Below are 144,179 nucleotides of genomic sequence, written 5' to 3' on the forward strand. Positions count from 1 at the left end.
CCAGGACTCCGAGACCATGCCTTGAACCAAAAGCCAATGCTCAACGACTGAGCCACTCATGCGTTCCTGTTGGAAGAGTTTTTGATAGCAATTTTTAAAACTCCCTGTTATGTACAAGGGACAAATTCTGTTTCTAATTGTTAAAAGAAGAATTGGATGAAGATTTCAATCCCAGGAGACCTAAAAATCAAAGAAATAAAACAATAAAGAAATAGAGTCACTTCTGTTCTCCCCCCAGAGAGTAAATTTAAATAGAAATTAATGATTATTATGGCAGTTATAAAGTCTTAATGTGACTGGTGCATAGACATGCTCCAAAACGCTTTTTTTCCCTATTATGTAGAAATAAGTATAAGATCGTTGAAAAGAACTGTCCTGGGGAGAGAGGACCCCCCAAGGGCCTGAGGAGCCAACCGCACCTCCAAGTGGTTTGAACTTCGAGCTTCTTATAGTCCTGATGAACAATTTCACTTTCCTCAGGTTTATGACACTTGGAACTTCAACAGTTGGAGGTTTATGCACTTTGGGACTAGTCAACACTGTGCAGAGTTCAAAGTACTAAGAGACATGGGATCAAAATGGCTTCCAGGAAAAAGACAGAGACAAGCAAATTAAAGCGTAATTTAGAGGAATTGTTGGATAGACTAATGTAGCAATTACGAGATTTGAAGGAACACGTAGAGGACCTTGATACAGATGAAGAAACCAAAAGGAAAGCTCTGGAACAACTAAGTGAATTTAATGATTTGCTGAAGAAAATCCTGCCTGGAAATGACTTTGGTAGATGAGTTAGGTTGAATGCAACTGGATATCCAGGCAACTATCAGCCAGGTCTTTCAAACCCCAGAGGTCATCAGATGCTTTGCAAGGAAACAACCAGGTCAGCTTCAGATAAGTTTAGCAGAGATGGACAGAGATCTCACAGTGGGAAACCTGGAAAGGCCTCTACATTCAACAGAAAAGGGAGATGCTAACAGTTCTCAGGACACCTGGAGAGAAGCTGACTGCAGATGAGGAGGGCTTCTTGTCAGCAAATGCAGGTGCTCTACTCAGCCAGTTTGAGAAAGTCTCTACAGACCTTGGCTCTGGAAACAAGGTTCTTGCATTGGTAAGCTCTGAGGCTGAAAAAAAAGTGACATAGTGTGGAAACTTGGCATGTGGAGCATATTCTTCCTGCAAATGGCCGTTTGTCTCCTAGAGATTTTTGAATCATTGCAAAGAAATCAAGAAATTCTTGAAATGCATCGATAACCTAAGAAAATGTGAGAGCAAAATGTACTTGTGGTTTCTGGTTATACCCTTCATCATTATGCTTTGTGTAGGGCTACCTGCTTGAGTGATCCTAGATTGTTGGGATGAGGGATACATTTGGACCTTATTTGTTATGTTTTGTGTGTTTCAGAGAAAACAGAAGGAGCACAATTTCTCCACCTATTTTTATTAAGCCTCCTTGTTTTTTGTTTTAAGCCTCCTTGTTTTTAAGGGCTGACAGTAAATGAAAAGATGTAAACTAAAACATAATAAATTAAATTAAAAAATAAAGGACCTGTCCTGGTAATGAGATGATAATACTACTTCTGTGATTATTTGCCAGGTACTATTCTTCTTTTTTAAAAATAGTTTTTTAAAGTAATCTTCTCACCCAAAGTGGGGTTTTGAACTCACAACCCCAAGATCAAGAGTCACATACTTTACCAACTAAGCCAGCCAGGCACCCCTGCAAGGTTCTATTCTAAATATTGTTCATATATATATATATATATATATATATATATATATATATTAGAGATTTTTATTTATTCATGAAAGACACACACACACACACACACACAGAGAGAGAGAGAGAGAGAGAGAGAGAGAGAGAGGCAGAGACATAGGCAGAGGGAGAAGCAGGCTCCATGCAGGGAGCCTGATGCGGGACTTGATCCCGAGTCTCCAGGATCAGCCCTGAGCCGAAGGCAGTGCTAAACCGCTGGGCCACCCTGGCTGCCCTTGTTCATATATTAATCCATTTAATCTCACTGCAACACTGAGTACTAAACACTATTTGACTCAGTTTACAATTGAGAAAACCAAGGTTCTCAAATTTTCTTGATTAACTGTCTCAGTAAGTTTTTTCATGGAAATTCACACCAAAAGAAATACCTAATAAATCCATTCATTAGGTTGGTAAATCCAACTATCTTTTTGGTGTGTGTGTGTGTGTGTGTGTGTGTGTGTGTGTGTATGTGTGTGTTTTAGAGAGAGAGCACGCATGCATGTGAGTAGGGAGAGGGGCAGAGGGCGAGAGAGAATCTTAAGAGGTTCCACACTTGGCATGGAGACTCAGTCTCAGGACCCTGAGATCATGACCTGAGCCAAAATCAAGAGTTGGATACTCAGCCAACTGAGCCACCCAGGTGCCCTGCCCTGTTATATCCAAATAACATATATTTATGATTTCACAATTTAGTAGCCATTAAAATTACAAAGAACTAAAAGAGCAAATAGTATTCTTACTTCATTTTTAGTCAACTTACTTGCTAATGGTTTATGTGATCTTGTTGGGTGTTGTACAACTTCAGAGCTTCGATTAAACACTGACACACTCATTTATGCTCCACACTGATATTCATGCAGTACTTGCTTTTCATCAGAGCAACCACATAAAACCCAGCTTTGCAAAGATATGACATCCTCAAAACTATGATCTACCTCATACTGGAAGTCACATAATTTCTTTTTTTTCTTAAGGATTTTATTTTATTTTTAAGATTTTATTTTATTTTATTTTAAGGCCCAACATGGGGCTTCAACTTACAACCCTGAGATCAACAGATGCATGTTCTACTGACTGAGCCAGCTGGGGGCTACTTTTTTTTTTTTTTTAAAGAAGTTCACATAATTTCTTTCTTTCTTTTTTTTTTTTTGGAAAAAGATTATTTATTTTAGAGAGAATGAGTGGGTGGGGGCAGGGTGGTGCAGAGGAAGAGGGATAGAGAGTATTAAGCAGACTCTGAGCTGAGCGTGGAGTCTGACATGGGGCTCAATCTCACAACCAATGGATCATGACCTGAGCTGAAACCAAGAATTAGACATCCAATCAAGTGTGCCACCCAAGTGCCCCAGAAGTTCACATAATTTCTAACAAATGTTGAGTATCACTGTATTGCCCTTAAAATGGTTAAATATTCTACATCTCTAATAAAGGCCATGTGTGAAAAACCCACAGTAAATATCACACTCAATGGGGAAAAACCGAGACCTTTCCCTCTAAGATCAGGAACAAGACAAGGATGTCCACTCTCACCACTATTATTCAACAGTGTACTAGAAGTCCTACCCACAGCAGTCACGTAATAAATATAAATAAAAGGCATTGATACTGGTAAGAAAGAAGTAAAATTTTCATTATTTGTAGATGACATGATACTATACATAGAAAACCTGAAAGACTCCACCAAAAAGATACCAGAACTAATAAATGAATTCAGTAAAGTCACAGAATATAAAGTAAATGTATAGAAATCTGTTGCATTACTATAGACTAATAATGAAGCAGCAGAAAGAGAAATTAAGAAAACAATCCTATTTACATTTGCACCCAAAATAATAAGATACCTAGGAATAAACTTAACCAAAAGGTAAAAGACTTCCACTCTGAAAACTATAAAACATTGGTGAAAAAAACTGGAGATGACACAGAGAAATGGAAAGATATTCCATGCTTACTGGATGAGCTCATTGGATTGGATTGGAAGAATAAATATTGTTCAAATGTCTATACTACCCAAAGCAATCTATTGATTTAATGTAATCCCTATCAAAATATTAACAGAATTCTTCACAGAACTAGAACAAACAATCCTAAAATTTGTATGGAACCACAAAAGACCCTAAATAAGCCAAAGAAATTTTGAAAAAGCAAAGCTGGAGGTATTACAATTCCAGATCATATTACAATTATGATATGTCCAATTCAAAACATATTACAAAGCTGTAGTAATCAGGGCAGCCCGGGTGGGACTCGATCCTCTCCAGGATCACACCCCAGGCTGCAGGCGGTGCCAAACTGCTGCACCACCGGGGCAGCCCTCTTTTAAGAAAATTTATTATTGAAAATTTGAATATTCTAAACCAGTATACAAGGGGCTTGTTTGTTTTACAAAAAATATTATTTGAGACTCCCTAGTGCATTTTTTTTAAGGGAGGGAGAGGAAGAAGGGCAAAGAGGGAGGGAGAGAGAATCTTAAGCCAACAAGTGGCTTGATCTCAAGACCCTGAGATCATGACCTAAGCCAAAACAAAGACTCCGACACTTAACCAACCAACTCAACCACCCAGGAATCTTGAGATTCCCTGATGCATGTAAAGTATGATGTGGTTCCCTAAACTTAAGACTATTCCTAACTTTTGTGAACGCATTATGATAGAAAATACCTTTTTTACATCTCATTTTGCATTTTGTCTTTAGGAAGATAGGAAGCAAAACATTCATCTTCTGTGTACAAAGGGAAAATGAGGCACAGAGTGAAGTGAGTTGAGTATCACATAGTAAGAAATTAGAAGGCATCATCTAATCACCTGGGTTATAAAAAATCATGCAAGGGATGCCTGGGTAGCTCAGGGGTTAAGCGTCTGCCTTTGGCTCGGGTTGTGATCCCGGGGTCCTGGGATCATGTCCCTTGTCTTATGTCTCTGCTTCTCTTTGCTTACGTCTCTGCTTCTCCCTGTGTGTCTCTCATGAATAAATAAATAAAATCTTTTTAAAAATCATGTAAAAAAATCATACGTGGCATGTTAGGTTCTAACCATGATAGTTCTTTTCACAATAAGGCAATGATATACAACAATCAATAAAATTAAAAACGTCCATTTTCCCAATGATTTTGTATTAAACCTAATGTATATGGTTTTTGCTCAAGAATTTAGCTCTTGATTCTACTGACTGTGCTGACGTAGTCAAAATAATGCCAGAATATGGTATCCTGTGAGTGATGTGACTGACATAATCTTAATGACAGCCGGAGGAGATGCTCACTGCTAGTTTACTCCTATGGCCCTGATAAAGGATTCACTTTGATTAGTGTGACGTCAGTATGTATCAATAGCATGAAGAACCGGGCAGCCCCGGTGGCCCAGCGGTTTAGTACCACCTTCAGCCCGGGGTGTGATCCTGGAGACCAGGGATGGAGTCCCATATCGGGCTCCCTGCATGGAGCCTGCTTCTACCTCTGCCTCTCTCTCTCTCTCTCTCTCTGTCATGAATAAATAAATAAAATCTTAAAAAAAAAAAAAAAGCATGAAGAACCAAGAAAGTTTCACTTCACTTTGCCATCATCATTTTGATGGCAGATTGACCCAACAAACCCGGGGTTCCCAGAGCATTGAGTAGAACAACTCTGAAGCATCTTTGCAAAGTTGTTCTGCAGTCCAGCCGGAAATCTTCGTTGGGGCCTCTGTTGTTTGAATTCTGGGGAAATTACAGAGCATTGCCTTCCATAGCCAGTTAGCTGTATGTTGCCCTTTTCTTTTCACTGTTCAGGCTGAATACCTGAGATTCTTTAAGATAGAAATGAAGGCATTTCCCTGGGTCCTTGGGAAAAGCAGGGAAATCTAAGATAATCCCGATGGAGAAGTGATCTTTTATAGATTCAAATGCTAGATCTATTATTGTTTAGGTGTCCTGAACAATTGTCTTCAGGACTGTGAGCCAGAGTTCCCTATCCAAATTTTCATTTAAATGTCATGATGAATTGGTTGCAAAAAGAGGATGGGGAGGAATGTGAAAGAGTTTGTATAACAAAGAACCATAAATCATCTCTGGTGCAGTGGGCCCCCTACCATTCAGCCTGTGGGCTTCTTGTCAGAGGAGCTGCAGGGAGAAAGAGGAGAGGGTTAGGGTCTTCCAGCTGCAGGGCTGCAGCATCCCCCAAACCAGGAAAGCCACTTACCCCTGCCCAAATCCTCCTTGAGGTTATTCATTTATTCATTTAGGAACTGAATGACAGGAACAGGGAAATCTCTATCAAGTGAGTGTGGACTATAGTGCAAAGCAGCATGCAAGATGCTACTGGGATGGGAGGTGGAAGGAAGGGGAGAAGAACAGTGATGAATAAACTACGGTCCCTGTCATAGTATTTATTAGATGTGTTTATGGCAAGGACTCTATTCACCCCATCAGCATAAACATTGGTACATAATTAGGGTGTGCCTTGCATTGTGAAACAGGTGGATTTTTTTAAAGATTTTATTTATTTTTTTTCATGAGAGACAGAGAGAGAGAGAGAGAGAGAGAGAGAGAGAGATGCAGAGACACAGGCAGAGGGAGAAGCAGGCTCCACACAGGGAGCCCTGCTTAATCCCGAGTCTCCAGGATCACACCCAGGCCGAAGGTGGCACTAAACTGCTAGGCCACTGGGGCTGCCCAACAGGTGGATTTCTGAGCCTTACTGGCATTAAAGTGAATTTCCATCCAGCAATTCTCCTCTATGTTCTCCATAAAGCTGTACATGTTGCTCTTGGTTGGAATTAGTTTCCTCCTTCCTTACATTCCTGTTGTCCTCTCTTTGTGTACATACCATATCTTCGTCATCAGGCCTTTTTGAGACAACCATCCTAGAGCAGAAAGTAGAAAGAGCCTGGGCCTGGAGCCAAACAGGCCCAAAATAGAATCCCAGCGTGGCTACTCATTAGCCATGTGCAATCTGGATTAGTTTCTCAATCTCTCTAAGCCTCAATTTCTTCCTCTGTAAAATGGGAATAAAAATAGTTCCTATGTTTAGATCTTTGTGACGAAATGAGATGCGGTATGTCAGTATTTTAAAAAGTGCCTAGAAAATAATAAGAAGCATTCAGCAGTAATTAGTCATTACCATTAGGTGCTTACTATTACTATTAGGTCATTATTATTTGGTGAGGAAACCAAAGCTCATAAAGCTTAAATAACTTAGGTATGTTACAACTGGGAGGAAGTATGGCACTGTATTTAAGGACTCTGGGGTCACATTCCTTTCCTGCCATTTACAATTTATACAACCTTGAACAAAAAAGTTTCATTTCTCTTAGGCTTCATTTCTTTCTTCTTCTTTGTACAATGAAGATAGTGGCTTATAACACCTGCCTCACTGCTTATATTAATGAGGATTGAAGGAGATGATAGATGTGAAGTGATTGGCATACAAGGTGCACTCAGAAAATTGGAAGCCACTATTTTTACCAAAAGTCACTCAGTAGATAAATGGCAGGACCTGGATTTAAATGCAATGGGTCTGACTCCCCAAAACTTAGCCTTTTGTAATAAAGTCACTACCAGCTCCTTTGCTCTCTGAGCTAGAATTCTAAAAAATTAGCAGATGCAACTAACATTTAGAAGACTTTTCTCAAGTGCAATAAAATTCATTCATTTTCCTCTTTTGATGACTGCTTTACCTTGTTTCACAAATAGGTATTCACACACCCATAATCTTGAACTAGCCTTTCCATTCTCTCTCTCTCTCTTTAAAGATTATTTATTTATTTATTCATGAGACACAGAGAGAGAAAGACAGGCAAAGACATAGGTAGAGGGAGAAGCAGGCTCCATGCAGGGAGCCCGATGTGGGACTCGATCCTGGGTCTCCAGGATCACGCCCTCGGTTGAAAGTGGCACTAAATTGCTGAGCCACCCGGGCTACCCTCTCTCTCTCTCTCTCTCTCTCTCTCTAAACATTTTTATTTTATTTATTCATGAGAGACACGGGGAGTAAGAGTCAGAAACATAGACAGAGGGAGAAGCAGGCTCCTTGCAGGGAGCCCGATGTGGGACTCGATCGGAAGACCTGAGATCACCTCCTGAGCTGAAGGCAGATGCTCAATCACTGAGTCACCCAGGCCATCCCTAGCCTTTTCTCTCTTAATCAACTATATATATGTATGTGTGTGTGTGTATATATATATATATATACACACACACACACACAGAAATTATATACATATAAATATATAGTTTCCCTCCCAACATCACAGAGGCATAGCCAACATCTCAAAGAAATGTACTGCTGACTTCCCAACACAGAAATCTTCAAAACACTTGCCTTTTAAAGAAATCATCATCCCAGGGAAAGCATTACAGGGACTCTTTTGCAGTAAGGAATAGGATTAAAACTCGAGTTTGTGGAATGAAATCCAAGTGAAAAGGAAAAGCAAGAGCTTGCCTTCTTCCTCCCAGCAAGCTCTGCCTTGGAATACTGCCCCTCTCCACTCCCAGGAGGGGCGAGAGCCCAGCCTAGGGTCAAGGAGTGGTGACCAGGTTAGCAACAAGGGCAACAGAGGGAGGAGACAAAAGAACAGCAAGTGGAAGCGGCTGGCTGAATGCCTGAGCATGTTTCTTTGCTGAAAGAGAATGGCCCGACACTAGCTCAAACTGAGAGAGAGGAGGGTGGAGGGGAAGAGGACAGCTAATGGATGGGGTGGCCCAGCAGGGGTCAGAGGTCATGAGGGCAGTCAGTGAACTAATTGGCCACTCTGTGTGCATATTCACTTTCTGCTTCTAGCCTTACAGCTGGGCCTTGAGAGAAAGCCCTGGGGTTGATGCTGGCTTTATTTTTGCTCAAAGATTTGAAGCTAACCGGGGAAAAGAAACTAAAACTGAAAAGTGAGACCAGGACTCTATTTTCTTCAGGATCAGTTGACTAGGAATAGCCTTCTGCAAAGGAAAATGCTAGATTTCACTTCATTTGATCACTCCTTCATTCATTCATGTATCCCTCTCCATATGTTAACTAGATACCCTAGGACACATTTCAGATGGGAAAGGATTATAGACACCTATAGCTTAGAACACAGATTATCAGAGGGAGGCCCAGGCTTTAGGCATCATCTGATACAGCTCTCTTGCTTTACAGTTAAGGAAATGGGGAGAGCAGTTTGCTCAAACTCAGAGAGGTAGCAGAAGGAGGAGCAGAGCCCCAGCCTTTTCACTCTGTTCAACGATTTTTCTATTACACTCTTCTCAGAAACACATTAATTTTGAAAACTTGTACAGACTGGTATGGTTAACAGCTCAGCCTCTGGCCAGACAGCCTGGGCTGGAATGCTGGCAACCAGCTCTGGAGCTTTAAGATAGTTACCTCACCTTACAAAACGTCAATCTGCTCATCTGTAGAAAAATAGGGTTGTTATGTGAATTAAATGAGGCAAATGCATGTAAAGTGAGCATGTGCTTCAATAAATGTTAACTTTTACTTATTACTACTGCTATGACTTTGGAGCCTGGGATAGACTGGACTTGCAATGACAATCATGTAGCACAATGCACACTATTTTGTCCCACGTGAAAATCCTCATTTCCCCTCCATTAAGAGACCTCAAGAGGATCAGAGGGAAAATGGGGAGTCCTGTCTGAACTTTCTGCAGACAGAGCTGTCCCAATTTAAAACAAGCTGACTTGCGGTGAGTCAATACATGCAAAAGGCTGAGAACAGTGCCAGGCACATGGATAGCACTCACTTAAGTTTGCTAGTTGTTGTTACTAGCATTGTTACCTGGAAGGAGGGAGCTCTTTGTCATCCAAGAGGTTCAAGCCTAAGACTGGCTTTACTTTGGTCAGGAACATTGTCAGGAAGGGAAAGGAGGGTTGGCCAAGATGAGGTCTGAGCTTTGTGAGGTTTTTCTTTTTGGAGCTTTTTTGCCTACCTCTTCCCAGAGTTCTGAAGCAGACCATCACTCTGGCACCATTACACAGTTACAGGTGGATTCTGGAACAGGTAAAAAGATGAAAATACAAAAGAGACATAGACCATCTCTAAACATGGGCTCTCCAGCCCCACCTGGGACTTTACATTAGAGTCATAGAGTGGAGACCATGAGCTTCAACCCAAAATATAATTTTGAAGATCCCTTTTGTCACTTGTTTTTCCCATTTCATTCATTCATTCATTCATTCATTCATCATTGGAGTATAATTTACAGATAATAAAATGACAGATCTTAAGTGGTTCAGTTCAGTGAGTTTTGATAATTACATACACTCATATAATTTCCACCCAAAGCAAAGTATAGAACAGTTCTATCTTCCTAGAAAGTTCCCTTTGTCCTTTCCAGTCTAACCCTTAATCCTTCTCTTCTCTCAAGGCATTTCTGAACCCTAGATTCGTTTTGCCTATTATTGGATTCCACACATTTTTTGTATCTGGCTCCTTTTTTTTCATTCTTTTTTTAAAAGATTTTATTTATTTATTCATGAGAGACACAGAGACACACACACAGAGGGAGACAGAGGCAGAGACATAGGCAGAGGGAGAAGCAGGCTCCTTCTGGGGAGCCTGATGTGGGACTTAATCCCAGGACCCCCAGATCATGACCTGAGCTGAAGGCAGATGCTCAACCACTGAGCCACCTAGGTGCCCCTCTGGCTCCTTTTCTTAAGCCTATTTTTGATATTCATTCACATTGTTCATGTATTAGTTGTTCGTTCCTTTTTATTGAATAATACTCCATTATATGAGTATACCACAACTTATCTATTTTCCTGGGATGGACATTAATTTATTTCCAGTTTTTGGCTGCTATGATTATTCTTACATATTTTCCTGAGCCTCTTGCATTTATATTTTAATTATGAAATATATACAGAACAGTTCAGAGGATATTCTAGATACTCATGTTTACTGCTTGTATTTAATAAAAGTTAACATTTTGCTATATCAGTTCTTTTTTGAAGAAAGTTTATAGATTTAGTTGAAACTCCTTTTGTATCCCTCCCCACTCCTATTGTCTTCTCATGCTTCAGCAGAGTCTACTTTTCTGAAGTTGGTTTGAACTTATTCTGTGGTTTTATGTATTTAAGAATATGTATGTATGGAGCAGCCCCGATGGTGCAGTGGTTTAGCGCTGCCTGCAGCCCGGAGTGTGATCCTGGAGACGTGGGATCGAGTCCCATGTCGGGGGGCCTGCTTCTCCCTCTGCCTCTTGTCTCTCTGTGTCTCTATGAATAAATAAATTAAAAAAAAAAAAAAGAATATGTATGGATGGATCTGTTTTCATCTAATATGGTGGACACTTGGTGGGCCTTTTCCATCCAGAAGGCCATATCTTCTGGGACATTTTTCTTGGATTATTTATCTGAGAATTTCTTCTCTTCTGTTTTCTCTGCTCTCTCTGGAACTCCTGTAATTCAGGTGTTGGATCTCCTCCATTGGTCTTACTTTATTTTTTCTCCTATTTTTCTCCTCCTTGTCTTTTATTAAAATTTCTGGGAATTTTCTCAACTTTTTTTTTCCAGTCTATTTATTAAGTTTTCCATTGATGTTATCATATATATTTTAAATTTCTTTTTAAAATTTGAATTCCTAACTTTTTTTATTTCTTGAATGTTCCTTTAAAATTTTTTAAAAATATATTTTATTTATTTATTTGACAGAGAGAGAGAGAGAGAGAGCTAGCATGAGCAGGGGGAGGGGCAGAGGGAGAGGAAGAAGCAGGCTCCCTGCTGAGCAGGGAGCCCTACTCCAGGCTCCATCTGGGGACTCCAGGCTTTATCTGGAGGATCTTGGCTCCATCCCAGGACTACTAAATCATGACTTTTGCTGAAGGCAGCTGCTTAACCGACTGAGCCACCCAGGACACCTCCCCGCCCCCATTAGCTTTCTAAAGATTTCCATCCAATCTTGATTATTTTTCACTCCATCTTCATCTTCATTGCCTCAGGTATTTGGTAGACCAACTTCCCAGCTTTCTCCACTTATCTAGATTGAGATTCAGCTTTCTTCAGTTTTTCGAATCAGTTATCTCTCAATTGTTTGCTTTCTAGCTTCCAAACTTTTATTGCCATAGTCTCCTCTCCCATTCTCTTTATCCTTGTGAGTTTACACCTTTTATAAAAAGAATCTGCTGTTATCTTAGTGAGGTTTTGGGGGAAAATGACAGTATGCTCAATCTGCCATCTTTACCTGGAAGTCACTCTTTTTTCTTTTTTTAAGATTTTATTTATTTATTCATGAGAAACACAGAGAGAGAGACAGCGACACAGGCAGAGGGAGAAGCAGGCTCCATGCAAGGAGCCCAATGTGGGACTCGATCCCAGGTCTCCAGGCTTCGCCCTGGGCTCAAGGCAGCGCTAAACCACTGAGCCACCTGGGCTGCCCTGGAAGTCATTCTTATTGGGATTTTAAGTTGCATTTCTCAAAATACTGATGAGGTCAAGTACCTTTGCTTTTTGCAAGTACCTTTGTTTTTTTGTCCATTGTGTTTCCTTTTCTGTAACTTGCTTATTCAAATTCTTTGCATATTTTTCTCTTAGGTCCTTATTAAAAATTGTATATAATATATAGTATATAATTTATAAAAATTGTATGTATAATTAAAAAGTATATAAAAATTAATTTGTCAGACTTTCTTATATAATCTGGAAATTTACCCTTTGTTAGTAGCATTCATTGTAAGCATTTTCTCCCCCTTTGGAGCTTGACTTTTCAATTTGTAATATTTTTTTCTCTTTTAATATAATTAATATAGGGTGCCTGGGTGGCTCACTTGGTAAAGTGTCTGCCTTTGGTTCAGGCCATGATCTCAGGGCCCTGGGATCAAGCCCCAAGTCAGGCTCCCTGCTCAGTGGGGAATCTGTTTCCTTGTCTCCCTTTGCTTCTCCCCTCAGCTTGTACAGGCTCATGCTCTCTTTCTCTCTCTCAAATAAATAAATAAAAACTCTAAAAATATATGTATAATTAATATATTAAGCACATTTAATATATTAAATCTCCATTTAAAAAATCTCCATTTTAACATAGTCAAATTTATTCTTTACAGTATTGTGCTGTAAAATTCTAAGAATTTAAAAATTTTGCTTTTTCACATCAAAGCCTTTAAGTTACTCTTTATACACAGTGTGAGATAGGAAGATAATTTTACTTTTATTTTTCCATATTGATAATCATTTTTTCTAGCACCATTTATTGGTTGTCCATCATTTTCCCAGTGATCTGTGATACCATTCCTGTAATATATCAAACTCTTACAAGCGTGGGTCTATTTCTGAGCTATTTCATTTCATTGGATTTAGTTTTTTCTCTATGTGTCAGGATCACACTATTTTAATTACAATAGCCTTATTAAATTTTTTCACTTGTGGTAAAGTAAATGCCTTCTTTTCCTTCTTCTTCAAAATTGTCTTTACTATTTTTGGCTCTTTTCTATCATATTTTATGATTAGCTTGGAATTTTCCTATATACAGATATGGCCAAGTTGAAATTTTTATTGGAACTATATTGAATTTGTGGAGTAATTTGGGATTTAAAAAATAATATATTCCATCCATGAACATGGCCTATTTATTTAGATCTTCTGTCAATAAAGTTTATAGTTTTTCCACTTGAATTAACACTTCTTTTATTAGATCGATTGCTAATACCTACATGCCTTTTAGTTTTTTTGGATATGATGACAGAAACTCTTAAAGATTACACTTCCTACTTAGTTTTTGCAGGTATGTAAGAATGCTTTTGATTTTTTGATAAGCTGCATCTGAATTCAGCAACTTTGTACAATTCTTATAATAGTTACAATAATTGGTCTCTAAATTTTCTTGGATTCTCTACAAAGACAATCACATTGTAAACAAATAGCAGTAATTTTATTTTTTCCTCTCCAATCATTGTACCTTTTATTTCTTTCCTTGCCTTTTGGCATTGCCTGGATAGCCACTAAAATATGAGTGAAAGTGGTAAAAGTTGATAACTGTTCGTTAAAGGAGCATGTCACCTTAATTATGATACATTATCAGAACTATTGGCTCTGGAGCTATGCTGTGCCTGATAGGTCTGTACCAGCAAAATGTATATGCCTTTGGTATTTGAGAATAGGCATTTTTATTCTCATTTAATAGATGAAGAAACAGAAACTCAAAAAGGTAAATAAGATCACATAGATAATAAGTGGAAGATTCAAACCAGAATCTTCTAATTCATAGTCGAAAGCTATTTCCATGATTCCAAACTTCCCCCTAGCTAGCTATCTGTGCTAATGTGTCACATTTCTCAGCTAACACATTGCATTTTAAAAGAAATAATTCAGAACAAACAATGGTTTTTGCCCAGCTAGGTGACTCTAATAGTGGGAGTGTTAGGCAGATATTGTTTTGCCTAACAGAAGATTTGGCCCATTTATAATTTTTTAAAAATAAACTCAGACTTTCAGAGTTGAATGGTTTCTTTTCTTTTCCAACCTCCTATTTAATATAGTTATCCCTATCCTACATCTCTGAAAGATGATCCTCCAGCCTTTACCTACTGCTAGGGTGGATTCACTTCATTGACAAACAGTTGAATAATTCTCCTATAGTCTATGATCTGCCCTGTGGTTCAGAGAGCAATGTGTTTTCTCATCTACATCACACCTCTTCAACTATTTGTTCTCCTTAGATCTTCCCTGTGAGACTACGCATCTCCCGGATGTTTGCTATTGTCTGGATGAGATAATTTCCAGATTTTTCATTCTTCTGATTATTCTCTTCTCAGTGGTTTCCAGTTGGTCAATGTCCCTCTTGAAAAGTGATGCCCAGACTTTAAGGTGGAGTCTGATTGCAAACAAGTGGGGCTCTTATGTCACATGATCTGGACACAGTGACTTCTATTGATGCACTCTTGATTTTGTCTTCAGTACTATGGTACATTGCTGACTTAAGTTTAGGGTTAACTAAACCCATATATTTTTCATTTGAACTACATCACTGAAAATCTGTTATTTGTTCAAAAGAGAAGAAAAAGCTCCCAAAGCAGGAATACAGGAAAAAATATATATATACATATATAATTTATATTTTAATATAAATTTACATTTATATATAATATTAAATTTATATTATATAAATCCCATTAAATTTGGTCATTTGTATTCCTACTTCATAACCAGCCATCTATAAATGTGATAAAGCATGCCTTCTGTGTATTAGTGAGATCTGGACTTGGGAATGCAAGGAGAGGTTGTTCTGCATTGCCTAATAATTCAGGCTAGGAGCTATGGTGGCTTATTTGGCTTTTCCCCCATTCTATTCCCTCTCCCCTTTCTGCAGCACTTCGGAGCTCTTTAGGTCAGGGTGAGGTCTGTGGGGAGGCAACTAGGACAGAAATCTACTCTGTTATAGGGACAAAAGGGGAAGTATCTGCAGCTTGGAGGCTGCCAACAGGTTACCAGGAAACACCTGATTAGCCAGGGAGGGGCATTTGGGGCTGCTGTCCTGAGACAGGATAAAACTCAAATTTCAGAGCATTGAAATTTCTATAGAGTTTAAATTACTTACGTGAGGGAACCTAGGTGGTTCAGGTGGTTCAGTCAGTTAAGCATCTGCCTTTGGTTCAGGTCATGATTCCAGGGTCCTGGGATGGAGTCCTGCATCAGGCTCCCTGCTCAGTGGGAAGTCTGCTTCTCCCTCTTCCTCCTCCCTGCTTATACTCTCTCTCACTCACTTTCTCTCTCACACACATACTCTCTCAAATAAATAAAAAAATATTTAAGAAAAATAAAGTTCTTACAGGAAACCAGAAATCTCATGATTTTTAAAACTTTCTTAAGAGATGATAGAAGAACCCCAGGAAGGGAAGGGACAGCAAGAGTCAGAGTTCTTTGCTCAGCTTTGTACCATCTGGTTTAGCGACGTTATCATTCTTCTATCTGACTAACACAAATGAATTTCAGGGTATGCCTTTGAGATCAAAATCCTAGCTGCCTTGCTCCTCTCCTGCTGGCCAATCCATACTTACAAATCAATAAACCTTCCCCTACTCCTACACCAACACATGTTCCTCATTTCCACCAAATATTTGTAATTTTGCCTGGACAGTATTTACAAGAACAGTGTTGCGTGACTCCAGTGTTGACAATACAATAATAAAAATTGCAAGCATGATATGGCACTTACGTTGTGCCACCCATTTACCAAGTACTTTGTATGCATTAACTCATTTTGTTTTGGAAATCATCCTTTGTGGTAGAGACTACTATTATCATTGCTTTACAGGGAAGGAAAGTGAGGCACAGAGATTAAGTGCATGCTTAAGTGGTGGCTACTGAAAGTGGTGTGTAGGATTGGACCATGGCAGCCCTGATGTGGTGTCTGGGCTCTAAACCACCACGGGCGCTGCATCTCTAAACTGTGAAGGAAGCTGCCATGGATACTTCACGTGTTGGACCTGCAGCCCCAGACCTGGGTTCCTGCTGCAAAGCAGTTTTTCACCAAATAATTTCCTCTTGTTATAATCATCAGCAACATTCCTTTCTTGAGTGTAGAATCTTCCAGGAGGCTTCAGATGAAGAAATGTAAGATCAGAGTGTTAAATAATGTCCTTGGGGTCATGCAGGGAATAAGTGACAGAATTAGGATGTGAACCCAGCTCTGGGTGACGTTAGGGTCCACACACCTTCCCCTACAGTAGAGTACATCTACTCTGGGGCCATCTCTTCAGAAAGCCTAGACGCTCTTACTATCCTCTTCTATGTGGGATGGCAAATGGGGAGGGGGGATTCTTCAGGAAAAAGTCATCATCATCATCATTATTACCAAAAAATCTTGTTAAAGATGCTACTGTCTGGGATGCTACAATCTGGGAAGATTTTTCATGCCTTTTTGAGGATCCCTGAAAATATGAGTGTTTCATCATTGACCGGGCAGAAAAGTAAGTTGAAAGGTAGGTAAGGCCTTCAGTAAGTCCTAAGATAGGTTTCTCCATTCCTTGAACTGATTGGCTGGATTAATTTACTGCTTCTCATATACTATTCTCTGCTCTTACATTCAGATCAAGCATAAAAGTTTGTTTTCAGAACGTGAGTTGTGAGCAGAGTTCTTAGAGAACCATATCCATATGCTGGTGTCTGGGATCACTGGGCTATGCCCACTCCTGTGCACACATGTGTGTATGGACACATATATACCTGGCACAGACCAGCACACGTGCTACACCACCATGTTCATGGTGAGCAGTTCCTGGAACCAAGGGTAGCCTTCAGGGGAGCAGTGCATGGGCTTGTGGTCTCCACTCCCGGTACATTGGTATGCCCAGTCACACCATCCTGTGGTGGGGTGGAGCCTGCCCTCTCTGAACTGAGTCCTGGCTGGGGCAGTCTTTCCAGAGGTGTATCCAGCAGCCTGGGGACACAGTTCCCATCGGGCCTTCTCAATGCATCCCCTGGTCTGGGACTGGCAGGGCAGGCTGGCAGGCATGCCCACTTCACAGCCCCCTACAGGTAGTGTTCTGTGCTCTCAGCTGCCCCCCTTTTCTTAGGTCAAAAGGGAAAGCATTGTTGCTGCTCCGTGGCCAGGCAAACAAGCAGCTGGCTTTGAAGTCCCAGGGAATTTGCTCAGGCTGGAGTGGGGAGGGTGAAGGAGAGGCCCACAAGCCTCCCCCAAACTGTGTTTGTGAACTCCACCCTCCCAGCTAGGTCTGACGCATTTGATGTCTTGGAGGAAGCGGGAGGAGAGAGGCATGCTCTGGGGGTCCTCAGAAGGATATTTTTACATCCTTTAAGTCCTCCTGGGTCCCACCTACGAGCAGAATGCAGACTGGGGCCTGAGTCCAGAGGAGGCCTGCCATGGAAGGAAACACCTAGTCTTCTCCCTCCGGGGTGCCCTACTGGAGTGTGGTTCAGGGCAAATTGCAGAGGGTGCTGCTTCCCTTGGGTGATGTTTTTATTCAGGTGGCATCAGGTGAAAGTGGATGGCAGGGGAAGATGGAAAAGCACTGCTGCCTTTAGCAGCCATGGGGCCAGCCATTCATCATAGAGTCTTCTCCCCTTCTCCCCTCTATCACCAAAGCAGCACAGGTGGGCAGTTTACCTTGTCCCCAGGGACAAGCTCTGCCTCAGGAGCTATAGGTATGACCAGAGACACTGGCCACCTGCTCCCTCCCCCAAGCATAACCAGTTCAATACCCTGTACAATGTCAGCCATGAACAGCTTACCCCATCCCTCACCTCTCTCCTGTCTCCTGCTCTCTGTCCCTCCTGAACTCCTCTATCTGGCACAACCAGATGCACACACTTCTAGATTCCCCTCTCCCCATGCTGCCCTGACCTGTCCCCTGTCCCTACCTACCTCCCCCCTGCCCTCCCTTCAATGTCACGATTGAGAAAGAGCTTCTTTGCGATAAGACCTGGAAATCTGGAGTTGTAAATCCTTCTAGGACGGCCGCCCTATCTCCGTGCCATGCTTGTGGTGCCACAGAAAGGAGGCTCACCTGGTTGTGACCCATCCCCTTCCTTCCCGGAGTTCTCTGCTCCTCCTCTGCAAACATGGGACAATGGGCAAATGGGAGTGACCTGTCTTAACAGGTGTTAGCCCAGCCTTACTTTCCTACAGGGTGATGGGGAGGTCACCCTCCGGCCCACCCACTCTGGGCATTCCTGATTGTGGAAGGACCCCTTTGATGCCACCCTCCCTTTGGTTCCCCCATGATTTCAGCTGGGGGAGGCCAAGCCCCCACTTGTGGCTTAGCAGGAAAAGTCACCACAATAGCCTCTGGGTCTGCAGGCTAGAGAGCATGCAGCACTTGTACTGTCTGGGAGGGTGACTTTCCCTTGCTAAGCCACAAGCCCCTTGAGGGAAGAGAGGGTTTCTTATTAGTCATTTAATCCCATGCCCAGCAGACTGCACAGAATACAACTCTTCCGTAAACAACTCCTATTTGGTAAATTGCTGTCATAGTCATCACCAGGAAATATTTACCGAGGCGTTTTATGTGCAAAGACCCAACTAAGCGGTAGGGGGCACGAAGATTAGTTAGACATCATTCCCAATTTCAGGGGCTTATGCTGGAGTCAGAGAGACCCAGAGGAGCTTCACTTGCCAGGCGGTCACAGGAGGGAGCTGGAGCTGGAGGCCCCAGGGAGTCTGCTTTGGCAACCAAATTTGACAAAGAGTAAACTTACAGCAGATAACCTCGGACCCAGATCCCGTTCACTGTGGATCTCTGCATATTCAGAGTAGAGCTGTTAACTCACTGGCTATCTCCCTGTCCCGCTTTTCCCTGTGTCACCTTAAAAAATGTGAATAAAACAGCACCTGGGTGGCTCAGTGGTTGAGTGTCTGCCTTGGGCTCAGGTTATGATCCCGGAGTCCTGGGACCGAGTCCTGCCTCGGGCTCTCTGCAGGAAGCCTACTTCTCCCTCTGCCTATGTCTCTGCCTATCTCTCTGTGTCTCTCACGAATAAATAAAATCTTTTTAAAGATGTGAATAGAAGTAAAAATGTTGTGTCTCTATTTGGAATGAGTTTCTTAAGCCGTTAGCCTGGGAACAGAGGAAGTAAAACTTGCCTTGGCCTCATGGTGACTGGAGCTGCACTTGTCAGCCATGGCCTTGCTGTTTGGTTTGGGCGCCCAGGGGATCTGAGGCCAGAGCTGCCACCGCCCCCAGGGGGAAGGAGGGAGGAGGTGCAGGTGTCTGTCTGGAGTTCAGTTTTTAACCGAGTGGCTCATCTGTGCTGAGCGCTATGCAGGCCACCAGAAAAACAGCAAATGATAATAGGAGTGTAACACCTCTTCTCAGGGGATTTATGTCTCCAGGAACCTGGGAGAAGGACAGCAGGCTGATCTCTTGAATCCGACGGTCAGCCCAGATGATGTGAGGCCGTTGTTGTACCAATGCCATTGTCTCATCAAGGGCACCTTCTCTGCATGGAGTGGGGGTCTGGCATCACGCACAGACGGTAAGAGTATTGTCACGGTGGTGTTTTCTGCACGGCTCTTTCAGGCCAGTGCCTCGGGAACTAAAGTATCATTAATGGCAGGGAAGAGTGAATTCGTGCTTCTCAAGGGACCGGGGGTTTTAGGTCACTGCAAACAGGAGACTTCTTTGGGATACCTGGGTGGCTCAGTGGTTGAGCATCTGCCTTTGGCTCAGGTTGTGATCCCAGGGTCCTGAGATCAAGTCCCACATCAGACTCCCCGCAGGGACCCTGCTTCTCCCTCTGGCTGTGTCTCTGCCTCTCTCTGTGTGTCTCTCATGAATAAATTAAAAAAAAAAAACCCAGGAGATTTATTTGAAGCCTCATATTTTATCTTTTTAAAAAAGATTTTATTTATTTATTCATTTATTATTCAAATTTGGCAACCAAATTTGACAAAGAGTAAACTTACAGCAGATAACCTCGGACCCAGATCCCGTTCACTGAGGGGCTTGAAGACAACTACTAAAGTGGATACTTCAGGAACTAATCACCTAAAGGGGTAGGAGTTGTCCTTGTGGCTGCCCTAGTGGGCTTTACCACTATACCCCACCTTTCTTTCCCTGACACAGCTGTTCCATATGTACAAGGAAACTGGGAATCAGGGTTGCTGCTTATCTGTTGAGGTAGAAGCTGGGTAATCCACTGTGGGTTTGTTATGGTTTCAGTATATCAATGGTTTTCAGATTTTATTTTGTTTATTTTTAAATATTTTATTTATTTATTCATGAGAGACACACAGAGAGAGAGGCAGAGACATAGGCAGAGGGAGAAGCAGGCTCCATGCAGGGAGCCCAGGACTCTGGGATCACAACCTGAACCAAAGGCAGACGCTTAACCGTGAGCCACTCGGGTGCCCCTGGTTTTCAGATTTTAGAAAATGCAACCCATTTATTTATTCATTCATGCATTCACACATGTGTTTACTCATTCATATGAGATACTGAAACTAGAATGATGACCAAGAGGGACATGGCCTGGGCCCCTTTAGAACTTGCAAATGGAAAGCCCTTACATGCCACCTTCTGTTCTCTTCCTCAGCACTGCCTGCGGAGGTGACAGTCATCCGCTACTTGGCATCATGGCTGCCCTCAGGCCTCTGGAGAAGCCCAAGATTGTTAAAAAGAGGACTAAGAAGTTCATCTGGCGCCAGTCAGACTGATAAGTTAAAAGTAAGCCCAACTTACTGGGAAACCAGAGGCACTGACAGTAGGGTGCACAGAAGACTCAAGGGCCAGATCTTGATGCCCAGCCATGCTTTCAGAAGCGACAAGAAAACAAGGCACATGCTGCCCAGTGGCTTCTGAAGTTCCCAGTCCACAGTGTCAAAGAGCTTGAAGTGTTGCTGATGTACAACAAATCTTACTGTGCAGAGATTGCTTACAAAGTTTCCTCCAAGAACCGCAAGGCCACTGTGGAAAGAGCAGCCGAGCTGGCCATCAGTCACCAATCCCAATGCCAGGCTGCACAGTGAAGAAAATGAAGAGACAGCTTATGTGCATGTCGTATTTGTGTTGGTAAAACAATGAAACTACAAAAAAAGAACTTACCAATGGCAGACAGAATTAAACAAATATTCTCCAGGGAAGTGAAAGAAACTCAGGCAGAGCAGGCCCAGGGCCTTCTGCTGCCGGCTGCTCCTGCCCTGGAATGTTCTGTCCAGAAGCATAAATACACAAACAACAGGTTCTGTACTAAGTCAGAGGTAACGGTGGATTCACCTCACCATGTGCAACTTCTCTTATGAAGGTAAAAAACATAAAACAAAATTCCTCTCCAAGTTCGCCCACTTGCCAAACTGCCCCAGGACGGTACACTAAACCCTAGGTGTGCGAACACGTTTGTGACAAAATTCAGAGTCTCACTGGATCCTCACTTTAGAGCTGTGAATCTAAGTGGCATGTTAAGTTCCCCATTTCACAGAGACAGAACCTGAGGCCTCAGAGAAGCGAAGCAGCCCCTTGAAGCTCACCTGGCCAGCACGAGACCGAGATGTGGCTACCAATGGGGCAGGAAGGAGTAGGGCCAAGGGTGTGACTCTTTTTTTTTTTAATATATATATATATATATATATTTTTTTTTTTTTTTAGATTTTTTTTTAAGAATTTTTTTTAAATTTTTATTTATTTACGATAGGCACACAATGAGAGAGAGAGAGGCAGAGACACAGGCAGAGGGAGAAGCAGGCTCCATGCACCGGGAGCCCGACGTGGGATTCGATCCCGGGTCTCCAGGATCGCGCCCTGGGCCAAAGGCAGGTGATAAACCACTGCGCCACCCAGGGATCCCAAGGGTGTGACTCTTAATTCTAATGAGCAGTGCTGGGTTGGAGGCCTCCAGGACTTGCCAGACAGACCCCCATGGTTCTGGAGACACTGGCCACTGCCCCTTATCTTTCCTCCCCATGACATGTGTGGATCTGATGTCTCTAGTGCAGAACAGCTCTGGACTCCGAGACTCAGCTCCGAGCTGGTGGGACAATGGAAACATAGGCTTTGGAATGTGTCCAAACAACACATAGTTCCATCTCCTCCTCCCCCAAAGACTGACCAATGACCCCTACACCAGTGACTGGATTGTTCCTGAGAAACCCAGAGTGACTTTGGCAACTGCCTGACAAAAGACTGTCACATTTTTCTACCCTTCACCTTTGGGGTATCTTCATCTGAACCTGCACTGCCATTTATAGGGGAATTCAACCAAATTTGGGCTAAGTTTGTTTAGAGTCACCTTCCTATGACATTAAGGCCTCCAGGAGAGTCCCTGAAAAGTCTGTGAGGTCTGCTAATTCCATTGCAAGTGAGGAATGTGTTTATTCTTTCATGGGGCAAAGATCCCCCACTCAAAGTGACGCTGCCACATTGTGTAACCAGGAACATGGGCTGTTGCTGATGTAAACAAATGGCCATGGGCAGACCTGCCAAGAGCCTAGTCTTCTTTTCCCAGAGGTGTTTCTTATGAATGGTTGTGCTCAGTGAAGCAATTTCCTGCCTTGTAAACTTCTGCCCAGCAAACCACATCTCCTATCTATCGCTGCCTGGCTCTGGGTCATAAAGCAATTCCCCAGAGACCATTCTGAGCCCGATCAAGAGTCCTTGAGTAACAAGAAAATTACCCTCCACCTGCAGACGTAATGACACTTTGCAAGCTAGTGGCTTTGCAGTTTCTGAATGTAAACATCACATGCCTTACCCCATGTCTTCCCTCCACTCATCTGAGATGTGGGGCCCACATACTTGATTCTCAGACTCTGATCCACTCCTTGGAGGCACCAGCTGACTAGTGACCCATTACCTTGACCCGAGGACCCTGCAGCCTGGAGAACATATTTCACTGTGTCTGATCATGATTTATAGAAGCAGGGCAAGAGAAGTTCAGGCAGGGGTCCCCGGCATGCAGAACACAGAAGAAGGTTTGGGCTGAAACAACAATGGGAGCTCATTGATTTGTACATTCATTTGGCTTGTTGTGGTCCCTCAACGTGGAAAGTCTTCCCCACTACCCCTCTGCCTGGTGAACTGTCACTCATTCTTTATGACGTAGTTCAAGTGTCTTTCAAAGAACCTTCTTTGATTTCTATCTAAACAGAATTGCTTCCATTGTCCTACCACTCTAACACCTACACACTGCATTGCAATCACCTGCTAATTTGTCTGTCTCCCCAGCCAAGCTGGGAACTCCCTCAGGGCATCTTGGAACCCCTAATACCCACCACACTAAACCGGCCCCAAGTCAATGTGCAAAAGAGGTTTGTTGAATGAATGAGTGAATGGGAATCTATTACATGCCTCTCTACCATACTTAGATGTTTTTCATAATGAAAACACAGAGAACACATTTAAGGGAATGAAGACCTGGGTTGGGCTGGTGAAGATAGGTATAGCCTAGGGGTTCTCTCCTTGAGAAGATTGCAATCTGGTCATCTTCCTGTGGATGATAGGAATATTTGCAGATGGGGTATAGAGATTGAGTCCATGGGTAGTTAGAAGTGATCTGTTGTTGGTTTTCCTTCTTGAGGCTAGCTCAGGAGGCAGAATGGGTTCCAAGCTGGTCTAATTAGCCCTAGAACTATACTAGCCATAAGACATTACCTAGGACCTCCACTTTTATCTATTTCTTCTCTTCATATCCCTATTTATATAAGTAATAACAATGAGGGGGCACCTGGGTGGCTTAGTCGGTTGGGCATCTGACTTTTGGTTTCAGCTCAGGTCATGATCTCAGGATCATGGGATTGAGCCCTGCATCAGGCTCCACATTCAGCAAGGAGTCTGCTGGAGATTCTCTCTTTCCCTCTCCCTCTGCCCCTCCCCACCATGCATGTGCTCTCTCTTAAATAAATAAAATCCTAGAAAAAAAATAGTAATAACAATGACTTGCTCCTTCCTTTGAAGTCTGAGGAGTTTGAGATAGTGGTGGTGGTAGGTATTCAGTGGGTCATTTTCCAGACATTTGACTAGTAAACTCCATGACATACGTACACACACTCATTCATTCAAAAAATATTTACTGAGTACCTCATATATGCCAGGTACCAAATGATGGGGCCCAAATACTGAACAAAAACCAAGTCCCTGTTCTCCTAGAACAGGGAGAAGACAGTCAGTGACAGTGGAGTTGGGGCCCATCATGTTTTCTCAAGTGGTAGTCCCAGAAGGACTGGATGCCAATAATTAACAGTAATCGGGTCATAATATACCAGGCAAAGGGCTTCATGTACCTTGCATCTTCTTTCATCATTATGACAACATTATTTTCAGATATAGAGACAGAGAGGCTAAGTAGACTTCCCAAAATCACACATCTAGTAAATGGGAAAGCCAGGATTTGAACTTAGATTTGTATTGCTCTCCAGCCTGAGCTCTTAACCACAACTTTATACAGTAGCAGCAAATATTTACTAGATGAACAAAGAAGTGGATGAATGGTTAACCCTAACTACAGTGGTAGCCTGTTGTTCTGCTTCCATAATACAAACGTGAGCAACACGTTTAAGTTTTTCATTTACTTATTAATTCAAACTTCTGCAAAGTATGGCTCCTATTGAAAGTAGATGTCCTAAAGATTAAGAAACTATCACCTTTCTCCTTACCATTCATGTTTCCTGGGCAAGGCAATCTCTTTTACAAATATAATGATTTTTTCCCTGCCAGTTTTGTCAATAAATAATTGGCATAAAAAGGTGTGTAAGCATGTAATTTGATTTATATATATTGTGAAATAATAATGAATTTTAAAAAAATTTTGTTTATTTGAGAGATAGAGAGCAAGGGTAGGTGGGAAGGGCAGAGGGAGGGGAGAAGCAGAACCCCCGCTGACAGGGAGCCCAATGTGGGGCTTGATCTCACAACCCTGAGATCATGACCTGAGCCAAAATTAAGAGTTGAACACCCAATTGAATGAGCCACCCAGGTGTCCCCAAAGTGGCCTTTTGAAATGGCTTTTCTCCCTATGCCTAGAAGACTATGTAGTACATAATAAGTACTCAATAAACATGCTGTTGGCTGAATGATTGGATGTCATGGTATTGTCCCCCTCCCTCAGAGAGCTCCGACATCACATCAGGGCTACGCTAATAGCAGGATGATGGCACGAGCTCCTACTAAGTTGCTTCTTAAAGTGCCACTTTAAAGAATATCTGACATAGAGTCCGTGCTCTAGCAACTCTGTTTTTCACTTTCTACAACATCAATTTCTATTTCCTACTTTGTTCAGGCCCCCAAACTTGCAACGCCTTTCTTTTTCACTTTCTGCATGAAAACCACTGGGAAATTAGGTGCCTCCAAATCCTCTCTCTTTAGAGAACACCCGCAATCAGACTGCCTCTCTTCACCTCCACCGCCGCCCATGGTCTCAGGCCGATGACAGCCACGTCTTCTGATGGTTTTCTGCTGTCACTCTTGGTCCCTCCCCACAACTCAGCTGCCAGAGGAACCCCCCCGAAAACATAAGTTAGATCTTGTCCCTGCTCTGTACATAACTCTCTGCAGGCTCCCAGCTCCCTTGGAGTAAAAACCAGGTCCTCACGGCAGCTCGGCAGTCCCTTCAGATGGTGACAAGTCCCTTGGTCCTTCTGTCATTTTCCGTCTTGTCCCACAGCCTGCTCTCCTCCTGACCCACTGTTCTCCGTGTCTCTCAGCTCCAGCAACTCTAGCCTCCCTGTTGGATGTTTCATAGATAGTTTTGTCATCACACATACATTCACAGTTAGTGCTTGTCTCCCCTGTTTGTCTTTTTTTGGGGAGGGGACATGCCTTTTATTGGTCTAAGGAGCATAACTAGTTAATAGGCTTGGGCAGAGCTCCCCTATCTGTATGGCTCCCATCTCCTTCTCCTGGGAGTTTGTGACTCACCCCCAGGAGAGAAGAGTGTTCTGGACAGGGGTAGCAGACAGAGCCAGGATAAAAAATACAGAACTGGGGTCTGAAAGGGTATCATGGTGAAGTAGAAAACACAGGGTTATGAGATCATCCAAATAAAAAGTCCACCAGGGCAGAAGAGAAGTTTCTCCACATGGGCCCCCCACCTGCCCTTGCCAGGAATGGGAGGGGGCTGGAAGCTTCGGCTGGAGATTTCCTACTGTGCCCTTCCTGCCATCAGCATCTCCCGGATGTTGCCCTCAGCTTCCTTCACACTCCGCTCCAGGTAGGATTTTTTTCTGTTCTAGTTCTTTAATTTTTCCTTCTGCTATTTTCTGTTTCTCTAACAGTTGATTGTGAATTACCTCCTTGGACTGAAGAATAAACATGCTTCCTACACCTTCATACATGTTAGTCTCATCTACCAAAGTCATAATCTCTGTATCTGTAAGATGTGTGTGCTTTTTCGTTCTGTTTAGCTGTTCAATCTGTATGTCTGCAAGCTTCACCTTCTGTTGAGTGTCAATAACTTTGGCTTGAAGTTCTGTGAAGGCCTTCTTCAACTCCAGATCCATGGGAGCTCCCATCTTGGCTCACTCTGTGCGCCTGCCTCTTTTTTTTTTTTTAATTAATCTCTACACCCAAAGTGGGGCTCAAACTCACGATGCTGAGATCAAGTCATGTGCTCCACCAACTGAGCCAGCCAGATGCCCCAAGAAGGGGAAGAATTTTTATTTATTTGGTTCACTGATGTACCTTCAGCGTCTAGAGCAATGGTGCCTGGCACATTACAGGTGTCAGTAAATATTTCTTGAATAAATAAATGTGAAGCATTATTTTGGACTAGATGGTGTTTCCAAAAGCAAAGGGGATACGCAGAAGTTCTTACAATCGCTCAAGAAATCAGGCACACTTTCCTTATACGGGGATTTTTTTTTTTTTTTTGTCTTAAAAAAAAATTAGCCCTCTCTCTTTATCCCTTTCCTAATTGAGAATAATTTAATATAATTGGCTTATTAAGGTTGCCTGGACAATAGGACATAGAAAAGGAACCTGCCTTTTGGGAATGTAACAGTAGGTAAGAAAATTAAATATGTGGAGACTGCAAAGAAATATCATGTGTTTGTGTCGTGTGACCTGTTGGCATAAACATACATATACGGACTGTGTGAAACCACTTTGATGATTCCTGCTTTTGATGCTACCTCCCCCCCCCACTTGTTTGCTTTGCTCTGCTCTCCCTCAGAACGTGTTTCCTCTCTATACATGTGCACAGCACTGTACATACATCCAGGAAAATATGGTCATTCAAGCGTGTGTGAAGTCCTGCATACCCCAAAGATTCATTTAAAAAGTAGGATCATGTTATAAATCTTGGCTGACAATCTAGTATTTGCCTAGCCAGGATGACCTCTGTACCAGAATTGGGGGCAGAGAGAGGGGGGAAGAGAGGGAGGGGAGAGGAGGGGGAGGCAATGGGGAGGGGAGGAAGGGTTGGAGAGGGAGGGGTAGGCTTTATAGGCATTTGGGTTGAGTGGATTGCAGCTTCTCATGAATATTTAGCCTGTTTGTCGCTATTGGGGTGTGTCTGAAGTATTAAAATGTGGATATGTCATATGTCACCGCATTGGCAATCATAACCCGGCTCAGATTTTGATGGTGTTTGAATTAATTCCTGATTCAAAGGGGACACACCAGTCCTGATTTTCCTTGGGAAGAAGTTTACTCCTGCTTCCTCCAGATCCACCCCATTCCTTGCTCTGGGCACTCGTCCTCCATGGCTCCCACCCACCTGCAGGGGCACTTCCGGCTCTGGTCTGGGTCTCCTGGCTCTCACACTTCCTACAAGGTCACTGCATTTTACCTTCTTCTTTCCCCTGGGAGACAAAGACTCACCTCAGCCAAGATTCTCACCTCTCCTCATACCTCCCTCCCTGACTCATCCTTGGTGCCCTGCTGGATTTGCCATATATCATAGATATGAACACCAGTTTACCAGTAGTTTGGCCGTTTTCTTTACCAAGCATCATATTTGTTATGAGGTTATCCAGAAATCGCAACAAAGCCCAGACGACTGCGTGAGAAGTCACTGTGGGTTGATAGAATTCTCGCAATGCAGCAGGTTCACTTCTATTAGTAGGTTCACACCTATTAAATCATTTACTCCTCAAACAACCTTATACAGCAGGTACTGTTATCATCACTCAATTTTAGGTAGGAGGACAATGAAGATGGGGTTAAGTGCTGGAGTTGGAGATTCTATTCAAGGTATTGTGGCTTCAAAAGGAATATCAAAGACTTGCCACCCAGCTGTGGGCCAAGAGCTCAGATTCCCTGGGTGTCTGCATTGTGTGCTTATCCGCTGGAATCTAGCAGCTAACACTCCAGTTATCTCTGCCTCTGCTGGGGAATCTTCCACCATGTGGCATGGAAAAGGTTAATAGGCTGTAAGGCAGGTCTTCGTGATTTCATTCCTTATCCATGGGTGTTACAATGCAATCTGCTTCCCCAGAGCTTGCCCTGGAAAATGACAGCAGGTCATGGGAAAAACAGGTCCATCTGTGTGTTGTTAGTCTGGGCTCCCGGTGAAAAGAGAGACCCTGGAAATGTCAATCCATAGGGTTCTGGAGAAGAATGGGGGTTTTTAGTTGCAAGTGAATCTGCAGAGTGGGTAATTCCAAATGACCCCTACATGGGGACCCCCTTCCCCTAGTAGAGCCAGTCTAGGACGTCCCTGCTTGATTCAGAGCAGAAGTGCTAACCTTGCCAGGGTTGTCTCCTAAGTGTCTTGGTTTATATAGGGTTTGGTTAGGAAAAGTCCCTGAAGACTTCCCCAACCCATCCATCCTTGGTCCCTTTAGCCTCCAGCTCTGCCTCTTGGATGAATAAGACCTTCTGGGTTCTCAGGGTTATTGCAACTATGCAAAACTAAAATCTATCAAAGGCAGATACTTGCTGGCCCAGCAACAGCGTGAGTCCAGATAGAGGGTTCCAATGAAAGCTGGGGCTTGAGGCCTATATTCCCTTCTCTTCCTAGAGCTCACAGAAATCAATCCAATAGGACATCTCAGCTAGAGACAGGGGAACTTGGCCTCTCCCGACATGCGGTGCTTGGTCTTGGCCTCCACTCCTCTCAACCCAATCATGAATTTTCTTTTGACCACTTCAGCTCCACTTACATTATCCAGGGGAGCCAGGAACCAAAGGAAGTCAGCATTTCCTATCTAGCCACCCCTGTCCTGGGCACATAGTAGAGTCAGTACTCCATAAGTCTGCACAGCTCACTGTGAGGTACATCTTCTACTACATTAGGATTTTGAAAAACCTGTTTCTTGGGGTCTGCTCAGCATAATTCCCTTGCTCATACCTTGCCTGGGAAATGCTCAGACTAAAAGCAAGAAACCACATGCTGCTGATAGGTCTATGCTGTTCAAGAGGAGACGGCAAAGCTGACAGGTACATCCTCCTTCTCAAAGTCCACACTGGATTATTTGTGGCAAAGCCCCTGCTGGTGGAGAGTCCAGGCCTTTGGCCTTTCACCTTTTGGACTCTTTGTGTTCATTAGCACCCTTGCTGAGGGGGAGACCCTGGCAGGAGGCAACACTCATAGGAGCCCATTCTCCTAGTGACTAACAGCTCTGTAGAAGGAAGGAAAGGTTGAGGTTAACACTTCAAATGAGGCCAATAAAGTTACACACCCACAGGGTTTCTATTTTTCCTGCTTTTTACCTATTACCAAGAGCTGGTTTTATTCCTCCATTCCTGTGAGTGATGGGGAAGACAAAGGTGTTGCCTCCTGCTCTGGTCAGAGCTCCTCGGAGGGCCTTGTGGAGTCTGGCTGGGGGAAGCAACTCTCCTTACCTTAGCAGTATAGCTGGCACCAAGGCACTGAGACAGCCACGAGCCCAGTGGAAGAAATGGAAAAGTCCATGGGGAAACAGGGCCAGGGTTTCTTGGAGGAATCGTGGAAGAGGAAACATCAGAGACAGAAATAGGAGACTCTGGGCAGTGATAAAATAAACTGTTTTAATGGAGGGCGCTCTGAAAGGGTCCTCTTTCCTTGCGCTATCCAGCAGCCGGTTTTCCTGCCTTGCGGCTGAACCCCAAGCCCCCACCGGAAGCTAGGATATTACTCTGGCCCTAGGTTCAGCCCCTCCTGGATCCAGAGGTGTGTCTGAATGACAGGAGATTGGAGTGAGCTGGCAGTCAGCCCCAGACCGTCCTGTGTGTGACCAGGCCCTAGGGAAAGGGACAGGAGGCTTCACTTCCAACCCGGGGTATTTCTCCATGGGGGAAAAAGGGTGAGGGGGGACAATCACTTTGAAAATCCAACTCTGGTCTTTACAAAGAGAACTAATAGACACTTTAGTGGTATATACAGGGTAGGGGGAAAGGGGAATGGAGAGGCAATTGCACTTAATTACATACGGTAGGTTATAGTTTACACCCATTGGAGAAATTTTACTTCTTCAAAAGAAATCTCACAATCAGCTGGGGGGGCGGGGGAGGACAGGAGGCTGCTGATATTTACAGAATGTGTGGCTCAGTTCAATAGCATGTGTCCTCCTCATTTCAGTAACAGATTCAAGTTTTTCGCATCAGTTTGTTCGATGAAGGAGTACAGTGTAGACACGACAGCTTTCTCTCTTCCGCCTCCGTGGCTTCTTGTCTGCTACCCGGAGGCCGAGTGGCAGTACTTGACATCTCGGAGAGGTGTGGCGACAATACTGCATAGAAGGGAAGGGAAGCTGCCCTCTGGGCTGTGCCTCCGAGCGCATTGTCCTTGTCTGAGGCGCCAGCGGGATGTCAGGTAGGCAGGGACCTCTCAGAGGTGCCTGTCAGGCGTCAGCGCTTTTCTGTGACAGCGGCCCGGAGGGTGACGGCGCGGAAAATGGGGTCCTTGTTGCCGTGCACAAAGTGAGCAGTGAGTGGGCATCACCAGGCTTGGAGGGGGCACTGTAGAGAGAGGAGAGAGAGCTCAGCTGTGTGCAGAGAGCAGGGATGATGCCACTTGTTTGGCTTCTCTGGGGGAGCTGAGGCCCCACTCGGCCAGCCAAGGGCCCGCCGGTGCCCCATGGTGGTCCTGAAGCATGCTCCCCGTAGGAGAACTCACGAGCCAGGTTTCCCGGCCACTTCAGGACACAGAGGTGAACTGCTGCGGACCTTGAAAGAGTCACAGCTCACTGAGCTTTATCCTCAAGTCAAGCTCCTCTTTCTGCGATCGTGGGGCTTACCGTGTGCTCCATGGGGTTGCAACTTGTAAGGGAGGGAGCTCTTGCCTCTCGTGGAAGTAAGCATCCTTTTCTTAACACCTCTAAGGACAGGGGTCCCCCCGGGCCACCGATCCCCAGACTTTAATGGATCTATGGGTCCCCAACAGCCTGTGAAAAATGTGGATTCCGACCAAGTGGGCTTGAGGTGGGCCTTGGCACCTGTGTTTCTAATCAGCTCCCAGATTGTACCAGTGCTACTGAACTATCCTGAGCAACAGGCTATGAAGCACCTGAGAAAATCATCGCTTGCTCACACAACATATTGGGGAAGAAGTGTGGGAAGTTGCAAAATGCTTTCTATAGGCTTGCTCCAAGTAAGGCAAAAAATCTAGCCTGAAGGCCTCTGATGCCAGGCTTCCCCGGGGAGCTGGGGGTGGGGGTCAGGAGTCTCCAGGATGGATGGAGAAACCCTCCCAGAGGAGCCACACCCTCCGTCCTGGGGCAGCCTCTCCTGCCAGAGCCCTGGGCCTCATTCATTTCAGCTGTCATGGAACATTATTCCTAGCCTTTTCCCTCCAGAGAGGCCCTTTCTGCTTTCCTAGTTTCTTCCTTCCCTTTCACCTGTTTTGGCATTTAAGGAGAAAGTTCTGCTTTTTGGCTTTAATGGCTCTCTCTCCGAAGACTCTTCCTTAAACACTCAGAAGCCAACATGCATGGTCATGTGTGTGGTGCGCGTGTGCACATTTGCACACACACACGCCTGTCATTACTACTAAAGGCCTATTATCCCATGCTTATCTCATGAATCAGTGCTCCCACCCATAATCCTGTATGAGGTTGCCATCATGCCCATTTTACAGATTAGGAAGACAAGCTCAAAGAGAGTGAATTGTCCAAGGTTTGCAGAACTCAGGCAGCATAGAGACAGATTCAAACTGGTTCTGGGTGCCCTCTAGCACGTGTTCTTTCTAACATGTTCTGAGGTTAACAGTCTTCCCTTAGCTTTGTGTTCTTAGTCAAGGCACCCTCTCTGTGCCTCAGTGTTCTCACCCATAAAATGGAGGTTGTTGAGGGGTCAGGTGAGCCGACACACGAGAAGTGCTCAGAATTAGCACCGGGCTATACAGGGTCTGGTCTATGAACCTTCTTCAGAGCATGATTGAGCTGCACATTCATTAGAGGGGACAGGCTCTGACCCTTTGAAATTCTTGAGGCCCCGGTCAGGGTCCTCTGATACCCTTTGCCTCCTCTTCCTCCCGCCACCCACCCCCACTTTTGAGTCTCTTGACTTCCCACTATCAGCCTTTTTCCAATTTTCAGATTTCAGGTGAGGAGAGAGAAATGGCTTGTGACCTTGCAGGTTTCAATAGAAGCGCAAACAAGAAGGGCAGATAAGGAGACGCCAGCGAGATTCTATGACCTGTCATTAGGGATGGGCTTCCCAGCTATCAAATGTTTGCTCACATAATAAAATGGTGGCAGAGCTCTAAATGTTGTCAAAGGAACTCAGAATTATTTGTCCCCTTCAGAGTCTAAACACAAACAGTTGATAAGGGTTGCGCTGTGGTCCCTCGGAACCAAGGCCCAGCATACCCAGCCCCACGGGAGTCCTGCCCACCTTCCCTCTGAAAGGGGTGGTAGTAAGGATGTCCTTGGTTCAAGAGGGCTTATTACATATGGTAAGGGCCAACATTCATGGAGGTCCTACGGTGTGCCAGGCACCATGCCAAGAAAGGGCTTTACACACATCCTTGTATAGGATTCACACACCAACCCTTTGAAGCAGGTAATGATCATTCCTTTATTGAACACATTTTTGAATGTTTTCTATACGCTTAGCACTGTTTCAGGCACTGAAGTTGCAGCCATGACTAAGACCCTGTCCCTATCCTCACAGAGTTTTTGAACAGTATGTAAATGAATATATGTGTGTATACACGTGTGAGCATATATATGTATATATATATATATGTACATGTGTCTACAAAATAAAATTTCAGATGGAGATGAATAATCTGTAGAAAAATAAGCATGATAACAGGTTAGGCTGATTTGAAGGAAAAGGGAATGATTTACAGAGGGCAATCAGGAGGGGCTTCCTTGAGGTGGTAACATTTGAGCTAGATGAGATGTGGGAGCAACCAGGCAAAGATATGCATTACGGGGTGTTCCGGGCTAAAAAAGACCACAAATGCAGTTCCACTGAAGCGGACTGGAAGAGGCAGAAGAGGAGGGAGGTGAGAAGCGCAGGGTTGGCAGGAGGCTGATCACACTGGGCCTTGGAAGCCGCTGTTTTGGCTTTGTTGGAATGGTTAGCTACTGGAGAGTTTTGATGCAGGGTGTGTGTGTGATATTTTTGGTTTCCTCTTTTAAGAGATAATTCTGGCTACTGTGTAGCAAGCAGACCATAACCACCATCATGGGGCTGGAGTGAGAGTGAGAGTGGGAAGTTGTGACCACTGTAGGGAGTGAGGGAAGGGGCTAGACTGATGGGGTGGTGAAAAGTGCTCAGATATGGGATGCATTTTGCAGGATCCCTAGCGGAATTTATCCACAGACTGGTTGTGGGGTGTGCAGAGAAAAATCAAGGAGACTCTAAGGTATCTCCTCTGAACAACTAGTATCATTTTTGGAAATAGAGAAGCAGTTTGAGTAGGGAGAAATAGGGGCAAAATGAAGAGTTCCTATTTTAGCGGAGCTTGTCGAATATATTAGGCATGTACATGTCCGTGCCAAAGATGCACTGGATTTGTGAATGGGCACTCAAGGGAGAGGTCTATACTGGAGACAGAACTACCGGATCAGGGCATCTGGGTGGCTCATTGGTTGACCATCTGCCTTTGGCTCAGGTCATGATCCTGGGGTCCTGGTATCAGACTCCCTGCAGGGAGGCTAGTTCTCCCTCTGCCTGTTTCTTTCATGAATAAATAAATAAAACCTAAAAAAAAAAAAAAAAAAAAAAAAAAAGAACTACTGGATCCACCAGTATGTACACTTGATTCAAAGCCATGGGATTGGAGGAGATCACCCAGGAGTGAACACAACAGAGAATGAGCTATAGGACCTTCCAATAACTAAATGTTGGGAAGACAAGCTGCCAGCTATGGAAATGAGGAGTGCCACAGTGGGGAGAACCAGAAAAGGGTACTGCCCCCAAATCCACGTGCAAAAAGGAGGGAATGATTAGCTATGTCAGGGGCAGAGATGGGAAAGTACCCACTGGGTTTGGAAACATAATGGTACTAGTGAGCAGGACAGGAGAGGTTTCAATGCCATGTGAGGACAAATGCTCCTATCAGGAATAGCCTCAAGACAGAATTGGGGCTGGGGAAGTAGAGACATTACAGATAACTCACGCTATTATTATTAAGATTAATATGGCTGGGGCAGCCAGGGTGGCTCAGTGGTTTAGCGCCACCTTTGGCCAGGGCCTGGTCCTGGAGACCGGGGATCTAGTCCCACATCGGGCTCCCTGCATGGAGCCTGCTTCTCCCTCTGCCTGTGACTCTGCCTCTCGCTTTCTCTCTGTGTCTCTCATGAATAAATAAATAAAATCTTAAAAGATTAATATGGCTCTGTTAATTAAAAATAATGACGGGGTGCCTGGGTGGCTCAGTCGGTTAAGCATCCAACTCTTGATTTTGGCTCAGGTCATGATCTCAGGGTTGTGAGATCAAGCCCCATGTTGGGCTCTACACTGGGTGTGGATCCTGCTGAAGCTTCTCCCTCTCCCTCTACTCCTCCCTCATCTTTCTCTTCCTCTCAAATACAATAATAAACAAACACATAAAGTGTAATGATTATCCTTCTAGTTTTACAGATGAGGGAACTGAGGCCTAGACAGATTGTAAGCAACCTGCCCAGAGTCTCACAGGAGAAAAGTCTGTGCTCCTAAACACAAGGAAGTTTTACTTCCTTTACTCCTTTCTACCTTCCACGTGTGACCATGGGGAAATAAGTGCCCTTGCCCATTTACAATCTTCCTTTCTGAGCTTGAGACACACTCAGTGTGGCCAGCAGGGGAAGCCATGTTTGCCCCAGCTGCCATGTGGGGCTATGTGTTTCAAGCCAAGCACCAACCTGGGAACTCACAAGACTTACCGCATTTGTTCCTTTCAGTGACCTCCACAGAAGAGGAATCATTATTCTCGTATTACAAGTGAGGAACCTGAAGCTCAGAGAGGCTAGGACTTTTCCCTGAGGTCACACAGGAAAAAGTGGTAGAATAGTAGGCCTGGGTCTGCATAACTGCCCAGTTGGTGCTCTTATTAAACATCACACTGTCCTGCCTGACCAGCAGTGGAGAAGGCTGGAATAGGGGGAAGCTGCTGGGATTTCTAAGAGGCTGTCTGCTTCCTTCTTGTCAGCACCCCTGATGAGTGACTGCTGGCTGGGGGGGAGCCTCTCCTGACCTCTCTCTAAACTAGGAAGTGGGTACAGAGGTTGTGGAAACAGGATTCGGCACGCAGCCTGCCCACACTTGCTCTAACCCATGTCAGTGCTTGCTGTGTTTTTTTTTCCAGACTGGCGGGGCATTGTCTTATAGGAGCTCAGGCACAGACCCACTCAGATGGTAACTTGCCGGCACCCGAGGTTGAAGAGGAGGGGGAGGCAGCAGTTCTGGAAAGGACAGAGGCAGGAGCTGCAGGTGATAAAGTTCCAGCCTGAGGTTCCTGAAATGTGATCCACAAGGCCCTGGGTCATATGTCTGTCCTGACAATGGAAACACTGGGATCAGATACAAGTTCAAATCCTGGCTTTATTTAGCCTTTTGCGTACATAACCCTGGGTCATTTTTCTGAGTGCTGAAAAATGGATGTTAGAAGGTGAGCGTTGTTGATTGGATTTGGAGTGAGAAGACTAAAGTCTGTAAGTCCAGCTCCAGATTTATCATCTGTGTGAATTTGGCCAGATGTCTCCCCACCTCTGAACCTCAGTGTTTTGCTCAGGAAGTTGGGCATAAAAAATATCTACCTTGCAGAATGGAGAATGGGTGGGAAGGGTAGCCAGGAAAGGTAAGAATGCCGAAGCACCTGGAGTGTTGCTTTGCAAATGGGAGGCCCTCAAAAAATGCTAGTTCTGAATAATTCATTCATTCATTCATTCATTCACTCATATTTACTGAATGTCTACTATACCCCAGGCATTTGGCTAAGCACAGAGGTCTCTGGTGCTCTGAGAAGTCCCCGCACTATTTGCTTTTTTTCCTGGGAGTGGGTGAGAGCACATCTGTGAATCAGCATAAAAATAGGAAGCAGGCATCTGGAGCCTAGGCTGAAGAAGTGAGATGGATGTGTTTCAGAGATGGTTCTGATCTGGAGAAATTTTATTGATGGAATCCCCTCTGGCCCCGTGTAGACCAAGCAAGGAGTTAAATTCTGAAGGAGTCAATAGAAGGTAACTCCTAAAGGATCACAGATGGAAAGGAGAAAGAGGGAAGGAGGCAGCACTTGACCATGTACCAGCCACTCTCTCAGGCACTGTTAACATCCTGTGAGGTGGGGGTTGGATTTTCCCCATGAGAGATGCAGAGGTTGTCTCACAGGGTGAATTAACTGCCCAAGGTCACATGAGGGTTTGGGGAAGGAACAGGGATGCAAGGCCGCTGGCTTTTCCTAGCACTCTGTGATGCCTCTCAAGAAGCATCATCCAGGAGGATGTGTCCCTTGGCACGGAGCATCTGTGCACAGTCATGGCCCCATTTGCCGTGCACATTAGCATAGGAAAGATTCAGAGAAGCCTCGCCTTATGGTGTGTAACTGTTTAACCCAGCCGTTTAACCCAGCTGTTCCTCCAACACAGATGACCAAGGAATCCTCCTCTTCTCACACCATGTGCCCCTGGATTCCCAGCAAAAGTCTTGAAACTCCTTTTGGAAGATAATACTTTAAAACAAAGAGAAAGCAGACTTGCTACCAGGTCTCTTTAAGAACTCCTTTCTGACCCTTTGCCATAGGGACAGGGTTAGCACGAATTTCTTCACCTCAGTTCTTTGGGTTGGGAGGCAGCCGCTTTAATCTCACTTGACTTCATTCTGCTCTCCCATTCCTCTCCTCCTTCAGTTTGGAGGAAGAAAGTTTCCTGACTGGAACACTTCTGTAGGGCTGAATTTTACTCTTGTTCCTGAGCATTAGGACCACAAGAGTGGCAAATGTGGTGGGTATGTTAGAGATGGAGGGTGGAAGGTAAGTATTGTTTAAGTGGAAGGAGCCCAGGATTTAGAGCCAAAGCCCAGGATCTGAAGGTCCAGCTCTAGAACTGACCGCCTGTGAGATCTTAGGCAGGTCACTCTCCCTCTCTGAACCTCAGTTTCTCCCTCTGTATGAAGGAAGTGGCAATAAAAAGAAAATGATTTAAACATAAAGTGCCCTGTGAATAGTTTTATCCTAAGTGTAATCACTCTTCTCTTCATCCCAGAAATGAGTCTACTGCTAGACTCCTGAACCGCCCAGGGACATAGGGACAACTTCATGGTGGTTCCGGAGGGCTGTTCATGAAGCTTCAAGGTCGGCTGGCCACTCTGTCCAGTGGAGGGGAGAAGCCATCTGGGGGCCAGGGCCGAGTCTCAGAGAGCATCTTGAAGTATTTCGATTAAGAAACCATTTCCTGAATTCAGAGGGCTTGTTTCAACAAGCAAGCATCAAAGTCAACTTGGGAAAGACAGGAATAATTAATCAGAGCCCTGTCTAGGGCTGACCAAGCGGCAGATGGATTGATAAACCTTTCAAAGGGGAAGGTATTCCCAAGCAGGGCTGCTGCGCCTGAATGCCCCCCTGACTGAGATTTGTGAGCATAGATAAATGTTTTCCCTGCTCACTACAAAGAGTGGGAAATCGCACAGGAGTTGAAGGGTAGAGTGATGGGGGGAGGTGTCCTTTCATCTTCCATTGGATGAGAGAAGAGTGGCAAAGCAGGTCCCACACACCTCTCCCTCTCCCCTCCACTCCAAAGCCCAGCTGCCCAGGCCGTATGTGTGTGTGTGTGTGTGTGTGTGTGTGTTCATGAGTGCACATGCACAAACCCAAGACATGCCAGGCACTTAATCTGCACGACCTCATCAAATCCTCAGAACAAGTAGATGTTATGACTGTCATTTTAAAAGTGAAGAAATGAGGGCTCAGAGAGATCAAGATCACCAAACAAGTGGCAAAACCAGGCACAGAACCCACCTGATCTACAATGCTGAGAGACCAGGAGGAGATGTGGGCAAAGGGAAGAAGAGAGAACCTGAGCCCATGAAAGAACCTGCTAGGCAGCACGTGGTGGTGGAGAATGTATGGTTCACAGGACTCAGATGGAAAAAAGACCATTGACAAGACCAAATCCTGTGAGAGGCTCTGATATGAAGTTCAAGGTTGTTACCTACTTATCTAGTAATCAATATAGAGGCCACATGGTTCTCACACTGAGCAGACCCCAGCTCCTAAAAGGTCCCATTGTATTATTCTGGAATCGCCAGGCGTGTTCAGATGTCTCACCCTGTTTCCTAATTCATGGTGTCCCATGACAGTCCAGCTGTCCAAGCTGCAGGGACGAGCCTTGTCTTTGACTGTCTTTACTACTCCATCAGCTCTTCATGGAGGTGGGAACTAGCCATCTGCCAGAAGGGTGACTGAGCCTCTGGATTTCCCACTTTTAGTGCACCAGGAAGTCAATTCTAAATTTTTTTATAAAACACCAGGTCAACGCAGGCCCCTGGAAGGCCAGGCTGCCTACTGGGGAATCTCCATGGTTTGGTAGAATTGGGTCATTCTCTGGAACTTAGAGCATTCTGGGTCCAGCATGGGTCCTGGAGGGGGGAGTTGGCCTCAGGACCCTGACTCACTACTCGCCCTTTCCACCGACTAACTTGTAGAAAGCCCTCAGAGATCCCTCTTGCAAAGCATGAAAGCAGGTCCCACACAGAGGGTGGGCTACGGAGGGTGTGGCTTTCCCAAGTCGCCCTTGGAAACATCTTTTCCATGGATCACCGATCAGTCCATGGGGGACGATTCAGTCTCAATACCTCAAGGCTCTGTGTAATCCAGTCTCCAGTGATTTATTAAGCTCTGGTTATTTAGTGGTCTTGTTGGGGGAAGTTGGGGTGAGCAGTAAGTCCCTTTAGCCGGTGGCCCACCGTCTTTGCCCTCTGACCCCGGGGATTCCTTTAGCAAGTAACGAGACACCTGGGAAGGGCCAGGCTCCACACTCTCTCTGCACATCAATAGCCTCAGACATTGCCCCCTCCCCATCCCACTGGCATTACCTGTTTACTGGAAGACATGTTGGTAAGCGTACTGATGCTGCTGGTATCTGTGACCACCATCGCAGAAGGAAACCGGGAGGTATGGGAATACTGGGGGGGTTCCTGCTTGTGTGTATACACTGGAGAGACAGAGTGAAGACAAAGACAAGGTGCAGATCACACAGGTGTATACACAGCTATAGACCCCCCATCCCACACCATAGCTCCTGTGTCCCCAGGCAGGTAAAAGGGGGTGTGGCGCTGGTGGTTTTGGAAGGCAGCAGGATGCGGTAAAAAGAATGGCCATGTGTTTAAATCCTGGCTCCTCAATTAAGTTGCTTAACCTCAATTTCCTTATCTGTAAATTGGGAATGATACCTATTGTAGGATTAGAAAACATCAAGTGTAAAGTACTTTGTACCAAATACATAAACAGCTTTGCACAGTGTCTTGTATATAGTAGTGGATGGGGATCCCCGGGTGGCGCAGCGGTTTAGCGCCTGCCTTTGGCCCAGGGCGCGATCCTGGAGACCCAGGATCGAATCCCACGTTGGGCTCCCAGTGCATGGAGCCTGCTTCTCCCTCGGCCTGTGTCTCTACCTCTCTCTCTGTGTGTCTCTCATGAATAAATAAATAAATAATTAAAAAAAAAAGTTCTGGGGATCCCTGGGTGGCACAGCGGTTTGGCGCCTGCCTTTGGCCCAGGGCGCGATCCTGGAGACCTGGGATCGAATCCCACGTCGGGCTCCCGGTGCATGGAGCCTGCTTCTCCCTCTGCCTGTGTCTCTGCCTCTCTCTCTCTCTCTCTCTGTGTGACTATCATAAATAAGTTAAAAAAATTAAAAAAAAAAAGTTCTAAGTAGCTAGCGAACATAAACGAGCTGGTCAGCGTAAGCTTATCATATCTGCCATGATTCAAGCACCAGGTCTTATGCAAGCAATTATAAATTAATCATTATAATTAGACACAGGTATAATTGAATAATTCTGGGTTGTTCCAGTTTGCACAAAAATGACATCATATGTCATTTTATGACATCACTAGGAAGGATGGTAGACAAACGGAGACTAGATTCAAATAAAACCTCCAGGAACATGTGATCCATTTTTTTAGTTTTTCCAGTATTCTTTACCAAGTCTAGAATTTTGGACTCATGTGATTTATCCATTAGATTCATATAAATTCCAAGTCACAAGACCAACTAACAGAAGCATGTAGATGCTTGGCCCTGAGGGAGAGACCAGCCTCTTCTACCATAGCATCCTCTAGTAGGAAATGGGGTAAAGGTCATGCCCTGCTACCCTATCTTGTCTTTTCTGTGGAGGGAGGCTGGTTATTGCCTGGGCCTGGGGCCCCCAGCTGGGCCTCGGTGGTCCAAAGTCCCTGGGGACCTCTCTCTGACAGTCTCACCTGGGCCTGGCCCCTGAGGAATCCTGCCCAGGTGAGGGGGCAGGAACAAGTAGGGGCCCTGAGAGAAAGGAAAGTAGGTACACGTGGTCCCAGACGCTGCTACAGGTTATGGCAGATTTTTTCAGAAGCCACAAAATATGTGATTGGAATGCGAGATGGTGCTTAGAAACCAGCTCCTCAGGCCTGAGGCGGGGAGAGAGCCCTGAGGATAGAAGAAGGCTGAACTTGGCTGCTCTGCCTCAGACTCACAGCTCTAAGGCAGCCAGGGGAGAAACAAAAATCCTCTTCCCCATTCCTGCCTCGTCCTATTAAAAAGTCCCTTAATAAATCATCACTTGCATTTCTCTAACTCTTAGGTTTACCAAACACGGTTCATACCCATTCTTATTTCATCCCCATAATCACTCTATGTTATTTATTTCATCCCCATAATCACTCTATGTTATTTATTTCATCTCCATAATCACTCTACATTCCATTTCATGGATGAGGCAATTGAGTGACTAAGTAACTTTACCAATGGCTACACAGGTGGTAAGCTTCCGAGCCAGGATTTAAATCTAGGTGTGTCTGACTCCAAGATGATCGCTCTATTCCAGAGACTCCTTTGTGTTCCTGTGGGATTGTGCCTGCTGTGATTTATCCCCAGACTTGTAGGCCAGGGGCTGGATCCTGACCTGGGGCTCAGGATGGAGGCTGGGGGTGGGTGGGAAACTGGTTGAAAGATAGGACTTGGGAGTAGTTGTAGAAATAGGATATGAGAACTAGCCTGGATACTAGAACTAGCCAGGTGGGGTAGGGAGTGCAGAAGCACTAATATTCCTTATCCAAGATGGCGTGCACATGGTACTTTCCATCTATATCGATGGTTCTCGATTAGAGATATTTGGGGTATGTAAATTTGACAGCATGGGGAATCTAGAAGATTCTTCAATTTCAGGGAATGCAAATTGCATGCCTACTCTTGTCATTTGGTAATGGCTGCTTGGGATTTTAGATTGAAAAGGCCAAGTTAAGGCTTATGGGGAAAAGGCGCTGTGGTTGACTGGTGAGCCCATCCATGGGTGCCAGAGTGGGATGGCATGTGTTCCACATATGGGCTACCTCTGCTATCTCCAACTCCCCTTTACACATAGGCCTCAACTGTCCTCTTTCAACCTCTCCCAGGAATGTTGGAGGTAGAGGGTAGGTCTAGGAAAGGCACAGACCATACAAAGTCATGTTGAGAAACTGTGTGGGTTGATAACAAAGTGATCAAATCAGTACACTTCTGAACAAGTACAGATTCAGAGAGGGCAGAGGTGGGCTGCTTAGGGCCCTTGGTGATGCCCACCCCCACTCTCCGCACCCCACACCCGCCTCCTTACTGTGGGAGTTCTGCAGCTGAGTCACGGCTGCCATGAAGGGCTGCTGGGTCATGTGGCTGCCGGGACTCTGCTGCATGAGGGGCTGCTGGTGAGGGCTGTGCAGCTGCTGGGAGAACTGGACAGGCTGAAGGGCTGCCAGGCTGCCGGCCACACTGTTGATGACGGGGACGCTCTGTGCTTGGGAGGTGTTGAGGCCTGTGGGAGCAAAAAGGAAAGATCAGAGGTGGCTTTGGGGATGGGGAGTAGTGAGAGGCCAGATATGGTCACTGACTGAGCCCTGCTGTGTGCCAGGCACAGCTGGGCCTCGCGTGAGAGACTGCATGGGAAATGATTTTATAGATCCATTCTACAGACAAAGAAACGGAGGCTCGGAAAGATTGACTTGCTCATGTTCCACAGTGAGATGTGAATGGAAATGGGCTTACACAGATCTGAGTGGTTCCTCCCAAACTTGGCTCCCTTTAGGTGGCTAGGGCCCTGGGAAACCTGCCTCTAACTCATCCACTCCCTCCAGGCCTGACTGGCAGAGAGAGGCCTGCCTGGGTGCCCTAGGGGCAGTTAAAGGCAGCCCCTCTCAGGCACAGATTATTGCTCAGACCGGTCTGTCCAGCAGAGGGCAGCAGTGTTCAGGAACTCACATTGTCATTAAAAACCAAAACAAACAAACAAAAAAACCCAAACCACCTGCAGTCTGAGGAGTATGAAGTCAGAAGCCCCTCATTTAGTAGACTTGTGCAAAGACCTTGGCAGAGGTCAGGTGCTCATTCTCTTGACTAGAGCAGAGAGGGGTAAAAATACCGGACCTCAGCCAGTCTGTGGAGCAGACATGTCTTTTTCTGGCGGCACAGGGTTTGTGGCATTCAAAGGTCCAGGGGCTGGGAGGAGGAAGATGTAAGTTGAAGGTTGGCAGTTGACAGCAACTCTTGGCATCTTTCTATTCTGGAGATGTGAGGCCTCTGTGGTACTGTTCTGTTTCTACATCCCAAGGCCTCTTCAGAACAGGGCCCGCATTGCAGAGACTAAGTCCCTGGTCCCCCAATCCCCCACTCCATGTGCTCCCTGGGCAGGAATCTGGGGGAGACAGCCAAGCCAGGGTGGGAGTGGGGATGAGAGCATCAGGGGCAAGACACTCCAACCTTTTCCCCAGAGCTGCCAATGTTCCCTTGACCTTGCTTCTGTGAAACGGGGGGCAGGATGGAATGATGAAGAAAATCCAGAAAAAGGTCTCTTTTGGACAAGTGTGTGTGAGATACCTAGAGGGCCTTTCTTGAAATGGAGAAGGTTCCAGAAGTGGGTTTGAGGGAAGTCCTCTAGAGATAGCACAAAGACCTCAGCCATTGCTTACTCAGGGCTGTAGCTGATACTGTTATCAGAAACCTCAAAGGTGAGACCCCTGAGCAGAAGTGAAAGGAGAATAAGCCCCCTCCTGGCTCTCTTGGTGGGGTGCTGGGGCTGGGTCCTCTGATCCCCCTCAGACCAGCACTATCTCCCATTCCCCAGGGGCTCAGGTCCCCAAGCTCGAGTCTCACCTGATACCCTAATATCCTGTTTCCCTCCCCTACCTTCTGCTGTGGTCTCAGTCTCCTTGAGAGGCCCCACGGACTTGCTGTTTCCCCAGGAGCCCACTACTGCTGCTGTTTTGGGAAATCTCTGCCCAGAAAAGCAAATTACCCGTCAAGAGTGGATGACATTTGAGGGCACAGTTCTGAAACCTGCCTGTGCTGTAGAATCATCTGGGGGAACTCTTTAAGAAATATACATTCCTCCGCCTCACCCAAGACTTAATGAGTCAGAACCTTTGGAGGTGAGGCCCAGGAATCTTATTTTCAACACAGTCTATGATGCTGCCGTGCCTCAATTCCAGGATCGAGAGCCACTGATGTCATTCTAGCTCCTACGGAGTGTGACTCTTGGCCTTTTCACCTGTTTTCTGGGCACTAGGCACAGATTCCTGCCTGAGAAGCTTATTGTCCAGTCCAGTAGGTGAATAGAGAATGAGGAGGAGTCAGCAGTGCCAAGGACTTTGTTATCATATTCTCTGTGGGCCTCCATGGGCCCGAGGCAGGACCCTCAGACTCAATGAGACAAGACTGGCCATAGGAGGATGCCTGCAAGCAATTCTTTAGCCTGCCACTCCACAGGGCAGGACCACATGTCTCAGCCAAGTTTTCTGATCCTCACCATTTTTCATGCTCCCCCCAACTCCAAACACACACACGGGCGCGCGCGCGCACACACACACACACACACACACACACACACGCATGCATCACACACACACCCTTCCAAGGGCAATGGCCACTCTGGTGCTGCCCATTTGCAGTAGGAGATTAAGAATACAGCAAGAAGGTAGAGGAGTATGGGTTGGAAGAAATTACGAGGAACAACATTGAAAAATATGGAATAGCTCCTGGGAAAGCTATTTAGTTCAGCTAGTGCCTAAGAAAAAGATAAGGAGTGTGGTGTGTGTGTGTGTGTGTGTGTGTGTGTGTGTGTGTGTGTGTGTCAGCTAAAGTTTGATGTGGGAAGAAAGAAGGTAAGTGGAATGGTTTGTGTATCTTTTTGGTTGTGGAAATAAAGAGGTGCCATATCTTACCCATGTGTCTTTTAACCAAATCTTCTAGAAGGCAAGCAAGCTGGTTTTACGTATCCTATCTCATTCTCAAACCCTGGTGTTAGTATGGTTACCATATTCCTGTGAAAAGGCAGTAAGTTTAAAATAGTTTTTTATTTTGTGAGTCCTCTAAAAGCTTCTCTATTCCCATATCTCTTTGGAAAAAAAAGGTGCAGAGTGCACCTACTTCTGAGCAATTGAGGATACAGTGAGAACCACACATGCTCAGTAAAGCTGCATGCCTCCAAGGGCCTAGCCCTGTTTTGCACTCCAAGAGCACAGAAGCCATCCTCCTCAGAAGTGATCTGAGTTGCTACCTCAGCTAGAGCTGATTTAGGGAGAGAGAAAGAAATAGGAAAAGGCAGGAACAAAATAAAGAGAAGGTCAGTATACAGGCACTCGATACAGGGAGGCCCCAAGGACAAGAGGATGATATCAGATTGAAAGAAAGATGGCAACGTGCCACCCTCAGATCTCTCCTGAGACTTCTGGGGAATACTTCCCAGGGTCACGATGATGACTTGGCCTGAGCTGTCAAGATGAAGCTGAAAACATACTGAATACTCATGGACATTAGAATTCTGAGAGAGGCAGGGGCACCTGGGTGGCTGATTGTTGACCATCTGCCTCCTTCTCCCTCTGCTTGTGTCTCGACCTTTCTCTCTGTGTCTCCCATGAATAAATAAATAAAATCTTAAAAAAAAAAAAGAATTCTGAGAGAGGCACCCCCAGGTGCAGCCCCCTCTGCCTTCCTGTGCCCTGACCTGGCGTCTGTGAGAGCTACAGGCTTGCTGTGGAACGAGAGCCTCCTAGGGTTGGAAGGACCCGATCCATCCATCTCTAGTCTTCAGGAGTGTTTCTCCTTAAAGACTGAGATGCTACAACAGTTTGCCTCGGAGTTCCCTCTCGCTGTACTGTCACCACTGACCAAAGAGGCATCCTGTGACCTCTTTAGAAGGAAGCCTATCATGGCTCCATCTCCAACCAACACAAAGAAACATCAGCACAACTTCCTAGAAAATCTATCACATCCTTAGAGGTAAAAATGAACACAAGACAAAGGTATAAGCTCTGATATTACACATACTCATGCTTTACATAGATTCATAAGCATGTCTATATGCCCTGTTATTTGATCACCTCAGCAACCCATTTTACAGATGAGGAAACTGAACCCCAGTAAGGTTAATGATTTGCCCCCGAATGCCCAGCTGGTGAGCCGTGACCAAGACTCAATGTGACTCCATCATTTTCTCTTTCTTTAGGCTGAGCAGTTGAAATATTGTTGAGAAGAGAGATAAGGAACAAAAACAAGTGAAATCAAGTCTACGAGTGGCAGGTGAGTTTGAAGGGGGTCTTCTATCAACCTTTTTAAAAATAAGGCTGGCTCCCTTCCCACACTTCTCCCCCCCCCCCCCCGCCCCCCAGGTTTTCTGACCAACAATGGAGCTTACTTTGTGCAATGGCCATGACTCCAGACAGGGGGGTCATGATGAGGTTTTGAGATTGCTGGGGGTTATGATGGGACAGGCTGTGGATATTCGTCAAGGTGCTGACAGGTGGCAGACCACCTCCTGAGACAGAGATCTGCTGGAGAGAGAAAAACAAGTGGAACATGAGTGGACTCTGGACTGCAAAGAACAGCATTCAAAACGATGTGGCTCAGCAATTTCTTGGCACAGCTAATTCACCCAGCCACCCACTCATTGATTCATTAAACAATAATTCACTGAGGCTCAGGCACAGTTCTGGGCGCTGAAGACAGAGAAGTAAAATACACAATAATCCCTCCCCTTATGGTGCTTCCATTTATTGACTGTCTTTGAGTTATGTGGCTGCGCTTAGGACTTCTTGGGTTTCTGGGTATCGTAGGACTGTCACTTGCTCAGTTTGGAAGTATCCTCCATTCTGCTGTATGCCTTCTGTATTATTGGTGCTCAAGACATGTGTTTGCTCAATCCAATCATGAAATGGGCAAAAGACATGAACAGAAATTTCACAGAGGAAGACATAGACATGGACAACAAGCACATGAGAAAATGCTCCACATCACTTGCCATCAGGGAAATACAAATCAAAACCATAATGAGATACCACCTCACACCAGTGAGAATGGGGAAAATTAACAAGGCAGGAAACCACAAATGTTGGAGAGGATGTGGAGAAATGGGAACCCTCCTGCACTGTTGGTGGGAATGTGAAGTGGTGCAGCCACTCTGGAAAACTGTGTGGAGGTTCCTCAAAGAGTTAAAAATAGAGCTGCCCTACGACCCAGCAATTGCACTGCTGGGGATTTACTCCAAAGATACAGATGCAGTGAAACACCGGGACACCTGCACCCCGATGTTTATAGCAGCAATGTCCACAATAACCAAACTGTGGAAGGAGCCTCGGTGTCCATCGAAAGATGAATGGATAAAGAAGATGTGGTTTATGTATACAATGGAATATTACTCAGCCATTAGAAACGACAAATACCCAACATTTGCTTCGACGTGGATGGAACTGGAGGGTATTATGCTGAGTGAAGTAAGTCAATCGGAGAAGGACAAACATTATATGGTCTCATTCATTTGGGGAATATAAAAAGTAGTGAAAGGGAATAAAGAGGAAAGGAGAAAAAATAAGTGGGAAATATCAGAAAGGGAGACAGAACATGAAAGACTCCTAACTCTGGGAAATGAACTAGGGGTGGTGGAAGGGGAGGTGGGCGGGGGGTGGGGGTGACTGAGTAACGGGCACTGAGGTGGGCACTTGACGGGATGAGCACTGGGTGTTATTCTATATGTTAGCAAATTGAACACCAATAAAAAATAAATTTATATAAGAAAAAAGACATGTGTTTGCTAAAAATAATGCCTGAAGTCTGCCCTAGTGAGAGTAGATGAGGGACTAGGGCAGAAGCACAGGAAAGCTGACTACAGGCTCCATTAAGTACTTAGCCTCTCAGACATTACCTGACAAACCTCACTGTACTTCCGTGAGGCAGACACTTCACAGTAGATCTGCATCAGGTAGATATGGTATCAGGTAGATATATCACCATTTCACTGATAGAAAAACCAAGGCTCAGAGTAGATACAGTTACTGCTTAAGATCCAATAACTCAGCAAGTGGTATATCTGGTTTTCAAACTGAGGTCTGACTCTAGAAGTCAAGTTCTTGGCTTTTATAGAGGGCCTTTCCACACCCAGGCAATTATTACTGTGGGTTGGGGGAGATCAGCCATCACTGGGCTTCTCTGTCTTTTCCAAATCTCCACTAACCATTAAAAAACTTTTTTCTTTTTATCAAGGTGCTGATATTGTAAAGACAAAGCTACTAAAAATAAGCCCTGGGCTCCAGGTGCCCGCATTCTGTTGCACCATTATATTTTAATGACAGATTAGTAAGAGAAAGCTACAAATTTTAATGTGTTTACATCACACATAGCCACTTTGAATCCTTTTATTTTATTTAATTAATTAATTAACTTATTTATTTATTTATTTATTTTTAAGATTTTATTTATTTATTCATGAAAGACACACACAGAGAGAGAAGCAGAGACACAGGCAGAGGGAGAAGCAGGCTCCATGCAGGCAGCCTGATGGGGGACTTGATCCCGGGACTCCAGGATTACGCCCTGGGCCGAAGGCAGGCACCAAACTGCTGAGCCACCCAGGGATTCCCTGAATTCTTTTATTAGTGATCAAATCCTTTTATTTATTCCTAATAGTGTCTTTTCCTTTTTGATTTTCTCCATGGAGAAAAAAAGTGTATAATGTGTATAATGGCATCACAAGCACACATACTGATAAGGTCTCTTCCTTGCTACTAATATATGTACAGGTCTTATTGCATTGGTCAGAAATTTCTAAATGGTATTAAACAATAACAGCTGTCAAAGATGTGCTTACTTTGATTGTTGTTTTCAGAAATGCTTCCAAAGGTTCCCCATTAATTATAAGGAGCTATCAGTTTTACACACACACATATGCACACACACACACACACACACACTCTTTTGGTGACAAAGTAGTTTACTTACTATTAGAGTTTAAAAATTATTTTTAAGAAAGGATGTCTCAGGGCACCTGGGTGGCTAAGTCAGTAGAGCATGTGACTCTTGATCTTGGGGTTGTGGGTTCGAGCACCATGTTGGGTATAGAGATTACTCAAAAATATAATCTTAAAGAGAGAGACAGAGAGAAGGGAGAGGTGGGGAGGAAGGAAGAGAGATATCTCCTGTCGTTCTGAACTACTCCAGACATTCTTGATGGTATCAGGACCACTGGGAGGGACTTTAGGTTTAGGATACATACATTCATGTCTGAGTAGTCCATTTGCCCTCCTCCCAGAGCTTGTCAAATTAATAAGTCTCACACCAGCACCCAGGTAAGACACTATCTCCCACTCTGACCTTCTGGTCAACCCCACAGCTTCCAAGGTTAATTTGAAAAAGAAAGGAAGGAAAAAAAAAAAACGAAACAGGTTTGTTTGTGTTTTTAAAATGGGTATCAGAAATCAGTTGGGGGATGTGTCACATGACCAAGAAGGAATTCTGACCACATCAAACAAGAGAGAACCAGCCTGTTTGCTAGACTTGTTTTTTAAAATGTCAGAGTCATTAAAAAAAAAAAAATTCAGTAACCTGCCTCCAGACTTCCCTTGGGTAGTGTAGTCCTTTGGAGAAAGTCAATGAAGTGACGGTAATCTCTAACGTATCAATGTTTGATTTTAATGGTGAAAGAGAAACACAGATGCCAATTATAAAAACAACTTCAATGTGCAATGGCATTAGAGTGCTTCTACTGATTGTCCTCGCTAGATAATGACCCAAGTAGGAAGGGCATTATCACCACCACTCCTATATTACCAACTAAGAGACTGATCCTCCAAAGAGTTGAGAGACCAGCTCTATGTCAATTGACTAGTGAGTGAAGGAGCCAGAATTCAAACCAAGTTTTGCTGGAATTCAAACCTCTTCCACTTACCATTTTTGGATAACCTTGGTCAGGTTCCTTCCCACTCTAAAACACAACCAGTATTTTTTATTTGCCTCCAGGACTGAAGGAAGCCAGGGGCTGCCAAGGACACCAGTTGTGATTCTAACATGGTAATTTGCTGAGTTTGAATTACATGAATGCTGCCATTTGTGGTACTGTTGCCTATGCCCAGTGCTTTACTGCCTACAAGCTATGAGGTTGGTTTTATTATCCCTACATTGTGGACATGGAAACTGAAGTTGGGGGAAGTTAAGAAATGTGCTCAAGAAATAGTATTGGTGGGGCAGCCTGGGTGGCTCAGCGGTTAAGTGCTGCCTTCAGCCCAGCGCCTGATCCTGGAGAACCGGGATCAAGTCCCATGTCAGACTCACTGCGTGCAGCCTGCTTCTCCCTCTGCCTGTGTCTCTGCCTCTCTCTCTCTGTGCCTCTCATGAATAAGTAAATAAAATCTTAAAAAAAAAAAAAAAAGTAGTATTGGTGTTAAAAGCAGGCCATCTGCCTCCAAGGCCTGAGCTCTTCACTGGTAGGCCATACTGCTTTGAAACTGTGAAAGTATCCAGTATGTGCTTTTTAATATTTATTATTATTTATCAAGTAAACTCTATGCCCAATGTGGGGCTCGAACTCACTACCCTGAGACCAAGAGCCATATGCTCTACCTACTGAGCCTGCCAGGCACCTTAGTCTGTGCTTTAAGATCGTATTTATTTACTTGAGAGTGAGAGAGACAGAGTGTGTGAGCAGGGGGGAGAAGCAGAAGGAGAGGGATAAGTAAACTCTATGCGCTGAGCACAGAGCCCGATGTGGGGCTCAATCCCACAACTCCAAGATTGTGACCTGAGCTGAAACCAAGAATCTGATGTTTAACCGACTGCACCCCTCCAGGTGCCCCCTAGTACGTGCTTTTAAAAAAACCCGCCATGTTCAACACACACAAACTGCAACCCTAAATCTATCCAGCTTTTGGTCTATGCATTTGGGTATGGGAGAGGGAACAGACAGTGCAAAGCGAACTCAATGGATCAGCATTTCCAAAACTAATCCCTGGGGAAGATTTTGAATTCACATCCTACCAAAAGTCAATACACAAGAGACTGTTACTCCTTGCACTCCGTAAGGCTTACTCAAAGAACAGCAGTGCTACAAGCCATCCTCACACCAACCCCATGATGCAGGCATTATTATTCCCCATTTTATAGATGAGGAAGCTGAAGTTAAGCCACATCCATCCTATCGCTGATAAACAGCGGAGCCCAAGACGTGGACATACTGGTTCTCTTGCTTGCATTATTTTTAACCATATTCTGCTCTTGCCTTGGTGGACCACAATCTGTGATGGGCCTGTTATATATTAACAGAGAACATATTCTTGCATTGGGGCATCCAGTAACAGTGACATCACATATGAGCCAGGGTGTTGAAGCCTAGTAAAAAGCCAGTCCTGCAAACAAGCTCCCAGGTGTTTGCTAACGTTGAGGTGTGCTCTCTTGGTCAATCATCAATCCAATAATCTACTGCCCATTAGGGAACTGCTGAGCAGAACAGGAAGTGAAAAGCATGTCTGTGAGCTGCTTTTGGAGCAGCTCTGGCTTGGGGTGAGGACACTCGCCTCTTAGGAGAAAGAGCAGCAGGATCCAAAGGGAAACTCGAAGGACCTTCCAGCAAGAGGAATGGAGACTTGGCAAGACTAAGTCAAGACCTCTTCCATAAGATTCCCCTCTTATGGGGATCCCCTTGGGCAATCCTTAGCCCTAACCTGTTGGGGTCTCAAAGTGACTCATGAAGATTTGCCTGTGCCTCTTTCAAGGTAGCCACACAGACTGTTCTTCATGAAGAAGAAGCATAGGGAATGACGGGAAGGGCAAGGAGACTACAACAGGCCTCCCCAGGAGCACCTTTTCGTTTGCACATACCCTTATGAAGGGGTAAGGGGGAGAGTAGCCCATTTGCACAGACTACTACCTGGGCTAGCGCTCCCCTTGGAAACTACACTTTGTTTTCCCTCCAGGGATATGGGAACTCAATCACCTGTGACTTACCATTCCTATGTTGCCTACACAGCACACACGTCAAGAGCTGAAATGGCATCTGCTCCCTGTCCCCCCCCCTCTGGCCCCCACCTGCCTCTGGGTCAGACAACTTGAGGGAATGTGTGCAGCTCCACCTTGAGTGTGAAAGCCAGGAACCTGCAGCTCCTCCCCCACTGAAACACAGAGCATGACCCAAAGAATAAAGTTTTCCATTTCCTGCCCTCCCTAGTGTCGTAATGCCTGTCTCTCTCACCCGCTGCGCTCCCCTGCACTTGTGTGCCTAGGGAATTAGAGCCTTGAATGTTCAAAGAGTCTATTCCTCATCGAGTGTGCTAAATTTACATCTGGGCGTAGGCTGTGGTGACCACAGAAAACTTCATTTAAAGAGAGTAACACTGACATTAACATAACACCACCACCACTATCATTTCTTGAATATTTAACATCGTGCCAAGTTTTTCCCCTTGTTAGCCCATTTGTTCCCCCAACAACTGTATTGTTACTACGCCCATTTTATAGTTGAGAAAGAGAGACCTAGAGTAGTTCCGTAACCTGCCCAAGGCTACACAGCTATTAAGTGCCTGAGCTAGGATTTGAACCCTGTTCACTGGCACTTCAAAGTCGGTGTTTCTCGCTCACCCTGCAAGCATTGTCCCACCCCACCTGCCATTCTGTGCTGTGCTCTTCACTGACTTGCCATTGGATGTCCAGTTCAAGAAGCCTCTCTCCACCTCCTGCCACCTCCTAAGTCCTGACTTGATTTCTCTCCTTGCTAGGACCAGGGGGTGGTAAAAAGAAAGAGGGGGCTTGTTTCAAAGTGAAGTGTTCTCTAAGGTGAAAAAACTGGCTTTGGAGGCCTTGGTGGTGGGGGTATGAATGAACATTTTATCAACACAAATGTCATTGGCACCCCCAAAACAAACAGTGTCCCACCCGGCTTGCTCCTTTATGAGGCATTCAATCAATAAAACGAGAGCAGAACTCTGTCAGATTTATTGGCTAGGTTCAAACTGAACACCTCTTCCACCCTCCAAAGGCTGGGTCACTGGTTCTACCTTTCCGTTCCAACTCTGGACAGCCCCCATCTTCCCCTATGGGGCTACAATGGCTCATTGTTTGAGGCAGGCCTTGTGAGAAGTTGTGTTTGTTTTGCCTCTTATCTTATCAGCTCCACAGCTACAATGGCCCAGGTGTACTCACCATTTTACCATCAGGTGAGAGGAGATTGTGGCCAGGGTCCAGACTGGCTGGGGAGACTTGCTGTAAAACAGACTGGCTGGTCACCATGGCGCTGTTGCCATGGTGGCTGATTGTTGAGGAGGAAGTGACCTCATTGCTTCCCTGCTGGCTGTAGCGCACTCCTGCAAAACAACCCAGACCCAACAGCAGACATGAGTGCCCCCGGGGACTTGGAACTCTGGCTCGCTCCCCTTGTTTGCGAGGGCGGATAATGAGAATACCAAGTTGCCTTCTTCCTCCCCTGTCTACCTACAAGAAACACTGGCCATCTTTCTCTAGGGTAAAGGTGGCCTGGCCTCCACTTTGATTCCAGAATGTAAGCTCCACGAGGGCAGGACGTTTTATCTGTTTTGTTTTGTCTGTTACTAAAGCCCTAGTACCTTGGCACTTGGTTACTCCTCAAAATATATCTGTCAAGGGAAGGAAGGAGGGAGGGAGGGAGAGAAGGAGAACAAATGAAAGGATTCTGATTGTTGTTGCTTTAGCATGGTTCTTTCAGGTTTTAGGGGCTGAGATTGGCCCTCTCTTCCTGGTTAGAGTATTTCTTTTATTCTTTGAAATGCCTTCTAGAAATGTTTCCCTGGCATCTCTTGGCAATGTGGGGCTGCAAAGTGTGAGTAGACCCATTCTACAAAGACCCATATCTACATTTGCCCAAGGTCCCCTGCAAGAGCGATAGCAAAAGGCATCAAGTCTCTGTGCACCATGGTTTTGGCTGAGCCTGAGAGGCCCTGAGGGGACAAGGGCAGACTAGGACAGGGATGGGGCTGCAGCTGGGAGTCTTTGGCTCTGCAACTCACATTCCTCTGATGGGGTCCCATTTGGCTGACTTCCAGGGCCCAGGGGAAGGCGCGTGTGCCAGGAGGTAGGGCAGGCAGCACATGCAGGCCGGGTGTGGATGTTTTAGTAAACCACTGCAGTTTGGTCTGCAAGGGAGGGGAGAACCACACATGTTTACGGCCTCAAGGCTCTGACCCTCCTTCTCGCTCAGGAACCAAAACAGAGGTCTGCACTCAGGAAAGGGCAAATGCTAAGCAAAAGGTAGCCTACTGAAGGAAGCCAAAGGGGGGGAGGTGCAAAGAGCCTGGCTCCTTCGTTTAGAGTCAAAGTCCCGCTGAATGTGGCCCCTGAAACGGCCAAAGACAGAGCTGGGGATCGCTGGGACATCTCACCCTAAGCTCAAAGCCTGCAAAGACCATGCTCTTGCTTTTCACTTGGGATTCGATACAAAGGGACCTTGTTTCTCCCTGCAAAAGGATGAGACCAAATGCTCTAGGCATGCAGTTGTTTGGAGAGATGGGCCAGCTGCACTTTTCCATTTGCCAGCTTTCCTCACATTCACCCTCGTTGTATGAAGTATCCTGATTCTATTGGTCTGTTTCCTGCTGCTCTGCTTCCTGCTCCCCCTGGAGCCCTGCCCGCCAGATGAAGCTACAACACCCCCACTCCTCCCCAGGGGCCACACAAGCCACCATAACCGGCAGCTTCCAAATCACTAAGATGAAGCTTGCCAAGAGCAGACCAAGCCAGTTTTCTTGGCATGGCCCAAAGACGTCACCCAAAGCTGATAGGACCAAGAGCTTCAGAGGGCCGGGAAGGAAACAGACAAGTGCCAAGGCAAAGCTCTAACCCTTGAGAGCAATTTGCTTGACTCAGAGTGGCTTTATGCCTTCTTCTATCGGTGGTTGGCTCATCCTGAGTCTAGGGGCTGCTGGTGGGGGTGGTAGTGGCAGTGGGACAGCATTGGCATATATAGTAGCTCTTGGTCTAGGGCACTGCATTTTGGGGGGAATGGGAACTATGAAGCTAAAAGGAGGAAAGGCCTCCCTGCCTCCAAACCAACACCCCCCTGAGCAGCCCTGCCCATGTTTCTCCACGTGTTATCTGCGGCCCCAAGGTCTCCAATTTACCCCCTTCTACTTCATCTCGATGGATCACCTGAGATTCTTTTTTTTTTTTTTTTCCAGTCACATTTCCCACTGAGCTCCTGGCAGGAGGTGTCCAACAGCTCACAGTGTTGTTATGGAGAAGAAGAAAGATGTATGCCTTATGAGCTTGGGAGGCAGAACAGATCCAAAGGAAAAGAGGGAGGCAGATTTGGTCAGTAACAGGAAGGATTTTCTGACAAGGGGGCACAAAGGGGAGACTGCTCAGGAGCTGAGTTTGGCTCAGAAGCTAGCCAAACTCAGGCTCGAATCCTGACTTTGCCCTTAGGAGATGTGTGATCTTGTGCCATAGCCATATCTCATGCAATGGAGGAAATGCTTCCTTAACAGGGCTATTTTGAGGTAAGAGAAAATATCTATAAATTCCCTAGCATAATGCTAAATAAATGGTAATGCTAGGTAGAGAGGGAGTTAGTATGGAGATGGACCCCAGGGTATTTGCCCTAAGACTCTAGGATTCTAGACAAATTAGGGCAGACTCTAAGTACTGAATGGAGTGACCCGTTCATGAAGAATAGTTCCCAAAGAATCCTACCTTGTGGAAGCACTGATGTTTTGCCTTGGAAGCAACTTGGGAGGCAGGCCTGGCCCCTGCCCCTCTCATTCTTTCCTTTTGGAGGGACTGGACTTCACCCTGTTTTCTCCTGCTTTCTCTGACTCCCTGGCCAGCTATTTACCTCCCCAAGATGCTCTGCTCCTGAGAGAGCGGTGATAACGCTGGGAGTTAGGTGTGTGTTCACCTCCCAGCCTGTCTCCACCATCGATTCAGCCTCAAGTCAAACAGACTCTGGTTTTAGCCTATTTAATTTGGCCGGAGGGAGACGGCCAGTCCTCTGATGATCAAATATGGGTCACGGGAAGGCTTCTCCCCTACTGTAGGCTACATAATTATTTATTTAAAAATAATTAACCAAGGATATCCGCAGGAAACAAAAGCCTTTTTTAAGAGGGAGCCTGGCAGATGAGGGGCAGGAGCCATTTGTTAGAACCCAGGCAGTGTAGCCCACGGCTGCTGTGGTTTTCAAACCTTGTTTTCTACCCCAGCAGAACTTCATTCTACGAGAAATGTAAGGGTGGGGCTGCTCTGTTTAAGGACCGATGAGCCTAGACCTCTGGCTAAGGGAGAGCATTGGGCTGGGGGCTAGGAGATCCCTGTGTGATCTCAGCTTTGCCATCAGTGTACTGGGTGAACTCCAACTTCCTCATCACTGAGCCAGAGGACTGCCCGCTTTAGGAGGGAGCTGTTATCACTGTTGAGTGTGGTGGGAGCAAGGCAGGGGGCTGCTCACCAGCTCCAGATTCGCCTGTAACCTTGCCCACCAGTGCTCCTCTCACCAGGAGTTTGGCAATCACTCTGGACCCAGGCAGCCACCTTAAAGGGGGTGTGGAGGTGGAAGGTGTATCACAAGATATCTGCTGGCGATCCACCAAGAATAGGTGTTCTCATTAGAGGAAAGAGAGGCCAGGTCCTTGTGTATTTCACAAACTCAGAAGAGCGCTTCAGAGAAGGAAAGTGGAGGAGGCTCTGGAGTCAGGCAACCTGGGTTTAAATCCTGGCTCTACCACATATTAGTTGTGTGACCTTGGGGAAGCTACTTAACCTCCCCGAGCTTCGGTTTCTTTGCAGTTAGCAATCTCTGTCCCTCAGGTCACTGGGAAGAAGATGAATGATTTAAGGGATGTGAAAGTCCCCAGAACATGCTTGGCATAGAACAGTTGTTCAAGATACCTCACTTCCTTCTACTTTGGTATTGTCTTTGTCTTAAAGACATTTTCAGGAAGGCTGAGTTCACAAAACTTTATTGAGCACCTATTACATGCCAGATACTGTGCTAGGAAGGTGGAATGACCTCTTCCTTTCTTCTTTCACCCCTATAAGCTTTGAACACAAATATACCACAAGGGCTCTGGTTTAATACTGACCAACCAAAGATGCCAGGTTAATAACAGCCTCAGAGGGCCCCATAGGAGATATGATAATCCAGAAGGTGACCTTGTACCTTGCACTCACTTCTTCGCTCAAGGTATTCATTGGCCATGTCCCCATCACTGGTCTCAGGAACCATAGCAAGTGTGTCCAGTAGCAAAAGTCATCCCAGCTAGAATCTAGAGACATTCCTTAGATCCTTGTGAGGCACTGACCCATTTCACCTGTTCCTACGCCTTTGTATTTTGGGGCTCTTTCTGAATTCCCGATGGCATGTGGGACAGAGACAACTCATCCAATTTCTATCCAATATGACTAGTCAGAAGTATCAAAACATGAACAAAGCTCATGGTTCCAGAAGCCAGAAGTATCAAAACATGAACAAAGCTCATGGTTCCAGAAGACTAGTCAGAAGTATCAAAACATGAACAAAGCTCATGGTTCCAGAAGCCAACATCTCCACATTCTGCTTCCTGCACCAGCATCCACCTCTCCAGGGCACTCTTCACACTACTGCAGCTTGGGATTTCTTTCTAAAACAAACTTGCACCATGTCACTGCCCTGTTTGGAAACCTATGATGGCCCCTCACTACCTTCTGGAAAAGCCCCACTAGCAAAGATCAGCAGGATTAGGCTTTTGTGACTGCAGCCCCTTATTTGCATCATTTCACATGACATCCCATACAGCCGTGTCAGGGCACCTGCCATCTCCTGCCTCAGTGCCTTGGCTTCTGCTGTCCCCTCTGCCTGGAAAGCTCTTCAATTCTTCTCCATCTTTTTAAGAGGGCTAAGTTTTACCTCTTCTGTGAAGCTCTCCTTGATTCATCCTTATAGTCATCTACTTTGCCCTTTTGTATTTTACATGCAGCTGAGACCCTTCTGCTGTTCCCTCTGCCTGGAAAGCTCTTCCCTTCTACATCCTTTTAAGAGGGCTAAATGCCACCTCCTCTACGAAGCTTTCCTTGATTCATCTGGTAGTTATCTGCTTTGCCCTTTTGTATTTTACATGCAGTTGAGACCCTTACAACAGGAGTTGGTCACTCAGCCCTATAATGTTCCTATGATAGGATACTTTTCTTTCCCTCTTAAAGGAAGGGATGGCTTTTTACTCATTGTTGCATCCTCAGAGGCTAACACAGAGCCTGGGACTGTGAATATTTACTGAAAGATGGAATGAGCCTGCAGCTGCTTTGAGCATTTAAGCTCTAGAGCAACGGATCATCCCTTCTGGAAGAAGGAGAAAATACAGCCAGCCCTGCGGCAACTGATATTAAGTGTAGATCTGTTCTAAATCTATTGATACATTATGGAATAATCTGAGCATACCATGAACTTCACATTTGAGGAATTCAGAAACTTGCACCCAGCTGAGCAGAGTCACACAGGAAAAAATTAAACACACTAGTGTGCATGCACGTGCGCACACGTACACATACTCTTCAAGCATCTACCGGCTATGAGCTACCATCAGTTCCCTGCATGTGCTATATGCCATGTCCATCCACATCTGGAGTTACAGCTTTCCCTCCAATTTCCAACAGTCCTCCACCCTACTTCATGTTAACTCACAAGCTGTAGCCCTTTGGACATCTGCTTCCGCAGGCAAACTTCAGGACTTGTTCAAGGTAAAATGCCGTATTTATTATTGTATGGCATTTATGCATTTCCTAACTATTTAACAGGTATATAACTCTGCAAATGTTTTTATTAGATTCTTATCTTTTTAAAGGGTGTCACTGAAGAAGTTTTGAGTAGGGTGCCTTTAACCCCATTTTCCCCCCATAAACCCCATGGTTTTTATTGCGTGACTTTACAGAGCATGGTGGTTTTTATGATGTAAATGTCGGGTTCTATAGAACTGACTGTGCACCTGTGTTCAAAAGACAGACACAACTGCCATGCAGGAGGACCCAGGAGAGGACCTGCTAACCACAGGGATTTTTCAGAAACTTGTTCTTCTGGGGCTGAGAACTACAACTCTCTTAGCACTTCTAAAAACAGCCAGAATTCCACAATTCCAGAAGTCAATCAGCATCTGGACATTTGGAACAAAGCGAACTAATATTCTCTCTCTTTCTTTTTCTGTCTGTCTTGATGATTCTGGGCCAGTCAACTTCTGGGTCTTGTGGTTTTTTTTTTTTTTTAAAGATTTATTTATTTATCTATTCATGAGCGACACAGAGAGAGAGAGAGAGAGAGAGAGAGAGGCAGAGACACACACCAGGCAGAGGGAGAAGCAGGCTCCATGCAGGGAGCCCGACATGGGACTTGATCCTGGGTCTCCAGGACCATGCCCTGGGCTGAAGGCAGCACTAAACCGCTGAGCCACCTGGGCTGCCCTGGGTCTTGGTATTTTTATCTACAAGATGGGCATATGGATCTTCCTTCCTTGGAAGCCAGAATGATGAGCGAATAAGGTTAAAGAAGCACCGGGTTTTCCAGGGAGAGAAAAAGCTGGGCAAATAGTAGAGCAATGTCAGCCAGGAGAGCAGGACCAGAGTCACTCTTTTTATATAGTAAGTGGGAAGAGGGAGGTGTTGCCTCCTCGGCAGCATGAGGCTCAGCTTGGCCCCATGTGGCCTTAGGGGTCTGAAGCCAAGGGGTCCTTTTTACTGGGGTCTGTGAGTTGCACCCAGAATCTGGTGGGATGCCTTTCACCCTTGACATTTCAAAGCCAATCTCCCATCCCTGATAATGCAGGAATGTTCCTCTGGCTGATGGACCTCTGCCAGCACGAATGAGCGTCCCAGCCACCAACAGAGTAAACATTACTCAACTAGCCAGAGCTCTGGCACACACATTCTTCCCCTGTGTTTCTAACCTCATGCAGAGCACAGCCCAACCCTGTTGGGTCTAGAAACTGGGAATTTAAGCCCAGGCATGAGGGAGCGTGTGAAGGAGAAAAGGAAACAACTCTGTCCATCAATTATGGGCAGACAGAGCTGTCTTTCCGACGATGCCAAAACACAGGGCCGGGGAGGGGACCAGGAGGAATTAGGCCAGTCCTGATGGACCCTATCGTAATGCATTCTCAGAAACCCACTGCCCCTTTTCCCATAGAGGAGTCTCTTTCTTTCTTTCTTTCTTTCTTTCTTTCTTTCTTTCTTTCTTTCTTTCTTCCTTTTTTTTTTATCTTTAAAACAGATTTTTATTTATTCATTCATGAAAGACACAGAGAGAGAGAGAGAGAGAGAGAGAGAGAGGCAGAGACACAGGCAGAGGGAGAAGCAGGCTCCATGCAGGGAGCCCGACACAGGACTCAATCCCGGGTCTCCAGGATCATGCCCCGGGCTGAAGGCAGGTGCTAACCCGCTGAGCCACCCAGGGATCCCCAGGAGTTGCTTTCTTGAGGAAAGAGGCAGAGATACAAATGATTCAGTCTAGGAAACTTCTAAGACACTCATCTGGGATAAAAGAATGTGCACCCTTCCCTGGCTTGCAACTGGGAACCCAGAACCAAAAGCTTTAAATGAAGGAGATGGCACTGCTACCTCAGCATCCTCATCGGTGACACGGGACCACTGCCAGGCCTTAGATTGCCTCCTCTCTGGGCATAAAGATTAATGTTTGCAAAGAGTTTAGGAGATTAAAAATCTGAAAGCCTGAGAGGAAAAAGCTGATGCAAGATGAAAGCAGTTTAAACACTGGGCCGGTTTCAATTCCACATTGCTTTCTACCTGAGGTGACTTAGTGAGAAGGCCAGTTCATAAGAGGAGAAACACAGACAGGCCTGTGGGGACGGTAAACATTCTTGAGCTCAAGGAGTAAAAGTTGAGTGATACTTAAGGGAAGCCCACAAACTGGTTTTCTTATAAAAATCAAAGCAAATGTAGCCAAGAGAAGAAGAGGGAAAAAAAAGTCATCTTCCATCAAAAGCATCTTGGCTGGGAAACAGAAGCTAACATGCACAAGGTGCCTGAGAAAATCACACATGTGTGGAGGTAGAAGGGCAAGAGAAACTCTGCCTTTCCTCCCTACAAGGTCGGCCCCAGCCACCACGCCTGGTCCTTACCTGAGAGCCAGTCTCTACAGGCAAACATCAGATGATTTGCAATGAGCACTTCAGCCAGGGAGGCTGCGGCTACATGTGAAAGAACCCAGGCTGGCACTTGAGAACTTGAGAAGTCCTCACCTCCGCGAGTGCTTTACACGATTTGCTCTCTGTGTGTCATGGAAAGCCCATTTGACAGAATGGAAAACTGAGGTTCGAAGAGGAAGAGGTTATTCTTACTACCTCTTGCTAAGGGTCTCCTACAAGCCAGTAATATTCCAAAGCTGATCCTTCTTTCTCTTCCCCAGAAGCCCCAAACCGATTCCAGGTATGTTGAACCTCCATTGTGACCCACTGATGGTTTGAAATGATTTTACTTGTTGCTTGGCTTTGTGTCTCACTGGACTATAAGCCCAATGAGGGCAGGACCTCTCCTGCCTTCTCCACTGTGTCCTCAGCGCCTCCCGCAGAGCCTCACCCATTTATTTTTATTTATTTATCTAACTATTTTATTTTTGGGATGCCTGGGTGGCTCAGCAGTTGAGCATCTGCCTTTGACTTAGGGTGTGATCCCAGGGTCCGGGATCAAGTGCCACATCAGGCTCCTGCAGAGAGCCTCCTTCTCCCTCTGCCTATGTCTCTGCCTCTCTCTCTGACTCTCATGAATAAATAAATAAAATCTTTAAAAAGAAAAACTAATTAAAAAAATAAAGATTTTATTTTTATCTGAGAGAGAGAGAGAGAGAGAATGGTGGGGAGGGGCAGAGGGAGAGGGAAAAGCAGGCTCCCCACTGAGCAGGGAGCCTGACACAGGGCTCAATCCCAGGACCCTACAATCATGACCTGAACCGAGGGCAGACGCTTAACTGACTGAGCCCCCCAAGTACCCTGAACCTAGCTCATGTAGGCACTCCATAAATACCAGTGGGATGAGCAGCTGATGAACAAATGACCTACACTTTCAACTCTGACTGGACTCCACACTATCAGTCTGTTGAGCAGAGCGGTGGAGAAGCGGCAGTGATGTATACATGTCTCCTCTAGGTCTCCTGGCTTTGCTGAGGTTAGTGGGAGGCCAGCCTCTTAAGGAAGGGAGAAGGAGAAAGAGTAAAACGTTATCAAGGTAGAAACAGCACTGACACTTTGGGCGACTTGGTATTTGCAGGCCCGAGGTGGGTGCAGGGCAGGGTATTACAGATGACGCATCAGGGGTCCTGGGCAGCGCTTTACCTGGTGTAAAATGGGTCCCTGTGGGGAGCCTACACCTTCCTGACTTCTGAAGCCTAAGCAGAACACCCATTTCCAAAGGTGCTTTAAGGGGGATAGGAATGGGTGCTTCCGTGAGCACAGGCTGACCAATTCTAAAGGTTTGGGGCTGTGGGTGGGAGCCCCAAATTTAGACTCACCCTGTTGGATCTCAGTTTGGGGCTCATCGGGTTGACTTTGGGGAAGGATCAATTAATGGGAATTTACCATGGCAACATGAGTCACTTAAATGCCTTTTTCTCCAAAGGAAGTCGAAGGAAACCCAAGAAGGGTTAATGGCGGGCATCGTTAGGCCTAAAGGCTTTAGGGACAGACGGAGCCCGGCCACGGTCTGGCTCCTGGGGTCTCTTTTCTCAGAGGCAGCCTTTGCGAGGTGGGGTAATGTGGCTGCAACAAAGGCCCCTGGGCTTGGCTGGCAAGGAGAATGATGATGCTTCTAGTGGGTCTGGGCAACGGGGGAAGGCTATAAAGCCATCAGCAGACTGAGCCACTGGGTGTCCACACAAAAGTAAGGTTCTAAACACAGACATCTGTATTGTGACTGAAGGGCTCATAAAATTGCCTTAGAAAGGAGAGGTTTTCCACTGCGACCTATTCATAAGCAGGGCCCTGCTGGGAAGTGACACCCAGGGAGAAGATCCTTTGAGGCCTGGCAAGCATCAGAGCCGCCTTGTTATGGGCGTTTGCCTGGCCAGACCCCAGCCTCTTCATCGCTGTGGCTGGGGCAGCTCCGGCAGCAGCCTCATCACTATCACCATCATCATGACAGATAGCCATGGGTCATCAGCTCATGGATGCTGGTCCCAGGCAGCACCAGGTGCCGGGCACTGAGGCTTTGGAGGTTGGATGGTTCCTGGCTTCCACTGAACAGCTGCACTAGCAAAGCGCTCAGGGAGCACTACCAGAGGACAGTGGCTGCTTAGAACCATCTCACCAAATGACTCTGATCTGCAAAAAGTCCTTTTCTAGACCTCAGGTGACTCAACAGAAACTCAGGAAGAGCCATTCTCACTCTTTTCTTGCCCAAGGGATGCTGGCAGGAGATTATAAGAACAACTAATCTAGTAGAACATTCAGCTAACTAGTAGAACTAAATTAAACCAGTAGACTAGATGAAGCTAGTAAACGAAACTAGTAGAAACTAAACCAGAACATTAAGGGAGAATGGATAATATTACACTCTTTGAAAACTTCCTGGTAGCGTTTAACGTTGGAGGTTGTGTGTATGTGTGTTGCTGTGTATTTTGGTTAAGCAGCATCAATGAAGGCAGAGCAGGATGATAGTATGTCCAGAAAAGGGAACATATGCTTTAAATAATAACATATACTATGTTATGTAAAATGAAACAAATTCCCTGCTCAGTTTAACTCTAAAACTGAATGACAGATTATAAAATAGCAAATTTGTGCATTAAGCTTTTGGACAAGAAGCCGTCTATAATAGATCTCATCAGTGCTCAGATCCATGGGACGTCTACCATGTGCCAGGCGCCAGCTGAGCGACTGGAGACAGCGTGGTGAAGAAAGCGTTTGGGCTTAGATATTGGTACAGCCTGGAATTCCACCATTCAGAATGCATACACAGTTCTAGAGACTTGAGCAACTACTTTCCTCACAGAGAGAACCGACTTACTTGGTTTCTCTTTCTTTGCCACTTAGGGATGCAAACCCTAGACTTCACTTGGCAGTAGGATTCTCCAGAAGGGGGCAGTGGCTTGTTCTGTTTCCATTTGTAAACCATCTTGAGATAAATTAAGCAGCTATTTTGTGCTCACTGTGCAAATCGACGTTACACGAATGGGAGATGTCATTCAGAGGTTCACTGAGCAAGAACTTACTGGGCTTTATCACCAACATCGTCCAATAGGTGCTGACCAGGAAGAGGCTCCCTGCAGTGGTCAGGGCCAGAAGGCCTGGGCATGCAAGCTGCCACTCAAAGGCCCTGAAAGTGTTAACCTCTAGCAGCGATAGGTGTCTCATTTACACCCATTATAAATCTGTTTATTGTGACTGGCCCCACCCAATCTGCTGGTGCTGTAAAGCTCTAATGGTCCCTAATAAAGGTGGAAGGATTGTAACAGCACACAGTTCCTGAAGTGGGGAAGGAGCGATGAGAGAGACAGATGATGAACTTAACAATAAGATATCACAATGGCCAACCTCCCTCTGCTACTTCAAGCAGCAGAGTCCCAGGCCCCAAGACTTGCTACTACACACAATCCCCAAATAATAACCTGGCAGAGCTGAAAGGTGCAATGCCCTCATTTGCCAGAATCCCTGAGAAGTTAAGTGATTGGCCCAAGGTCACCTCTGCTCGTTCCAGCTCTGATTTCCTGAAGCTGAGTCCAGAGCCCTTCCCTCAGCTGCCTTACCTCTCCTGGTTCAGCAGAGGGCCATCAGGATAATCATCAACCCCTGTAGGACCCTCCTGTTCCACCTAGCCTAGTGGTAGCTAGCCCTGGCCGTACCTCCAAATCTCTTAGGGACTTTGTTGTAAGTTCCTGGGCCTGACCAGGTTTTGATTCTAAAAAGGTGTGGGTAGGGGAGACACAGGTGTTTTTAATGCGTTCCCTAGATGCCTTTTATGTGGCCCAAGAAGGAGAGGTGAGAAACACAGGTCTTGCCAATTCTTGAATTTCATGGTTTCTGATGTCTCAAATGAGAAGCAGAATTCCTGCAAAGGGAAACTTCCAGGGTGAAACTGCAAGCCACACCCCCGTTAAGAACCCAGGGAAACCCAAAGCCCTTCCTCCCTCTCAAGGCTCTGAGGGCTCCCAAGCCAATGCCTCAAGACCTTCCTTGTCAGGCACTGTGCTTTGGCATTGGGCCAGTGATCGTACTTCAGCCTCTTGACAGCCCTCAGGAGATAGGTATTATGATCCCTATTTCATAGATGAAGACATTGAGGTTCAAAGAGACTAACCACCGGATGGTGAAAGAACCACAGATTAAGCCCTAGCCTGTTTGGGGTGCTGCCCCCCAGATACACCCTTCTGAGCATGGTCCAGGTATGGGGCTACTTATAACCAGCTTGCCTCAGGAGATGCAGACTTCCCTCTGGAAAGTCATTAAACCCTAAAAGATATCTGCATGGTGTTCCTCCAACCTGGGAAGGACACGACTATGGGTCCTAAGAAAGTTGGTTCTTGACTTCCTGAAAGCAGTAGAGATGGTTGGTTGACACCTCCATGGCTAAACCCACACAGTTGTGCCTTTGTGGGGCTGCTGCAGCCAGAGCAGAGGGCAACAGGAAGAGGTGTAAGGCGGACACAGGCTCACAGGTTGAGGGAAGTAGCTTCCAGGAAATCAGCCCTTGGAGCTTCTGAGGTTTTCCCACATTCATCGCAGGGGTTGTGCTCACACTCCCCTTCCTACTGCTCTTTTTGCTTGAGGTTTGGGGGAGCTTCCCTCCTAAGAACAAAGGCCATTAAGCCTCTCAGATTGGGCTTACACCAAGAATGGGCCACACCCCCCTCTAATTGGCAGGTTCCCAGGGCTAATTACTAACAAGGAGGGTGCTCACGCCTCCTTAAATTAAAGGTGAAAAATGCCCTCCAGGAAATTCAGGGTCATCTTATGAACCTGACCTCCTGCTACATGGTCATGAGCCCCCGCCCCTCCCCACAATTCTTGGCACTTCCCCGCTTTCACCATTTAGTGCATTTGCACTAAATGCCTAGAGTACTGGATATGGCACTGGAAATGTGTTATGCATGTCACAGGGCAGGCCTCCCTGGAAGAATGACAAATGGCCTTACACTCAATATGCTACCAGAAGCCAGCCTTAGTCTGCTGCAAACACCAAGATGAGTATCCATTGGAAACGCTCAAATTCTCTAAAAGCCAGCATTGAAAGAAAGCTCCAAGAGGAATGGAGGGGAAAGGGGGGGGAAAGCCCCCCAAATAAAGCTCTGTAAGGAATGGTAATAGCTATCATCTGTGAGCACCTGCTATATCCAGGGTGCTTTACATATATTATCTCATTTAATCCTTGTAGCACCTGCATGAGTTGGTGTCCCCATTTTACAAATTGAGAAACTGGGGTTTAGTGATCCCAGAGATTTGCCCAGGGTCACACAGCTAATGAGTGGCCAGTTGAGGCTGGAATAGTGGTCTGCCTGCACAGCTATGATTTTGTTGCTATGCCCACTGGATTCATGAAAGCATTTCCCCAGATGATCTTCGGTGTGTCTTAACATGTCATGGTTATTGATGGTCAGGCGTCTATGGAACAGCCTGGGCATTGGGATTCTTAGAAGCTCCCTAGTTGATTCTAAAATGTGCCAAGGTTTGGGAACCGTTATCCTAGAGTGAGGGGTCAGCAAACTGAGGCCCACAGGCCAAAGCAGCCTGTTTTTGTAGGACCCATTAGCTCAGCTTGGTTTTTACATTTTTTAATGCTTGGGGGAAAAAAGACTATTTTGTGATGTTTGAAAATTATTGGAAATTCAAATTTCAGTCCCATAAATAAGGTTTTACTGGAAGACAGCGACATTCACTCTTTTACATATGGTCCATGGCTGCTTTTATTCTGCAAAGGCAGAGTCGAGTAGGAAAAAGAAGACTCTATGGCCTAAAAAGCCTAAGATATTTACTACCTGGCTCTTTACAGAAGTTTGCTAACCCCAATAACAACAGTTTCCATGACCACTAGGATGATAACCACAACTGCAATGCTTCATTTGATGTTATTTTGGGGCTGTTTCATTCATATAGATATATCTTCCCCATTTGTGCTTGTACTTCTCCTTGAAAAGTGGGTAGAGGCAAAATGCCAGATCTTGTGCCTTCCCATCAAGCAGTTCACTTCGAAAACCCTTGCACAGATTTTGGGCCCTCTCCTCACCTTTGGTACTTAATTCCCTCCAAGTTCCTGTCAGTTCCTATCAAACCTGCAACAAACAGGGGCACCTGGGTGGCCCAGCTGGTTAAGCATCTGCCTTTGGCTCAGCTCATGATCTCAGGGTCCTGGGGTCGAGCCTGAGCCTCGAGCCTCAGCCTCACATAGGGCTCCCTGCTCAGCAGGGAGTCTGCTTCTCCCTCTCCCTCTGCCTGCTGCTCCTGCTTGTGCTCTCTCATTCAAATAAATAAAATCTTAAAAAAAAAAAAAAAAAACCTTCAACAAACAGATTCCAAGGGCACTTCTCCAGGAACCTGCTGGCTGGGGCTCTGTGCTTGCAGGCAGCTTCCTTCCTCCTCAGAGCTGACTGGAGGCAACAAGGAGTCCTTGAATCATCTAAGGGTCCTTCAGGGGGATTAGGCATGGCCAACGGGGCTGCCTAGAGCGATAGCACTCCAGTATCTCCTGGCCCTTTTGTGCAGAGCCTCTGAGCCCCACCAGCCAGCTTTCTTTGTATGCAGACCAGGGTTGGTCCACTATCAGGAGGAGGTTGCCAGCAGAATCCTCTGAAGGCTGGGCCTCTTAATCTCATTAATATCCTGATTGTCTTCCTCAATCTAGTGGCAGCCGATAGGGTGGTACCGTAAGATAAAATGACCTTCAAATTTAGCAGATAAAATAAATGGCTGTCAGATAAAGTCCTTAGGAAGGGGAACACTGGAGCCGGGTATAAGGCTGAACTCCAAGCCAGTACAAAAGCATTTCCGAAAATACCAGATGTTTCAAGGCAGGACTTGTTTTTTTCTAAACTGAAATCATCTGCTACTTAGGGACAATAGGGTTTATTTACTATGGGGACCTTTGCCGTGGAGATGAATATTTTTACAGCCGCCCTCATAAACCCCCGCCCCTCGTCTGCGGCCCAGGGAGGGGGCGGAGCTCCAGAGGTGAGCTGAGGTGCCTGTGCTGTCTCTGAAGCCCCATTAAGTTGTTAAGGCATTTAGTGCCCCAGACAGTGCCGACTACAAGGGCAGTTCAAATCCCTGTCCAGATGGGGATGGGGTCGTGAAAGAGGAGGCTTGAATTTCTCTCCTGGGCAGGGTGCAGAAGCTTCCTTGGTCAGGGGCAACAGTTGGTGGGGGAAAAGGGGGGAGGGGAAGCAGTAAACTAGCCAGACTTCGAGACCCCCATCCTTAGCCTTTTTGTCATTCAGTGGGTAGCAATAAGAATGTGGCAGAAGAAGGGATTGTGGGGGTATTGTGTGTGTGTGTTGGTTTCCATGCCTGCAATGTTCTTAGCATCTGCCTAAAGCAGAGAGATGGTCAGCATGTGACAGTTCAAAACCTGTCTCTACCACCTACTAACTACATGAACTTGGGCAAATCATGTGCATTCTAAATCTCTCCCCTTCCTTGATCGTAGAGTGGCGGTACAGGGACACAGGTTTCTACCCTTACAAAGTTGCCATGAGGATTAAATAAGATGATGTATGTGGGTTGCTCAGCCCAGGGCCTGGGACTTGGGAAATACTGAATCAACACTGGACGTTATAGTTATTCATGCGTAGCCCTGACGCTTCCATGGGGCACCTTGGAGACATCCTGGGGGTCCTCCAGATTTCAGCATCAGGGAAAACAGCAGGAACCACACAGATATCCTGGCCCAGAGTTTGGTTTGTCTATAACCCTGGCTTAGATTCTTGTGGGTGACTTGGAAGGACATGTGAAAGGGGCCAAGGGGGACTTGGGCGGCAGGATTCTCTGGGTTTCAAGCTCTGGTCTGTCAGGGCAATCAAATCCACTGGGCTTGGAGAGGGGGGAATAGAGTTTGAAGAGAGGCAGGAGTAAGCAGCCACAGAAATAAATGTCCCCACTTAAAGAGGTAGGTCAGGGTAGCCAAAGATTCTTCTGGAAAGGCTTCCTCTCACCTCTTTGCCTCCCTTTCTTTCCGGGAGAATGAACCTCAATCTCTTCATCAAAAGATGATACGAGAGTGAGGACACTATGTGTGGGGTGGGTGAAGGCTGATGAAGACCTGCTGCCCCTCCCTGGCTGGCACAGGGTGGCTAGGTGAGTTTGCGGCAGACCGGAGTAAAGGGTAGGGTGAGCAAGGCTGCGTGGCTCACGTGGCTGGATCCCGAGGCTTCGGCCAAGGCTAGCCCCACTTCCATTCCACGCCAACTTCCTTCTTCTCCTCCCTGGGCCAATCAATACAAGCACCTGTCTCCAACCAGTCTCCTTCCTTGCCACAGCCCTGCTCTCTGACCTTTTGGGGGCCTTTCTCTTGATTCCGCTCCAGAATGGAGGTAGGGGCCATCACTCCGGGTGGACTCAATGGCCTGAGAATGGGCTGTCATGGGGCCTATAACCAGGGACAGCTCCTGCTGGCCAGAGCTGGAATGGGGGGGTGGCGCAGATAAAGGCCTTCCAGGCTGAAGATAAATGGCTGCCTGCAGCCTGCTACAGTAACTTCAGGCCCCCAAGAAGAGCAAACAAAGGGTGCCCCTGTGACACTCACTGGAAAGATGAAGGCCCATCAGCGGCAGCCAGGCTGGTTCAAAGCCCCAACTTAATTGTCAATTAAGCATGCATAAGGGAGACAAAGCCATGACAACCCCGGGCTGCATGCTGGTGTGTGATTGTAAAGCCGGGAGGGGCAGCGCTGAAAACAGCTGATTCTGCTGACGGTGTGTTTGTAGGACGCCTTGTAACCAATCAGCCGCTGACAGAGGCAAAGTGTTCCTCCTGCCACTCCTATTGTGCCGGACATTCCAGCGCCAGGGTCACACTGTGGTCACTGTGGGCGAGTGGGCCACAATGCCCCGAGAGTGGCTGGGAGAGAAGGGGCTCGTTAGAGACGGGATGCTGTCCTCTCCAGGAAGAAGGTTCAAGGGAAAGATTTGTCTCTAAGGTGACTCTGGTCCACCAGGCTCAGAGGCTGTGTGCGGAGGGGAGGGAGTGTGAGGGAACGGGCCTGGGTACTCATTTCCCTGACTTAGCCTTAGAGGGTGCTGGTGCCAATGTTGACTCTGGGTGTTGCACTCTCCTTGGCCATCACAGAGCTCTTTTTGTTTTCTGCATCCAGGTATATCTTGGGCTTGGCTAGAGACCGTATCTTGGTCGCAGGACCCATGATAGAAGTGCACCATCCCGAGTGCGGGGCTCCAGCCTGCTGTCTGCCTAGCCCTGGGTGCATTCCCTAGGAGCCCACCTGGGGGCCTGAGAGGGGACAACAGTCACTCCTCCCAGCACCCTGCACCCCAGGGCCCAGGCCAGTCCTGGGCCTGGGGAATATGTCATCACCTCTTGGGGATAATGCCCCAGGGTGTGAAAGTTAGAAGGAAATAGATTTCTGCTGCCTTTCTTTCTGCTGCTGCTCGTAATAACGAGAGCAATAATAATAGTCGTCACAGCTTATTGGGAAAGATGGTGTTTACACATTCTCTCATTTAATCCTCACGTGGGCCTGATGAGGTAGGTCCTGTTGCTTTGTTTTACAGACGGGAAAGCCAGACCGGGAGAAGCGTTGTGACTGGGTCATACTGTAGTTACAGCGATCAACCTGGCTGGCTAGGTGCAGGATTCAAAGCCGAGTCTGGAGAATCCACTCTCTGGATGGGGACAGGACTATCTTGATGAGCCCCGAGTGGAAATTCAGGCAGAGGGGAAGGCAGCCACTGAACATATGCAGTGTCCCATAATTATTGCTCCATAAATTCGAGTCTCTACAAAGACCCATGAAGCCCCAGAAGACAGCCTTGGGCCCTAAATGGTCCTGGGCCCTCTGTGCCAGCACGATGTCTTCCCAAGGAGACAAGAAGCTCCTGTGGGCTCGGACACAAAAGCATCCATGCTGCACTGAGCGGGGGTTAGCAGGCCTGAGTTCTAGCCACATCAGCCACCATCACTGTTAACTTTGGCAAGTCATTGCTTCTTTTGGGCCTCAGTTTCCTTCTTTGAAGCTCCTCCCAGTTCTAGCATTCCATGAGTTTTAAAATCATGGAATGGACCCCTGAAAACTCACTTCAAGGGGGCCATGCCTTCCCAGACTCCGATCAGATGGCTCTCAAGCTGTATTTTGCACCCACTCGCTCAGTTTCCAGTACCTGCCTCTGCTCCTCCAGCCCCTCTGTGGGTCTCCTGTCGGTATACAGAAGGCCTGTGCTAACGACCCTGTGGTGACCTCACCACAACCCCAGCTTGTCAGAAAGCTGCCTGGTCTTTGTTTGGCTTACAGGCTCCCTGACTTTGGTGTGGAGATCACAGGTCCCAGCACAATAGCCATTGTCTTCTCAATAATGCCCCTTGCCCCAGCCACGCCCCCCCGCAGCTCCAGATCCAGCTCCGTGGATCACCGCGGGCGGCAAGTGCCCCAGTCCTGCTCCCGTTCACCACTGCCTTCAGAACCCTGTTTTGAATTTCCAAGAAGAAACGGAGTTATTCTGCCAACAGGCTAGTGATTGTTGGGGACTTCTCTGCCTTTCAAGAATAACCTGAACTTTCTCCCCATGTGGCTGAGCCCTTCCCTTCTGTGGGAGTGGGATCCAGCCCTGGCCCATGCTTCATGCTGGACAGTTTCAGACTCCCAGAGACCCTGAAAGCAGTCACGCTGTGGGAACACAGTGTGGAACAAATGCTCAGCCTGGGTCCCCCAATAATTAGGCCAGCTTCCGACCTCAGGCCTCTCCCAGCAGAAGAGCAAGCAGCAGGCAAGGAGGGCAACAGGCTTCGGAACCCTGAGTTGCAAATGGGACTTGGTTCTCCTTTTGCGAGCCCTTCCCCAGAGCAGGTGGGAGACCATGCCATACTCCTACACGGGCACCAAGCCAGCCTCAACAAGCATACCCATTCTGGGAAGCCAGCTTTCCAGAAAGGACAAAGCCCTGGGGGGAGAAGTGCTCACCCTCAGACTATGCCCCATGCACTACTCAGCGTCTAGGGGTGTTTTCCCACAGTGAAGATGTAAGCTTCCATCCTGACAAGCCCACACCCCACAGCAGAGACACCTAATCCAGGCTGGGGCCCAGCACACAGTAGCACACCGTAGGTACTCGATCAGTTTTGGCCAGCTCATCACCGCAAAGATTTTAAGTGACTGACTTCTAACTCTGGAAGAGCACTGAAGCCAACAAGCAAAGACTGTCAATAGAGTGGCCCTTCCCCAGAGACCCCTGGGCTCTTCCTGCTGAGGCTGGACAGGGCCCTGGGGTGGGTTGTGGGTGGGGTGGAGGTGACCACTCTGCCTGCAGTTTGGACCTGGCATGTTAATAAGGCAACCTCTCCGTCTAAACTGACAATTGCACTGACTTGCTGAGTCAGCAGCCACACAGGGAGAAGAGAGGCGACTAGAGAAGCCTGGGGAGAGAGGCTCCCTGAAAGCTGAGCAAGGACTCAGAGGAAATGTGACCACGACCACACACTATTTTCACCAGAACATTCTGGCAATGGGAGGGGGCCATCCCTAGCACCATCCCACCATTTCGCCCTCTGAAACATCCTGACCCAGATGAGCCCTGTGGAGAGAAACAGGATGGTTGGGTTGCCGAGGCAGTGGGGCCTGGACCGGGCTTACCTGACAGTTTATTTGGAGGAGAGGTGCTGGGCTGGTGGTGGGGGGAGCCATGGGAGAGCAGGGGGTTCAGATTGTGCGTCTGGTTGGAGCTGTAGGCATCCATGGCCAGCTTCTGCCGGAATGCCTCCTCCTTCCTGCGGTTTGCAAACCAGTTGTAGACACGGACCTCAGTGACCAGGTTGGAGCCCAGGCCGTGGGCTTTGGAAGGGGAGACACCTCGCTGCAAACACTCTGCCCTGAGGATGGACAAGGGGGAGATGGTGAGTGAGGGTGGCCAGGGGGAGGCTTGCTGGTGTTTGGCCCCAGACACACAATCTCAGTGGTGTTGCTCAGGAGGGCAAAGAGGCCAAGGACAGAGTTGGGGCCTGGGGAAAAGCCTGTCCTGAGAGAAGTCTTGCCTAGTAGTTCCCTGATGACATGGCTGGAGTGAGGCGCCAAACACAAGGGCCACACGGGCTCTATGGCCCCAGGAGTGAGGGGCTGAGGCCTCTGGTATGGCTCCTGACAAGAAGAGAGCAGTCAAGAGGCAGGTAATGTAGAGAGAAGGTCCAGACTGGGCCTCTTGACACCTTATGTTGCTATTAATCTCTTCTCAACCTACAAAAGGTGAAGTTCTTCACTAGCTCTGTCTGAATCCCTTCAGAGGGACTTCTGGTTGTTTGGGGTTTGGATACTCCCCAAAAGGGTGCCAGGGAAACCACATTCCTTATCTGTGCCACAGGAATCCTCTTCAGAGGACAGGCTGGGTGAGGGGAAAGGAAGATACACAGAGGTATCTTCATTGCTGGTAAAACCCCAGTGCCAGGTGTGAGAGGGACTCAGACACCACTGGGTGTTGGGGGGCTTCTCATTAGCAATGGGACAGAGCACAGCTTGGGGACTCTGTGACATGTCCTTTCCTGGCCTCACCTCCCTAGCCAACATCTATCTATCATCTATCTATCTATCTATCTATCTATCTATCTATCTATCATCTATCTATCTATCTCCAATATCCTTCTGTTGTCAGAGCCAATCTAGCCCAGAGATGGACAGATAACCCATAGGTCTTGGCCAGAGACTTTATTTTTTGTTTATTTATTTTCTGAGGGCGGGGGGTGGCATGTGCATGTGTACAAGCCTTCCCACAAGCAAGGCAGGAGGGGCGGAGGAGTGGGAGAGTGAGAACCTCAAGCAGGCTCCACACCCAGCAAGGAGCCTGACATGGGTCTCGATCTCATGACCCTGAGCCAAAATTAAGAGTTGGACGCTTAACTCCCTGAGCCTCCCCCGCCCAGGCACCTCCTTTGCTTTGTTTTTTTTAAGATCAGGCTTTGCAGCAAGTCAAAGACAATGCTGGAGCCAGGGAAGATGGCAGGAATGAAGAGGGGAAAAAAAGGTATCTGAAGGATTTCTAATACTTTTCTTTAAAATTACATATAGTTGTTCAGATACTAAAAGAACAATAAGCAGTGTGAGCAGAATGGATTGGATAGATCTGACCAGTTCTTTTCTGTCAAGTTTCCTTTTGGATCAATGGTTGTACAACGATTGGTCAAAGCCAGAGCCAGTCTATGACCAAGGGACGGTTTCTTCCTGGTCTGCACGGAAGTCAAACACATGATGCTATTTCCACTGGCATCATATTTTAAATCAGGCTTCTCCAAAGTATCTTCCCTTCAATAACAGTTCATAGTATAAGTATTCCCCCAGAAAAAAAGATTCCATGCCTAACAATCAATAAAGGTAAGAAAGTTTCTAGACTCTAGGTCTCCTCAGAGTCTTTAATATGCTAACATACGTCATGACTCTCCAAGAGGAAGCATGCACCTGGTGTTTCTCAAACTTATTTGTTAATAATTTGAAGTCAGGGGCAGCCCAGGTGGCTCAGCGGTTTAGCGCTGCCTTCAGCCCAGGGCCTGATCCCAGAGACCCAGGATCGAGTTCCGTGTCGGGCTCCCTGCATGAAGCCTGTTTCTCCCTCTGCCTGTGTCTCTGCCTCTCTCTCTGTGTATGTCTCTCATGAATAAATAAATAAAATCTTAAAAATAAATAAATAAATAAATAACTTGAAGTCAGGGTGCCATAGAACACACTTTGGGAAACCCTGCTGTAGCCACACTTAGCTGGATAACCAGTATGTCAGTATCCCTGGATTGAAGGGATGGATTTCAGGTCCATGTGCTTGCCCACCTGCTCAAATGAGCTTCTGGTGGTGTTACCTGTTGCACTCCTCCACTAAGGCCTCCCTCTCTTCCTTGCTGGGGTTCTTTTGCCGGTCGTAGGCCTGGTACAAGATTTGCTGGGATGCGGGCCCCCATTTGAACCGGTTGCGACGCATCTTCTTGTTGGCGGGCTCAGAGCAGGCGTCATCGGACTGCCCAGGCCCCTGGCTCTGTTGACTGAACTCTGGAAAGAGAAACAGCAGCTGATCCTGACTGCTTTTGTCTGTCATATTTCCAGAACTCTGGACTGTCTGGTTGAATTCTGAAAAGAGAAAGGAGTAGATTTGATAGGGTCTGTAGCCTTCACTTGGCAGACAGACAGACAGAGAGACAAAAACACCGTTATTCCCCTCCCCTAAGTTTTGCCATCGGCAGTTGTTGTATGTGTGTGTGAGTACAGAGGGGGAAAGCCCACCACAGGCCCCCTCACTGCCCACCTCAGTTTGCTCCACCAAAGCCAACCCTTTTCTCTGTTTGAAGGAGCTCAAATGTGGCCAACCATTGTTTTAGTGGCAACGTGTTTTCGTTGGCTCACTGGCCCTCAGACATGAAGCAACCCTCTGGAATCCTGAACTCTTGCATTTTGGTGTCCAAGGGGATGAGCTCAACCATGTCTTGGGTCTAGAGGTAAAGGCTCAAAGGTAAATTTTCACTTAGACAAAATATTTAGAGACTAAAATAGGCTCTCCCCACTTCCCCTCTCTCCTCATGTATCCTAGGTATCTACATTATGATGTTATGCTCTTAGAAACACCCAAGACCCAAAACCTGTTCACTATTACTTTGAAATAAATATAAGTGAAGTTTTATAATAGAAAGAAAAGAAGCTCTCTGGTTTCAGATAACTTCAAAGGCAATGGTGTGTGTGTGTGTGTGTGTGTATGTGTGTCCAGGAGGTTCATTTATGAGGGGAACAGCTGGTGAGGGAAAGGTCTTACAGATTTGCCTACACTTCTGAAAGATGGCAAATGCAGAAGACTGCAAACACAGGACCTTTCTAGCAATGGCATTTCATGAGTTGGACAAAAATAAATGTAGGTGAAGTGCTGCTCCCTGTCCTTCCAATTCCCAGGATCCAGGTATATAGTGACCCTCAATATATTTTTTGTTGAATGAATGGAAGAAAGGTGGCAGTTCACCCTGTGGGGATACCCTAGCTCATATGGTTTAAATGAGATCTGATATTTACTTGTGGGATAAGAGAACTTTGTTATTGTCTTCCTTGTATCTACACAAAGCAGGGTTTGGAGTCATTAGTTCCATTTTACAGATGAATAAGCATAGAGGCCAACCACCTTGCTGAGCAAGGACACATAGCAGCTTCATTTCCTAACTCCTGGTTCCTATCTTCTGGACCTTGATGTTTTTCTTTCTTGGTTCTTGGAGTTACTCCTATAGGTCTCAGAGGCAACTTGATCCAAAATTCTCCAAGGTTCAAAGTTGGGCCACTATTTAATGCTGGAATCCCCTCTATGACACCCTACCACAGGGACCTCCAGTGATGGGGAACTTACTACCAATCTTAAGATCCATTTCCACTTTGGTCCATCCTCAAACAGTGGGCCTCTAACCAGCCTGGACTCAGGACTCAGTTACAGGCGGTGCTGGGCTTTGTGTGAACTGGTTGCTGATGGGCCAAATTCTAAGCAGTCTCCTTGATGGATGGACTATGTCACTGGGGCCTTCGATTTGGATGATTCTCAGGCCACTTACGGCTCTGTGTTCACTGATTCCCAACAACTGTTTTAGATATCCTGAGACAGTCTCTGCTAGATCTATTGGCAGGAAGCCACTGCTTCAGTTGGCTAATGGAGGACCCCAGCCGTGTCACCTAACTGCCCCCTCTCGCAGCTTCCCTGCCTGTGGGATGGGACCGGATGAAAACCTAGTACGCATTCAGTAGTCTTTCAGAACATCTACTTTTAGTCAGGATGATGATGGGGACCCAAATTCCTGGGGAGGCCATGTTTTTCAAAGTGCTTTCACACCTCTTATGTCATTTGGTCTCCATGGCCACCAGCTCCTACAGTTATCTTAGGGACAGTAAGAGGGAGAGAAAGAAACTCCCTGCTCAGAGGAGGTCTGTCTCAGGGTCTTCCCTCCTCCCTGTGGCATCACCCTGAGTAAGAGCCAAAGCTTTATGGATAATCCCAAGGACCCAGGACCCACATGAGGCTCTGTAATGACAATGAACCTATACCGAGGGGAGGTATCATACAAGGTCCTCTGACTGTATCCTTCCATCTAATTCTCACACCCTCTCCATGCAAGAAGTATTGTCTTCTCCATCTTATAGCTGATTGAGGTTCACACTGGTTACGTGACTTGCCCAAAGTCACATGGATATGGGGCACAGGCCAGGACATGGGCCCAGCCTACAGACACTGAGGCTACTTATCAGCAACCTATGCATCACTTCTTGCTAAAAACCAAAGCCAAACAATATATCCACAAAACCTTAAAAGTCTGACTTGGGTGAAGGTAATAATACTGACTAAAAACAAACAAACAAACAAAAAACTGACTCAAGTTCTGTCTGTGGTGGGTGTGAGGCTCAATCACGGCTGCCTGGAGTGCAGGGCTGCCTCTGTCTGCTGGCCGCCCTCCGACGAGGCAGCCTGCACGATGTTCAGGACCCAGCATATAGAGGGATAGGCCAGGATGACTTGACTGTAGGTGCCTGGAAATATCCGGGTTCTGCCCACTTCAGGGTCCTAGCCCCTCAAGTTTTAAAGAACTAGAATTCGTCTCATCCTCCAGCCAGCACCACCTCTCCTCACCTTCTAGATTAACAGAGGGAAGCAGGGAGACAGAAAACATTTGCTGCCTAAAAAAATTAACTTGGAGAAGCTGGTTTCAGCAACCTCTTTATAGGCTCGGGAGCCAGCTTGGACAAGCAGATTCTCTATGTGTAGATGGGCCAACGAATATTATCACTGATATCATTTTTAGTTTTTCGAGAAAATTTTAAAATTTCTCCTCTTTTAAAATTCTCCCCCCTTTCTCCTACACATTCCATCTCACTTGCTAATTTTTATCCCATGCTTGAGTGTCTTGTATTCATCCTTCAAGAATTGGTTCCAATGTTCCCTCCTCTAAGAAGCCCTCTGTGATCTCTTCAGGCCATTTAGCAATTCCTCTGCTGCCTCTTGTGTACATCTTTATAACAGCTCTTAGAAAGTAGCTGTCATTATTTACTCAAACATGTCATCTCCCCCATTAGGTGGTAAGTACTTGTAGGAAAAGCCTGTGCATCTCACAGCTCAGAATAGTGTTTGGCACCTAATAGGTGTTCAAATAATATTTACAGAATGAAGGAAGATTTCTTAAGGTTTATGTCTTGTATGGCTTTAAAATGATAATGGTAATTTTAAAAATCTCTTGCAGGGACTGTCATATATTTTTGTAAACTATCTCTTCTCAAGCATCTTGAGAAACTGTCTGGGACGTGTATCTTTTTCTATGGCTTCTAGCTGGTCTTTCCTGTATTCCTCTCCTTTCTAAGAGAATTTCCACTGAACACAGGGAAGCAGCTCAAACTGGAGATGCCACACGAGGCTTGGAATGGAGTGAGGGCAGGCCCATGTTCTCTGGCTTTTGGAGACTGTGGCTTCTGAGAATGTTCTCAGACCTTCCAGGAATTACAGAGAGTTGCTTCATGTCAGAAACACAAATTCTTAGGAATCCGGCCACCTTGGATGGTGAATCAACCCAGAGTTTAAAGGGGGCCCTCTTCTCCTATGCAGCAAAGAGCTGAGGCTTTGCTTCTAATCTGTAGATTCATTTAATGCACTAACGAACAGCCACCACATGAGATGGATGTCCAAAAACCTTCCTTCCACTGTGAAGGCCTTTCTGGCCCATGGACACTCAAATACTCAATCACTTCAGAGCAGTGTATGGCAGAAAACAGGAATGACTTTTTAAAGCAGCCCTCCAGTGAGAGGGGAAAAAAATCCAACCCAGAAAGTGGTGGAAATTAATATCTTGACAAAGACAAGAGGATCCCACGACCCAGGGGATAGTATATGAAATGAGTGGAAGCTCATCTAAAATCTTCCTGGGAGAAGGGTCAGATCAAAAGAATTACAGGATAATGTTGAAGTATAATTTCCTAAAATAAAACCAACACATCACTCAAATGCAGCTCAAACTTCCCTACACTTCAACACAAAAATCTCTTGCTATTACTGAGTGGAAGAAATTTTGGGACAAAATGGAAATTTGGGGATGGAAGTGGGAATGACAATTATTAATTGGTCAGAATTGCAAATGCAGACTCTTCTACTGGGTCCTGACTTAGCCAGAGCAGCTTCATCATCAGGATCATTGGCTGAAGTCTCAAAACTACTGATTTTGATCAATGTGAGCAATCACTTTAAATTGCTTCAGGATGCAAGTACACCCTCCACCCCAGTAACAGGGTTGAGTTCTCAATATATCTCCATATACAAATATCTTCTATTTTGTACACTCTGCAGAGGGGAGGAAAAGAACAGTAAGAGTGATCAATGGGTATTGATTGCTACAAAATGTCTTCCTTGGAAACTCGGATCTGCAGTCATATCAAGGGGAGCTGCTTGGCTTACTTTGGGGACAATATTCCACTGTTCCCCGCTTGGCTTCAAAGAGAAGGATATTAGAAGCAGACACCAGAAAATTCAAGATACACCGCAGACTCTAAAGGACTTGTCAAGGCAGCTGGATGGGTAGTAAGGGACCATGGGAGAACAAAATGATAGACGTCAACCCATAGTACAATAACTATGATAACCAAATCCACCTGCCAGCTTCCTTATATTTGCCAAGTGCTACGCAGGCGTTCTTGATGAAGAGGAAACTGAGGCGTCCCACAGGTTGCAGAGTTAGGGCAAAGGTCACTCTGGGTTGAGGTCAAGGGGGGATTAAAGCACTTACGTCGGAGAATCTCTCGTTGCTTTCGGACGTACCAGGTGTAGAGGGCTGCGCGCTTCTGGGTCTTCATGGGGGTGCCCTTGTTGAGATGCTGAGAGAGGTGGGACTGGTTGAGACCTGTGACATCGACCACTTCCCTCTGGGGGATGTTGTGTTGCTGCATGTAGCCCTTGATCATTTTGGCAGCCCTCCAGGGGTCCTCACTAGACAGATAAGCAGATGGTTAGGATTCTGGTGGAAGAGGCTTGGGGAGAAATATTCTCTTTTTAGGGCTTTTACCTAAACTTTGTGCAAAACTCTGATCTTCACCTATTTCTCCAGCTGTCCAAGCTACATCCTTGGGAGAGACGTGAGGCCAAAACAGAACCTAAATAAAAGGGAGATGAAAGCTCCTATACAGTACGCTCTGTCCTTCTCATCTGAGATCAGGAGGGTAAAGGTGATGATGACTTCCCATCTTCAGGGATGGGAAAGCACTACCAACACTCTCATTAAGAAGGAAAGCTCCTGTTTTATTTTGCTTTCCTTCATTTTTCTGGCAAGTGAGGGACTTGAAGGCAAGAGGCCTTCTGGAAAGTAGAGATGCCATTACCTTGGGGCTGGGCTAGCTGATCCTACAATGACAGGGGGCAGCATCAGTTCTGAATCCTACTCTCTTCCACATTAGTTCCCTTTTGAGTGGGTGTCTTGGTTTCTTGTCTTATAAAATTGGAGTGAAACATTTGTGTCCATCTCCTGAGAAGCAAGGAGGATTTCTCAGCCAAATGTTAAACAGTTTTTAGAGTTTCAGAAAAGTTTTAAGGAATACAATGATGTTCCTCCCGGAGTGAAGAGTTGCTCCAGTGAGGTGAGGCAAGTTAAAAAAACAAGATAAAAAAGCCTCCACAGCCCCACCTCCCAGATAAAACATAATGGAAATGAGTAATTTCAATTTCTGAATAAGATATATTAACCATCCCAAATGCCATGGTTTCCTATATTCTGACCTTACCATATCAGGGAAGAAATGTATGTGGAAGACAATGTTTCTCATAAATTTCAAGTGTGGGGTAGGAACTTGCTTATACTTTATATTTCTCAGAAACACAGGTATGCAAAAAGCTTCTTTACAGCAATGTACTAAGGCCTTTGAATTTTATTTATTTAAAATGTTTTCAAGTTTGCCAATATCTTTTCTTGCTTATTAAATAGGTGATTTAAAAGTGAGAGATGTAACTTAAAATGAGAAATTTTTAAAAATGAGGCATAGCATAGAACAAAAGCATTAATACAATACAACCACATATTATAATTGTTTAATACAGCTATATATTTAACTTTTAAAAAAGACCCAGCACCTCTTTACTATATGCTAATGTATATAACAGCCTGATGATAGAAAATGAAAAAAAATAAAGGGAAAAATTAGTTTCATATGGAACAATAAAGAATGTGTAAAGGAAAGGACAAGACAGATATACTGTTGCAAATGAAATTGTCATTTCTAAATAGTATCTGTCATATGGCAAATAAAATTGATTTTTGTTTAATGAATTTTAAAATTCAGTAAACATTTTGTAGGCATTTGAATAACTGTGGTTATTTTAACAAGTCTTTGATAATAAATTCGTGAGATCACAGGCTTTGGTAGAGATGTTTTCCGGAAAGACAAACTTTTAAGATTAATTATATATATATGTGAATACATTTCTCAAATATGTATAAAGATACATCCAAGTAATGAAACATAATGAACTAACGAAGATAAAAAATGAGAAAACGCAATCCAGTTTCACACACGGAAAATATCCACGTAGTGCACACATCTGTAGGAACATCAGCGATGGTTTTAAAGCTTACTTCTGGTGAATATTTCCATAGATATTTTTAGGGTGGAAAAATACTTTCAACAGATACAAACAATAGCTTCGAAAGTTAAAAAAAAAAAAAAGTGTTTGGATTTTCAAAGTTAATACCGGTTTAACAAATTCTTTGACTTCTTCTTTTGTTTAAATTTCTTTACTGTGTTCATTTCATGTGTCTAAGAAACCTAACAAAATAGTATAGTGCTCTAAGAGTGGATGGTTCTGTGGAAAGAATAATTAGCTTCACAACTGGGAAGGTAAAGGGCGGGGGGAACACCCAGGGAAACCCTACAAACTCGCAAGCCTTTCAGCCCGCATTTAATGACAAGAGTCGGGGTAAGATGGCGTAGTTACACCTTTGCGGCTCTCTGACCACAGAATTCACCTGTATGCACCCGGAAGACCCCAGAGAGCTGGTTCCGTTTGTTCATTTGAAAATACAGATTATACTGAGAGGCTGCCCACGCGGACAAATCACACGGATCCCGAGGAATGCGAGCGGCCAGCGCCCTCCGAGCGCAGGTGTCAAACGCCCGACCCCGGTGCCAGGAGTGGGCCCAGCGCGCTCCTTTTCAGTGACTTCGCCGCCCTGGCGCAGGAGAGCCCTGGACCCCCGCACAGCTGGCCCAGCCTTCCTTCCAGCACCCTCAGCTCGGGCTTCCTTCCAGCACCCTCAGCTCGGGCTTCCTTCCAGCACCCTCAGCTCGGGCTTCCTTCCTTTCCAGACGCCCGGGCGCACCCGCCTGGGGGCCAGCGAGCAGGCTGCTCCCACTCGCAGCCCCGGGCCACCGGGCAGCTCGCAGTCCCCGACCTTCCCTTCTAGGACGTAGACTAGTGTCCAGGCAGTCCGAAAGGAGACTTCTGTTCTTTTCTTTCCGCTTTAGGGGAATGAGGTGGGCCAGAAAGGGGAGTGCTCAGGAGTAGGCGCTCATGGGGCCGACCGTGCAGTGACCTGGGCACCGCTAGCAATTTCTTGAAAAATTACTTTTAATAAAGTCTGAGCACTCCCGAAGTGGGGAGGTGGGGGAGGGAAGGCGGCATCCGCCTGGCAAAGAGGGGGGAAAACCCTGGGTGCGTCCCGCGTCTCTACCGCTCCGCTCCATCGGGGTGAGGGGCTCGGGCCCTGGCCTCCCTCCCGGCCCCACTGGAGCCAGGTGCTGGGCGGAGGGCACGGGCGCGAGGCCCGAGGCTCAGGCGGGGCCTGCAGGTGTGCACGACCCGGGGCGGCCCGGGAGCTCGGGCTAGGCGCCAGGGGGTCTGGCGGGGAGCGCCCCGGGGCCCCGCAGCAGCCGGCGCGCGCGCGGGCAGCGGCGAGCAGACCCACGTCGGCTTTTGGACTTCCTTCCCTCTAAGCTGCGTTTACAACTTCACCAATGAATAACCTGCCTCTCTTTTCAACCTAATCACGACTCTTTGTGTATCTTTCTGTTGATGATTTATAGAAATAAATTAATAACACCCTAACTCCACGTGCTGCCGTTTATGTTACATCTCTGCTGCGTCCCGCCCGGCGCGGGGCGCGGGGCGCGGGGTGCGGGGCGCGGAGGGGCCCCTGGGTCCTGCCTCGCGCGGCGCGGAGCCTCCCAGGACCCGCGCTGGAAGGCGGGCGCCGGCGGCCAGGTGGATGGGCCTGGCCCCGCGGGCTTCCCGTGGCAGGCGGCGGGGGCTCGGTTGGACCGCCCGGCCCTGCTCAGCCTCCAGGCCGCCCTCCCTGGAGCCCCAGGCGCCCCGCGGCCGACCCCGGCCTTCCTGTGCCCGCACCCCGGCGGGGGAGAGGCCGCCGCCGCGCGGGGAAGGTGAGAGAAGAACCTCAAAGCTCCGAACAGCAAAATACTTTGGGGCGGGGGTGGGGGGTAGGATAATCCAGAAATCCCCGATTGTCTTTGCTAGAGAGTAAGCCTCTGGGTCCCCGGATGGCAACTTCAAATGCAAGGTCACATCCCGCCCCACACTGCGGCTGCGGCCGTACGACCGGGGCGGCCTGAGTCGGGGCGCCCCTTGAGGCTCCCAGGCCCCCCTGAAACCTCGGCGCTCAGGTGTCCGAGGCCTCGCGAGGGACTCGGTCCCAAAGTGACCGGGAGCGACGCGTGGTCTAAGGAAACCGCTCGGCTCCCTGGATAATCAGTAACCAGCTGTCAAAGCCCTAGGCCGGTCGGTGAGGCCCAGCGAAGGATCCCGAGCCGCCCGCCGGCCAGAGCTCCCCCAGGACGCCGCGTCCTCGGCGGCCACATCTGGAAACGCCCTCCTTTCTCAGACCGCCACCAAATCCGAGGCGAGGCGGTCTTAGCCGAATTTGCCCCCGGCTTGCTTGGAAACGCGATCCGTTTGCCCCGTGCGGGTCCACCGCGGCCCTGCAACACTCAAACACTTTCTTTTGCAAACCTAAATCCGCTCTGGGGATTCCGGGTAGTCCTGGGGCCTTGCAGGGGCGCTGCAGACCCGAGTGCCCGCCAGGAGGGCTCGCCCCCGCCCCCGCCCCCGGGACCCCGGCCCCAGAACCCTCCAGTCGGTCCGCAGACAACAGCAGGACGCTGCGCCCAAGGCCGGCCCGCGTTTCCCCGGACGCGAGAGGCTGCGCGCGGGAGACGCGCTCCTCCTGGGCCCTGCGCGGCCCGCGGCCCGCGCCCCGAATCCCGGGGCACGGCCTGGGGGTCACCGCACCCACTCCACCTGCTCGCGCGCGCACACCTTCCGCCAAGGGCGCCGCCGCTCGGGTTCTCCCAGGCCCGGAGGGCCCTTCGGGTCCCGGGCGCTGGCCTGGGCAGGGGTAGATGGAGCTTCGGGATTCAGGGCCCTCCGACTGCGATATTGGGAGGGTCCAGGTGTTGGGAGAGAAGCGGAGCGCCCCCCGGGGGACTCTCCCGGTGGGAAACAGGGCCGGCCGCCGCGGAGCTACGGCACAGGGCCGGTTCCAGGGCCTGGGGCGCGCGCTCCCCAGCCTGGTCCGCACCTACCTGAGCATCCGGTCCACCTCCGCCCGCTGCTCCGCCGCCTCCTCGGTGTTGAGCGCCTGCAGCTCCTTGAGGATGGGAGGGGTGTCATAGTCGTCTCCGTCCTCGGAACCCTCGTCCCCAGACAAGCGGCCCTTGGCGTGGCCGTTGGTGAGAGTATGGAAGACTGGCTTGGTGTCGGGGTCGGCCCCGTTCCCGGGGGACAGGGGCAGCGTCTCCAGCTTCACCCCGAAACTCGGGGATGGCAGCAACTCCTCTAAGGCCTGGACCAACACCTCTTTGGTGACCCCGGAGCTCAGCAGGGCGCTCAGGAGTTCTTGCTGGAGCGACGTGAGCTTGGACACCATTTTCCAAGGACAGAAGAAAAAGGGGGTGAGGGGGGTGGGTGAGTGCGAGAGAGGAGGGTGGAGGGGAGTTGCACGAGCGAACCCCAAGTCCAGGAACCCCTCCACCCTTCAGCCTCCAGACACCTGTTACTCCCCGGGGTCCCGGAGTCTCCTCCGAGAGGAGTCAGAAAACTTCTAACTTGCCATGATCGCCACCATTAGGCCATATAAGATATGCAAATTAGTGGGGAGGGCCCGGCTTTCGGCAAGATGCAAATGGTCGTGGGGAGGGGGGAAAAGCGAGAGAGGGAGAGCGTGAGGGGCAGACGTGGAGAGCTGGAGACCCGGGCCGGGAGCGGGGCTTGCCAGGGTCCATGGTACTCACGCTGGGGGGCTGAAGATCTTCTTGTACTGATTCTGTTTATCAGCCAAACTTTAGCTGACCTTTGGACTTGGTAAGCAAGTAGCTCGCAGCCTAGTGCGGGAGGCTCCGGGGCTTTTCCACCCGCCGCGAGTCCACTTTTAGTCTGTAGAGAAGAAACTGCACTTCGGGGGTGCAGGTGAGAGCTGGAGGACGTTGGGGTGCCCCGGGAAGAAGGAGATAGAGGAGGATGAGAAGGGTAGAGGCTTTTTCTGACGCATCCCAGCCGACGCAGGTGGTGGGCAGGGAGAGCCAGCCAGGCGAGGAGAAGCTGACCCCTGGGGAATGGGCGCGGAGACTCAGGGGGAGCGGGGGTGTCAGGCGGGGTGAGTGTGGATCGCTGCGACCCCCTTTAGTTCCATCCGGGCTACTGTTCTGCAGACCCCAGGCCCTCACCAGACGAATCTGGAGGTTTGGATTTGCAGAACTGCTGGCCCCTAGAGCGTAGGCGAGCGAGAAAAGGCCTGGAGAACCTTTGGGAGGAGGCGTCCACTAATTTATGGTCAGGGGAGTAGCCAACGTTGAGCTCCCCCAGCAGCCGGGGCTGCACTGGCACCTGGCCGGCCGGGCCGCGGGGGAGCTGGCCGCCTGGGCCGCGCTCTCCTGCTTAAACCCAGAATATCAAAGCGCCTCCGCCTTCCCGGCAAAACTACTGTTGCCGGGCCTCCCTGCGAACAAGTGAAAGCAGAGCGCGGCCTGCAGCTGGCTGGCTGGAGCCGCGTGTCGCCGGCCCACTGCCTTCTGGCTTATTCGCAGCTCCAGGACGCGGCGGCTCCCGGGGCCAAGGACGGCGCCCAGCGACGCGAGGTCACCGCAGCAGTGGCGGGGGGAGCGGGCGCCCACGAAGCCGCTGAGGGAACGGAGGTGGTTGTGTTTTTGTTTTTGTTTTTGTTTTATTTTGTTTTTACCACCTTGGCCCGAGTCAGGAAGGAAGTCAGAACCTTTCAGCTCCCTGGGAGTTTCACCTGCATCTCCTCGGGGCGCGGTGGGGGAAGAGGAGGCCTCCCTGGACCTACAGGCTGGCCCTGACCCGCAGAAGAACAGGGCAAGGGACTTTTCAGTATCCACCTTTCACAGACCCATAGGTCCTGGAGCAGAGGACCCCCCGACCCTCTCTAAGCCTCAGTTTTCTCATCCGTGAAATACTAATGCCAACAGTGCAGGGGGAGGGATGTTGTATACATCCATCCAGACCACCTGTGAAACCCTTGGTTTAATAATTGGTGTTCATGCTTTTCAGTCTAGGAAGGGGAGGAAGCCAGTTCCCAGGGGGAAAATCTACCCACCCCCACCCCCTGGGGCTCGGCTTCTCAGAATCCCGGATCCAGAGCTGGGCTTGGAGGGACTGGGAGATTAGGGACAAAAATTCAGAATCAGCAGGAATTTGCAAAGGAGCTTCTAATCAAATTCTACCATTCCCACCTTTAAAAGACAATTAGGAGGAAGTTGGGGCTAGTTCTGGGAAAAGAGGAATTTCAGCGAGAGGGAGGAAAGGTCAGCAGTTCTCATGCACTTGGTTCTGGATCAAATCTAGGTGTGTGTGAGCTGAAGCTCCAGGTGTGGCTGATCCAAGTTTGGCTGCTAAGGAGTGAGGCTGCCTCTTTTATTTCTACTTTATTTTTTGAGATTTTATTTATTTGTGAGACACACAGAGGCAGAGACATAGGCAGAGGGAGAAGCAGGCTCGCCGCGGGGATCCTGATGCAGGACTATCCCAGCACTACAGAATCTTGACCTGAGCCAAAGGCAGATGCTTAACCACTGAGCCACCCAGGCATCCTGAGGCTGCCTCTTTTAAAGGCTGGGTCTGCTGTGCTTTCCTGGGATATGTGCTGGGAGCCAGAAGGAAGGGGTTGATTGTGTGCAGGGAGCCTTGAGGGAGGTTTAAGTTATCTCAGGCTCTTTCCTTGAGAAAGAGGAAATAAGTTCATGGAAATGAGGACCCTTCATTTCATCCTATTGTCGTTTAGTTTGTTGTGACATAAGGCAGATCCTTGTCCCTCACAATTCTGCCCAATGGGAGAACATTCTCTGCCTACCAAGCTCCCCTCAACCGGGATAATGAAGTGTTCAGAGTAAATACCCCTGGAGAACAATCTCTTTTTCTCTGTCTCTTACTTGCTCTCAAGATAGAAGCAGTCAAGTGTGATGAAGATCAGTTTCTGTGTTTAGCTGGGAAAACCCATTAAAAAACCAGCAATCACTTCCCTTGCAACAGCAAAGCTTTGATTTGTAGTTCCAGCTACTGAGTGCCAAGTCTGACTCAAGCTTCCTTATCTCTCAAAATTCAGGTGTTAGCAAGCCTATGCTTTCCCCTCTACCCCAATCCAACAATGTGAACCTATAAGAAGTTTTACTTTAATAGGGAAACGTTCCATGAGTGTCCAGGTACATATTTCAGCTTATCTGACTATATCCAGCAACGTCCTATAATGCTCCTGCTCAGACCTACCTTGAATGTGCTGCCTGGTATAATATGGGTGCTCACTAAGTAACGGCAACTATAGGTCTGAGAGCAGATCCAATACCTACCTCCCCATATGGACGTTTAAAAAGAAAAGTATCTCAGCAGACAGTCATTCAGGATGTGGGTCATAAATGCTAATTAAATGAATTCTCTCCTCTCCTCAAACGCTTTGGTTAAAATTCTCCCAAATAGGGAAATGAGTACAGTTGAAATACTCTGGGTTTATGCTCCCCTCCCCTCCCCGCACCCCCCCCCCCACCCGGGATAAAATGGTGATGAACTGATATAGTTGCCTCCGTTTAAAGGTGGGAAAATAAAACAGAGGACACTTTGAGGGGACACCTGGGTAGCTCAGTGTTTGAGTGGCTGCTTTTGGCTCAGGCCATGATCCCAGGGTCCTGGGATCTAGTCCTACATCAGGCTCCCCGCAGAGAGCCTGCTTCTCCCTCTGCCTATGTCTCTGCCTCTCTCTCTGTCTCTCATGAATAAAAAAAAAAAAAAAAAGGCCCTTTGAGGCAGTGGTTCACAGCTCCTTGAATAAGTGAGGGGCTGGGGTGAGGCTCAGGACTTGTGAGCAGGGCTTTAGGATGGAAGGGAAGTCTCCAACTTTTAGTGTTTGGGAGATGGGAAGCTGAAATCTGGGCTTCTAGGAGGAGGCAGAAGCAAAGGATGCACAGAAGAGAAATAGATGGTAGATGCTGAAATCAAACAGATCTAAATGTGAGTCTCAGATCTGCTGAACCAGCACTGGGATTTGGGCACTTTACATAATCATTCTGACCCTCAGTTTTCTTATGTGAAAAATGATAACAATACACCCTGCTGGGTTTTGTGTGAGGATTAAATGAGTAAGTAACTGCAGGTTTCCGAGGATGACCAGCTCGCTCATGTTTAGAAAGAAGCAGCACACCATGAAAACAGGCAAAGAAGTCAGGCAGCTGATCTCTTTGGGATCTTTCATTCCCAGCTTGTTTTTTAAAGAGTTACTGATTTTAAAGAGGTTATATTAAGTTCTTCTACTCAAATGATGCACCTGCAGGTCAAATCCCAAGATTTGCTGGGCGAAGTGCAGGCCCTGGTGTAAGATCATTTAAAATTCAGTTGGCTTATTACTCTATGAAGACCTTCTGAGCACTATCTTGGAAATTCCACAGAATGGCAAACGTGGTTCCAGTGGACTCAACTCTCCTGTAACTTCATAGCATAAGTGATATTCTTTTCCCGCTCTTGGGCACACCATCTTCCCCCCACTTCCCACATGCTGCTTTGCTTACAGCAGCGAGAGCCTGGTCCTCTCCACCCTGTGCCATTCCACTCTCTAAGGCTCACCCATTGAACTGGCAGTCTCTAGAAGGCCTTAAAATGAAATCACATCTAGAGTAAAACATAAGTACTGTTCTATCCTGGTCTTGAGTGTGGGGGCCTTACTGTTAGCACTGTCACAGCCTAGAGAACATTCTAGACTGTAGGATTAGAGCCTAAGATCCTAGTTCTGGATACAATACTCCTTTCTGGAGGACTCTTCACCTTCCTAACAGCTTTAGTGAGCACCCTTCTCTGGGCTTATGATTCTGCCTTTGAGAAATAGCCAGTTAGCACCCTCACCCCATAAAATGTGAGGGAATAGATGAAACACAACTGGCAAACTGTTTATAATCTCTGACACTAAATGATGACATATATGGGGTATTGTACTCTTCTATTTGTATGTTTGAAATTTCCCATAATAATTTTTTTTCTAAGGTCTCAAAAAGTTCAATGAAAGTCTAATCTTGGAATCATGTCTAAATTCTAAGTTCTTACGATGCTCTGCCATAGTGGAATGAAGAAGATTATCAGACTATTCCATGTGGGCTTCACTGCACCCAACCAGGAGGAAATAGCACATTTCCCACTGGACCCCAATAAATTTTATGCTAAAAAATGGACATTGAGATGCTACTTATTAATTCAAAGAAAATAAAATGCCTCCACAAAATGAGAAGATTTCTCTTCAATAATCTCATGAATTCTCTTATTCATAAAAGCATTTCTTAAGAGAAAAAAAAAAAAAAGACCAGTTAGTACATATGACCATTTGAATTCCCTAGCTCTTTGACTTGACATTTTTAATGGTTCCATACTACCAGGGTGTCCATTTCCAGGCCTTTGGGCAGGTGGCTTAAGAGCTCGGGCTAGACCTTTGTTCAGTGCTAAGCTATGGGACTTTTGAGCAGCCCTTGAAAAACTGCACCACAGACAGGAGTTTCCTTGAGGACAGGGACTATCTCATGTCTTCCTCCTCAATGCCAGGAGAAATGCCTGATACAAAGCATCTGTTCAATAAAATACCGATTGAATAAATGAACAAGTGATCATCTCTGGATGACACCAAGAAGGAGGATCTTTGTTTCCTTATGTGTACTGCTCAATTTTCCAAATTGTCAGCAATGAAGTTGTAGTTTAAAACTAAATACCAGGGATCCCTGGGTGGCGCAGTGGTTTGGCGCCTGCCTTTGGCCCAGGGCATGATCCTGGAGACCTGGGATCGAATCCCACGTCGGGCTCCCGGTGCATGGAGCCTGCTTCTCTCTCTGCCTGTGTCTCTGCCTCTCTCTCTCTGTGTGACTATCATAAATAAATAAATAAAAATTAAAAAAAAAAGAACTAAATACCAGGACAGCCCGGGTGGCTCAGTGGTTTAGTGTGGCCTTCAGCCCAGGGTGTGGTCCTGGAGACCTGGGATCGAGTCCCGTGTTGGGCTCCCTGCATGGAGTCTGCTTCTCCCTCTGCCTGTGTCTCTGCCTCTCTCTCTCTGTGTGTCTCTCATGAATAAATAAAATTTTATTTATTTTTTTTAAAGATTTATTAAATCTGGGAGCCTGACGTCAGGACTCCATCCCGGGACTCCTGGGCCAAAGGCAGGCACCAAACCACTGAGCCACCCAGGGATCCCCAATAAATAAAATTTTAAATAAAAATAAATAAAACTAAATGCCATTCCCAGACACAAAAGGATATAAGCACTGTGTGATTCCATTTATATGAAATTAAACAGAAGAAGCAATCTATGGTCATAGAGGGTAACACTGAGGTTGCTCTGGGGAATGCATTCACAGGGATAGACCATGAGGGGGCTTTCTGGGGTGCTAGGAAAGTTCTCTATCTTGACATGGGAATGGTGGTCACAGCATCAGGCCACACATCTAGGACTTGTGCATGTTGTAAGTTATAATCTAGTGAAAAGTAAAATAAATAACTGCAGAGTGTAACAAATAAACAATGGAAGTCTCACTGCTCCCCAACTCTTTACAATTGTTGTGTGGCCCTAGGGATTCTTTTCCATTCACCATGTAGAGTTTCTCACTGTTAAAATCTACAGATAGGTATCTTCCAGGGGCTGGCAAACTTTTTCTATAAAGGGCCAGACAGTAAATACTTTAGGCTTTGTGGCCTTATGGTCTCTGTCACAACTACTCAGATCTGCTGTTACAGATGAGACATAAATTACTATGAGTGGCTGTGTTCTGATGAAACTATTTATAAAAACAACTGGTTGGGAGCACCTGGGTGGCTCAGTGGTTGAGCATTTACCTTTGGTTCAGGGCATGATCCCGGGGCCCTGGGATCAAGTCCCGCATTGGACTCCCCACAGGAAGCCTGCTTCTCCCTCTGCCTGTGTCTGTGCCTTTGTTCTCTCATGTATAAATAAATAAAATACTTTTTAAAAAAACCCCACAAACTGGCTGGTTGGATTTGGCCTGTGAGCCACAGTTTGTCAACCCTTGGATAAAGCACTTACTTCTGCAAGTAGAAATCCAAAGATCTGAAGAGATCTTGTAATCATCCCGTGTCATATTTTCAGGTTGGGGAAGCAGATTCAGGAAGAGGAAATGACTTTCCCAAGAGATACAGTACATTGCACAGGAGAAATCATAGCATTGGAGCCAAACAGACCAGCTGCTCTCTGGGGTGGGGTGAGGGGGTAAGGGTAGGGGTATGGCATTGGGCAAGTTACTTAATTTCTTTGAGTCTTTATATTATCACTGTATATAGATGGTGATAATAATGGAATTTATACCTTATAGGGCTAATGGAAGAATTAAATTAGATGACACAGGAGAACACCTCATATGGGAGCTGGCACAAGCAGGGCTTACCAACAAGACGTACTTCCTCAGTCAGAGGACATGACTCATGGCCTTCCTGCCTCTTCTTTCCCTGCCCCCCCCCCCCCCCCCCAAATATGCGCAGCTTCTGGTGTGAGTTCCTTGACAAATCCTACCAAGTGTTTGCTACGTGTGAAGTCATCTGGAGAGAGCTGTGAGCTAATAACAAATGGATATGGGAAGATCTCATATCCTACCAGCCCTCAGCTTTCTTTCTAGAAATTCCTTTCAGCTCTGTGCTTTTATTTACCAAACATGCTATCAGATGATCTTCGCCAGGGAAACTCCTAAGGGTAGAGGAGATTTCTCTCATTTCAATTCAACAACACACACCCTTTTACAGGGTCATTTTTAGAAATAGGGTGTTTCCAGTACCTTGTAAAAGATTAAATTAAAAACTAGCAACCTAGTACGATATTAAACTAATAAATACTACACCTAAGCATGGAGAGCCTTCACCCCAGAGTAATAATCTATTCCTCCTCCTCCCACAGCCATGAAAAGTGATTGGCAGTGAGCCCAGCACCCAGCAGGTACTCCATAAATATTTGTTGGATAAACGATGTGGGCTAGGATATGGTATTTAGAAAGGAAAAAAAAAAAAAAAGAAGAGTAATAATCTTTACTAAAATTTCTTGGAATCTGTTTTCAGATTAATATTCAAGTAAGTGTTAGTGAAGTGCCTTGCTATGTTGTCCTCTTCGCTTCTCACAAACCTATGAGACAGGCAGCATCATCCCCACTTTAATGATGAACAAATGGACACTCTGGGAGGGAAGGATTGGCCCAGTGACCCACAAATAGTTAAGGAGCAGAACGTGGGACTTGAATGGCAGACTGCCTAATCCTACGTTAGGTGCCTCCATCCTGGCTCTTTCTGGCAGCTTCCAAGCCCCCTAGCCACCCAGACAGGGGGAGGGAACACACAGAAGCACCCTGACCAGTCTCGGCACAGAGAGAAATCTTGTGATTGTGTGTGTGAGAGAGACACAGGTCAGTCTTTCCTGTCCAAGGAGATCTCTGCCACGTGAAGAACTTTAATATTTGAACTTTATATTTGAACAGGGTTTTATGGTGTGCAAAGAGCTCTCTCCTTTCATTTGATCCAAACAATAGTCCCATAAAGCAGGCAAGGCAGGCGTTACTCTTTGCGTTTCACAGATGAGGAAGCTGAGGCTCAGAAAGGAAAAATGAGGCCCGAAGATGCCAGAAGCACCATCTCTTGACCCAGGTCTTCTGAATCCGGATGCCAGTGTTTCCTCCACAACACGGTGTTTGTATAATGACAAGATGAGCATGGAGTGGAGCCCGGTAGCAGGTACAAAACCCAGGAGTAAGACCCGGCTGGAGACTCCCATTTCCACTCCTGATGTCATGCTTGAGGGATGGAAAAGCTGAAAAGGTGCCGGGAAAAGCATCAGGCCAGTCTTGCTACCCACTTGGTCTTACCCTGTGCCTCCCTGCACCCCCACCACCTGGTCTCCTCTGCTCCCGTGGTGGGCCCCGTGCTTGCTTTGCCTGCTGTGTTTGGGCAGGAGTGCCATCCATGCAACGCACCTTGGGCATGAGAGTGATCACTGGGGCCCCACGCTAAGGGATGGTACCCTTTAATGCTCTGGTGACTGGACACTGTCCCGGCTCGTAGGCCTGGGGGTAAAGAGCGCTGCAGGGTTGCTGAGTCAATTTGGCAAACATTTACTGGGCACTCACTACATGCCAGGCTCTGCAGTGGGTGTCCTGCCGCTGAGAGGAGCAAGATTCAGTACCTGCTCTAAAGGAGTTGTTTATATAGTGGGAAATAGAGATGTGGAAACCCTCCCATTTCCAGTTAGAACGGAGCAGGCTTACTAATAGACACTGTGCTGACTGCTTTACAGAAAACTTCTCCTTTACACTTTGTAACAGCCCCGGGAGACAGTATTATCATTCCTACTTCTAGTGTTCTCAGCAGATGCTCCCAGAGGTTTAGCTGCAGAGAGCCTGTTGTTGCCCCTACCAAGCTGAAAATCAAAGCAGCACTGTCTGGCTTCCAGCACGGGTACTCGCCAAGGGGCAGACGCCGCAGGGGAATCCGCATGGACTTACAGTCAGGCTGATCTGGGTTCGAAATCTGTCTCTGCCACTTCCTAGGTGTGACCTTGGGTAAGGTGCCACTCTGACCTCAGTTTCCTCTTCTATAAAAAAGAAAACAGGGTAGGATTTAGCAGGAAAGAGAATATATGTAAACCGTCTGGCACAATTAATTAACAGAAGCGAGGGCTGATAATTTGGGGGAATTTAAGGGAACCGACAAAGTTCTATGGGGGCTCAAAACCCTGGAAGGACAAGTAGGATTTCGACAACAAGAAGTCAGAGAACATTTCAGGCAGAAAGAAGTGCTGAGCAAAGGCTTAAAGCCCAAACCAGATTTTGCAACTTCCCTGCAAACTTGTTTTAAAATTCCTGAGCCACAGGAAGCTTTCCTGATTTGTCCTATCCCTTCCAGTGATTCCCCGCTCCCCGCCCCCAACCTTCTGGGACCAGCTGAGGGCTCACTCCTTTAGGAAACCCCACTAACCTGGGAATGAATTCAGTGGGTCCCAATTGAGGCTGGTCTGGACGCCTAGGGGAGATCTGTCATTGTCTGGCAGGGCTGGCTTCGTGGATGGAATGTGCTTCGGGTTTAATGCTCTCTAGTCACTGTCCTAAAATTCTTAGTAATCTTAAAAATTTCTATTTGTAAGTGAGGACTGCTGGACCTGGAGCTTGCGTGCCTCCCGGGGCTTGGAGCCTCAGCTCACCAGATCCTGTCGCCTCCCTGACTTTCTGAGATGGAATTTTCGCTCTAGCTCCTGCACAACCCGATGTCCCGGCCCACCAGGCCTCTCTCCCCCAGTCCCACCAGGCAGCTGTTGCTGCCCTCTGTGCCTTTTGGGGACCTATGGGCACGAGGAGGTTGGGATAGGCTGCTGCAGCTCTATGGTATCTGGGAGCGGGGCGTGACACAGTGGCCACCCCTGACACAAGCTGGCAGTGCCATGGAGTATTAGGCAGACGCCTAGGATAGGCCTTCACCAACCCACATTGTTGTGGCACCTCTGGGGGTTGTCCATCTGCGATGACCTGGAGCAGCAGCATGGGGAAGGGCACATGGGTGGCTTGATTTCCATGCCCTGAGCTGGGGCACAGTGTTCTGGGCCAGTGGCTGCTCAGGGGGAAACTGACAGCTGGTGGGCTGAGTACATGTGTGCACACTAAGTCACAGAGCAGTCCCTACTAGCACCTCTGTTCCCCAGGGAATGTGATGTGAAGTAGCAAATAAAAATGGGGAGGGGAGGAAAGAGAATAGATCATTGAAGAATTGAAAATCTTTATATGTTAGTATTTTTATTTTTTAAAAAAAGATTTTATTTATTTATTCATGAGAGACACACAGAGAGAGGCAGAGACACAGGCCAAAGAGGGGGAAGCAGGCTCCCTGTGGGGAGCCCAGTGTGGGACTTGATCCCAGGACTCCAGGATCACCTGAACCAAAGGTAGATGCTCAACCACTGAGCCACCCAGGTGCCCTATTTTAGTATCTTTAATAACACTTCTTCCCCCTGCTTTTTGAACAAAGGTTCCCCCGTTTTCATTTTGCACCAAGCCCCACCATGTCAGTAGTCTAAAGAGGTTTTGTATTGTCACAGCTAGAGGCTGCTATAGCATCTGGAGGGTAGAGACCAGGATGCTGCCAAACACCCTGTAATGCATAGGACAGCCTCTTCAACAAAGAATTATCTGACCCCCAAAGTCAACAGTGCCAAGATTTGGAACCCTGGGCTATTTGCTGGTTCTTTCTGCTTCTGGTATCCTCTGTGCCTCTCAGCTCTTTGCCCATGTGGTTGAAATGACCTCAGCAGCTGTCTAGATGGGGCAGCAGGGGCTCCTCAGAGGGAGGGTTGCATTTTTATTTATCTTTGTGTTGCCAGGTCCTAAGGCCATGTCAGCACTTACTAGGTTGTCAGCACTCATGAACTGGGCTGACCATCGGAGTCAATGAACTTACTTTCTCTCATTTAACCTGCCATTTATGCGTTTGTTGGAAGCATGAAGGCACTTTTAGCTCTTCAGAGGCACTAAGTGATTCTGCTTCATCTCCTCTAAGTGGATCACAAGTATCTAAAGCTACAGGACTTTCTGGGGTTAGAAAGTTTCTCTGCCTTCCCAGCAGTTTGATGCCATGGACATAAATCCCAAAACCCTGAAATACAACCACAGAAAGCACTCAGCTGGTTTGACATTGCTAAGTATATCCTGTATACCTTTCCAGGCTGGACTGTATCTATTCCCCCCTCTTTTCTTTTTTTCTGTTGCAAAAAGTAAGCTGATTAATAATTGAAGGTTAGGCAGCCTGCCATGTTTGTCATAATTTTTCCTCTTAAATTTTTTTCATTTTTTTGTGAAGATAGAAAAAGGGCACTTAGCAAATCTGAATTTGTATAATAAAGCTTTCAACTGTTATAGAAATCATAGACAAGCAAGTGTACATGAAAAACATCAAAATATTATCCAGCTGAATAGTGACTGCTGCACTTTCACTAAGATGTATTTGAACAATCGGTGTGTAGGGGGTTTATGTTGTGGGTTTTTTTTTTATTGTTGTGTTGTTTTTTATTTTTGTGGAAGCATTTGCTATTTAGAACTGCCAAAGTATATGTTCAGCAGTGTGCCCAGGCTTAAAGGTGTAAATGGGACAAAATAAATTGTGAAAGGAAGTGTAGTTGACTGAAAACTACAGTTGTAATAAGTCTTCCACTTTTTATAGGATTTTTGAGCACACAATTATGCAAATATTTTAATGTTTATTAATGTTTACAGTGGAATTGTGAGTAAGTTTTCAATGGACTATCTTATCCCTCGACAAAAATATTTTGTCTTTTTTCTATGTAATTTCAGAGTTTTTATTTTGTTACAAAAAGACAAAAATGAAATATATAACAACAATGAAGTTATTTAACAAGATTTCTAAAGCTGAAAATTTTGTGTAAAATAAGGTATTATCTTGCAACTTAAATATATTTATTCAGACATTGGATGTTGTGTTTTTATGTATTTTTAAAAATATTTATAAAATTGAGAAAAAAGAAAAAAACAAAAACAAAAACTTTCTAACTCTTGCGGGCTGCTCAGTGGCGTTGAGAATGAGCCCAGCACGCGACTGGCCCTCCGGAAAGCGCTTGCTTACTAACTGATTCCACCTCTCTGCCTGTCCAAGGCCCGGACCACATTCACTTATTCATTCAGCAAGCGTCTATCAAGCGCTTACTCTACGTGAACTGCTGGGAGTTAAAAGATGTCAAAGGCATAGCTCCTACCTTTAAGGCGTTCAGACCGGCCAGGGAGTCAGAGAGTCTTCTAACTCAGTGTAATTACACAGCACAGTTTCTGTGAAATTAGCCTTCAGAAGACTGATAATGATACAACAGAAAAGAGAGCCGATCCATGACCCCATTTCTCAGGGAATGCCCTCAAGCTGTGTTGGGTCTCACTGGCATTAGTGGCACTTTGTTTGCCTGCCGGTACCTGTCTGTGTGGGGGCACATTTCTCCTACGGGGCGGGGTGGTGTGCAGCAGTGAGGAAAGCTGGGGAAGGCCTGGCCTCCCTGAGCTTTCACTCCAGCGAGCCTGGGAGACTGACAGCACAACCAACAATGAGCAGGTGCAGCACAGGTCTCGGGAGGGCCCCAATGGAGAAAGATCAAAGGGCAGCAAAGTGAAAGGGTATGTGGGAGACACTTGGTAATGAGAGGTCTTCCCAGGGAAGACTTTTCAAGTAAGTGGCATAGGGCTAAAAATCGGGCTCCGTGTAGTTTCTCAGCTTTGGCAGCACCCTCTCAGCTCAGGCCCTGGCTGCCCAGAAATGCCCTCTGAGTGCAGTCAGAGGCAGTGACTGTTAATAGGAATGAGTTGAATAAAGTGTTAGTTGTTAAGGTGTTTTTTTTTTTTTAAGATTTTATTTAATTATTCATCAGAGACACACAGAGAGAGGCAGAGACATAGGCAGAGGCAGAGGCAGAAGCAGGATCCCTGCAGGGAGCCTGATGCGGGACTCCTCCCAGGACCCCGGGACTATGACTTGAACCAAAGGCAGATGCTCAACCACTGAGCCCCCCAGGTACCTCAAGAGGAATTTCTTTAAAGCAGTCATCTGTACATGGTTCTCCTGATTATTCCTCTCAGTTAAACTAAAAAAATTCAAGCACCTCAATCCTATTATTGGTATTAAGCAATTCATATGCTCACTACATGCACTACTCTACTAATACTTTATGCTCATTACGAAGCAAATAGGAAAATTAAAAAGACTTGCAGGAGTTAACACAAACATGAAAGCAAGACTTCATGTTTTCATCCCATCCCTGCAATGTACTACCCTGCATGCTCTGCTCTGGGACCCCTGTTCCAATGCATTAGAGTGCTACATTCTATTCTATTCTATTCTATTCTATTCTATTCTATTCTATTATTTTATTATTTTATTTTTTAATTTAATTTTAATTTTTTTTATGATAGTCACACAGAGAGAGAGAGAGAGGGAGGGAGGGAGGCAGAGACACAGGCAGAGGGAGAAGCAGGCTCCATGCACCGGGAGCCTGACGTGGGATTCGATCCCAGGTCTTCAGGATCGCACCCTGGGCCAAAAGGCAGGCGCCAAACCGCTGCGCCACCCAGGGATCCCTTTAATTTTATTTTAAAATAGGGAAAGCCTGGCTAGAGATCACCAGATGTCTGCCTCTCAGGAATTTTTTAAGATTTGGGAAAAAAAAGGGGAAATTGATTGGAGGCATAGGATGAGAGAAAGATTCAAAGGAAGAAGAGGAGGATAGTGAGAAAAAGAGAGAAGACTGATACAATTTTAAAGGGAAAGGAGGAAAGATAAAAGGTAGGGAAAGAAGGAAAGAGGAAGGAAGGAAAGAAGGAAGAAAGAAAGGAAGGAAGGTAGGTGTGGGGGAGGCGGACAGGTAAAGGGTAAAGGCAAAATGTCCCCAAGATGCCACTGGATAGAGACGGCATGGATGTTCTCAGGCTGGCCTTTGCCCAGACCTCATAGCGTTGTAAGAACATCCTGTCACAGTTCATAGGCTGGACCTTGGCCCCTTTGCCCACATTCAGAATCACCAGCTAATGAAGTGGGTGTTATTTTCTGGTCCTTCTCGCTTACCCTATGGCCAGTTCCCTTCTGTGGCTTTCACTTAGCAGTGGTGTCAGGAGTGATGGAGAGGTTGACTTTTCCCATCACTGTCCCACACACCTCATTAACTTCTCCTTGTAGCTGGAGGTGCTTGTTATGGATTGGGCAAGCTGATGGGTTCTTCAGAGAGCAGAAGAATGCACAGTTTCCCAGAAGCTCCTGATCTAGGGTTGGCTCCTGCAGGACAGGGTGGACAATCTTCTGGTTTATAGAGTTAATGGAAGAAAGTCATTTTGGAAGCTCCCAGGAGCCCTGAGCACTTTCTTTTTAGAGTCTTGCTTTGAAGACAATGGAATGAGACAAGGTACTTGAGTGTAGAACTAATCAAAGAATACAAAACCACCAAACAAACGTACACAAAATGAAAACTCAAGCAATGCTCATCGAAGGCTTATTTCAAATTTGATCTAGCCCTGGGCCAGGAGGCATGCAATATTTGTTGAATAAATGAATGGCAAATTTTCACAATAATCCTGTGATGATACAAGGTAACAAAGGCCCAAGGAGTTGAGTGCCCAAGGTCCATGCACAGAGTAAGCAGGTGACAGAGTCCTGTCCTCCATTGTCACAGGGTCACGGCTTCCAGGCAGTCCTTTTTTTTTTTTTTTTTAAGATTTTATTTATTTATTCATGAGAGACACAGAGAGAGAGAGAGAGGCAGAGACACAGGCAGAGGGAGAAGCATGCTCCCTATAAGGAGCCTGATGTGGAACTCAAACCCAGGACCTAGGGATCACACCCTGAGCCAAAGGCAGACACTCAACCACTGAACCACCTAGGTGCCCCCATGCAGTCTTTTTGTTACATTTGGGAAAATCTGCCACTTGCCTAGATGCTCTGGGCAAGTCATTCCTTTAGTCCATTTATATTATGCATCCATGAGAAGACAGGCATGGTGCTGGGCATGAGGTGGGGTGAAGCATGAAGCTGCAAAGCTGGCCTCTGCCCTCAGGAATCATACAACCCAACAGGTCTCCTAGAGTCCGTGATGACCTCAGGGACCCCTAAACCCATCATCTTTATTCACTATTGTCATTCATGCCTCATTATTAAACATTTTTTAATCTATGTGAGTGTTCACTTAAAAAAAGACACTTGTTTTTTAAATTATAAAACTTATAAACATAACCATATGATCCAACAATTCCACTTCTAGATTTATACCCCAAAGAATCAAAATCAGGGTCTCAACGAGACATTTGTACATCCATCTTCACAGCAGCATTATCCCCAACAGCCAAAAGGGGGAAGCAACCCAAGTGTCCATCAATGGATAGATGGATAGTCAAAATGTGCTATGTACATACCATGGAATATTATTCAGCCTTACAAAGGAAGTAAATATGGACACATGCTATAACATAGATGAACCTTGAGGACATTATGCTGAGTGACATAAGTGAGTCACAGAAGACAAATGCTGTATTACTCCACTTGTATGAGATACTGACTATAGTCAAATTCATAGAGACAAAGTAGAATGATGTTTGCAGGGGTGGGAGGGATGGGGAGTTAGTGTTTAATGGGTGTAGCGTCTCAGTTTTGCAAGGTGAAAAAAATTCTAGAGATGGACAGTGGTGATGGTTGCACAAGAGTGTGAATATATTTAATACTGCTGAACTGTACATTTACAAATGATCAAGATGTATACTTTTAAAAACCAAAATAGGATTTCTGATTCCTTCTTTTCCACTGTGTACTCACTCCTCCACCAAGAGGAAGCACATGGGCAGTGGGGACACATGGCTGGGTATGAATTTCCATTCCACCCCTTACTGTCTATGACCATGGGCTAGTGACTTTACCTTCCCGAATTTTGGTTTCTTGGCATGAAAATGGGTATGCTATTATTGTCAGGACTTAAGAAGAAGTGTGGCAGATGCTTAATACATGGAATACATACAATAAAGGCTGACTGTGGTTGTTCTCTGGTAGCTTCCTCTATGACCTGGGCTCTGCGAACAGTCAGGGCTCAAGGAAGTCCACAGCAAGGGAGGGAGGTAGCACCCCCTGGGAGGTGATATGGTTGTACTTGCAATGTGAGTACATCTTTCCACAGAGGGGCTGGCTAAGAACAAGTGATTAAGAAGGCACTACCTTTATCTTTTCAGCAGTCAAGAGAAGCTTTAATATATAGATGTCCTTTTCAAAACAATAGATCCTCAGAGTGAAAACTCATAATGTGAACTTTTAGGAACAGGTGACAGAGCAGAATCCAGAAAATACTTTAGGACCCAGGTTACACGGATAGGTAACCATAGGGGGTGCTCAGGTAGCTCAGTGGGTTAAGTGTCTGTTTTCAGCTCAGGTCATAACCCCGGGGTCCTGGAACTGAGCCCTGTGTTGGGCTCCCTGCTCAGTGGGGAGACTGCTTCTCCCTCTTCCCCTCCCCCTGCTCATTGCCTCTCTCTCTCTTTCTCTCTCTCTGTCTCTCTCTCCTCCCTCAAGTAAATAAATAAAGTCTTTAGGGAAAAAAAATAAAAAAGAAAGATACTGGGGGAGTGGAATATGTGCTCCACTTGGCATCAAGAGACCTGAGTCCAACATCTGCCTTATGGTTTTGTGTAACCTTGAGTCATGCATATTATAAACTCTTTGAGCCTCAGTTTCCTTGTCCAGAAAGTTGGCATTATATTGCATATCATGTGAGATTAGAATGAGGATTAAGGTAAATCTTACAAGATTAGCATGAGGATTTAAGGTTTGTAAACGTGCTTTGCAAACCGTAAAGCTCTAAAGCAGGTGCAAATGATTGTTACTGATTTTTTTGTATCAACGGATTTGTGCCAATGTCCTGCCACATAGGCTGATGCAGTACTGGAATCTTATTTTGTTTTTTTCGGAATGGAAATAACTTGCTTTTTTTGTTCCTCATAATACATAATTATTACAGAAATTAAAGCAAAATGAGAAAGCATCAGTTTCGTTAAACTCAGTGCTGTTGATACTTTTTCATCCTTATTTATTGATTTAAAGATATCTCAATACATTAAGTGAAAAAAAGGTTTCAAACATTTTTATAGTGTGATCCTATTTATAGCTTATAAAGTTCTATTAATCAAGAGTCAGTGATGATAATAAACATACAAGACACTACATTAAGATCATATGATCTTTTAGGACTTTTATAATTCTGAAATTCTATCCATTATTTCTAAAGAGCCTTTCGTATTTAAACTAGAATAGGGTTCTGGTTAGGACCTAGGTTCTACATGGGTAAAATGAGGTTAATATAGTGTAAATTCATGGTTTTAGTGAAGATTAAATTAGATAATGCACAGCAATGTCACATTAGTTGCTATTATTGTCAGTAAGAATACATTAAATAAGTAATTTCATTCCTTGCATCTGCAAAGAACTTGCTTACTGATTACCAATGGGTAGTTGATCTGATTAACTCATGATGAGCTGAGATAAATAACGTAGATGGTTTTAGATCCTAGGATTCTCAATTTACCAGGTGTGAATGTAGAGCAGAAGAAAGGATGATTGTATGAAGACACTTCGAAGGTCGGGGGTAGTGGACCCACTGTGGCTTCTCTGGTCTAAACTTTAACCATGATTCCTGAGATTTCATGTGACTTTCTCCCCATCTCCCTGTCCAAAGATGCTTGAGGATTACTGCTAGATTGGCTAATGCGTGAGGAATAGTACCTTTTTCTCCAAACTCTGCCAATGACAGGAAACTTATTATGGGATCCATCTCATCATTCCAGAGCAAAGAAGTTTGTCCATTTACTCTGATTCTAAAGCCTTATCCTACCATTGTCAGATAAAGAGATTATTAAATGTTCTACACTTGATACTTGGGACCAAACAAGAGGCATATACACTGGTTTTTGAAGGTCAGAAGTTATTTTTTAAAACAGCATTTGCTACCACAGGGAATTTTTTCTGTATCAAGGAAAAGCTGTTTAAACACACACACACACACACACACACACACACACACACACACACACACAGTGTTTTCAATGAATGGTATACAAAACAATTGGGACTTTAGCCACAACAAAAATGTGTCACCTTTTAGGTGGTCTCTGAGGTTTACTTTCTAAAAACTGTTTTGAGATGCTGCCAAGTTTTGGTTTTGTTTTTTTTCCTCTGATCACTGCTGGCTGAGTAAGGACTTCAGGCTGTTTACCTGAGGGAGAGCTTTAGATATGGTTATTTGTGTGGCATTGTATCGAGGCCCTCAAATATTTGCCGGGAGGTTTGGTGGAAAATGTCTAGACCAGTGCAAACACTGTGGGCCCCAGAGAAATCCAAGAGGCTCAAAAGGACCATTCAAGAACCCCTGCTCTGTCCTGTTGTCACTCCCAGGAAGCCCTCGGAAACTTTGTCAGGCTGGATGAGCCAGCCCACTGAGGAGACCAGAAAGGGTCCAAGCCGAGAAAAAGATTCTGATTTTACCACTGCTTTCATTCATCCAGGAGAGGTACCCTGGAAAACCAACCTACCAGTTGGGAACACTGGCTACCAACCCTAGCTCTGCTACTCTCTTGCTGGATCACTTCGGGAGATCACTAGCCCTCTCTGAGCTCTGGTATTATTAGTTTTGAGATGAGGAGATTGAGCAAAATGATCTCGAAGGTCCTTGTCTTCAGTCCTGTCTGTTGAGAGAACGTCTTAGTTGTAGTCACTGGGCCAGGCTGGCAGAGGCCCAGGCTCTCTGTGAGATGTTTTAAAAACTTTGACTTAGGAATCCTCATTGCAATCTTGTAAGGTGGGCAGCGTTATCCCCCTTTTACACACATCATATTTATAGCAAGAGGCTCCAAATCCACCTCCCCTCAGTTCCAGAGCCCAGTGTCCTGGAACTGTACCTCCACCTCTGGGGGTGATGTTCTGCATTTTATAAAGCACATCTATACAGCCAGATTATGAAGATGAGTAGGTCAGAGCACAGAGTGCTTAAGTGATGTGCCCCGAATCTCTTGGCTAGAGGGTGGCAAATGTGGGGCTGGAAACCAGGTGCGCTGACAAAAAAACCAGGGCTTTCCCCACTGCACAATATTGCTTGTGCGGCACTCTGTGGTGGACTTGTTTTGTAAAATTTTTGGATACCAACTCCCCCAAGATGGGGCAAGGGAGGGGCAAGCCACAGGTCGCTCCCTTTATTGTTTATACACAGCTTCCTACTTCCTTCCCCAACCTTGCCTTTTCTGCAATCTCTCCCAATTCCATGAATGGCGATTCCATCTTTCCACAAGCTCATGCCCCAAACAAGAACTCAATGGCATCCCTTCTCATTCAGAGCAAAAGCCCTACACGAGGTACTTGAGCCTCCTCATCGTTCCTGGAACACACCTTACACATTCCTGCCTAAGGACCTTTGCACTTGTTGTTTCCCTGCCCTGGGACACTCTTTCCCCAGATACCTTCACAGCTTACCCTTCATCTCCCTCAAGTCTCTACTGACTTCTCATCTTCTCCAGCATCTAGAGCAATGCTTAGCACTTAGTAGGTCTCAATGATTTTTTTTTTAAATGAATGAATGAATGAAACTTCTCTGGTCCCTGACAGTATTTGAATTTCAGCCCTGCTGGGCCTCATCTTTTTGTGATCTGCAGAACACAGCATTTTTACCACAATCTCCTGGCCATTCTTCTGAGGTATGGTTCATTTATCTCAGCCTCTTCACCTGAACTACCTTCACCTCTTCTACCTAAGAAGTTCTCCAAAGAGGCTTGCTTGGGAGATGTGCTGCAGTCATGATGGCTTCTGACCTAACCCCCCACATTCTGTGAATTTAACAAGAGACACTTACTCCAGTGCCCTCCTGAACTCCTCCAGAAGACAGTGCGTTCATGTACAACATTCTCATTTTTAGGAGTCACCCAGCTGGTGAAAGTCAAATCATTCAGCTTATTGAATATTAATTATTGTGAGGTGCGTGGTCATATGGGAAAATGTGCAGCCAGTAACAAGATGAGGATGAATCAGGGCAAGGGAGAAAGCCCATAATGATGCCTGGCTTTCCCCCCTCTCTACAGGGGCAAGTGAACACCCTCAAAATAGCCTCTGGATTTCTGGATTGAAGAGAGGACAGGAGCAAAGGAGGAGAGGCAAGACTGTTCATTTTATAACTTGCAAAGAAAGAAGTCACTTATCAAGGTTTGAGATATTTAATGATAGAATTGCCATTCAAAATTTCTTTAGGGATAATGTTGCTGATTAAAAACAAAGCATATGCTCCCATTTTAAGAATGAGGAAACAGCCACACAAGGAGGGTCATGGTTCTCCAAGAACAACAGCAACCCAATCAACCCTACCCCTCATGTCAAGGGACAGTCATGTTTGCCTCCACCTACCTGAAGAGTCTCGAGACTGTCTCTGGAGACATATGTCATCATGAAAGTTACTCGCCATTGAGAGGAAGAAGTGAAACTCACCTACTATTCAAGCCCCCAACACTGTTGAATCAGGGGTGAGAACAGAGCAGGCAAATCTGGGAATAACCTTAGAAGTGGCATCAGACGCCCAGTGAGAGTGGTCCCCAGAGGTCATCTAGAGAGACTTCAGAGGTCATTTGCACACTGAGAAGCTGAGGTGCAAAGCAGAGAATGACCCCTGGTCACATGGAGAGTTGGTGACTGGAAAGGGGCCAGAGCTCTCCCACCTTGAGCTTCTACCCTGGGCTACGTCCAGGGTCCTCAAATGACCTTGTGACCTGCTGGTCGCATACTCTCATTTTCCAGTTGAGGAAACAGAGACCAGTAAGGCAGAAAGAACAATGAGGCCGAAGAGAACTTAGGAGGCCAGAGAAGATATTTAGAATGAACCTTTGCCCCTTCAGATTCTCTTGAGTTTATGTAAGTAGGACTTTCAGCTCTGCCTTCCTTTCCTTCAATGTCACAGTAACTTACACATCAACTTCATCTAGTCCCTGAGAAAGTGGCCTTGTGACCTTGAAAAACAAAGGCCTAAATGTACTGAACTAAGTTTTTTGTACTGTTCCTTCTGTTCCATGCCAGTGTTTCTGTCCAGAAGTGGGGTCAGTTGAGTCAGACCAGGGGAAAGAGGTACATGGACTCCCCCAGAGTCACAGTTTGGCAATGAGAGAAAAGGAATGCTCAGGACATTCTCCTCAAAGCAGAAATCCTAGTGTTCTTGGCATACAGCAGGTGCTTAGCAAACGGTTGTTGGATTGCCTCCCTAGGCGCCATGCTGGAAAACCTATAGGTTATCAGTTTCACAACTGACCAATGGACAAGATTCTTGATCACTCAACTACCCTGTGCAATGGTCAAGAGACATCGGTGTTTTTGAGTTCTACCCTCAGGGGCCTTGGGCTCTCATTGGGAAGTCAGTTCTATCACATGCGATACAAACTGAGTAAAATACAATGCCATTGGCATGTGAGACTGTATGACCTCGATAGGATTGTGGGAGTGGACATCATAGCAATCTTTTCCATCATCATACCAACATAATAGTAATAGTAAAATAATAGCTGCCCTTCTTTGGGCAGTTACTGTGCTTACTACCGGGCACATGCCAAGCACTTGACAGGTATTGTCTCATTTAATCTGCACGACGACTCCACCAGGTTGGTACTAATATTCCCTTGCCCAAGGTCACATAGCTATAGTGTAGAGGCAGAATTTGGACCCTGGCCCATCTTGCCCACACTTAGCCTTCTGCCCCACTCTAGGCCTCCAGGTGTAAGGAGTTTCCTTAATTATGCCTTCAAGACCTTTTAAACTCCCCTCATCCTCCTGCCACCAAGGATGGCCCAGACCAGCAGTTCTCCAACTCACCTAATAGAGTCTAGATGAGTGAGAAAGAAAGGGGAACTGCTTGTAACCTGTGGCCTGTATGCTTCCACCCCAGCTGGGAGGGAGAGGCACAAGCAAACCTTGTCACAACATTATCAGTCAGGTGGATAGAGAACCACTGTTCATGGTCAGCCCTTTTGCTCTGTTCCCACTTTGTCCCTGCCCTTCCTGCTTTCCTGTGTTTAACCCTGCCTTCCTGAGGTCTATCTTAAATGATAGGGACAAAAATCACCTCTAAAGCTTGGGGAGCCAACTCATACTCCCAGGTCCTCACCCAGTTATTTTGTCCTAAGTGGGGTTCAGACATTGTGGGTGCAAATCGCTGCTCCACCTTGTGGTTATTCCTGGGAACTGCAGCTCCCCTGTTGTGCTATCTAGGGCATAAGGACAACTAGCCCTGAGCATATAGGTGCTGGATTTCAAATCCATTCTTCTCCTACTTCTACACTTGACTTAGACAGTCTTCTAGTTTTGTGTGGAGGCACATCAGGTTGACAAGCCCTTTTGACCTCCTTAAATTACGACCTTGACTTCTGGGTACATTAAAATTAAGATTACCCTGATACTACTACTACCACCAACACTGCAGCTACAACCTCTATTAACACCACTACCACTACCATTGCTACTGCTCTCACCACTACTACCACTGTTCATACCACCGCCGTCACCACCCCACCACTACTAATATCGCTGTTGCTGCTACTGCGCTGTCAAAGATTTGCTGTGTGCTTTGCTCATGGGAAATCACTTAAATTGTCTTAAATTCTCACAACAACCCTTGAAGTAGGAACTATTGTTATCCCTACTTGACAGACTAAGCCTTGGCGGGGTCCATGATTTGTCAGAATTCCCACTGCTAGTAAGAGGCAAGTCAGGAAATGAGTCCAGATTGCCTGACGCCAGAGCCCATGCACTTGACCATTATGCTAAATGGTCTTCCAGCATCAGGAGGTGATATTGGCTTTGGAGTCAGGGAGAGCTGGGTAGCTAGGTGAGTTAGTCTTATCTATAAAATGGAGTGTCAGGCAGCCCGGGTGGCTCAGCAGTTTAGCACCCACCTTCAGTCCAGGGCATGATCCCGGAGTCCCAGGATCGAGTCCCATGTCGGGCTCCCTGCATGGGGCCTGCTTCTCCCTCTGCCTGTGTCTCTGCCTCTGTCTCTCTCTGTGTCTCTCATGAATAAATAAATAAAATCTTAAAAAAAAATAAAATGGAGTGTCCACTCACATGTGTAGGATTTCTTTAGGATTAAATGAATATATAAAATATGTAACAGAGAAGCTGTCATAGTTTACCTGACTCCCAGGGAGCCTAGCAGATCTTCCATCTTGTGACTCTCCTCCTATAGCCAACAGCAGGTGTTCTGTATACATTTGTAGGATGACCCATTCTCAGGCCACGTTAAGTCCCTGCTAATCATTTGTTTGTTCATTCATTTATCACACAATCATTGAGCACCAGCTATATGCCAGGTATAGTGCTTGGACCCCGTGGGATAAAAGGGCGAGAGAGCCCTTGCAAAGTGTGCAGACTATTGGGTGTGCCAAGCACAGTGTGGACAAGAAAGACATGTAGCATCTAGTGAACTTGGAAAGAAAAGCAAAACAAGGACACCAACAACTAGGTACAACAAAGATTAATGTCTTAGGAGATCAGAGAATGGAGAGTCGGAAAGGAGAGGACTCCTATCAGAGAAAGAGAAATCCCATCAGTGGGCCAATAAGGCAGAGCTCGGTAGCATCAGTACAAAGGGAAACACAATGGCCACAGGTAGCAGCCGAGGGGCATTGCAGGTCATTGGTGCCTTGTCATCGAGGGCACTGACCAATTCTTTCACAGCAGTTTCACTGAAGAAGGGGACATTCAAAGTTCCTCTAGGATCATTAAGGGACAGATTATGAACCAAGGGGAAAATCCTTCCACCACATGTCCAGCACTGTGCTGGACCACACTCTTTGTTATCTGCAAATGGGCCCCTATTCACAGGTGAGAGAATTGAGGCTCGCTGGCACTCTGTGACTCATTCGAGTTACTAAATGTGGAAGCCAGGATACAAACCTGGATCCATTTTGTTCCAAAGGGCACACTCTTGATCACAGGACACGTTGTTTCTTTCTCTTCCTGAAAAGGCAGGAAGCCCAGTGAACTTTCAGATCATTCGGATCTGAACTTTCACCCAGGGGAGGGGGCCTCTGTCTGGTGCAGTGCTTCCTGTGCCCCAAAGGAAAGGCAGTGTCCTCCACATAAAGGATGCAGTAGTCGGTGCCATACAGGGCCATTGATAAGAATGGATCAAGAGCCTTTGGGCAGGGTGGCAAACTGAGAGGTTGCACAGGCCAGGGCTAGGTGTCCAGTGGCATTGGCCTTGAATCTCAGCTGGGCAAGATTTTCTAAGTTCTTAAAACCTCAGTTTCCTCCTCTGCAAAGAAGATAAACCAGTAGTATCTACTGTAGGATTCAATCAGTTAAAACAAGAGGTGTTCCACCCAATGCATATATTTGGGAAGCCCTCATGCATATTAGTTTTTTTTTTTTAAGATTTTATTTGAGAGAGAGAGAGACAGACAGAAATAGCGACAGAGAACACCAATGGGGAGGAGAGGGAGAAGCTCCCGTTGAACAGGGAGCCCCACACAAGATTCAACCCCAGGAGGCCGAGATTATGACCCGAGCTGAAGACAGAGGCTTTAACGGACTGAGCCACCCTGGTGCCCCCCTGCATATTATCAAGAAGGGCCTAGGACGTGCTGGTGTTTCAGACGCAGCTATCATGCTTCCTTTTTCCCCAAGACCTGCCGAAATCCTGGCCACTATACCCCTAACCTGTACGTCAAGTGGGTGTTTCATGAGCTTATGAATTTTTATAGGATTCTATTTTTGCAATTTCATGCAATGCTCCAGTGCCACCAGACACGTCAGCTCCTGATCTTTCAGTAGGCAAGGCACTTCCCATAAACAGAGCCATAAAAGCCCACTGGTTTTCTCCTTGGCATGTGAATTTGTTTGGTGCTCTCCCTCTCTTCTTTACCATTTGAATAATGATGTCATATTCCAATACTCTCTCACCTCTGCTGAAAAAAGACCTACTTGTGATTCCCTGCTGGGTGCTCAGCAATCCCCAGGGGGGAAGTTGTGGTTTCAGCATGGAGCAGGCATCATGAAACCGAGAGAGAGCTGGCAGGGTGGAGGAGTTACTCAAAGGTAGGGGACAGAGAAAAACATCCCTGTGCACTCGTTTAACCCCAAATCAGTGGTCGAGGCAGGTCTTGTGTTTTGTGTTTTAAAAAAAATGTTTTTTTAAATTTCTGAAGCCTGCTGCTTAGACATTGCTGTAACATTCAAGGAACTATAAATAGAATAAAGCACCCAGCCATGTTTCCCCTTGAATGCTAGCCCAACTATTTTTCTATGTGACTGCTTTCCGTTTTTACCCACATTTTTAATGAAAATTATAATCACACTGCAGGGGTTAATTTGGAGTGCTCTTTTCCCCTTACTGTTATTTCAGGAAGGCCTTTTCTACCCTGCTGCAGTGTCTTCATGCTTATCATGGGGGCTGCTGCATCGTGGCTCCTTCCTGAGACTGGCTGCTCCAGGGTCTTGGTCCTAAGCAATCCTAGGGATGAGTGGAACAGTCCCAGAGTCTTTGGTTCAAGCTTTGGTTCTGCCATTTGCCAGCCATGTGACCTGGATTCAGTGACCACCTTGTGCTCTGTGCCTCGGTCACCACATCCTTGGTACAGCTGCTGTGAGGTTTTAGAAACATGTCGAGACCTGTCAGAGAATTTCTTCAGTAAAAGGCAGCTGTCAACAGAGATGTGCCATTGTTTACATTATTGTTGGATAGTTCTAACACTACGAGGGACATCTGTGACAAATGTCCTTCTCCTTTTTAACTTCTCTTTTGGGGAAGAGTCCCAGGAGTGGGATTAGTTTGCCCAAGAGTTTTTGTGGCTTTTGATATGTGATGCCAATTTGCCTTCTAAGAAAGCTGACACCAATTCACATGGTTGTTGGCAACGTAACCTGTATTTGTCTCAAAGCTAGCAGCCAAAGGAGGTGTGGGGATGAATAATGTTAATCATGCAGCTCAGCAATAGGCAGGTTCTCTAAGCAATCAAGATGCTGCAGTTAGTGGATGATGGAAGTCAGGACTTTGCAAGATGGGATGGAGGTGATGGGAATCAGGCTGGGCATAGTTACAGACTAATCAAAGGCAGAGAGTTGCCATCTGGGTGTTCCTTAAAGCTTGTGCTTTGGGAAAGCTCAAAGTATTTGATATTAAAATGTGACTCTTCCCAAATTTATTTCTAGTTTAAAGCCTAAAACGAAATTTTCTTGCATTTATGGTTAACACCGAGAGTTCTTATCTTAGAGTTTATTAAACTGTTAAAAACAAGTTGCTCCACTCATGTCTTCTTGATTTGTATGATATGTCGAAGCTGTTGCTTTGCTGGTTTTTATATCCCACTTAGCCAAACAGTAAACTGGAGTGCTTGAGTACTATTGTCCCATTTGGAGGTCGTGACATTCAGTGCTGTGATATTCTCATTTATACTTTATGATTCTTACCACACCTCTCCTGGGGGGTGAGGAGCACACAAAGTGGAGAATTGCTTGATGCAGGGCATGGTTCTCTCATCATCTCACTGTCATTTGAGGCAAATCACTTTCCCTTCTCCAAACCCTGAGGCCTTCCTTCTTGGAGACTCCTTGATGATGAGAATATAGCCCGTGGCCCAGGGTCTTCTTATTTTTCATTTTGAAGTGTTAAGATTCTCTGGTTTCCCAGTTGGAGGGCATGACTCTGCTCTGTCCATCATCTAGCTGTACGGTCATGTAACCCCTGCAGAAATCCACATCTACCTCTTATTTCCAGAAAAGATTTAGTGAATGTTGGAATTGATCCAGGAGAAACACTTGGGCACTGAAAAGTACTTAGGTGAATATTTCTTAACTTTGATTTACAAAGATGATAACTGGAAACAAACCGACTGTCCAACAGTTGTCGGACAGGAAGGGGATGGTGAAGTAAATCGTGGCACATTCACATCACAAAGTGTTCTTGTGGCTATTAAAAATATGAGAATTTGAAATAATGTGGAAAAGACTTCTGGGATAATGTTCAGTGATAAAATCAAGCACGATATCAATTAAGTAATGAAAATGTGGCTGTGTATAGAGAAAAAAAACTAGAAGGAAATACTGAAATGACTTACATGCTTTTCTCTAGGTATTCAGATTTTGGATGATTTTCTTTTTTTCAACTTCTCTGTATTTTTTCAAATTTTATGTAATTTATTTCTGTTTTTTTATTTTTATTTTTTTTATTTTTTATTTTTTTTAATTTATTTATTATAGTCACAGAGAGAGAGAGGTAGAGACATAGGCAGAGGGAGAAGGAGGCTCCATGCACCGGGAGCCCGACGTGGGATTCGATCCCGAGTCTCCAGGATCGCGCCCGGGGCCAAAGGCAGGCGCCAAACCGCTGCGCCACCCAGGGATCCCTATTTCTGTTTTTTTATAATCTGAAAAAATATTTTTACTCAGGTTTTATAAAAATTTTGCAACTTTATAAAAAAAATTGAAACTGCTCTAATCTAACTAGGAATCAAATGACCCCTACATTTAAAACTTTCTTATAGGGGCAGCCTGAGTGGCTCAGCGGTCTAGCGCCGCCTTCAGCCCAGGGCGTGATGCTGGAGCCCTGGGATTGAGTCCCATGTCAGGTTCCCTGCATGGAGCCTGCTTCTCCCTCTGCCTGTGTCTCTGCCTCTCTCTGTGTGTCTATGAATAAATAAAATCTTTTTAAAAAATAAATTAAATAAATAAAACTTTCTTATATTAGAAAGTAATGTAAGAATAGTCAATAGTCAAATCAGTATATAGAAAAAATGGGCAAATATTTCCCTTTTTGACAAAATGGAACAGGATGATACGTGAGTTTTGAATAGGAGTCAGAGAACATGGGTTCAAATCCCATTAGAATTTCTAACCTTCAGGGCAGCCCGAGTGGCCCAGCGGTTTAGCACTGCCTGCAGCCCTGGGTGTGATCCTGGAGACCCAGGATCGAGTCCCATGTCTGGCTCCCTGTATGGAGCCTGCTTCTCCCTCTGCCTGTGTCTCTGTCTCTTTCTCTAAATAAATAAATAGATCTTAAAAAAAAAAAAAAGAATTTCTAACCTTCATTTTTTTCATGTTATAAAATGTACCTCTCAGGATTGCTGTAAGGTCTAATGAGAAGACGTCTGTAGAACTCTTCTGTAAAATGTTAAGTGTTCCATGGAAGGTGGATAACTGAGGGGGAAAAGGAGCCCTTCTCTGCTTTCTTTTATAAGGAAAATAGCATATGTTTCAAACTGGCTCCTGAGCCCTTAGTGGGTCATAAAATCAATTTATTGGCTCATGAAGATAAATTTTTAAAAAGAATATAATTAAAAATGCCAGATTGTAATGCAAAGTAATGTCACTGTTTTGTGAAACATACATAACAGGTTATGATGTAAAACATATTTCTTAGTGGCCTAAGAACCTGAGATGACTGTAGAGGTCTATAGAGTCTGTTGCTTCAAGGCCAAGAGTCATGGGAGAATAGCAAAGGGTCTTCTCTCTTGTTCAGCACATGAAACTCAACAAAACTGGTGTCTGGTGGCTTGTGAGTCAGTTTCAGGAGGAGGGAGGAAGTTAAAGAGAGGATGTTTTTTTTCCTCCTGCATGACATTCTAATTACGTTTGTATCATGCCCTACCGTTTGTCAATGTTTTGGTGCTCAGGATCCATCCTTCCTTCCTTCTTTCCAAAAAATTATTTATTAGGCACCCAATGTTATGGATTGAATCATGCTCCCTCCCAATTCACATATTGAGGCTCTAACTCCCAAGATGACTATATTTGGAGTTAGGGCTTTAAAAGAGGTAATTACAGTTAAATGAGGTCCTAAGAATGGGGTCTTAATCCAATAGGGAAGGTTCCCTTAAAAGAAGAGGAAGTGTCACCTGGAACATGGAACATGTGCACACAGAGAATGGGCCACGTGAAGACACAGGCAGAAGGCAGCTGTCTAAAGCCCAGAAGAGGCCTCGGGAGATACCAAACCTGCTGACACACTGATATACAGCTTTTAGTCTCCAGAACTGTGAGAAAATTAACTTCTGTCCCTAAAGCTACTCAGTCTGTGATATTTCATTATAGAAGAAGACCTAGCACACTTATATATCTACGATATGGTCCAGGTATGGTCCCAGGTCCAAGGGGATCCAGAGATGAAAAGATCAGGTCCCTGTCTCCCTGGAGACAGATAATCCAAATAACCACTTACAATGCAATATGGTACCTGCAATGCAAGCTAAGTGTAGCTCAAGGTCCAAAGGCACTCAGAGGTAGCTGTCTTTAAGTCTTCCCAAGAGAGTCAGGGGCAGCACCCCAGAGGACATTCTAAAGGCTTTAAGGATAACTTTCATTTCTCTTCTATTACCATTAATAACAGATCAAAACACAAATCCCTGATTTGGACGTCTTCGTTTCTGATTGTCGATTCTTAACACCCTACAGCAAAGGGTCTCAGGTTGGAGGAATATCTGTGACACCTACACAGGAAGTGCAATGGTCTTAAAGGGACATGTCAGGGGAACCAGCAGGAGCCTCTAATGGGGACCTTTGGGGCTAATACAGCTTGTTGATCATGGGGAAAGTGCAGAAGAGAGAACTCACAGAGACATGACCCCAATTTTCTATACACAGGGGGATATTTTTTGCCCTCTCAACACATAGTCCTCTGAGTTGCCAGGAATTTTTCTTCATGAGTAATATATTCCCCCTTGCAAGTTTTTAGCTTTACATGGCACAACCTGGGATCACTTCCAAAATCCTGCTCCAAATCTTTCTTCTCTACTTAAAGGGCCTGCAAGCTCTCTCTGTAAAAAGCAAGATGGTAAATATTTTTGGCTTTGAGCGCTCTATTGTCTGTCTGACTACTGGACCCTGCCGGTGTAGTGCAAAAGCAACCATGGTTAATATGTAAACAAATGAATGTGGCTGTATACCAATAACATTTTACTTATGGACACTGAAATTTGAATTTCATGTGATTTTTCACATGTCATGAAATGTTATTTTTCCTTCCTTTTTTTTTTCAGGCATTCAAAAAAATGTACAGACCACTCTCAACTTACAGGATATATGAAAGACCAGGCTGTAGTTTGCCTATCCCTGACTTACATGGTTTTATGCATTTTTCATGAATTTGGTACTTTTTTCCCTCAGATGAATTCAGGGTGTCCTAATAGTATCAGAGAAAGTTAAAGTTGACTTTGCTTTATACAGCTTTTGAGCTTTCATAAACTGCTCTGAAGTTCTCGATGACAATGTGCCAAGGGATTTTTTTTTTTTCTTTAAAGATTCTATTAATTCATGAGGGACACACAGAGAGAGGCAGAGACACAGACAGAGGGAGAAGCAGACTCCATGCAGGGAACCCGATGTGGGACTTGATCCCTGGGCCTGGGATCACACCCTGAGCTGAAGGCAGAAGCCCAACCACTGTGCCACCCAGGAGTCCCAGGATTTTTTTTTTTAAAGATATATTTATTTAGGGCACCTGGATTGTTCAGTCAGTTAAGTGGGTGGAGTCTTGATTTCAGTTCAGATCATAATCTCAGGGTCATAAGATTATAAGCCCACATGGGGCTCCGGGCTCTGCTCTCAGTGGGGAGTCTGCTTGAGATTCTCTCTCTCCTTCTGTGCCTCCTTCCACATGCTCCCTCCCACTCAAATATTTTTTAATAAATAAAATTTATTTATTTGAGGGGCACCTCAATATTATCTTTCAGTGAGGAGCATCTGCCTTTGGCTCAGGTCGTGATCCTGGGGTCCTGAGATCTAGTTCCCCATCAGGCTCCCCCCACAGGGAGCCTGCTTCTTCCTCTATGTCTCTGCCTCTCTCTGTCTCTCATGAATAAATAAAATCTTAAAAAAAATTCATTTGAGAGAGTGAGAGAACAAGTGGGGAGGGAGGAGCAGAGGGAGAGAGAAGCAGACTACCACTGAGCGGTGAGACCAAGGTGGGATTCGATCCCATGATCCTGAAATCATGACCTGAGCTGAAATCAAGAGTTGGAGGCTCAACCAACTGAGCCATGCAGGAGCCACAACAAAGTGCCAAGGGATTTTAATAAAAGAATGTAGCTGTATATTTTAATAAGTGCATTTAAAATACCCTAGGGGTATTTGGATAGTGACTTTGGGGCATCCTTTCCTTTAGCTGGGCCTTAGTCTTACCATTTGTAAATGAGGGGGTTGATTTCGGCAACTGCTCAGGTCCTTGTCTCTGGAAGTGGGCCCTGACCCCCCACATGCATGGTGAAGGTTGACGCAGCACCTTTGTGCTCTGCCTCTGACCATGCACTCAAGGCCTGTGGACTTTGTGGCACTCCACTCAGTTTTGCTGCTTTTCCCCTGTTAATCTTTAAGAAAGAAAGCATTCAATATACAGGGCTGGAGAGCTGGGCCCTTTGCATCTTTCTTGGCAACAAAATGGAGGGGCCCCTTCAAGGAATTTCCTTCCTCCCTCATCTTTGTATCTTTCCTGGCCCTCCTTGAAGAGCCACTTGGGGAACTCACTGCCAGGGTTGGCGTGCCCATCACAGTGGGGAACAGTGCAGACTCTGAGTCCCCAGGCAGTCATGGGCTGGCTCAGGGGAGCCCCTCTGAGTTTCTCTTGTAGGAAGTGACTATGGCCTGGGGGCCCTAGACATTGTTTATGGGCCACTTTCATTGCCAGTGAGAGAAAAATGCCCAGGGCCATGTAATTAAATATAGATGAGATGATTACTGGAACAAGTTTTTTCTCCCCATTCCCCTCCCCCCTTAAGAAAAAAGTTCCAATAGGTTTGTGGAGTCAGAGTAGCAGAGTGGAGAGGCTCTTGCTCTAGAATGCCACCAGCTAAAGGTGTAAATACAAACAACCAAATAGATGGTCAGCCCTTACCACATTTCCTCCCTCTTCCCAACACCATCTGAAGAATTCAGGCATCCACAGCCTGTCTAGGACAGTTTCTTTTTCTTTTCTTTTTTTTTTTAATTTATTTATTATAGTCACAGAGAGAGAGAGAGAGAGAGGCAGAGACATAGGCAGAGGGAGAAGCAGGCTCCATGCACCAGGATCCTGACGTGGGATTCGATCCCGGGTCTCCAGGATCGCGCCCTGGGCCAAAGGCAGGCGCCAAACCGCTGCTCCACCCAGGGATCCCTCTAGGACAGTTTCTATAAAGGAGGTGGGCTCAGAGGAGCCAGAGGGGCTGACATCTGCGCCAATGACATTGGACTGAATGATCTGCTCTGGTTATGGCACAAAAGCTGCAGTGGCATCTGGGGTATGAGAGAGGAGGGGGTCCCTGGGCTCCTGAGTGAGCATGGCTGAGGGAGGCTGCCTTGAGAGTGTTGCTTGAAGACTTTGGGAAAAAAATATCCTTGGCATTAGTCACCAGAGATGGAAGTGACTGCCCTACAAGTAAATATATTAGAGTTCTTTCTCTATGGTTAACCCAGGGCAATTATTGGCTCCTCCTTTTCCCTGTACATCTGGGGTGCTGTGTGCACAGACAGATCCTCACAACCACCCGGTATTTCTTGTCTGTAGTTCCCAATAGCTACTGAGCTCTGAGCTTTGAGAAGCTAGGTCTTTCTTTCTTAAACTTTTTGGTCTTTTCCAACCCCTCGCCTCCCATGGCCTGTGTACATCAGCACAGTATTTGGCTTGTATTAGACCCTCGCTGGTCAGAGTGTGGTCTATGTCAGCTCTCCTGGCATCACCACCAGGGACCCTGTTAGAAAGGCAGAACCTCAGGCCCCAGCCCATGTCTCCCCAGGCAGAATCTGCATTTTAAAAAGCTGCCTGGTGGATCATGGCACATTAAAGTCTGCAAAGCCCTGAATAGGAGAAGAGATATTTGCCGAGTGGATGGCAGGGAGAATCAAGAGACATGGGTCCTACCAGTGCTACTGTCGTTTCTTTTGCCATTATTTCAGTGAGCAATTGTTAGCAAGCAGTTTAAGAGCCTTGGGCCTCAACTGCCTGTAGACTGGATCCAGGTCAAAGATTCTAGGTTGGTGAATAAATGAAATTAAAATAAAATAAAGGAAAATGAATTTTAAAAATCATGGAAAAACTCTTATTTCCCATCCATGCTCAGTATTATCCAGACTGTTAGGATTAGAAGGGCAGGGGACTCATCCTGTTCATCTCTGTGCTCTCATGATGTGGCCTGCTGTGGGGTCCAGACCAAGAGCTCAATAAACGTTTGTAGCATTGAACCAAACAGCGATGATTTTCATGGGCAAGACAAGCATACCCTGGGGAGGAGAAACATAGCCTTCTCTCGGCAGTTTCAAGGCAGAATACACAAAATCCTATGATGTAGCAAATTATTATCTTGTCTTCATCCTAGATAGGCAGATACTAGAAAGTATTTCCTTCAGTTGCTCAGGCATGAGTGGGAATTTCCTGAGGACCATGTCTTAGTCTCCCTCCAGTAAGACCTGGGCATTTCTGTATTTTTTTTAAAGTAAGCTCTACACCCAACATGGGGCTCAAACTCATGACTCTGAGATCAAGAGTCAGCTGCTCCACTGAAGGGGTTCACCAGGTGCCCTAAGACTTGAGTATTTCCAATCCCATGAGGAAGAACTTTTCAGGGAGGTTCCTAGACATTTGACTGTTAGCCTTGTTGGGAATAAATTAGAATACATAGAATTTTATTTGTAAAGCTCTTTAGGATGGTCTTTTAATACTCCACAAATTGGGTGAATAGAATCACTTCCATTTTGAAGAACAAAAAAACTAGGCAAATTTTCTGTCTGTTGTCACCAAAGGTAACTGGAAGCAAATCTTAGTTTATGTGCTAAAACATGCATCAGCTGGAGTCAGACTCTTTGTCCATTTCCACAGAGAGATATGGAAAGATGCACAGGGTACTTGGGTTTCTATTTCTGATGTTAAGCTTCTCCTCTGAGTACACTTCAAATGACAAACTTTTGACATGAAGAAACTTTGGATATCATTCATTCATTCATCATAAAGAAGTTTCTGAAGACTTCTGGTTAATGAGACAGGCTGGCATGGATTTGTTTCTCTAAAAATTCACAGACAATCTGGATTAAGTAGAACAAAAAATTATTTTTCCAAATACATTGTTGAGTTTGTAAGAAAGAAGGGGATCCAAAGCTGGAGTGCTCAGTAAGCGCTCAGACCCTGATGACTGTTAGGGGTCTCAGATTCAGAGACAGGTGCTAAGTGCCCAAGGCTACATTTCAATACTAAATGGGCACGGAACAGAAACTCTGAAGACAGGGAGACGTGAGCAAGTGTGGTGGATTCTAAGGGTTCCCCTGTTCATGAATGGGATGAGAAAGCTGCTCCCCACCCAGGGAATTTATAAGGAGCCTTAATACCCTCCTGGGACTGTAGGTGGGAGAAGAGGCACCTGTGAAAAATTGTAAGCCAAAGCCTGTGTCATAGGTCATTATGGAGTCTGGATTTACAATATCCAGGTGAGAAAGTGTAAGAACCAGTTTAAACCAGTCAAATCAACAGAACCCTAGGAGAGGCATATATAAAACTGCACAAAACATAATCCTTTCTGAAGATGAGCCCATGATGAAAGTTACAAACTATGCTAGGAAGTGCCATGAAGGAGAGTTAACAGAAACAAGAAGTAGGAGCCTTAGTACCCACAAAAGTGTAGATAATAGGACATTCTGAAAGAGATCATAAAATATATGTTTAAAATACTTATAGAGGTAAAAGGTCAAGAATGGGATACTAAAAATGAATAATCTGAAAAAGTGGAATTTTGAAAAATGAAAAATACAATCATTGAAACCTAAAACTTAATGGGTCAGCTGCATGATAAGATAGCTACAAATAGAGAATTAGGGATACAAAATACAGATCTAAGGAAGTCATCTGAAATGAAACCTGGATAAATAGACACATCATGGAAGGAGACTAGGAGATATAAAATATAGAATGGAAAGTTCCGACATACTTTTAGTAGAGATTTTAAAGAGTGTCTGGAGCAAATGTAAAAATGGCAATACTTAAGGAGTTCCCAGCTTCCAAATTTGAAAAGAGATATGAGTCCTTAGGAGTCCCATGCAAGATAAACCAAATTACTATATACTCAGATACATCAGCATAATAAAGCTGCAGAAATAATACAGAACAAAACACAAAGAACCCCACAAAAACATTAGAAGCTACCAGAGATAAATACAAACGCTTCCTAATCAAGAATGGCAGACTGAACAAGATCTTTCATCAGCAACCAAAGACACCAGAACACAGTGGAAATAGTCTTCAAAATGCACAGGAATATTAAGCATTGATGGAAATATCTATTTGACCCAGCTAAAATACTAGTTAATATTTAGCATTGAAAATAGTATTTAATAGTATTTTCAGGCAAAGACAGACTGACACAAACCCTCAGTAAGAGGGTTACTAAAGGATGTGCTTCAAGAAGAGAACCGAGCCCAGGTGGAAGGAGTAATGTTGCAAGAAGCAAGACAAGATAAATTAAAAATTTAAATTGTTATATATACTGTTATATCTCAATAATCACTGGCTATAAATTTTTTTTTAAGTAATTCTGAGGACATCTTGGTGGGCTCAGTGGTTGAGCATCTGCCTTTGGCTCAGGTCATGATCCTGGGGTTGGGGGATCGGGTCCTGCATCAGGCTTCCCTTAAGGAGCCTGCTTCTCCCTCTGTCTGTGTCTCTGCCTCTCTGAGGTCTCTCATGAATAAATAAAATCTTTTTTAAAAAGTAATTTTGATGGGTCTAAAAATAAAATAAAATTAAAGTACTAAGACACAATCGGGATGGGGAACGACAAGTTAAAGTGTTATAAAGTTTTTGTATTTAGGGAAAAGAGATCAGAGGTATTATTAACTTTATAGTTATTAATACAGGACTTTATGTTAAAATTTAAAGTTTCCCACTAAAATAAGGAAAACAAAATGTGAAGTCTCCAAACAAATAAGGAAAATACAGTCAATTTTCATAGAACCAAAAAAAAAAAAAAAAAAAAAGAGAGAGAGAGAGAGAGAATAAATAAAAAGTAAAGATAAAAGGAAAACACGAAGCAAAATGGCAGAAACAAGTTCACAAATCACAATGACTCTAACTGGATGAAAGCTGACATTTCTGAACATACACTTGATACCAGGCACTGTGCAATGTGTCGGGGATACAAAAATAGATAAACTACAGCTTCTGTCTTCAGGGAGTTCATGGTCTCCTTGGGGGAGGGGAAGGGAGAAAACAAAGCAATAATAAGGCTGAGTGTCATGACAAAGGGAATTAAGAGAGGGGCACCCAGCTCAGCCAGCAGGGAGAGGAAGGCTTCCTGAGGAAGGCTGAAGGCTGAGTAAGGATGAGTAAGCTGAAGGATGAGTAGGAAGGCAAGAGTGCCAGGAAGGGTGTACCAGGCAAAGGTAACAACATGTGCAAAGGCAGGCAGATGGGAGAGAGTGAGGCACATGCTGGTCCAACCTTCTGTTATGGAGGGGGAATGTGAAACCCAGGAAAGGTAAGGAGACTGTCTGAAGGTCACTCAGCTGATGAGTCAACACAACCAGGATTTGTACCCAAGACCCCTCTCTTCTTTTCCACCTCCCTTTCTACTATACCATAGCACTCGATCCTTCTAACAGGAGGCTTCGTGACTGCACGTTGAGACCACAGCCAGCTTTGAAAATGAGCTGCATCTGGGTATAGGGGCTGGATCTGTCTCTAGCCTATCCTGGGCTGGGGCAGAGCCAGGAACCTGGTAGTTTCCAGGACTGAGCAGCCCAGTTTACCCCAAGGAAGCCATGACACCAATGCCCAGTTTAATCATTAACTCTCAAGTTCACAGGACTGAAGCTGGAATGCACAGGACCTAGGGGGTGGCCTGCATCTCCCAGGCACTAAGAGAAAGATAGTTCTTGAGATGGGAAGAGACCAAAGTTTAGAATGGGATCAGGAAAAAGGGATTATGCTGTTTCTCTCAATTTTGTTGTAGTTTCACCATCATCTTATTAGCTTGAATTCAGGATTTCCTTTTAGTGCTCATTGTTAATTCCCTCTGCCATAACCCCTACACGGCACGGAAATTTTTTACTCTTCCATCTACCCCATAAATTGTGGCCTCCAGGAGGGCAGGACTCCGTCTTTCATTTCAGTGACCTCAGTGCCTGGCACATAATAGGTATGCATATCCAACCAGTTTGCTGACTGGATGAATAAGTGAGACCCTAACTCTGCCTACAGGTGTTCCAAAGCACAAGTCTTTTCTGTTTGTGTGCTCATTTGATTAAAAGAAATAGACAGTGACTTTGCATTAGTTCAACAGAAGTTCACAAACATCCTTTGAGACACTCTGTAGCATCTTAAAATATCACAAGTTGGACAGAGATGGAATGTTCTTAAGGAGTTCAGTCTTCTCCCCTTTATCCCTTAGTGTTTGGATGACTGCAGAGCATATTTACAGTTGCTTTGGCATTCTTGGGAGAGAGGTGCTATTCAAGCATGAGGTGAGATTTTATTGAGGAAACAAAAACCTCATGGAGGGCAAATTCCACCAGCATATTAAAGGCAACTGCTCCTTATAATTTCGGAAGGCTGCAGCCAGCAGTTGGAAAGACTGTGTTAGCAATAGCATCACCCAAGCCCCGAGAACGCATCTTTAAAGACACTTCAGGATTCTACAGAAGAAAGCTTCCACTGGAAGGTGAGGTACAGATGGGGGTACCATTTCTGTTTCTCTCCAGTGAACCTGATTTTCCTGATCTGTAAAGTCGAGGCAGTCACCTCTCCTTCACAAGGCACTGGCAGGATTAAGTGGAACAAGATGGCATCAAGTCTTGTTGTTGTTGGCTAGAAGATGCTCAGTCACAGCCCAAGTGCCTTATCTTTCTCCCAAATGGAGGAATCCGGAACCTACAAAGAATCAGAGATGTGGAAATAGATTCTGCTCTTAGAGGCACATGACTGGTGCCCAGCGCTTCAGCTGCCCAGTCTGGAAGGGGAAGACCCACTCTACTACTACTACTGGCTTAAAGTATAAACATGTACTTCTAAGTGTTGCTATCGACAGCCCAAGAGGTGCTGGAAGAGCTTTCCCTTGGAGGAACAGTCGCTCTCCTGGAAAAGCCAGCTTGCCTGGTTGGAGTTGAGCCAGAAAGGCTGACTCTCGCCCTGGCAAATTCTCTGTCACTCCAAGGTCCAGGAGACTGGAAAAACTGGCCAACATCAGCGGGCCTCTTTCGGTACCAGCGTCTGGTTTCTTGTTTATGTGCTGGTTGGTGGCGTATCATTACAACCAGTTTGAATTCACCTCTTTCCACCACCTGTAAGTTCTCAGAGTTCTGCAAATTCTTTGAAATTCTAGCTCTCAGTGATTGCTAGGTCGGGGGATAGGTAATTTAGGAAAAACCCCCACATGTGGATCCCGCCAGCTTCTCATCTGCCCTTGGTCCCAGCACTAACCTAGAGCAATCACCTGTGCAGGGAACTGGAAGACACTGAGCTAGCTGCTCCGGTCACCTGGTTTCTTCCCCTGTTGCCTTTCCATTTCTCTCCCCTGCCCCCAAAGAACTGAAATGAAATGAGAAGTAAATTGCCAAGGGAGATCCTCTCCTGGGGCAAATTTCCTGTCTTTGCTTACGGGCATGGAGACCCTGAGTGGGGGGGCTAGTTGCAGAGCACTCTCCCAGAACCAGCCCTGGGGTGACAGGTGCAGGCCGCATCCACTCTTTCATGGGGTGGGGGTGGGGATTTAAAAAGTGAAGGAGGAGGAAGAGAGACTGCACAGGAGACCCCAAGGGCTCTCCCTATTCCTCCACCCTGCCCCACCCCGAAACTGTCAGTCTCTACCAAGCCTGAGAGAGAGAGAGAGAGAGAGAGAGAGAGAGACTCAGTGGGGGCGGGGAAAAAGAGACGGAGGGGGGGAAATCAAAGAAAATTGCAAAAGTCAATGGCCCGGAACTAGAGGCAGCCTCAGCAACTGCAGTGTGACTTTGATTCCCCTATCATAACCCTGAATTAAAAATTCAGGCAATTATCTGCATGGCTTCCTTCTGATTAGAACGAGCCGGAGCCTCATTAATGCATCAGCACAGAGGAAAGCCATTAGGGTCTGTGAAATGGAATGTTTCTCTGAGAACAGGTTCCGCTTGATGTACAATACCCAGCAAAAAGAAATTTCACACATTTTTGAGCTCAGAGTCACAGGACGGCACCCTGCTTCAGGGCTGCAGACCCTGCCACAGTTGTCCCTTTTCAGCTGGCTCTGGGTGAAAGCCACCTTTGTTTCCCAGCCTCTCTCTCTCTGGCACCTCCATCCTCTGGAGTGGTGTGGAAGAAGGGAGAGGGAGGTGAGGGGCCAGAAGGGACCTCCTGGCTGCTCCCTTTGCTTGGTCCTAAGATCCCGAGTCGGCCTGGATGTGGGGTCTCCATGTCCTTGAGCCATGAGGAGCACTAGAACTTCTTGGGAGCTCACTGCCCTCCTTTGCTAGAAGAACTAGGCGCAAGCTTGTTGGAAACAGTGAAGGTCCAAGACTCCAGAAAAGAGCAAAGTATCTGCATGTCCCCAGTCTTGGTACTCTCCTGACTCATGTGGCGACTTAAGCATCCCAAGGCCATCCAAGCAGGATCTGGTGAAGCTGAGCCAGCCTTGGGGGCTTGCTTGTTGCTTTAGGAGAGGGTGAAGGGTTGGAGGTAAGGAGGGCACCCTTTGTTCACTCCTTATTCTGTAAGCTCTGCACTCTTAGAAATGCAAATCTGTGGTCCGGTCCCTAAACAGGTGATCATCCCTGCCACAACTGGCCTTCAGAAGCTCTCATGCACCCATGAGATTTTGGGATTTCCAGGGGACAGCTTTCTTCTTCCAATGACTGTGTATCACTTCCAAGGGAAGCCAAGGAGCAGTTTCCCAGACAACTTCCCTTGCAGCCCTAATAAGGTCAGTTCTTGGGAGGACTGGGCTTGATCCAGAAGTATTGTCCAGATTTTCTTCGAGCCAGTGGGCGGGACTTAGGCCTCCTCATTTCGGGCAGCAGGGCATTCTTCTAACCCAGGGATTCTCAGGGCACCAAACATTAATCCTTGGGATAAATAAGCTCTTTGGGAGGAAAGCTTATCTTACCTGGTGAGAACGGATACAGATGAAAACATTTTTTGTAAAAAAAGTACTAGTTATGGTCAAGAGGATGCCAACCAGGAAAGTGTTATCCTTCAAACGGTTTGAGTAAGCCAGGTTCTTCTGGCACACCTGTTAACTATTCAGTGTTAAGAACCAGGGCCAAGTGTCTGTGCAAAGCTGTAAACACGGTGAGCTGGTAATCAGGTTATAAGGGAGTCAATGTTTAACTACTAACATTTGTAGCAACCGCGCCCCCTGCTGTACACCAGCAAAACTAGGCGAGCCGCCGTAATTCAGGTTTTCGAGATGTTTTTAGTTCCATCCCACGTGAGAAGGGTACATTCCTGGTCACCAGGGAGTTTTTATGAAGCATGTTTTCAATACTGCAGACAGTTTTATGGGTGAAGGCTCCTAGAGTTTACCTCACCCCCCAACACAAACAAGATGCTTGGTGATTTGGTTATGTTCTTTGTGGGTTCTGAGGATCTGGTCTTTCCAACACTTTGCTCTCACTGGGCCAACACTCAGCCAAGTCAAATGCAGTGACTACAGATGACCCCTGCGTAAAGGGCTAACCTGAAGGCACCTGGAGTCTTGGGCAGGGGGGAGGTTATCTCTCTAGGCTCACAGCTGGTAGGAGAGTGAGAGGAGCTGGCCAAAGGTCAGGAATGTAGGCCTTCTAGGGAGCGAAGCTACTCCACCAGCTCCACAGCACAGGTCACCCTTTGCCATAGGAAGTGATCACATCTCAGCACTGAGTACCTCACCACCATCCACGGTATTTCTCAATAGTTTAAACATAGACTCTTTCCTTTCCTCCCAAGATAGTTCAGTTCCCACCTTTGTAACTTGTCACTCCTTACTCATTCAACAAATATTTTCTGAACAGCTATTATACGTTAGATGTTGTTCTAGGATCTGGAGCGCTGAACATAAGACACAAGTCTCTCTTCTCACGGAGCATACATTCTAGTTGGGAATGCAGACCATTCCAGAAAAATGAATGCGTGAGCCAGCAATGTAAGTGCCATGGATAAACAAAGATAGGGTATGCAGGAGAGAGTGAGGGAAGGCTACTTTATACAGATGGTCTCTCAGGAAAGCACACTGGATAAACTTTATGCTGCCCTCTGGCAATCCACCTTATTTCTCTCTTTTGGAACTATAGGATTGCCTCTTCTGTAAGACATCCCCTATTAACTTTCCACCTGCACTGATGTTCCCTTCAGCTCATCTCTGCTCCAGCTTCTTCATTCTTGGAAAGATATACGGTGATATCTTTGATGATAGCCTCCTGGAAGAAGGGTCCTGTCTTCCATTTCTCTGGTTTGCTATCAGAACAGGGGGTGGGGAAGGCAGGGAGGAAACAAGAATTTCTATGATGTGCTAGAGACATTAACACATTAGCTCATCTCACCCTCACAGAGCTCCTACACACTCTCTATTATTACTCCCATTAGAAACCAACAAAATGAAGGCTTAATTTATCTAAAAGGCAAATTAAGGTGCACCTCCAAATGATGCACCTGGGATTTAAACCCTGACCTAGGTAGCACTGAGGCCTCTATCCATTTTTTAAAAAAATATTTTATTTATTTTTTTAAAAGGTGGGTTCCACACCCAACATGGGCCTCGAACTCATGACTCCAAGATCAAGAGTTGTATGCTCTACCAACTGAGTCATCCAGGCCCCCCTGAGGCATGTAATAGGGTGGGTGTCCATGAAGTGTTGTCAGTGAGTAATGAGTACAAGGAAGGGATGAGCTCTATTTGTCAGAGAATGGCCATGAACAAGATGTGATTAGACTTCTCCAGTCTGCTGGATTATAAGTGCTTCCTTTGGTACTAACCGAGTGACCACAGGCACTTCCCTTTCCCTTCCTGGGGCTCAAAACCCTTCTCTGTAAACTGAGGTTAGACCACAGGATCTCCCAGGTCTTTTCCAGCTCTGACAACTCTAAGAAATACAATCTCCTACAAGGGATGGTGGAGGGTGGAAGGCAGGGGGAAGTCAAGTGACTTAACCACGGCAAATCTGATTTTTTTAAGAGACAGAACACAAAGCACAACATTTTGTTCATTCAATTAAAATTCAGCATATACTGAGTATGTGCCAGACCCTGGCACGTGCGAAGGATAGAGACACACGCTTTTAAAATACATCCTCGCCCTATAATGTGTGTAAAGGGCAAAATGAACATGACAAGAAATTATTACAATAATATTAATGACTAACATTTTATGCGGCACTTTCTCTTTGCCAGAAATCATTCAGGGCACTTGGAAACTTTTTTGCTCATTCTTCTCAGCCACCTATGAAGTGGGTACTATTTTTATTTCTACTTTACAAGTGAGTAAACTGAGGCACAAAGAGGTGTGTGTCAGAGCTATTGTGAATATTAATAATGCATGAAAAGTATTTATTTACAGGGCCTGATATGCAGAAATTATGATAGGCAGAAATGTCATGCAACATTGACTGGTGGTTTCATTCCCCTTGATATTTCTGTTATTCCCTGTTTGACCCCTCTGCCACTTGGAATCAGTCACACACAGCCAGTTGGAGGCATTTTCTGTAGAGAGCAAAGAAGGCTTTAGGGTTTTGAAACTCAAAAATCTGTGGCTGTGAAGAAACTCCGCATGTAGAGCAAACCAGGTGAGTTAGAGCCAGTTTTCCTGCCCCTAGGAAAGGAGATAGGGGGAGGAAAGAGGTGTGCTAGACCCCCTGAGAAATGGAGCACCAGACCTTGTTCCTCCTTTGAGCTAGATGTCTGGCAAGTTGTGCGATCAGACAGCAGGTGTGCAGGTCAGAGGTGCCTGACATGGCCCTGGACTTGTTGACTTGTTCCCTGGGCATTAACATGGTGAGAGAGCCCAATGCCCTGGGTTTGAAAGCAGTTGCAAATAGAAGAGGTCTTAGCCCTGCAAAGTCCCCCTCTGGCCAGCATGGTGCACACAGCACAATGAATGCTCATCTCCCTAGGAGGGGTATGGAAGTAAAAAGAGGGTCCCTAGGTCTGAAGGGTCCCCTAGAATGGGAACAAGGAGAAAGGCTGCCTAGGGGATCAGCATTGGGATGTGGATGTCTCATGGCTGCTGCAAAGAGGCAGCGGGGCATAGAGACCAGGATGGGAACTCCTTGATGGGGGGGTGGAGGGGGTGGTGTCTGTTCGCTTTAGTTCACTGCTCCAGCCTGTGGGCCTGGGTCAGGTAATAGGTGATTGATCAATATTTGTTAAATGAATGACCTTAGGTGGGTTGCCTCTAGAACCAGGCTGTTACGTTTCAAATCTCAGCTCTGCCTCTTACTACCTGGGTAAGTCTTTTCTCTGTGCCTCATGTGTAAAATGGGCATAAAAATGGTGCAGATCAATACTTATCTGAGATCAAAAGAGAGAATGCATAAAGCACTTAGTGTCTGACGTAGCACAGGTGCTCAGTAAGAATTTGCTTATAGTATGAGCAGTTGCCCTGATCCTTGCCCTGTACCTCAGCGATATGTTAGGTCTCCCAAACCTGAATTCAGATGCAACCTTGAAGAAAAGTTGAGGACTCCAGAATTGGCTAGGGTGGAATTCCCACCACCATGATACAGTGGAGACTCCTGATAGAAATTACGCTAAGCACTTAAAAAAAAAAAGTTACTTTTCTTGCCCGATGGATTTTGTTTTTTTTGTTTTTTGTTTTTTTGTTTTTTTGCCCGATGGATTTTGTAGGCTGATACTGAATAGTCAAGAAGAGGGCAAGCCTGTAAAAATTAGATGTCCTGTGAAGACATTTTAAATTAAATAGCTAGCATTTTAAATTAAATAGCTTTCTTGCTTGTATGCATGTTTATTCCCAGGACAACTTAACCTCTCACCTTACTTGTTTTTATAGAAAAGCACAGTTTTTCAGGTGAGTTATTTGCAAGTGCTGCTAAGAGAACTGAACTTTAAGAGAGGACAAGTCTAGGAAACAGAACTGTTTTCTTTTTTCCTTCCATTTCTTTCTACTGAAAGAGGTATGGACTTTCCTGAAGAAATGCAGTACAAAAAGGCTTTATTTATTGTTAAGATAAGCTCTCTTGAAGGTGAGTAATAAATATTATCATTAATTTTTTATTTAAAACAACCATCCGGGTTTATCTGGCTTCCTGCTTATTTAAAAGACAGCAGGTGACCAACTCTCCCATTTGCCCAGAATTGTCCCCATTTTGGCATCAAAAACCCCATATCCTGGGAATGCCAATGACAAATCAAGGAGACTTGATTCCCCCTCTGCTCACTATTAGCAAGTGAGGACCTGAAGACCCTGCAGGGAGAGGTGTACCCAGCTGGGAACGCCTGATCTGACAAGAAGGAAATGGGAGGGCACAGAGAAGACTTTCAGGTAGGGGCCACCCGACAAGCCAGAAAATGCATGTGTTGGCATCCTTCTTATAATGTCCCTCACTTTGGGTCAGGATTGGATCCCCCAAAAGACCCCACAGGGTAGTTCCTGCATCCCCACGTCACTGTCAAATCTGCATCCACAGAGCCCTGTGGGTGTCCCCACACAAGGGAGTAGCCTAGGCACGAGAGTTCCTCTGGGACACGTGGAGTGGCCGCTCAAAGCCTCTGCAGTTGTCCCCTTTCCTCAGGCCAGTTGTTTTTGTTCTTGGGGTGTCCACAGACCTCATGGGATTGGCCCACCACATGCAGATCGAGTTTCTGGTCACAGAGGATACAGTGCAGCTGTCTCCACACCTAGTAGGTGAACACGAGGACCCATCAGGGCTGTGGGCATTTGGCTTTCAGGCTGGATTCCTCCTTTCATGGATCAGGGTCTCCCATGAGACTGTGGTAAAGATGTTGGCTGGGTAATCTGAAGGCTTGCCTGGGGCTTGGAGCGTTTGCTTCCAAGATAGCTCATCACATATCTGTCGACTGGAGGCCTATTTCTCACCACGAGGACCTCTCTGTAGGGCTTCTTGAGTGTCTTCCTGACACAATAGTTAGCTTCTCCCTGTGGGAAGCGATCCAACAGAGAGAAAGCAAGAAGGAAGCCACAGCGCAGTTTAAGACCCCACCAGGCACCATTGTTTCTTCCATATTCTATTTGTTGGAAGAAAGTCACTAAGTCCACCCTGCCCTCTAGGGGAGGGGAGTTAGGGAGGGAAAAGAATCAAAGGGTTTGTGTACATACTTTAAAACCATGGATTCCCAAAGCATTAAAGTGGCTGAATCGGCAAGGAGTTTCCACAAATGAGTTGGTTCAGATAGTAACGTAGGAGGAAGAAAAAGGGCTTTGAGACAAATCTGAGTTTGAAACCAGGCTTTGATCCTTTCCATTTTCTGGGATCTGGGGCAAAATGATCATCTCTAAACCTTAGTTTCTTCATCTGTAAAATGAAAATAACAATAATAATTCTTCCAAAGAGTTATTATAATTTAAATGAGATGACCCATGCAGGGACAGACTCAAATTGCATAGGGCCTGACACCTTCACAACTTGACAGGACCCTCTTTACGAAAGGAGAATGCAAAATTACAATGATAAATTAGGCACAAAATGAACATTTATTTAGAATTAGAAATGTCAAAAACCCCAAACATTTTAAAAGCTGGTAAATACCACAAATATCACAAAATTCAGAAAAATGACAATTAAAAAAGTCACCTCACCATACCTCTTTAAAATACATTCTTTCCTACATTTTAACTGCATACTTTTTGATCACTTGTCAACATGACAAAGATTTTGCAATATTTTCCATAGTCAGGGGCGCCTGGCTGGCTGAGTTGGTAGAGCATGCAACTCTTGATATTGGGGTCATGAGTTCAAGCCCCACGTTGGGTCTAGAGATTACTTAAGAACAAAATCTTAAAAAAAATATCTTCCAGCCAGAGGAGAGAGATAATTTGGTCTTTTCTTAGCATGGCTGGTCAAAATTTGATTTTGATTATTGAAAGGGTATTATTCAGTTTTACAACTCATTATTCAACATGTCAGGCACTTTTTCAGGGTTGTTGTCAAATTTGGAAAACCTCCATCAGATACTTAATATATGAGCTTAGAGTTTCAAGTACTTCCATGTAGTGAACTGATGGCACCCATTACCCTAGGCTCTTGGGAAGATCTGCATAAGGGAGGCTCTGGAAGCTTCCACTCCCTTGGCAGTCTTCCCCTGGAAGCATGAGGCTGGTGTGCAGCAGGTGCTCAGGAAATGGGATAAGCATAGGCAACCCTCATCTTTCTGCTTCATTTCCTCAAAGTCAGAGATTTCTCCTCCTTCGTTCCATCTTCTTCCACAGAAGCCTCTTCAGCGTCCCTCAGAAGGCCAGGACAAAAACACAACCTTGGGTGAGAAGAATACTGGACTCAGAATGAAAAGACCCGGGTTTTAGTCCTGTCTTTGTCACTTAACTGCGGGACTTTGGTAAATTACCCAGCCTCTCCGTGTATCAGTTTCTTCATCTCTGAGATGGGCATAGCTAGGCCAGTGTCATGGGTTGCTGTCTATTAACAACAAAGCAATTATACTAACATCAAATGTTTTTATTTGGTGCCTAAGAAATCACTAAGGAATCAGTTTGGACATATGCAGTGTTGATGAGAATCTTAAATTCTTTGTTCTCTGTGGTCTAAATGAATTGGAAATTCAAACTGGGCTTTAATAAAATTTGGCATAAACACTGGGACGCAAAATTGTCCACTCTTTCTGCAAAAAGGTACTGAATGCTAGCTATTACTGGATATGTGCTAGAGATGGGGATTGCCCAGAGGGACAAGACAAGTCCTGGCCCTTCAGGTCTGTAGCACAGGTAGATGAAACCCCAGACCGACATCTGGAGGATGGGCTCAGCTCCTGTTAAGTTTGCAACCTCAGCCTCCCTGTGCCCCAGTGTCTCCTTCTGCCAACAGGCATGGCTAACCGCCGGAGAGGGGTGTAGACATAAAGGACGGAGAGCCTGCACATCTTGGAGAATATGGGGCCAGAGTCATCAGAGGGTTGCACGGAGCTCTCCTGAGACGGGCTGTTCTTAGGGATGGCTCAGGAAGCTTTGAAGTGCCGCCAGGACAAGGGAGGCTGCCCCATCCCGGCGGTGCATTCACTTGTGATTTACTCCTCCACGTGGGCTCTGGAGTGCCAGTCTCATAAATACATTGGCTGCTCAATCCCGCCCTGGAACACAGACAGAGGGAGGGGGCCCACGGGGAGGAATCACCAAATTAAGAAGGTCCTTGGGAGTGACTGGCCTACAGATATCACTGAGCCCCCTAAATTTCTCTCCTTAAAGCATAAATATTTCCAACTAAGATCACAGACTCCCTCCTCATAAAAATCAATGAAACCACAAGGGAAAATGACCTCTCGCTTGACTGCACCAGAGATATCTCAAATGGAGTCACTTCCCCTCCCGCAGAAGCAGCTGAACTGGGGCTCAGGATTTGAAACCCAGGCACTGAGATTGAGAATCTGAGGCTAAGAAATCAGGTGGGTTGGATGTGTGTCTGTATCTCTTCTGACTTGCTGTGTTTTGTGATGGCTTCTGTGCAACCCTGTTGCAACATGAGACTTTTTCCTGGAGTCACACCTGGGATTGAGCCCCAGCTCCTCCAATTACTGGCTGGGTGTCTTTGGGCAAAGTAGGATCCCTCCACCCCAGTCTCCTCATGTAGTACGAGAAAGATGATAATGCACAGTCTGCCTACCCCACAGAGGAGATGACAAAATCAAGAGAATTGTCTGTGCAAATGCTTTGTAAACCATACAGCTCTGGATAAATAACAGTTCTTCTTATTAAAAGATAAAAGCACTAACTCTGCTAGTGCACTTGTTAGAACTCCTTACGCTGTAAGTGACAAAAAAACCTAATTCAAACTGCCTTAAACCACAACTGAGTTATGTAATTGAAAAGGATGGATCCCATCCTTTTCCCATCACCCACAGTGATCACCCGTCTCACGTCTTGACAAGACGGCATCCAGAAGAAGGTAGGTCCTCTCCTCCAACTTCCATTAAAGAGATGAAGGGAGAGATGGGAAGGACTCTTCTTTTTCCAGACTTAGCATATGTGTCCAATTTCATTGGTTCTCTTCACATAGCCACGGGATCAGATATGCTGACTGGCTGAAGAGAATCACAGACCATCTCTAGATCTGGAGGCAGGATCATGATGCTAACCAAACCACATTTGGAGGGGTCACTTTATCAGAAGAAGAGTGAGTAAATGCTGAGTTGCACAAACGTCCAACCAGTACAGCCCATGCCCTTGAAATGACCAATACCCACACTTGCCTGTATCCCTATAAATATATCTTCAAAAACTCCACTCTCTAAACAAACACAGTCAACCTCTTTTTCCCAAAGAGACAAGCCAGGACTTCGTGTGGTCTGGTTCTCTGGGTGATTTGTGGTCCTCGTGTGGGGAGCTGCTATGGTCCTCTGCAGTCCAGTGAGGCTAAATGGTAAATTGAATCCCCACTGATACAGTCAATAAGCAGTAATGGAGGGAGAACAGGGTAATTGCATTAAAAGTTCTCATTTGGAAAAGGAAAGGAGAGGATACAACTCTCAGCAGTCACCATGTCATTCTCTGCCAGAAATCACATGGACATCCTTCCTTAGCACCAAGCATCTATCCTCCCCAGTGCTGTCCTCCAGAAGGCTTCCCTTTGCCCTTTGCCCTCTGTGGCCCCTGCCCGTCTCTTTGGGAAAATCCCTTCTTTGTTGTCTTTCATGGACATATGACAAGTCCATGGAGGAGGATGGCCCTTTTGGGGGCTACACTGTTTTAACAGCTCTCTTCCTACTGCTATGAGCTCAGGAGTAGAAATCATTATCGTAGACCATGTGGACCAGGTCTGAGGTTTCTCTGGCAAAATGATGCCCTTAAAAATCAAATGGGATCTTGGTTTATTTGCTACTATTTGCTAATGCCATGGATAGTAACGAAAGTCTGGCATCTTATCATGTCTTAGTCTTTGAACTAGACCTGTCTAGGACAGCCATGGCCTGGCAATAGGCCCAGATGCTCTGGCTAGGTTTTAATTTCTATCTTGGCCTCTACTTGAGAATCCTCTAAAACAACAAGCTAGGTGGGAATGACTCATAGAAGTACCCCTTTCCTCACAATAACAACAAAAATAATAGGAGCAACCTTTACTGATTGCTTACTATGGGGTGGGCACTGTTCTAAAGGCTTTATGTAGACTTAAGCCTCACAGCAACCGTATGAGACAGGAGCTGTCTCCCCCTTTGCAAACAAGGGTCATGGGGCAGTAAAGAATCTGTTCCCAAGTGGTGGAGCAGCGATGCACACACAGGCAGGCTGGTTCCACAGTCCTAGGGGAGACTAACTGCTCTTCTTTGCTGCTCCCTGGCTACCTCCTGTTGTACCTCCCCAAGGGGTGCATTGACTTCTTTGTTCCAGGCATCACAGGAGGTACCTGGGAAGGGGTATCTCCCAGGCCTTAATCTTACTTTCTGCTTTGTGTCTCTGGTCCAACTACAGAACTTCTTCTCACTTTCTTCTTCTAAATAACTTTCTTCTGCTAACTTTGATTTGAGGGTAGAGAATTGAGATTTTCTCAGACTCGCAGACAATTGTAACTACAAATCATTGGCAAAAAGGCAACTCTTAGTGAATCTGTATTTTTTTCCCTCTCTTACTTTTAGATGGATCAGGTTCAGTTTAATCATTCTTGGAAGACCTTGCTGAAAAAGTTACTAGCACACTCCAAAATTTGAAATTTTCTTAACAATATCTTTTAATGTTAAAGACTCAGGAAGCACATAGTATGAGTCTCAGGCTAAACAGGTAACAGGGTTATAGAACATAAAAAAGGACCGCTAAATTCTTGCATCAATTCTTTCTGGGACATCTGGGTGGTTCCATGGTTGAGCGTCTGCCTTTGGCTCAGGTCGTGATCCTTGGGTCCTAGGATCAAGTCCCTTATCGGGCTCCCTACAGGGAGCCTGCTTCTCCCTCTGCTTATGTCTCTGCTTCTCTCTGTGTCTCTCATGAATAGATAAATAAAATCTTAAGGGATCCCTGGGTGGCGCAGCGGTTTGGCGCCTGCCTTTGGCCCAGGGCGCGATCCTGGAGACCCTGGATCGGATCCCACGTCGGGCTCCCGGTGCATGGAGCCTGCTTCTCCCTCTGCCTGTGTCTCTGCCTCTCTCTCTCTCTCTGTGACTATCGTAAAAGAAAAAAGAAAAAAAAAAACCAAAAAAAAAAAAATTCTCTCCTTCATCCAAATATGTCAGTTTAGCCTTGTATCAGCCCACTTCTAGTATTAGATTCTGTATCAGTTAGGATTCTTTTGGTTATGACTCAACCTAACTTAAGAAGAAGAGAAATGTATTGGAAGTCCACTGGGGGCTCAGAGAACTGACTGGAGCCCCGGGATTATGGTTGAGGAATGTCAGCAGTGATCCCCTTGGAGGAGCTGCCTGGGCACTGCTGTAGCCAGTCCCTGCTTGTTTGCTCTCTGCTCAAGATCCTATTCCCAGGCAACGAACATCAGACTGGTCAGGTGTGGTCACTTGCCCACCTGGGGATAGGTAGGCCCCACAAGACTATGCTTGGTGCAGAAGAGATCATTCCAATAAAGGAAACAAGACTGCTGTTCAGGAGGAGAAGTGGATGCAGAGCAGTCCATATCCTACAAACTCCCCTTCCACCCAACAACACTGATCACATGGCCTCTGTAGCTGTGACAACAACTGGGTCCTGGCAGCTGGATCAGAGTGATAACACGCTGGATGGAGGTCTGGAGGAAATCTACAGCAGTTAGGTGGATGTTAGGGATGAAGGACGTTCCCAGCCAACACATGCCCTTGGATGTCACCTTCAGGGATAGAATTCCACATTGGGTCTAATTTACTGTGGTAAGACTTAGGCACTTGGGAGTTAAAATGTAACAAAACAAAATTTTGTTTGGTTGGTGTTAGCTTTCTTTGCTTGTTTGTTTCAGGTGTTTGTATCTAAGGGGCAAATACAAATACATTTAGCTGTCAGCGTTCAATTGTGTTCTCAGAAGCTAGTGATTCATCCCCTTACTCATTCACTGATTTAGCAAATCACATAATGGATATTTACTGAGCACTCTGGTCCTGGGCACGGTTTAGGAGCTGAGGAGATACAAACATGGGTGGCCTAATCTCCATCCTCGAGGCTTAATGTCCGAGTCGTGACAGAAGTTGTAGAAATACTTTAGTCTACTTGGAAGGAACAGTTTGATGCAAAAGCTCTGAAATCAGAGGTACAAAAGTGCAGCGCTGGATTTGAACCCTGGCTGTGTGACCTTGGGCCAGTAATGGACTCTCTCCAAATCTTAGTTTTCTCATTTCAATAATGGAGGTAATAATAGTTCCTCCTTGAAAGGCTGGCTCTTCTCCTTAAATTGATGAATAGATTTCATGTAACTCCAATCAAACTCCCAGCATTTTTTTAAAAACTGGAAATTGAGGGGCACCTGGGTGGCTCAGTTGGTTAAGTGTCTGCTTTCAGCTCAGGTCGTGATCCTGGGGTCCTGGGATCCAGCCACAAGCCTCAAGCCTTAAGTCGGGCTTTCTGCTCAGCAGGGGAGTCTGCTTCTCCCTCTCTGTCTGCCCCTCCCCCCACTCCTTCTCTCTCTCTCTCTCTCTAATAAATATTTTTTAAAAATGGAAGTTGATAAGCAGAATGAACCTAAAATATATAAGAAATATAAAAGGCCAAGGTAATGTCAAAGAACAGAGCTAGAAGGGTCACACTACCATATAACATGATATATGATAAGGCTACAGCCCTTAAAACAGTGTGGTTTTTGACGCAAGGATAGACAAATAGGTAAAGGAAGAGTGTGAAAATAGACTGACATATATAGGTCACTTAACATACTAATTTATGACAAAGACAATATTGCACAGCAGTGCAGAAAGGGCTTTTTTTGGTAATAATATTTATCCTTTTGTGTCTTGCTTATCTCACTTAGCACAGCGTCTTCAAGATTCATCCATGCTGTAGTAGGTGTCAACATTTCATTCATTTTTAAGGCTGAATACTATTCCATTGTCTGTATGTACCACATTTTGTTTATCCATTTGTCTACTGGGGGACATCCACTGGTGGTGTTATTTCTAGCTTTTGGTGACTGTGAACCATGATGCTTTGCATTTTGGTGTACAAATTTCTGTTCAAGTTCCTGTTTTCAGTTCTTTCAAGTATATACTCAGAAGTGAAATTGCTGGGCCATTTGCTAATTCCATTTAAAATTTTTGAGAATCTGCCATCCACTTTCCACAATGGCCGCACCATTTTACATTACCACCAACATTGTACAAGATTTCCAATTTCTCCACGTCCTTGCCAACACTTATTTTCTAGTTTTTTGGTTTGTTTTTGTTTTTGATGATAGCCATCCTACTGGGCGTGACCTAGTCATTTTTTTTTTTTTAAGAGAGGAGGTGAGGGGGAGAGAGAGAGAAGGAGAGAGAGAATCTTTTTTTTTTCTTTAAAGATTTTATTTATTTATTCATGAGAGACAGCAAGAGAGAGAGAGAGAGAGAGAGAGAGAGAGAGAGAGAGAGAGATGCAGAGACACAGACAGAGGGAGAAGCAGGCTCCATGTAGGGAACCTGACATGGGACTTGATCCTGGGACTCCAGGATCATGCCCTGGGCCGAAGGCAGGCGCTAAACCACTGAGCCACCAGGGATCCCCAGAGAGAGAGAATCTTTAGCAGACTCCACACTCAGCCTGAGCCTGAGATCATGATCCAAGTTGAAACCAAGAGTCAGGCATTTAACCGACTGAGCTACCCAGGCACCCCCATGACCCAGTTTTTTAAATCTACTTTTTGTGCTGCTAAATGAGTATCTCACTTTGACTTACATGGTCACTGGCCACTATACTATGAAATTTAAGTCAACATATAGTGGGTGTTTGCCACATAATAGTCACTGAACTTAGTAATTTATTAACTTAATCACAACAATTTTTTGACATTTAATTTAAATATAACATGCATACAGTTAAGTGCACAAATCCTAAGTGTATACATTGATGCATTTTCACAAACTGAATACACCTACCTGACCAGCATCTAGATAAAAAGCTAAAACATCAGCACTCCAGAAATCCCCTGGGTGCCCTCTCCCACTGCTATCAGTCCCTCATTCCCCACCAACACCCAGTAGAAAGCAATGATAACTAATACCTTGACTTTAAACTCATAGATTAGTTTTGCCTGTTTTTGAATTTTATATAAATGGAATAAAAAAATATAAAATCTTTTGTGCATTGCTTCTTTTACTAAACATATTTTTATGAGGTTCTTTCATGTTTTCACGTGTAATAATAGTTTATTTATTAGCATTGCTAAATAGTACTCCGTTTTATGACTATATCACAATTTATTTATCCATTCCACTGTTGAGGGAGATTTTGGCAGTTTCCCGCTTTCAGCTATTACTAATAGTTCTGCTGTGAACATACTTTTGTTAAAGATCATTTGATGGATATATGCACACAATTCTATTGGTATTTACCCAGGAGTAGGATTGCTAAGCCATAAGTGTGTATATATTTAGCTTCAATTGCTACTTCCAAAGGGGTTGATAAATATATACCCACCACAGAATATGAGAGCCCTAGGAGATACAACCACTTGCCCACATTTGGCACTGTTTCTCTTTTTCATTTCAGCTATGTTTGGTGAATATGGTTTGAATACATCCCATCAAATTCAGATGTTGAAACCTAATCCCGAATTTGATGTATATAGATGATGAGGGCTTTAGGAGATGATGATGGATTGGTGCCCTTATAAAAGGCCCCAGAGAGATCCTTTGTCAATATTACAGCTAGAAAGCATAATCTATGAAACAGAAAGTGTGTCCTCACCATACACGCCCACATTGTGGGACTTCCCAGCCTCCAGAACTATGAGAAATGATTGTCTGCTGTCTATAAGCCACTCTGTCTATGGTGTTTTGTTATAGCAGCACATATGGACTGGGGCAGCGAAGGTGTAGTGGTATTGCATTGTGCCTTTAATTTGCATCTTTGGGGAATAGTGAAATTATGCACTATTTTCATACATTTATTGGGTGCTTGGATATCTTCTTTTGGGCAATGTCTGTTTAAATATTTTGCTCATTCTTCCATTGTGTTGTCTTCCTTTTTTCCTATTAATTGTGCAAGTTCTTTATTCTGAAAATGAGTCTGAGTACTGTATATTGCAAATATCTTTTCTCACTTGCCTTTTCACTGTCTTAATGATGTCTTTTGATGAATAGAACTTTTGACATTTTAATCTAGTCGAGTTTACTGGGTTTTATTTTTAAAGATTGATTTATTTATTTGCAAGAGCAAGAGAACTGGGAGGAGGGGCAGAGGGAAAGGGAGAGAAAGTCTTAAGCAGATTCCCTGCTGAGCGTGGAGCAAAGCAGGGCTCAATCTTACAACCCTGAGATCATGACCTGGGCTGAAACCAAGATTTGGATGCTTAACCAACTGTGCTACCCAGGTGCCCCAGTTTACTGTTTTATTTTAGTGTCCTATTCAAGAATCTGCCATCCTCCAAGGCGATGACGACTTTTTTTTTATTCTATTTACTAGTTTTTCTTTTACACTCAGATTTATAAGGAATCTGAATAAATAAATCTGAATACATTTCTATGTATTATGTGAAGTAGGGATTTGAAATTCACCTTTTTTCCATACAAATAGCCAAAAATGAATTCGATTGTGAATTTGGTCTAGTCCAAATACTACCTACCTTCTGAAATATTCCCAAAGAATCCTAATTAGAAATAACTATTTTAAATTAATGCGATAAATATTTTTGGCACATCTAAAATGTGACTAAATGAGACTAGTGTTTACTAGTCTCGCTAGGTTGCTAAAGGCACATCTAAAATGTGACTAAATGAGACTAGTGTTTACTAGTCTCGCTAGGTTGCTAAAGGGACGCCTCTCTGAGAGCAGACACTTGAACTCGGACCTGAATGAAATGACACCAGCTGTGAGCAGAGTTGGGGAAGGAAATTTCAGGAAGAGGAAAGGAGCAAGAATATGCGAGCTTGATAGTCAAAGAAACTACAAGAAGGCCAGTACAACCAAAGGATGATGTCTAAGAGGATGTGAAGCACAGATGATTCTTTCAAATGGGAAATTAAAGGAAGGACAACCGGACTGGTGTCACCACAAGATGACAAAGCCATGCCTACAAAGTTTGGAAGGGAACTGTTTTTCAACCTGGAATTCTTTCCATTAAGAGTGAGGGCAGAAAAAAAAAAAAAAAAAGAGTGAGGGCAGAATGAAGACATTTCAGACTTACAAGAATCCAGAAACCTTATCTACGAAGCAACTCTCCTTAGGGTTTTTACATGGTGGTCTACTCCAGTGGGGTGAGCGCAAGAAGAGGTAGGAGCCTAACCAGGAGGATAGTGAAGCCAGTGCCCCTGTGAGAGCAGGGCATCTCTCCTGGACAACAGGTGGTTCGGCATGGAGCAGGTTTGGAACAGGTTTTGAGTATTTTTAGCTTTTACCTGTGCTCCTTCTAATCCATTTTCCATAAGTAAACTCGGTAAAATTTTATTTTATTTTTTTCAAAGACTGTGTTTATTTACTCATGAGAGACACACAGAGAAAGGCAAAGACACAGGCAGAGGGAGAAGCAGGCTCGTGGAGGGGCTGGAGTTGGGGCTCAATCCCAGGACTCTGGGACTATGCCCTGAGCCAAAGGCAAACACTCAACCACTGAGCCAGCCAGGTGCCCTCAGTAAAATTTTAGATTACCTCCCTTCTCAGTTTAAAAGCCTTAAATGGCTCCCTGTAAGTTTCAGAATAAAATCCAACTTTCAGTGTGATATAAAAGGCCCTTTGTTAGTGACCTCTGACCATCTGTCACCACTCTGGATGGCCACTCATACCCTCTCCTCCAATCACTGATCTTTTAACAGACTTCTTAAAGCTCCCCGCCACCGTGAAGCCTTTGTAGCTGCTGCTGCTGCTGCTGTCTCTCTCTCTCTCTAGAAGCAAGCCCCCTTTCCCTGCCTTTCCCTGTAAGATTTCTTCCTTGTCTTGCAAACTTCATCTTCTTGGGGGAAAACTCATGCTCTCCTATCCATCATTGGCTTCAGTGCCCTTGGTTTTACCCCATGATTTCTTATGCTTCTCACCTCTAGTACCACTCTGTCTCCTTGCATTTTTTTACTTATTTATCTGTTTTCCTCCTAGATTCTAATCTTGAGGGTAGGGAATGCACTTAAAAAAAAAAAGATTTGTTATTTATTCATGAAAGACAGAGACAGAGAGAGAGAGAGAGAGACAGAGACAGAGAGAGAGGCAGAGACACAGGCAGAGGGAGAAGCAGGCTCCATGCAAGGAGCCTGATGTGGGACTTGATCCCAGGACTCCAGGGTCACGCCCTGGGCTGAAGGCAGGTGCTAAACCGCTGAGCCACCCAGGGACTCCCCACTTTTTTTAATGTAGGTTTCATACCCAGCATGGAGCCCAATGCAGGGCTTGAACTCATGAAGCTGACAGCAAGATCTGAGCTGAGATCAAGAGTCAGACACTTCACCAACTGAGTCACTCAGGTGCCCTGGAACTGATTTTTTTTTTATTTTTAATTAATTTTTATTGGTGTTCAATTTACCAACATACAGAAAAACACCCAGTGCTCATCCCGTCAAGTGTCCACCTCAGTGCCCGTCACCCATTCCCCTCCAACACCCGCCCTCCTCCCCTTCCACCACCCCTACTTCGTTTCCCAGAGTTAGGAGTCTTTATGTTCTGTCTCCCTTCCTGATATTTCCCAACATTTCTTTTCCCTTCCTTTATATTCCCTATCACTATTATTTATATTCCCCAAATGAATGAGAACATACACTGTTTGTCCTTCTCCGATTGACTTATTTCACTCAGCATAATACCCTCCAGTTCCATCCACGTTGAAGCAAATGGTGGGTATTTGTCGTTTCTAATGGCTGAGTAATATTCCATTGTATACATAAACCACATCTTCTTTATCCATTCATCTTTCGATGGACACCGAGGCTCCTTCCACAGTTTGGCTATTGTGGCCATTGCTGATAGAAACATCGGGGTGCAGGTGTCCCGACGTTTCATTGCATCTGAATCTTTGGGGTAAATCCCCAACAGTGCAATTGCTGGGTCGTAGGGCAGGTCTATTTTTAACTCTTTGAGGAACCTCCACACAGTTTTCCAGAGTGGCTGCACCCTGGAACTGAATTTTAATCATTGTTGATGAGTATGATGGCTTCTCTGTGGTCAGACTTGGGTAAAATCTCAGCTACATCATTTACTATGTTATCTTGGGAACTCTGAGTCTCAATTTCCTCACTTGCAAAGTGATGAGGTATTTTTATCTGCAGCACTTGGCACACAGAAAGTGCTCCGTAAGTTGTGTGGAATGAATCCATGCAGATGTGCACAGTTCCCAGGGTAAGAGCCTCTCAGCAGGGGAGTAAGGATGACTCACTTCATGATTGATTCCTCCCCTCCCCTCCCAAGAAGGAGTGCTCGGCTTCCTCTCAAGGACCGTTATGCCTTGAGGGTGGTGGGGGAAAATCTGAAAAATGCAGGCTCTTTTCTTTTTCATGTTTATCCATGTGTTCACCTAAGGCATTCAGGATATCTCAGAAGGTAAGAATTTCCCAAACATATCATTGTCTGATCATTCTTACAAAACTATCTAACCATGATGTGACTTTATGACCCAAATTTTCTTAGATGTGGATGTGGTAGTTATAGACTGTCTGGAGGAGGCAAAGGGATCATGTACCCATTCTGCAGATGGAAAACCTTGTAATCTTCTCTAAACTCCGCTGAGCCCAAGAACTCACATAACTTGTCAAAAGTCTGCCCAAAAGAGGTCTTCAGCAGCCCCACCAGGTGTTTCCTCTCCCCCAGTTAAACGAATATTCTTTTTTTGTTCTTATGGTGGAGGCAGCATCCCCATGGGGCTGCTCTACTGTAACTGAGTTTCTAGAAGCAAGAGAGTTGATCCTTCTCAATGTGTTTACAAGACCTGGAGCAGAGTCACAGAATGGATTGTGAACTGGTACACGAAGGTTCACAGCAGCCTTATTCATAATAGCCAAAAAGCGAAAACAACCCAAATGTCCATCAACTGATAAATGGTTACATAGAATATGGTATATCCTTACAATGGAAATATTAATTAGCAGAGAAAAGAATGAAGTACTGACACATGCTACAACCTGGATGAATCTTGACATTACACTCAGTGATAAAAGCCAGACACAAAAGACCACATACTATATGATTCCATGTATATGAAATGTCCAGAGTAGGCCAATTTATAGGGATCAAAGCAGGTTAGTGGTTGCTTAGGGCTAGGGGTGGTGGCTGGGGAGTAATGCAGAGTGGCCACTAATGGGTGTAGGGTTTCTTTTTGGGATGATGAAAACATTGTAAAATTGATTGTTACTGTTGGTTGCACAACTCTGTGAATACATCAAAACCCACTGATTTTACACTTGAGATGTGTGAATCAGAGCTCAATAAAGGTGTTAGAAAGAAATAGATCTAGGGGAAGTTGGGGTGGGGAGAAAAAAGAGACTGGATTGTGTTCTCACACATATCTCCTACTACAAGCATTCATTCTGCAGGAGAAAGAATCAAGATCCTAACAGTGGGTTAGGATTTCTGACCACCAGGCCTTCCTCTCCTCACTCAGTAGAAAGAAGTCAGTTATCACAGTGGGCTCTAGCTGGGTCATCTTTCAGGTTAACTTTTTTTTTTTTTTTTTTTTTTTTTATGATAGTCACAGAGAGAGAGAGAGAGAGAGGCAGAGACACAGGCAGAGGGAGAAGCAGGCTCCATGCACCGGGATCCCGACGTGGGATTCGATCCCGGGTCTCCAGGATCGCGCCCTGGGCCAAAGGCAGGCGCCAAACCGCTGCGCCACCCAGGGATCCCACAGGTTAGCTTTTTAAACTATTGCTAACTTTTGCTTTTCTCTTTCTGCCTTTTTCTCCTTCTCAGGACCCAGTTGTCCCACAGGTAGACAGAACTTGGACTACAAAACTGGGGCAACCAATCTGTCTAAAAAGTGTGTTG

At 45.8% G+C, this 144,179-nt stretch overlaps 1 protein-coding gene, 1 long non-coding RNA gene and 2 pseudogenes across 8 annotated transcripts; 2 read left to right on the forward strand and 2 right to left on the reverse strand.

The window, feature by feature from the left end:
- The first annotated feature begins 457 nt into the window (after nucleotides 1–457).
- On the forward strand, nucleotides 458–21,143 carry LOC112918155 (protein LZIC-like; annotated as a pseudogene).
- A 5,102-nt stretch (nucleotides 21,144–26,245) lies between these two features.
- On the reverse strand, nucleotides 26,246–26,615 carry LOC112918087 (prefoldin subunit 1 pseudogene; annotated as a pseudogene).
- Nucleotides 26,616–30,034: 3,419 nt separating this feature from the next.
- On the reverse strand, nucleotides 30,035–86,041 carry HNF1B (HNF1 homeobox B). Of its 7 annotated transcripts, XM_072747685.1 has the most exons (10): nucleotides 85,281–86,041; nucleotides 84,573–84,904; nucleotides 79,778–79,977; nucleotides 74,858–75,122; nucleotides 72,657–72,892; nucleotides 53,076–53,236; nucleotides 46,312–46,447; nucleotides 42,244–42,438; nucleotides 39,487–39,605; nucleotides 30,035–30,984 (listed from the first exon to the last, which is right to left on the reverse strand). In XM_072747685.1, exons 2-10 carry the CDS (start codon nucleotides 84,578–84,580, stop codon nucleotides 30,964–30,966), a joined length of 1,341 nt encoding a protein of 446 aa, XP_072603786.1. In that variant the 5' UTR covers nucleotides 84,581–84,904; nucleotides 85,281–86,041; the 3' UTR covers nucleotides 30,035–30,963. The 7 variants fall into 7 exon arrangements, with proteins under 7 accessions (XP_072603786.1, XP_025852031.1, XP_025852034.1 ...); XM_025996246.2 differs by lacking the exon at nucleotides 85,281–86,041 and having other exon boundaries at nucleotides 84,573–85,276; XM_025996249.2 differs by lacking the exon at nucleotides 85,281–86,041 and having other exon boundaries at nucleotides 46,312–46,444; nucleotides 74,858–75,044; nucleotides 84,573–85,274.
- LOC140597796 (uncharacterized) lies at nucleotides 85,216–96,984 on the forward strand. Its single transcript, XR_011999736.1, has 2 exons — nucleotides 85,216–85,350; nucleotides 93,093–96,984. It is a non-coding gene; the product is annotated as an uncharacterized lncRNA (long non-coding RNA).
- The last annotated feature ends 47,195 nt before the right edge of the window (nucleotides 96,985–144,179 follow it).

This window comes from Vulpes vulpes, chromosome 2 (assembly GCF_048418805.1).
Source record: "Vulpes vulpes isolate BD-2025 chromosome 2, VulVul3, whole genome shotgun sequence".
In the NCBI taxonomy this organism is placed as follows: domain Eukaryota; kingdom Metazoa; phylum Chordata; class Mammalia; order Carnivora; family Canidae; genus Vulpes; species Vulpes vulpes.

Coding starts and splice junctions, on each gene's coding strand:
- HNF1B (XM_025996246.2), bottom strand. CDS start 84,916: ATGGTGTCCAAGCTCACGTCGCTCCAGCAAGAACTCCTGAGCGCCCTG. Junction 53,237..72,656: donor TCCTCCAAATAAACTGTCAG/GTAAGCCCGGTC, acceptor GTTGTTTTGCAG/GAGTGCGCTACAGCCAGCAG. Junction 39,606..42,243: donor TCAGCTGCAGAACTCCCACA/GTAAGGAGGCGG, acceptor CTGTCTCTCCAG/TGTATACACACAAGCAGGAA.